The sequence below is a fragment of the Pogonomyrmex barbatus genome, unplaced genomic scaffold (genome assembly GCF_055798465.1).
Source record: "Pogonomyrmex barbatus isolate J1 unplaced genomic scaffold, ASM5579846v1 scaffold1, whole genome shotgun sequence".
Lineage (NCBI taxonomy): Eukaryota > Metazoa > Arthropoda > Insecta > Hymenoptera > Formicidae > Pogonomyrmex > Pogonomyrmex barbatus.
In genome coordinates this window covers 6,658,738-6,789,734 of record NW_028297098.1, presented here as the reverse complement: position 1 = coordinate 6,789,734, position 130,997 = coordinate 6,658,738, and the positions used below count along the sequence as shown (strand labels likewise).

Below are 130,997 nucleotides of genomic sequence, written 5' to 3'. Positions count from 1 at the left end.
AGCGTCAGCGCGCTCTTATTAAATATAGACAATCCTTCCAAAGTCTACAAAATTGCTCTACGAAACGGAGAATAAAGTTGGCAATCTTAGTTCTAGGTCTGTCGGGCCGCGAGTGAATTGCGCCCTTGTAGCGCCCAGTAGAGCGGCGCGCGCGGTAAATAAGATTCATAACGCCAGTCGCATCTATTATTTCCGGAATTTCCGGCGAGAAGCAGAGGCGGAGGCGCGTTGTATAGGAAGTTGGTCGGAGGGAAGTTTTTCATCCGTTTCTCGCCACGCCACGTTGACTGTGACTAATTGGACCGCGCCGCACCGCGCCGCGCGGGCGCGGGCGTGTGCCCGCGCCGCACCGCGCCGCGCGGGCGCGGGCGTGTGCACGCGTGTGCGTATCAACGCCACGCGATTTTGGTTCGGTGCTGATGATGATATTTGCGCCGAAATTATGCGGCGGGACCGTGGAGATCCGACGTATGCGATTACGGCGATTTAGCCATTTTGGAGTGCGTTCCCGGTATTGCGTATTGCTCCGCCACGCATGTGGATGATGCGCGCGCGCCCAAAAACTCGAGGATCCTCTTCAAACTTTGAGGAATCGAAGCTCTCGTTGCTTGCTGGAACTTCCCGCGTGACTTTCTTGGTGAAGCGAAGAAACGCTATTTTTATTTTAACATTCCAACTGATGATGATCCCTGTAATTTCGCGACGTTTTTATTTTTTTGGCACTCACATTTTCCACGCGCGCGGTATCCAAATCTTACGGGTTGGCATCGTGAATTCTTTGAAGTGGCTGGTCAAGTCTCTTCCTTCGCGCCGCGGTGGGTTTTAATTACGCGCCAATTAATTAACACAGCTTTTGCCCCTTTTTTTTTACCTAGCCACCCTCTGGGCACTCGGATGGAGCCACGTGGTGCCATTAGAGGCTCTAATGCAACCGCGGCATGACGCTATCCCCTTCCTCTCCTTTATCTTAGCAGCTTGTTGGCGTTATCTCGTTAAGAAATTAACCGCGAAATTAACGTTGTTTTGCCGCATAATTAGATGACCTCTGAAGATAAGATTACGAGTTTTTAAGTTAATTTCCCGATAGCTCGGACGCTGTCACCTTCGGGCAGAAGATCACCGATATCACTGGCTCGTAAATTTTCCTTTTTCCTTGCACTTGAAAATCTGGCATAAAAATGTCTCTTTAAAATATCAAGAAACTTGATTTGTAATTCCCGACTGTTTTAAAGAGAGAAAGAGAGGTTGATTATATTGCCGTTATTTAAATATCATACATTGCGACGGTGTGATCGTTGAAGTAAGTCAAGGTAACGGGACATCTCCAGGAGTCTCACTCGTCAAAGTAACTTAATGGATTAAGTAGCTTCCACCGTCCGCAGATCTCCGCAATTAATTTATGTGGTAAGGAACATTATCGCGGACTGAGGACAGGCGCAAGTTTTTCCATTCTGTTAGATATCCATTTAAATCTTCTGATATCCTTTGAAACTTTCATTTCTCATCATGTTTATATATTTTATTTTATATTACGTGTATCTTACTGATAACAGATGTGATTTTAAAATAGAAAAACAAAGGAAATAATTATATTACGTATTATTCTACGAGTCTGCGACAGATAGTTTTATTATTATTCGTAACAGAAATATGCATATTTATACAAAATTCGTTATCGTTTCGATTTTCATAAAGAGCGCGGTGGGAATTTCGCTAATCAGTTCCAGAGATGGGTCGAATATTACCGATTAGAAGATATCTATTACAAACCCGAGATGAATGAGCAAAATACACACGCGTGGAATTCGATTACATTTAACGAAATTTAATCTGACCCACAGATCGAGCAACTAATTGGCGTTTGTTGTAGAAATCCGGGTCGCGGTACCGCGTAACTATCGTCCGAAATATCATTGTATGCCACCGTAACTGTTAATGTAACTTTATTTATCGGCGGTAGTGCGTGTCAATTTTGCGGTGCTGTGGGCCCGGTTCGTATCCTCACTGAAGATGCGACCGATCTGTCGTCCGACGCGAGGCGCGGTTGTCACAGGCGAAAACAAAAGCAGAGGCCGAGATCATGTTACGATAATCTGATCGGCGGGCGCGCGCGATCAGCCGTGCATGTTAGCGTGGCACCGATCAATTATCTCATCGGACTCATTAATTAGCTTCCCAATAAGACTAGGGATCCACTTGTCGCTGTTTCGCAACGACGGCCGGTACAATAAATATTTGACAGAACCGAAAGTAGCCAGGCGATACGGATGTGACACACGATAAAGGAAGGAGAGAGGGAGAGAGAGAAAGAGAGAGAGAGAGAGAGAGGAGTCAAGAGAGATCGTTTCAATGAACAACGTTATATAAATTAATTAGCGAGACACTTGATGTACTCCCATAAGAGAAGGCATATCGTCGGTCAGGCGCGCGCGGAATGCTTTATTACGTTCGTTCGCTCGCGGGAATGACGATGAGGTTGTTTACGCTTCGATAATAAGCAACTAAATGGGTCGTAATGTTGCAATGTTGTCGTCGTGTGTGCTGTATATACGGAAAACAACTTTTCGGACTTTCCGCGAGACGATTCTTCTTTTTATCGTGATCTTTTTAGTTTGCGAGATTTTTACGCGGTTTAGGACTTGTATCGAAAATGTTTTTAATATTCTACATTTAGAATAAGACAATTTTATGTTTTATAAATATATCCTCAGTCCCTGAATAACACAATTAAATGTCGAAATGTAGTGCGGGGCTTACTCTTTGCGTTGCGACGGTTTCGTGCGTGCGGTTTCGAAGTCGCGGCGATGCGACAAACTGATCACTTGTCCGTCCCTTGCAAAGAAGCAAGTTGGAATCTATAATGAGATCGCCTTCAGCGCCCACGACCATGAACTCCAAGTTTCGGTTGCATCCTTCACGGATACACCCAACGCAACGCGTGCGACGGTGTCACCGAGGAGTTAGTAGATAGTTGCGGGCTAGATTGAGGGTGATTGGGTAACCGCTAAGTATATCGAACTTAGAGTACTTCTCGTCCTTCGGACAAGGACGTGGTACTTGTTTGCTCAATGACGACGCGCCACAGAAATCCAGAATTTACTATCGAAATAGACGAAAACATTTCCCGGTTGTCGTTCAAATTACGTCGAGTATTATCCTGCGAATTAAAATTTATCTCTTAAGTAACGTATATTACGCAAATTTTAGAGTCATCGGAACTTGCAATGACGTAACTGATGGGAAGAGATCGTGCATAGGATATTTTTGTGTCAAATTAAAATGGAAATTGGAATATAGATTTAAACGTATTATTCAAGTTCAGTTGGTGGTGGTTCATGGTGACGAATTTAGAGTGGTGAAGTATATTACATTGTTTTTGTAACCTTTATCCACTCGCGGTCTTGCCGATATTTGAACGATTTCAGTCCAACGTTGGCACGCGGAAACATGATGCACGGAGAGCGATATTTTTTGGATTATTTGATTCGAGCCGACCGCCAAGTTATACGTCACGTCACTGCGAATTGATATCAACGTACCTTGTCAAAAGTACAGAGCTTTACTTCTATCGATCCGATGATGCGACAAACGAAAAAAAAAAAAAATAAAATAAATAAACCGTAATTTCGCACGTTAACAGGGGAGCTGCGATTGTGTCAGCAAAGAAAAGAGAAGGGACGATAGCGAACGACGATGTGGAAAAGATTTACGTTTGTATTTTTAGTCAGTCGCGCTTTATTTGCGAGAGTAATCGATCGTAGCCAGCACGCGAGGACCTTCTAAAGGTAAACGGAGCGAACCGCGATGTCTTGATAAAAGGGAATATTTTCGTACGTTGACTCGGCATCGATGCGTGTAATCGTTCGGTAATGCCGCAAGCCGCGTACCGATCTGCTTCTTACGACGATGCCATGTTGCGGTCTCGCATTCTTTCTCGCTGCTTCATCAATGATGATGCAATACAATTTTCTAACACGGCATTTATACAATACCTCAATAAAAATTACTCGTGCTGCGGAGAAAGAAATTTTTGTTTTGACTTTTTTTGTCGTATCACATCTCTCTCTCTCTCTCTCTCTCTCTCTCTCTGATTAATATCTCTTTTTTTTTTTTTAGTTTGTAGTATGAATGCAAATGAAATAAAATCGTCGAATCGACGAGTAATTACGAGTATTTTGAGAAATATTCGTTTTAAAATATATTTATTATTGATACACATTTCGTCAACTATAAACTCTATTATGCTAAAACGATGTAACGTCTATTCACACAAAAATTATCGTCATGCTGTCCTCTATTTTAGTCCTCGTGGAAAGATACGTTGCTATTAGCGACACGATTTCCGTGCAATCTCGCTAAGTATGCGGCGCGTTTTCCGAGATCACCGTTTCGACTGAAATTTCATTTTACTGTGAGATACATCTTCGCGTAAACAATTTTGGTCACTTACGGCGGATTATTTTGTAACGACCGCGCGGCGCAGCCACACGCTTTTCCGGCATCGGCAACAAAGTTTCTCCGGCTGTTCACGGATGTACATCATCGAAGACGGAGAATGAGTTTCTCTCTTTTTCTCCTTTTCTTTATCTTTCTCTTACCTGCGTATACAGAGGCGTAGGTATCGCCGGTTGCTGCTCGGTCTTTCGAAGAGTGAGTTCTCAGCAGCCTCCACGACGTATCCCCGACTCACTCGCGCTGCTTCGCTTCGACCGCCTCGCGCGCGCGCGCGCGCGCGCTCTCTCTCTCTCTCTTTCTCTTTCTCTCTCCCGCAGTCTTTCCATCTTTCTTTCGCGCTGTCTCCCCGTCTTTTCCCTCAAACGTGTCCGCGTTCCGTCTTCTTTCCTCGACCTGTCTCTCCGATGGTGGCAACGAGCGAGTTCGAGTCGAGGCGAGTCGAAGGGCTCTCTCGACCGGGAGGAAGGAGAAAACGAATGCTGAGTAAATGCTGCTATCCTCTCGGTCCCTCCTTTACCCCTTTCCCTTCCCTCTCGCTTTCTTTGTCTCGCTCTTCTCTTCGTGTCGTCTCTTTTTCTCTTCCTCCTCCCCGGATCTCTCTGTTCCTCCTGTCGAGCGCGGAGGTCAATGTACAGGCGCACGGCGTGACCGAAATCACACACACGCTCGTTGCGAACCCACTCGACTGTGACTCTCCTCGTCTTTATTTGGCCTCTAATTGTTCCTTCTTCTTCAGCGACGCCCGCTGGTCTACTTGTCGGCCCCGATCGCGCGAGCGTACGGCCCCGCACGACGAACTTTCGAGGAGTCGCGTAAGGATTCACTTCGTCGAATCTTCGATAGCTCCGAGGAGACTTGGCGCGTGGCATTTTGATGGATTCGAGGTGAGGCGTGTGTGTATGGCCCCCGCGGGGAGATCCATTCTTTCTTCAGTAAAGCGGATCTTCCATTTTACATGGCTTCTGCAAATAACTTTGAAAATGATCGCATTTAGATCTGTCAACTTCATCTGTCTATCTTTGAGCAGTTATCAATTAGCTTTATCTAATTCCAGACAGATCGGGTGAATCGGGCATTTTTTTTGTTGTTAATTTATCAATATATTTTTATGTTTTATTAGAACGATTTTTATCGAGAGATTCGATTCTAAATTTGAATGAGCTTTTTTAAAAATGTTAGAAATATATTTTAAAAAGAAATATTTAGAAATATTAAATCTAATTTAAAAAGAAATACGAATATTATATCTTGTCTGTTAAAAAGCGTTCGTCAATATTTCCCCTCTCCCCCGCAACAATACAAGTGTCCTTCCTACGAATTGTGTGTTCCGGCGAACTCTTTTTCAACGGCGTATATATATATATATATATTCGCGCGGCTGCCGAAGAAGCCGTCAGGCATTAACTCGCCGCGAAGCGCGAAGGTAAATACACACCGTACGTCATGTATAGACGTGAGCGGTTCGCTTCGCGAAGGGAGAGATAATCGACTCCCACCGCTCGCTCGGCCAGCCTGCGTGCCGTGCCGGGGTGCAAACCACAAATCAGCGTGAAAGAGGCACAAAGTATCCACATCGCTCTTACGCAGGCGCTCGCTCGCCTGTCCGTGATCAATTATACCGGGATATAGATCCATACCGAGGTCGATCCACCGCGGGGAAAAAGGAGCCCCTCTCGCTTGAAGCGTAACCCGTTTTTGCAAGCCCGATTGAAACAGGTGCCATTCGCCGCCCCGGTGGATCCACCGGAAATCAGCGCCAAGATCAACGACAAGTAGCGTCGTTTTCCCTTTGCGACAATTTGTCACCGTTTTCCGTTCATCGATACGTTCTTCACTTTCGTCCGTTTTTTGGGAGCGGAACAATGAGCGAATAAGTACCGAACATCGGTTTTGCCGAATCGAAGCTGCTCGGTCCATTACGAGTCCTCGTAAAGGGACGTCGGTCTCTCCTTCTCCCTTGGGTCACCCCGGGTTCTTAGGCCTGGGTTAGGTATGCCTACCTGTCTCGAATAATACCATGAACGGGGGTGCGAGGGACCCTGGAGGGGACAAAAGAGAAAGTTGAGGGAGAGGACCTCGGGTGTCACACGAAACAGATTAATGGTCCCGGAGAATTCCTGGTAGTAGTCCATCCCCACACCAGATACCGGCTCTTTCTTCCAGCTTTGAGCCAGAAGCTGCCCGAAAGCCGTACGTGATGTGTAGACCAGAAACATCGGAATTGTCGAAAAAAAATTTCATTTGAATCCCGCAAACATCAACCCACTCATTCACGCGTTCGCGGCTCCCAAAATGGAGGGAACAGAAAAAGATTCCCGAGGTCAGAGTCGTCGTCCCTCGGGGGAGATAAAAACTGCGATGTTAAGATTTTTTTTTTTTTAACCTGTCGAACGAATTGCTAATTGCCGTTGGAGATCGCGAAGCAATTTGTAGTGAACGAAAGGAAATCAACGGGGGGAACGCAGAAGTTCGATGAACTCGGGATCGAGAAGTAGAATGTTATTATGGTAACGGGTTCTAGAGACCGGCGCGATTCTGATTCTGAAAAAAACCGTTCGTGATCGCGTTTTATGCCTGAATGCCGAGTCATTCTATTTTCGACGCTGATACATTTTGCGAGGACGAGTTTAATATGTAAAAGTTAAATATATCAATGACGTTTCTCTCTCTCTTTCTCTTTATGTGTCTGTTTACCTGTCTCTGTCTTTTCTTCTTCTCTAAACGGATGAAACGTTTGAATTGAGAAGGTGAAGGTCAGAAAGGATTACAACGTATTTTCCCTTAAACGGTGGAAGGTATTCGGAATTTCCCCAGCGCTTTGTAAGCGGTCGACTTGCGGCCTCTCCGCACGGACAATGATACCTCTTATCTCAAACTCTACCTACGTAGCCAGGCACTGAGTTACCTGAGTCTTTACTCCACGCTCCACGATCAACTTGGCTTCACGTTGTGAAGCTCCGTTGTTGGCTTTCTACTGTTTCAAACCTGCATTCTTGAATCGCAGCCAAAAATTTTTAAATTTTGAAAATTATTCCTTTTAATGTCTACACATTTCTGAGATCGCGAACTACTCTATAATTGAACGGTTTTTTTTTTAGAGTGCAGAATTATTTTTTGTTATAATTTTTAATTAAAGTGTAATCCTAATTAAAGTTATATTTAATTATTTATCAATTCCTGTTTTCATTTGTTTTCAAGAACACCGATTGTTTATTAAAGGATAAGTCGTGTGTTAGATGGCAAAATAAGAGAAATGTAATCGAATAATTCCGGCGGTATTTGAATCTCCAATCGCGGATTTTTGCAATTTTTCGTTCTTTCCTATCTTTCTTCTACCTTCTATCTTTCTTCTATCTTTCATCTACTTTAATCTGCTGTCCGCCGGACGACAATTCGCAGACTATTCCCTTAACCTGCAACCGCGAGAACGCCGACACGGCGAGTCGATTACTTTTTAATCCGAAATTACTTCGTCGGTAATCCAGTTAGTAAGCTGCCACGGTTCTTTTGGCACGGCGTCCAGAAAAAACGGGGTACGGAACGATTGTCGCGGATGAAGCTTACGTAGTTAGTATCCCCATCCAGAATCATTGGATTTCGAATCCGTGAATATTTTTTTTACGATTAATATACATATGCATATTTATTAATACACGCGTTTCCGTTAATCTTCTATTAATTTCAAATTTGTCCGCCGCAAAGAAACCCGTGCAAACTTTGACTGTTGACACAGGCGATACTGTATATCTGACTTTGTTGTCATTTGTTCGCAATGGCAGGATTTATTGCTCTTTATCGCATCAGATTTGATGTATCAATAATGCGTGCTATAAATATTGAATTTGTTTATCTCGCGCGCGTGAATCGACATCGCGCGCAAGTGGCGTATTTCGTGGATAAATCCCGCGATAACCGCGAGAAAAAGGAATCGAGATCGTGTGCAACTGCGGAAATCGACCCGTGTTCTCGAGAGAGAACGACCTTCCGGTTTACGGATGACACGGCTTGTCGGCTAGCGACGAGAATTTTCACTGTATCGGGGAAATATCCGGTGTTTACCCGCTCCAAAATGCGATTTTCCTACCGCAAATCAGTGGATTTCCGCGTCAAATCTCCATCTCGCGCATCGCGAGCGCAGAGCTGCATGTACCACGGTAAGATTAGCTCTGTTTCAATCCGGTTTATTTTTTCTATAAAAATATATATTTCCGAGATTTTTCATTTTTATATGAAAGGAAATGACTGGGTCGTTATGTGGATAATTAAATAAAAAATATGTTAAATTCACTTATATAAATTACATAAAAAAAAAATTTGACTTTCCGTAACGTAATTATTTTATAATATATAAAACGTAAAAATAACGGGCAAGAATGTGCGGAAACATTCGAAAGAATTATATATTTAGATAATAATTAGTATCTCGTTTCTTCATTTTCTCTGAATTTTAATGATATCGAAATGATGATTCGAAATATGTATAAATATTGTTAGGATCGTGATGAGAATTTTCGGATATATACACGCGCAGCCGCGAGAGTGTTTATGGTTTCTGGATCGATTGGTCAATTTGGCACGTCGGTGCACGTCAAGACGGCGAAGGGTGATTCTTCTTCCTCGTGCCGTACAAATACGTTCAACTTGACCCCGATTACGATGAATCGGATTTCCGGACTACGGTGATTCTAGCGGACACCCTCGAATCAATCCTTACGAGAGAAGGTAGAAAACAGAGGGCGGGACGAGGGGCAGGGGGAGGCACAGGGAGAAGTCGGGCGATTCGAATCGTACAGAAAGTGAAACTTCGTATCCTCCGCCGACTTTAGCCGTGTAGATATACCGGCTTCCTCCTTCACCAGCAATAATTTACCAAACAGAATCGGACACCGGAGTTTCCGGATCTTGTTACGCGGCCGCATCCCGTACATACGTTCGTATTTCCTAAACACGGCCGCGTTAAATGCAACTCGCGACGTCGCTCGGAAGAGGATATTTATGCCCAACGACACGCGAATTCTATCTAACGCGGATCAAAAGAAGAAAGATATATCCGTAATCTTTACGGGTATCACATTATGAGGAAATCGGAACACGCGATACGACAAGATTGATTAGGCACGTTAACACACTATCGTACCTCTCGAATTAAACAGTAAGTCAAGTTTTTGGGGGGGGAAAAAAAAAATAGAAAGAAAGGGCGAAGAGAAAAAATACGTCAGCTCGCCACGCGATTTCAACCGAATTCATCAACCGCTTGTAAATTAATTCCGAACACGAACTCGCGCGTAGCGGCACGATACTTCGTAGACATGTCCTATCCCGAAATTTCATATCAGCGTTATCAAACTCCGCTCCGTGTTCGCAAGTGAAAGGACAGCTTGCGTCGTTCAGCCGAGTTCCCGAAATCCTCGGGAAGGGAGAAACGCCCGCGAAAGGGTGCCTCTCGGGGGTGCCGGGGTACACATGACATGTGGAGGTTGCGGAGCCGCGTCCGTTTGCGTGGACGCCGAGCGTCGGGCGCTCACGTGGCACCCCTCTCCACCTCCCTCATTCTCGCGAGCATCGTGTGCATAAGGTTCCCTCGCTGCTCGGCATCCCCCTCCGCCCCACCTCTCTCCGCGATCCGCCACTCGAACGGCGCGGCGGTCCCACGATTTTCTACCCCTCTATCCCCACTCGCTTGGCGCTCTACCGCGCGTCGCTTTCTCCCGCCCTGCCGTCTCTCCCCGCCGCTCGCTCAGCGTCCACGGCAGCAGCCGAAGAGACCCGACTGCTGCGACCGACCGTCGCGCCCGCCGCTCCTCAGTAACGCGAGCGCCTTCGTAGAGTTTGGTATACTTCGTTCTCTGCCGCTCGTCCCGTACGTCGTCGGCGTGTGACACGCAACGCAGCGCGGCGGCAACGCGTTCGTCGTTCTGTCTTCCTTTGTCCTCCGTCGTCCGTTTGTTTTGGATACGTTTGCAGTGTTACGACCGGGAGTGTTTTTACCGCCGAGAGAGCGCCTTTCTCCGTGTGTCGAAAACGCCAGACGAAGAGTGTTCAGTGAGGATCTCGAGGAGAGATCTCCAGGTTGGTTTGGCGCGCGACCACGACTCGCGCGAATTCGGAGCCGTGTGTATATATACGTCGGAGGTAAACAAAGAGTCGAGAGGCGAGATTACACGAGTCAACATTGGAAACGTGGCGGTGGTACACTCGAGTTAAACCCGCTACCCAAGTGTGCCGCGTGATCGTGAGATCCCTCCGGTGTCGTCGTCCGTGATCCTTCGTATCGTTCGAGGCGCGCGTCGCGCGAACGAGAAATGCCGGGACGCGTAACGCAGTCGGTCGGGGAGCAGCGGCGTGCTCGCGCCGGTTTGGTTTTCGGGTCGCCGAGCGGCGACTGAGGGGGGGGTGTCGGGAGGGAGAAGGGATGCGAAGGATCATCCCGCGGGAGCAGCAGCCGGCGCGGTGTGTTGTCGGGTAGCGGCGTGCCGCGTGTAGGTGCCGGGGAAGTAAGCGGCGGGTAGGAGGGTGATCTCGGGTGCGAGGATGGCCGGCTGGCGGCGAGTGGCGCTGATCGGCAACGTAGGTGTTGCTGCCGCTGATGCTGATGCTGATGCTGATGCTGCTGCTGTTGCCGCCGCTGCTGCTGCGCGTCGCGACGACACCGACCGACACGACGTGACGGCCACGTGCCGCAACGGACGCGTCGTCGTTGGCCAGTGGCATTAACTCTCCCCCTCTCGTTGTGACCGGGTGATTGCGTGTCGAGCATGTCGTAACCGCGCGTTGGAAGAAACACGCGATCGGAGTGTATATTCGCCGCTACAATCCCGATTTCGACGTATATAAACAGAGCGAAGGTACCCGTGCGCGCGCGCGCACGCAACATACGTGTGTATTAATACGTGTGTGATAACACACGCACATACGTGTGTGATAACACACGCACATACGTGTGTATTAATTTATTAAATAAAAGCGGCCGGGATCTACGAGGAGCCGAGTAGTCGCGTCGAGTGACCGGCGGAATCGAGGCCCGACTCTTGGCTGTGCAATCGCGATATCGCGCGGGAAACGCGAGGAGCGGAAAGTGAGTGAGAAAAAGGGGATTCGTTACATTTTTGGAATAGTTTTAGTCTTTGTAGAAGAACGAGAACAGGTGAACGAGAGAGAGAGAGAGGTGTTTCTCTGCGTGTGTAAAATAATATGTAAATGTAAAAGATTTTTGTTCGCGTGACTTTTGGTTCTTCGAGACCATACGCGAGTTTGGCACGAGGCGAAAGCTTCTATACGAGAATAGTGAAGGTGATCGCGTTAACGCGACAAGTTCGAAATCGTCCGCCACGATATCTTCCGTCCGATGTACACCCTGGGGTAACACGTGATTCCTCTCGTTTGCGCCGAAGGATACTCCATACGATGTGCAGTGATACGTAACGTCCCTTCGTAGTGATCGTTCGTGACAGAAGAATCGGAGCAACGTCGTCGGTATTTTGTAATGTTTCGAAAGTGTCTAATTGATCATTAAGGCGATATCAAGACTGAAGAGAGTAGTGACGTATGTTTGGAAAGCACAAAACATTTGGGATGGTGGTGGCCGCTACACGTCCTGAGGAATTTGGCTTTAAACTTTGGTCGTTTAACATCGGATAAAGTCGGAGAATCTTTTGGAGAAAAGGACAAAAGTGGAAGAGGAAAGAGTGAGATATTGTATAAAAGTGAAGCGAGAAGAAAAAAGAAAACGGTGTGAAAGAGGCAGAACGAGAGAGAAGGAGAAGAAGAAACACGCTTCATCCTCTAGTCCAAACCCCGGCGGGAGTTCGAGGAGAGGGTGAAGAGCGCCGTGGAGGGGGGAGTGATGCCGGCGGTGAGCGTGGCACAGCGCCCTCCAGGTGGAATCCCACTCCACGCCGGCGTGCCGGTAGCGCCCAGCAGCGTAACCGCCCCCGGTCCATCGGGCCGGTGCCTCGGGGGCCCGGCAGCGCCCCCCGCCGGCTCGCCACCGCTGCCGCCGTCCTTGCAATCCCTTGGCGGCGGCGTCGCCACTAACAGCAACAGCAACGTCAATCCCAACAGCATCGGTCACAGCGGCAGCAACAGCAATAATCCGCTCGGTGGCGGCAACCCCAACAACACCCTCAACAACAATCACCATCTCGGCAATAGCGCCTTAGGCATCAACACGGCGAGCGGCGCCACGAATCCTCTGCAGGCGATGGCGTCGGCGGCGGCATCGCTCACGCAGCTCAACAACATGGCGAACGGTCCGTTGCCGCCACTCGCGGGGACGGGCCCCGCCGGACCGCCGAGTTTGCCGCCGCCGCAGCCGGCGACGACGCCGACGCACGGCGGACCACCGACTCCGCACGGCGGTGTCAGCGCGGCGCCCCATCTGAACGGCGCTTCGCCGAGCCCCCATCCGATGCCGCCCCACGGAATGATGAGCGGTTCCCCTCATACGCCTCACCCCCACATGGGGGGCGGCGGACCCTCGCCCCATCCCCATCATCCGGGGCCTCACATGGTCGGTTCGCCGCATCATCCAGCGGCGCCCCATCCGATGGGCCCGGCCGGCATGATGGGGCCGGCCGGCATGCAACCCCAAGGCGGCCCCGGTATGTGTGGACCCGGACCCAGTGGTCCGATGGGTCCGCACGCGCATCCACAGGGACCAGGGGTACCTGGACAACCGCATTTGCACAACGATCCGTTTTTCAACTGCCAACCTTTCCCATCGCACTACTACAACAGGTAAATTCATGAGATATCCGCCGATACGTTTGATCTTGCGGAAGCGGAGGATGAAAAGGAAGGGGAGAATAATGAGAATTTTTGACCGACAATCTCGTCGACGGAAAAGGTGGAAGGGGACAATAGAAGTTGTTTAAAAAATTATTATTCTTTAGTCATTCTTTTTATATAAAATTTAAGAACTGGTGGGCTTATCAGACATAATGATTAACTTACTTCAAGATTTATTCTATCATGCAAAAATAGACGTCTCATATCATTGACATATAAAAGTAAAGTTAGGTTAAACTAAACTGAGATAATTTAAACTAAATTTAATTCTCTCAGATCTCAAAGATCATTTGCGTGGTCGATTCGCGTCGTTAGATGCAAATAAGATTTTATGACTAGTAAGATGATCTAGGAAAGTTAATTTTATGCGACCTATGTTGCATATTTTTTTGTAATGTTTCACTGACAGGTAAATACAATGTACATACAGCTCTTTTCTTGAATATTAATTTTTTTATTTAATTGTCGTGCTACAAGCTGTAAAGTTGATTACAGGGTTACGCTAAAAGAAATATAATTCAAGGATTCTAGCATATAAAGTCGATTCTAGTAGCAAATTTTCCATTGCGTTCGCCAGGAATAATTTTCATAAGATCGATATGGTTAACAGCGCTTCCCTACAGCTGTAATGAGTACGCTGTAATGTCAAAATTATGACAGAAGGAATAATTTGCGTAGTCGATCATACGTGAAAATAAATATGTACATCGTCGGTATCTCGCTCGATATCAAGAAAGTATCGTGTGCTCTCGCTTATTTGTCTCCAAAGGAAAGATGTCTCCGTCATATTTCAAAACAGTTCTGCGAGTTGTTGCGGCGAAACAATTAAAGTATACAGGATCTTCAGAAATACTTTCTTTGATTTGTTAACTTCTTAATCAAGCTTAAAATTACTTATTTAACGAGAATATTATTGAATTCTAATTCTTTTTACCCTCAATCCGATTATATTTAAATAAGATTTTAAATCGATATTTTGTTTAATAATAATCGGAGTCAGTGTAAATTCAAAATCTTCATTATTTATTTGCGTTTCGAATCGAGATTAATTTATCGAGTCGTTTTATTAAGTTCTTTTAAACCATTCAAAACCGCACTTTTTCGAGCATTTAAACACGCGCATTCCTACATATATATATATTTTCTTTTTTATATTTTATTTCTGTGCTTCATAGAAAGCGTCAAGTTTTTGAAACGCTCTGTACAGTGATATAAATAGGTAATTTGTCGTCATACCGGCTGTAACAGTTCACCGTCACGCGAAAGAACACTCGCACGTGCGTCTCGCCAGGGTGGAACTTTGTGTGAAGGCGTATGTGAACTTTTTTTTCTAAAGATCGCGCGAGGAGGGGTAGACGAAGAAGGGAGGTAAGGGTTGTCAGGTAGTCACGCGAGGTTTTACGAAAAACTGTATCGCGTGGTCGAAAGAATCTCCTGCAAAGCTTGGCTCTTGCCAAGCCGCTTATGTACTGTCTCGATTTCGCTTCGTGTCGCTCTTAATCGCGACACACTCCGGCATTCGTACACAAAATGGCTTTCTAATCAACAATAAATTGTTCACGCGACGAGCTTTTTCTTTCGCGCTCGCCTCGGGCGGTTAGAGAATACTAAGTACTAAGATACAAAATTTTTCAATGTGCGAGACGGATACCATCGGTCAAGAACGGTGTCAAAGTTTACGCATATCGATTGACTATTCAGTTCCTTTTTTTCCGACCTTTTTTCCCGTATCAGATCGTAATCTGTAATTTTATGTAAGAACACAATAGCATTATATTGTCATATAAATTATTAGATAAAAAGTGGAAAGACGCATGGTCAATCTGTGACTAACGTGCGGTAATATTTCTTAACGATAAAATTAATTGTCGTAATATTTCAAAAGTGATTTTTTTTTTTAGATGATTACGCATATTAATTAATACATATTAACATATATTAATCATTTTAATGTCTACGATGAGATTCATCGTTGAAAAATATTCTGGCGTGACATGTGGCTCGAACGAGCGGATGAATTGAAATAGTTGAACGAATAAGAACTTTCGGGCAATATTAAGTTAAGATTATTCACGGCTCGTCTTCGATTGGTTCGAGATTATTTCCGTGACTCGGTCACGGACCGGCGAGTTTTTTTTTCCACCGCGGATATTTTTAGACAATTGTTTTACGGCTCGATACTTCGTTCCATGCCAATCGTCCGGTAGTCGCTCACTAGTACGTTCTCTCAGGCGTAGTAACAGTATACCCCGAGAATCCGTTATCGTACCTCGGCTTGGATCTTCCTGGTCACCGCTGCACAGTTAACTCGACATAACGCGATTGAGAGTAATCCTATGTAGCTTAAAAAAAAAAAAAAATCTACAAAAATTCCCCGAAACGCCCCGTGATCGTAAAATCGTTGATACTCGTGGATCTCGATACGGATCTGCCAAGAGGCCACGATTTCAATGGCCATTAAAAGGATCAAAGTCGACCAACCGGCTCGCCAAAACTTCACTCGTTTATACAACGCGTTTAAGACACGTAGTAAAAATCGTGGCTGCCTTTGAAAATAAAACTTGAAGTAGTAGCTGTTTTCTTGAATGAAATTTGAATGTAAAATTGCGCGGGGCGGAGAAGGAGGAGAAGGAGCGAGGGGGGGGGGGAGGGGGGAGGAGATAGTCGGAGAAGAAGGAAGGATTATCAGGCTCTGCCAGATACGCGAGTGCTCGCTGGCCTCGTCAGGTGCGTCGAAAGTCGTCTTCGTCGCGGTTATCTCCCGGTGGCTCAGGTGTCCCGCAGGTGGGAGGTGCCCCTGGTGCCGCAGGTGTGTGCACGCACGTTCCTTCGCGACTTCCTCCTTTGCTCGTCGCTCGCGGGGAAAAAAGTAGTCGGAGGAGGGGGGGGGGGAGGGGGAGGTTACGAACGTCGATATGTGCACGATGACGACGACGATTATCCGGTACTTCTCCTCCTCGGCCTTCTTCGTATCCGGTCTGGACGTCTCTATCGCATCGGCATCATCTCTACGCTCGCCGTCCCCCGTCTGGTAATCGCACTGGGCTCATTAACATAAGCGTTCCACCCTGCTACATTCGTACGAATGACGATGCTACTTTGCGCGCGGCAAGAGCTTTCTTTTTAACGTACTCGACAATCCCATTTTAACGTGCGCAAGAGAGCGCGCGCTCGGAAACGATCGTACGTCGCTGTCGTTTATAATTTCTGATTGATCGTCACGCCGACCGAGAGTTCTGCCTTAATGGAAGCTTCATACGGAGGGGAACCTGTACGGTTGAGAATTTTACGTTGGACGCTAAAATATTCCAAAGCGGCAATGATGATTAAAGATATTTTTCGACCGCTCCGAAATACCTTTACGTAAGCGCGCCTTTCCGAGCGAGTCCGCTTTTAATCGAGCTAAGCTTCAGCCGCGTATCATCTCGCAAGATTACTGTCGCGATATGTTATGCAGATAAGAAAACCCGCGTTTATGTACTGCCGCTGAAATGCTTTGACTAGTTTGCGACACTTGACTGAGCTTCTTAGCGTGCGTGTATATATAATTTTGTAACTTGGGGAAAATCCAGACGTGTCGTCTCGCGTAGAGGAGGATATTGCTTCAGTATCACTTCATAGCATTCCTTCATAGATCCTCTGATAGATTTCTTCGAGTGAATTTTGAATCGCAAATTTTTCTGCTAAAGTAGAGATTGTGTAATTTTTTTCTTTTTTGAGAATCGCTCAAGGCCGGAATTATCATACGTGATATGATTACGGTTAACAGATATGACGTTAACAATATATATTTATATAAGAGAATACAGTTATAAATTTCGCGTTGCTGTTACATAAATTCTGCAGCTTTTGAATAATTCTTTATCTCATAGTGAGACGTTACATAAAGATAAGTTCTGGTGTGTTTTCAAAAGTAAAAAAGAACAGCTCTGATAATCCGCGTGATCTTGACGTTTTTTTCTGTTCTAAAAAATTCACCGGCACAACGTACGTTGTATCATTCCGCTGTGTTGTTTTCATCGGTTGCATTCTGAGATTACGCATGCACGCGTGCAAGACGCTGTTTCAGATCTGCTCGGGAGAAAAAATACACAGTGTTATCGCGAAACGATGACGCATCGGACAGCTTGGCCGGCCTTAACTTTGTATTCTCTGAAATTTGTAATTGTCGCAAAGTATTTTTGTATCACAAATGTATTTTAAATGCGTTCAGTTCACGAGGTGACAGTCGGCACGAGCCTGGCAGCCTCGCGCGTCGATATCGCACACGTCAATGTCATCGTAAAAAAAAAAAAATATTTATCGCGTTAGATATGCGACGTGAAATAAGTAGAGTTGATCGCGCGGCCGCAAGTAGCTCGGTGAAAAATATATCAAAGCGCGGGCGAAATGTTTAAAGCGCGATCGGAAGTACGAGCTCCGTCGGTGGCCTTATCTTATCGCAGGCTTCTCGGTAGGATAAGAAGAACCTTGATCGCCTCGCGACAAAAGCAATCGGCACCTTGCCTCTCTCCGAGGGTCTCTCGAAACGTCGATTTTCTTTACGCGACGAGCCTTTTCGAAGTTTATTAGGACGCTTCGCGAGACTTACTCGTCCAATTACTCTCCCCTCCCCTCTCCCTTCCCCATTTTATATAATAATCTAATATCACGTACCAAGGAGCAATCGTGCTTTTAAATGTCACATTTCGGAATTGTAAATTGTTAATTTTCATAATTTTGAAAATATTTAATTTTTAACTTTACAAAACGATGCCCAGTCGTATATTTTTGCGGAGGAAAAATTGTTTTCGGAACACACTCATCTCGAAGCGTACGTATTCGTAAGTTTGATGCAAATTTTACGATATAATTTGGAAACGCGAGGATATATAGATTGCCATTGGATGTGGACCCATTACAGATATGCGCGAGATTATGCTATTTGGTATCAACGGCGTTGCAGCTATCTCCAGTTGGCAGAACACTCCGTACAATTAAGCGCGTACAATAATAACAGCCGTGCTCTTCGATGCAAGGCGATTCCGCTCTTGTTTTTGCAACATAGCCGTTTCTCGTTTCAAGCGAGACAGCCGCGGGCTGTCTTTCCAGTGGCTTTCCGCTAGCGCGACTAGAGCTGGATTAGCGTGCGGCACGTACGTCGCACAATGTTTCTCTAGTTAGTTACAGGGTATATAAAGTAAGCGTCGGTACGATGTAACCGGCGCACGTACGAATCATCTGGAGTAACAGCGAGAGCTCCGTACGATCGCGATTTACTTTTAGCCACCAGCAAGAAGCCGCCGCTGAATGTGGATTGTGGATTTATTACGGTCCGCTCGATTGATTCATCATTCGAAAACTTTTTCTGTTATCGAGAGGGAATTATTTTTGTTTCAAGAGTCGATGTGTAAGAGAATCGTTTCGGGCGAGCTGCTATCGCGAAATGATTAATTCAATATATCTTTATATGCTGTACTTTTTGAATCTTATATTCTGCAAAAGTATCGATGAATTTTCAATCATTATCTGTCTAGACAATCTGATATTTTTGTTAAATCTTGTCTATGCATTGTCTATAATTAATTTAGCAGGTATCATCTTTCAAAAAAGATTCAAGACAGAGAAAATATCATCGTTGCATCTTTACATTTTAGACTAGAGTAAAAATAAATATCTTTCTACTCTCTTTTGAGACGCGAAAACTTTTTTTCTACTATATTCTTCTACTATATTAAAAATCGTGCACAGCATGTTTTCATAAATATATGATTCAACGCGTTTACACGGTAGCTTGTCAGAACGAGCACTTTGCTACTGTAGACATTACGATCAGCGCGAAGTGAGAGGGAGCTTTTTTCGGTGGAGCAAGTTTAGAGCGCGCGCGCGCGCGCGCGCGCACACACACACACACACACACACACACACACACACACACACACACACACACACTCGTGAGGAAAAGAGGCTATCGCAGAAGGAGGGAGGTCTCGTTCTGCCTGCATGCGAGGAGAGATGCATCGGTTCTCGTTGTCCACGTGCATAAAGCCGTGCGCAGAGAGCGTATCAGGCCGTATCGTCGGCCGGTTCCAGTTTCACGTGAAACTTCCTCGCGCAGGTTCAAGGCGAGCATTCGCGGAGGTGTGCACCTCCGCCGCCCGGCGAGGGGGAGCGTAACACATACACACACGCGTGATGCATATGGATCGCGCGCCGGAAGTCGCGCCGAGGCGGCGAAAGAATTATCGAAGTGGTGGGCGAGATGATTTTGTGTTACACCGGTAGGGTCTCTCTCTTCCACTCACTCCGACGTAAGCTGATTCTCATGCAATCAGCTATTCGTATCGGTTACGGTATGGATGTTAATCTTTTTAATAAACAGTCCGTCCGTCGGTCCGGCCATCCGTCAGCCAGAAGCACGTTCAATCTGCGTAATTGAGTGACCAATTACGGATGAGAAGCATGTACAAACTTTGCGCGGCACGTAAACTATTGGATCGTGTGTTACATTGCATGGCGATGGAAGAAGATATCGAAGTTGTAATCTCAGACCGAATTCTACTTTAGGATTTATCTGTTAAAAGATAGAAGGTTTTCTTTTACGTGAGAGTGGATAAATATGAACGAATAATTCGAGGTTTAATTTCTTCTTGACGCAGAGTTCAGGCCTATTTCTATCCGTCAAAAATATTTACACTATTTACACTCACTTGCGACGACAAGGATTCTTGAAAATATTAAAAATAATTAGATCTTTTTTTTTTTTTTTTTTTTTTTTTAAAGAAACAAACATTTATACTTTGATGTAAGAATTCAGTGAACGTTGAGTGTCAGTCAGTACGGTTAGAGCGGAGAATTATTGAAAGGGAAAAAAGGAGAGGTATAAGACACGACAATGGCGACAATAAAGAGAAGAAAGGTCTCTCTGAGTCACGGTTTACCTAGAAACATCGATGCAGGTGCCTCGTGGGACAGGTGTAATTTGGCAAACGTCTCTCCGGATTGTCAAGCTTTCCTTCTCGCAGGGCCGCATCCGTCCCACCACCAAGCGCTGAACTTAGCAAACGAAGCTATGTTTATTTTAATTAGAAACCTCAGTGTAATAGCACACCAAATGTAAATTACTAGGGTTTGCTGGGTAATTAGTTTTAATTTAATTAACACGGCCCCGTCCAAAATTTCTGCCGGCGCTATGAATTTCTTAGGCGTACGCGACATATCGATTTAAAAATCCGCGTTGATATCGCGTTAATAAAACGACGAAATATTTTAACGAGTTTACAAAACATTTCCCTGAACGAACGGCGTTTCCGCAATCAATTTCCACGCGTGTATGTTTCTTTCACGATTTTCGCGAAATTAATGTAACGTAATTATTACAGCATCAACGGGGAGAAGATACTCTCGATAGAATTAATACGAATTAATCCCCGAGATCGATAAAACTCATGATGCGCAATCTCTTAGCGAGCCGATTAGGCTTCACGAATCGATGTTCATTGAACTATTATGATTTTAATGTGCATAATCGCCTCGCGTGTAGAGATCCCGCCGTGGAACGACGATAGCCTCTCGCGTTCGCGCCGAGATCAATGGCGCCACGAGAGATTCCCTTGATTTACCCGACCCGCTCATTTACTCCCTTATCTGGCCCGATACCCGATAGTTCGATCTATACACACGTATATCGTACCCGTTAAGTTTTATGGGTCAGGTTGCCTCGAAAGGTTCCTCGATTACACCCACTTAAAGAAGATCTCTCACGAATCACCGTGGCGGCGGCGCGTGTTTACACGTAGACTGCATTTCTCGGACGTCAGTGTAAACATCCCTTATCTCCAGGCGTTCACGAATCCGCTATCGGATGTCGCGAAGGGACTTCCCCTCGAGCTGTACGATCGGCTGACTGCAGGCCTGCTAGGATCCCGTGAACGTGCCTGATGACGCGTAACGATACGCTCGATATTGTTCGCTTGATTATTTTTTGACACCACTGTTAGTTCTTCGCGTCACGCTACCCCGTGCGATGTTTCAATTTAAATTTGTTGTACGAGCTCTAATTACCTTTTTTTTTATTTCACGTATTTGAACTGAAACGAAATTATAAGTACAAAGAAGCCTGGACACGTGTCCATATAATTTGGAATAAACATCATTCATTTATCAATGTTGATCTTCGTGTAAGATTTTTCTAGGCGAGAAACGCCTAGATGGATAAATAAAAATGTAATTTAATTGAAAATAATAATAATGGAGTAAAAAAGCGCGATGCATTCTAGGTATAATTAGGATCTGGAATATTATTTTTTTTCAAGATGTAAGGAAGCTATAAAAAAAACGTGTTGACAAGCAAGAAAATTGTGTTGAAGAGTACTGTAATGATTTTATCGCTAGTATTAATAAACAAATCGTAATTAGTAATACTGGCCTAATAATTAGATAAGAAAATAATTGTCTTTCTTGATTCAAGCGTATGTTTGAATACAGCTTTTTGTCCATTCAGAGTTAAATACGAATATACGAAATATACACTACGTAGAGATGAGAATATGGTCGTTCATTCTCATTTGCTACGATGTGTAAATATAAATTCTCCGCGTGAATAAGCCAAGGAATTTATCCTCGAGATCTTTTGGGCGAGTTTGAAACAGTGTACGAGACATTACGAAAGCATTCTCGGCGTCTCTCTTTGAGAGACCCGCGTGGATCTGATAATCGGGCCAGAAAACTAAACATTGATTAACTAACTAACTCATCGTGACAGGTTCTCTTTTGTCTCACTCTTAACTGCGAGTGCGCGACGCACGCGTGCGTCGCGCTTATTTATAAAATGTCGCGCGGCGTTTCAGCGCGGAAGCACGCGCTCGCGCTTGCAAACTTCGCGTTAACTCGCTCGTGGCGACGTTACGACAAAGCGCCCATTTAATTCGCTCGCTCGGTTCATTCACCGTTTCGACAGCGACGTTTATCCAGATCCCGGCCGCGCGAGTGTGTGCCTAACGAGCCTGTCTCCGGCTCGCGCGATTAACATCGTCACCTCGCGTTGGTAACACGGCGGCGAGAAAACCGCGAATGAGTCGCGTGGCGCGTTCGATGACGGGACACCGTCGCGACCTCGACAATTCGGATAGTTTATTTTTACGTGCGTCTGCTATTTCGAGATTTGATGGTCTCCCGTAAATAAAGTAGCACTTATATGTCCGCTCTTTCATTTTCAACGAATGATTTATTCTCGAATAAACGTGGTACGTCGTTATTTTCATATCGCGCATATGAACGATAGTTTGCTTAGTGAATAAGGAAAAAATTCTTCAGTAGAGAGAGAGAGAGAGAGAGAGAGAGAGAGAGGAGTTATCTATAGTTGAATATACAGTCGGTATCATAAATATATTTGCTCGTATGTTCGAAGTTTAATAGCGTATTTTACATAATTTTATATAAATAATTAATATGTAAAATAATTTCTAGAAGATTTCAAAATAAGCTTTCAGCTTTTTTCTAGCATTGCGAGGAGAATAGGAAATTTTAGGCTAGGCAAGTGTCGCGATCGGTGATACTTTTGACGTTGAACTATGCGGACGTAACCGGCGTCATCGCGCGAAAATAACGGTCGATCAGCGCAAATCAAACATTGAGCTATAAATAATGGGATTAGCACTGCCTGTCCGAATGTAGCGCACGCGACCTCGCGAACCTCGCCAAGTGTCCGTATATTCCGTAGAGAGTCGTGGGTTCAAGCGACCTACCTGCACCGAGAGCGCGCGCTCTGCTTCGCTTCAGCGGTTCTCATCGCGAGGATGTGGAAATGTGAAGCGCAGAGTCGAACGAAAGTAGTTTTTAACGTAAGAGAATCCATCGACAAATTTAATACACATAATTTCACATATGTTTACAATTCCGTTGTACTCTGTAGCTCTGTAGTTACATAAAGACGGAAGAGATAAATTTGATCGACGCTTGCGCAAATCCAGCGCAAAATCTATCTGATATTTATATAATTTATAATCTCGCAAGTTGCGCGTATACAGTTGGCTATCCGACAAATTTGTTGTATAACGCAAGAGATATCAAGCCTAAATCGTCTGTCGGCTTCTCTCGCGTCATGCAGCAGGACGTACGTCGGCTTGCATCGATGCGCGTTTGCCGTGTCGCCATTCTTGCATCATCTCGATTGCGTAACGCGTGTCCCGCGAGTTGCGTTGGTGCGCGAGATTTTAAAATGTCAGGAATCTGCTGGCACGTCCAGATCGATGAGGCGTTCGCGAGTGAGTGTCGTCCGTCACGTCCGATTTGATCCCACCCTTTCGTGGTATCCCTAGTGAGGTCCGCGGAATATCGGGACGCCCCGTAGATTTCGAAGCCGGCCTCCGATGACTCTTGGAAACTCTTGGATGATGACTCGAGGATTTCTCCGCTTCGTTCTCTCCTCGCCGCTCGATTTCGAAAAGAATCACAACGCGAAGATGAGAACCGCGAATGATTTGCCAGTGAAGCAGTTCGTTCGCGTTGAAGTTGGCTCGGCTGGTCTCTCCCGTCTCTCTGACTCTATCTCTCTCTCTCTCTCTCTCTCTCTCTCTCTCTCTCTCTCTCTCTCTCTCTTTCCTCCCCTCCGCTTCTTTCTCCGTCTTCCCTTCTGTGTGTGTTTCCCTTCCTCTTCTTCTCGCACTTTGCCTCCGCGCTGGTCTCTCCGTGGTCCGTGTTCTCAAGGCCGCCTCCTCGAATCCTCCTCTCTCGCCTCTCGCCTTCTCTCCTCACGTTCTCGTCTCCTCCTGCTCCTCCTGCTCCTCCTCCAACTCAGCCTCTTCCTCGTCGCTCTCTCGTCGCCTCCTTCGTCGCTTCCACCGTGCCTTCTATCTCACCTCAATCCACCTCTATCCTTCGGCGCTGCCGTCTCTTCTTCGCCTTCTCTCACTCTCTTCCTCCCTCCCCTTCTCTCTCTCTCTCTCTCTCTCTCTCTCTCGGATGTCTCCTCTCCCGGCTTCTGTGAGAGAACTTAGCTACACGCGCTACAGCGCATCGAAGTTTCGAGTGAGCTCAAAGTCGATCGTAGTTTGAGTTTGCCGCCGAGGCACCGAGGCATCGGCGGGATGCATCTCTCCGGTAGAAATTGCAGGCACCTTGCAACGTGGAAAATGTCGTTTGACCAGTTCGCGCTCTACGACCGGGTTGCTCGGATCTGGTAGTAGGTCCGGTTGCGAATCTTCCGAATGGCTTCGAAAGTCGCTTCACCTCGTTCCTCTTCTACTTCTTTCTCGCTTCTTTTTTCCTCTCCATTTTTTGAAGAGGTTTGACGTTGGAGATAATCGTTTTGGTATTTACGATCCTCTCGCGCCTTTCCACAGACTTCATAATTGATTTCGGATTGATTGAGCCAATCGATTTCTTATGATAATCGCAATTTTTTTATGAGATTGTGTGATTGTTTTTTTTTTTTTTTTTTGCAGTTTATAAAATGTCTCTAAGCTTTTCAAAGGCTCCTTTTGTAACTCTGTAAAGGTTTATTATTTTGTAATTTATATTCGAAAGGTAAGGATTATTAAGTATTTAGACGAATATTGAAATTATTTATTTCAGATTTTGTTTATATACGAGATGTTTAGGATAAGATACTAAAGTAAAGGAAGTGTGTTAATTGTTTTATTTCATAACAAGACGCATTATGCGCATATATATTTACGTCCGTTTCGTGCTATTCCTCATTTTTACATGTAACAACGAAACGAAGGCAGGTACCTCCCCTTCTTCCTGTTCAGCACATATCATTTTACATATCGCAATTCACAATTCCTATACCGTGAAAGACTTCGTGGTAAGGCTCTCGTAGAATTTTTTCTTTTTACCGGACGAGCGATCTCGAGCGTCGAGATAAGGGCTGTCGCATTAACAATGCAATCAGAACGTTGAATCACATTGCATTTCAGCCAGAATTAAATCCAGAGCCGGAGTGTGGAGTTATGAGATACGAGGTTATACGAACCATAACCAACCCAAATTAGAATTTCTATATCCCCCGGTATATCGTCGTGCAAAGATCCGAGATTTTTCCGTCCGTCGCTTATCGAAGAACTCGACATATTACACGTTACAAAAATCTTTTGTAACGCCTCGCTCGAATGAAGAACTTCGCATATCGTCGATGTTCGGGGGGCTACTTGAAGCACCGCGGGAGAGAAAGAGAAAGTGAGAGAGACCTCCGCCGGTCCATTCGTCGATGTTTTTTTTCGGAAGACGAATCCCGCTCACCTTGAAAGGTACGTCGCGTGGCTCGTCGTTCGGGCCGTTCGTCGGATAAAGCCCTTCGAGCGACGCGCGCAGGAAACTTCGAAAAGTCAGCCCCGGGTTTCGTGTCTGGTTGCACTTTTCCTCGACGAGGCGAGGACGCAGCGCATGCATTTTCAAGGCGACCGTGAGCCGCCCCGCTCGTGTGCGTGGCTTCGTGCATAAATTTTAAAGACACTGACTCCGTATAAATTATACGAGCGCGCAATTATTCTTGCGGAACGTCACGAGCCGGGCAGAAATGATTTTTTTTCGGTCGCCCCGAAGCGCGGGCGCTGAATATTGTTTTCAAACTGTGAAAACCGTGCGAACTGTTGCAAACGGCGCGTTTTTTGTTCGATCGTAATTTTCTTCGGTTCCCGCGCTTTTTCCCCGTTTCGAACTAATAACCGGGATACGCCGTTATTTGGACGCGCGGACATATTTGATCTGTAACTTCGCATTGTGCTTATTAACCGATCTTTTTTTTTTTCTATGCATCTATCGCCGGCTCGTATATCACGACGCCACTGCCGAAAAAAGGTTGCTATATCGCGAAATTGCGAGTAGAGATGCCGCGAGTTTTTGCAAAGTGATCGATCTTTTAGCGATCTCACCGCTGCGTTATTCAGTAGCGGAATTTTGCACTCGGCCATCTTTTAATCTCGCGATTTAAATTTAAATTAAATAAAGTTACATTTTTAATTATCGCGATACCTTTGATCATTGAGATGCGATGTCGTCATCGCGATGACTCGGGGGGGTGAGACCGAGAAGAGGTCAGGATGTATTTCGTTATGTAGTCCAGTAGGTTCCGGGAGGAGTCGACTCCAGTGTTACGTTTCCGTTCTAAGCCGGATTTATTCGGTGTCTTTTATTCGAGAAATTATGGCGCGCGATGGACGCGAATCGCATACCTAATCTCGCTAAGCTTGTAGAGCGAGGGAGAGATCTCTTTCTCCATGCGAGAAGCGCTCGCGCTCGCGCTCGCGTCATCGGACGGACGGGGGACGCCTCGTCGTCGTTGCGTTGCGTTGTGTTGCGTTGTGTGGGTCGAGTCGGGGATCATTTCGGAAACCAGTTCCGAGCGGTCCACGCGGGTCGAAGCGCCTCGTTGTTAGGTCCCGTGTGTGATCATCCAGCGAGGATTAATCCTTCCAGCGTGCTCGGGGTCACGGCGGAGCGATTCACGAGGCTCTACATCTTCATTCTGCTTTTCGCTTTCCGATCGTCATTTTACCCGCGAGTTAGAAGAGCGAAGTTTTCCACTTTCGCACGATGTCCGCGCGATGACACCCTCCTCGGGAAATTATTATAAAACATCCGTTCCCGAGAGTTCTCGCGTCGCTGAAACACTCGATTTTTCGAAAGATAAAAGCAATCTATATTCGAATTAGCGAACATGTTGTTGATAAAGTTTATTTTATACTGACAAGTTGGAAAGATTAGGATATATAAAAAGCAACAGTGTATCTATATAAAAATATATTATGTATTGTCTAAAGATAAGAAAGAGATAAAGATAATAATTGCTCGATCCGTTGCGTCATAATAATCCAACTCCTTTTATTGTAAGAAATCATATTTACATCGTATTTACATCCGCGATATCCTCCTCCTTGATCGAATAATTACGAATAAATTTGGAGCGAGCGGTATAATTGAAAATACTCCCTGGAAATTAATACGCGCGATGCGAATGCTGGAAAGTTTATAAACTTCATGACAGCCGAGTCCATCCTATTGTACCAATTAGAACGTATTTCCATTGGAAAGCGTGTTCCGTGATTGGCCCACCGATGGAATAAACCTATCGAGAGATGGAACGGCCCGATTCTAGTCATGCAAATTTATTCCAATAATTACGTTTGTAGCTAACTCGCGGAATACCGCGGTACACAATTTTGATATTATTGACAGGTCGATTGGCGTCAGCCCGTTTCTATTAAACACGGGCGATACGTCTACGAGCGGCGAAAACGCGATACGAGCGAGCGGACGGGCGAGTGTTAAACGGCGCCTGATAAAACGTCCGATGGATTCTCTTATTACGAAGTAACCAGGAATCTCGGGTCAATTGCGTTCATTCCACTTACGTACTTGACAAATGGCGGGACTTTACGCGATCATTTGTCTTCGCTCGATCAACTTGCGCCTACAACCTCAGAATCTCGCATTGAACCTGATTCATTAGCGATTACAATCGTATTTAATAACGTCTTCTTTCATTTCTGCAATCATACAAACGCGGTTGAAGTGTGAAATGATCACGATCTATCTGTCGCGTGTCAATGGGACTTGTTTGAATTACGTTTGATATCAACGTTTGAAATAAAAGGCCATCGCACGTATATACGTAAAAGCCTCTTATACAAAAGCAAGATTCTACGTAAGAAAAATTTATATCAAATATTTTACAGGAATGTACTCAGAGATAATGAAAAAAGTTTACGTAAACATTTGTACTAATTGATTTTTAGAATCTTAAAAATGACACTTCCATATTTCTCGTTACAATTAGCCAGAACATTAAATACCGTACGTCTAATACATGTTCTTAAGCGTTAAAGCTTAAGCGTAACTTCTTGACGCATTTTTCGCGCGCTACGCTACCGTCGTACGTATAACAATAAGATTTTAACTAGGCAGTTATGCCTGCCGCATTTTTCCTAACGCGTAATATCCCGGTATAGTACACGCTAAAAGCATAAGATCGTTTCAAGTGCTCCATGAGTTTCGTACGTGTGCTAAAGTCTACTCCTTCACTTCCTACGTTTATAGGGATTAAAGCTCCTAACGGGGGTGAGGGAGGAGGAGGAGGAGGAGGAGGAGGGGGGGGGGAGGTGGAGACCACGTGGAACTAGCACGCGGAATAGTTCTCTAAGTGCGGCCAGCTTTTCAAACTTTCATACCCTCGAAGCCCCACTCATATTTCGTTCCCGGCTATTTTCCGCGCTAGACGAATCGTATGTTATGCGTGTGGTTGTTTGTGTCGCATTAGCCTTTATTAATCGTTCTCGTTATCGCAAAAAGAAACGTGGGTCGTAATCGATGCGTTACACTGCGAACTATTTCATTCATTATCTCTGTGAATTCTGATTATTTCTCTTGTTTACACTGTCAGCAAGTCTAGAAACGTAGCTTAAAAAAAAAAAACAAATCGTAATACATCAATTGTAAAAAACAATAAAGAATTTCTTACATTTGCTATTAAATACAACGTTAATTTTATTTATCTTTAATGCAATCGACTTATTATTTACTTTCACGATTATTTTCTTACATAGATATTTTATAATAAATTTTGAATTCTCTAAACTAATATTTTTATTTAGTGCTAGCCAAAACAAGGATGAGCTATTTCTTTTTATCCTCGGATATTATCGGACGATGCTTCGCGACGATGTAAAAGTTCAAAATCGTCTTTTTGGCGCGAGCTAGTTTTTCCAACTTAACTCCAAAGTTATCGCGCGCGATTCAATGTTGGCAGAGGTACAACAATTTTCCGCGTTTTCGCGTGAAAGCGACCTTTTCGTCGGTAGATTAAGAAAAACGTGGGGAAAGGATTTGTCGGTGCGCGGCGTTGAGTGAGAACAAACGATTTGCTCTTCACGTCTTTGTCAGCATTGTTTCGCATGTACGATTGTACGTGTCGGATGAGCCTGATAACGGCTCTCATACGAGACAGCATTAGAAAGAAGGAGCGAAACTTCGAGAAAAAAAAAAAAGATTCGTTAATTGTAAATTCCGCGGACTTTGTCCGCGCCGACACATCAAAGAAATCTCCGTGGAGACAACGATATTTTTCGCATTAGCTCGTAAAACGGGCTGTCCCCGGTGGCGTGGCGGAAAAAACGGCGGGATTTTATCGAACCCTCCACGCGGACGTGTCTATCGCCTTGCCGCTCACTACCCGCTCGTGTACCACGCGAGATTACGCCTGCGCGGGTGCAAAGCTATTTTTTATGCAGCAGCAAGCTGCCGCGCGAGGTTTATTCTGGATTTGTAGGAGCTTTGCGCTCGTTCGGAATCGATTACCCGTGTCCTCAGCATTGAGTTTAATAGTAATTTTTGCGGATCTTTATGCATTTTTTTTATGGCCTAAGATGAATCTGTATAGAAACACCGCGACCAATATACATTCTTGAAGATTAGGATTTGTTAAGAATTTGAAAAATCAAAACAGACGAATGGCTACTCCAGTGAATTATAATTGTGCGAAATCAGTTTGTATTCAAATTTTTTTAATGACAAAGGAATTTTTTTAATGATAAAGAAATGGCTGATATGAACTTTGCAAAAAATTTATATATATATATATATACACTGTTGTTACTTCAGTAAAAGATTCAGGATTGTTTATTAATGGGTATATATAAATGTTTAAATAAATACTTTAGACGTTATGTATCGTGTTCAATTTTAAATGTTTTATGCAAAAGATGAATGCGCGATATATTAAAAAAGCTTGCTCAATAGAGAAACGTATAAATTTGAATTCTATAAATTTAATATAAATCTAATATAACAAATATTGGAAACACAAAGTAATAAAACTCTATATCTCTCTTTATTGTTTATAGTATATTAATTATCTATATGTACAAACAATATATATTTTTATTATATCTCTCTATGTTAACAACGCGTCGAATATGTGCATAAACGACGACTTCAAAAAAGCAATTCCTCCGTCCGGACGAATCCTGTCATACAATTAAAATCTCGCGAAAAACTTGAAATCTCGCAGTTCGGGGCGGTTGCGTGGGCGGCCGATTGACGGAATTCACGATCGAAAGACAACGATTTCCACGTAGCGTCGTAAAACAGTATTCCCGGGGCCACGTAGGAGGAAAAACACGGAAGAAGAAGGGATTTATCGGAGTGGCCGCTCCGCATTCGGGATGGATCGCTTTTATGTGTGTGTGTGTCGCTCTTCGTTCCTCTGTCTGTCTCTCTCTCTCTCTCTCTCTCCCCCCCCCCTCTCTCTCTCTCTCTCTCTCCCCCTGGCTTTGCGTGGAGGTATGGATTCCCACGGGACATTGCGCGCACACACACACACGATGCAACACACGCATGTACACGCGCACCCGCCGATACGCACAAAGGCGGAGGAACCTCCTTTCCCTCGGGTTCCCACGTGTTTCCGACCGCAAGCCGCAGTTATAACGGCGCAGTCGCGAGTCGTCGACCAGGAGGACGACGCGGGCGAACGAACGAACGAACGAACGAACGAACGAGCGAACGAGCGAACGAGCGACGGCAGCGATGCAGCGAGCTGCCACTCCTGCCGCTCCCGAGTTCGTCGTCCTGTATCAAACGGGACGGTCTTCTTCTGCAACGCACCATCCACCGTGCGTCGTTCGTCTCCCGGAAGCGACGAGGAACGTCGGCCGCGACCTCGAGGTCGAGAAAGACGCTGGTAGCCGACGATTCTCTTCGTGTACAAATTCCTTCCTCTCTCCTTCTGGCCATTTATTATATAACTATTTACGACTCGTAATCGAAATTGCGAGTTTCCGATCCGTGAGATTCCCGATTCCCATTGAATTACAATTCGTGTTCATATCATTACGGTTTCTTGTCGAAACAGGATTGAAATCGACTTTTTGCATATTTCGCTAAATAATTATACGTAAAAAAGTGTACATAATAATTATGTACATTGAAAATAAATGAAAAACGAAGAATTCAATAAAATCGAGCTTGCATACATTTTTACGTAAATTTAAAATTAATTGAACAATAAAAAATACAAGTATATCTGTGATAAGGCAAATTTAAATAATATCAATATTTCAATGAAAAATTAGATTTATATTTTCGAGTTCTATGTGTTTTTTATTTTCTACATATTTGTTAAAATGATTTGTATTTCATATTTAGTATCAAATGCTCTGTGATATGAAACAGTTATGATGGCGTCTAAGGAAGCTAAGCATCATGAATGTGAAAATACTTAGCAATAAAGGCTACTGTTATATTGTACAGATTTTTTTGTAAGAAAGTTTTTGATGAAAACAAAGAATTATAAAGTAGTTACTTAAGAAATTTCAGATATGTCAAGATAATCATAAAATGTTGTTTGTTAATAAATTATAATAATATTATTTATTTCTCTGAAATGAAATATAATTTACGTATTAAAATAATGAAATATTTTTATAACATATAAATTAAAAAAGCATTTAGAAAAACACCGAGAAAATTTAATGATTTCTCATAAGTAAGTACATTTAAGAATTAATTAAAATATTGTAAAATGTTAAACAGATATAGTGATGAAACATTTGATAAAAAAATATAATGGATACACGCTTTTATCAGGATATCTATATGTATTAATAACTATCTGCAATTTTGATCCAAAACACGCGTATCCAATTGTAAATATCACGTCTGTATTTTTAAATTATTATGAAATTTTTCGAGAAATACGAATAAAATCGGCGTTTTTCGACAAGTATGAAAAAAGTACATACACACAAGTATAATAATTATTTTTTTTAATTATTATTATAGTTGAAAATATTAAATATTTATATTCTGTAATTATAAACATTTATGCGTATTTTAGCCTTTATTAATCTTATAATACAAAAATTTTATTAAATAATAACAATATAAAATAAGATTTTAAATTATTAAAAAACGTAATTTTGTTACGCGAAAAATAAAACTATTATATTTAAATTTGAAGTCATCAATTTGATAACATCAGAATTATCAAATAATGCGGTTCACATTTTAACTGTCAATATTTCGCTTGGAATCGACTAACTCCTAAGCCATTGCAAACTTTTCGACCGTTTTACATACCATCCAAATCCAAATACCTATAATAGGACACAAGAAACGATATCATTCGAGTTGGAAACTTTTCCCAAAAGATCCATAATAGGTACCTTCGCTTTTGTTTGCTCTTCTTTTCTCCTTTTGTCAAAGATTATTCGGTTCGCGTTAGGAGACAATATATATTTCATTGTGCGTACATTTATTTGAAAATTTATTCTTTGGTTTGAGCACATAAGGGAAATCTAAGGGATCTAAGAAAATAAAATTTTCACTTGTTTTATTTTTTAAGATTTTTTAACAGAATTAATCATGTTTACGAGATCAAACTTGTTTACGAAATGATCAGAATCAGAATTTTAAAAGACCCTACTAAGGATTCCGACATGTTAAACGTCGCGGATGTAAAGGGAAATCAAATAAAACCGTTTCTCTCAAGTTTGCATTACGTTACTTGATATGATTAATCGATGTTTAATTTGATCTTGGTGTATTCTCGCGGTGTACTTCGCATATTTGATAAATGGCTTCTTAACTCATTAATTAAATGTACTATCTTAAGTTTTGCTGTGTCACTTTCGAATCCATACTGCCTTCGCTCATCGGCAAATATTCCCAGAGCAAATTATTCTCTTTCTCTCTCGGCGCTCTTTTCTCTCGCGCACGGCAACGCCGTACGTCGCGTAAACGAACGGCGAAGGCACACGAAGGCACGTAGCCACTCTCTTATTCTTCACGAGGTGGCTTGAAATGACTCACTCTTGCCTCACATGGGTGAGTTCGCATGTACCGCGTGCCGGGCAAGGCCGTGTTTTTACGCCGACTCTCCTTCGCGAAAGCGAGAGAGAACGGCGAGAGAAAGAGAGAAGATTGGTAAACGCTCGCACTTAGGATGCTTTTATACGGACATTCTATTTTTATTGTCGCGTCTGCCGCACGCGAAACATGTCGATTTTCGTGTCGAGCAGCAGCAGCAGCAGTGGCAGCAGCAGGAGGGAGACGCATTCGCGTAAAATAAACGTCGCGACGCCTGCATCGGACGCCCGCCCGTGTCGAATTTATGACGATCGAACGATCCTCGTCGCCGGTCACCGTTCAATCGTTCGAAACATTCCCCCTTGCCCAGCTAGATTAATCCTAGAAAACGGCTAACCGTTGCAAAAAAATGCCCGTAACTGCTTTTATCTTGAAAAAAAAGGAGATAATCTCGAAAAATGCATACTCGATAAATCTGGATGCGAGTGATAGTGCATCGCAGCGTCGCTGTATTTATTTTTTCACGTGACTACAGCGACCAGAAGATATACAAAAAAAAAAAAAAATTTAAAATAGCAGTTAAAAATATTTCCCCTTGATATATATACACACGGCAAATAAAAGTTTGATACCGCTGGAATTAGTGTTTGTTGCATCCATCAGATGATACGCATGCTGTTGATACACGGGATATATGTATAAACAGGTTTTCTGAAGCTTCGTAATAGATTGCCTGTTTTCGTGCTATTATTCATATTATCAAACACTTTTTTCTTTCTATTAAATAATTTGCATGGATGCCTATCGGGCATGCAAATATAATGTTGATAGACGATCTTTCATTAAAGCGGTAATTTTTCTCCGCCGGTGCTTTGATGTATGATGCGTTTTTGCGAGAAATCGAAGTGGAGCGAGCTCTCTTCATCTTACTCTCATTCTCGCATTCGTCGCATTTATCTCGCCTAACGGCAATAGCGTAGGTAGCATTACATTTCGTCTCTTCCGCGCACGTGATAGGAGGGAATCGACGAAAACTACTGTTTAACCCCGTGACGATAGATCCAATCTGTTCGAGTAGGTAAGAGCAGCGATAAACGTTCACCTAACCCAGATCAGTATCTGGCGCATCTCGCGTGTCTCGTGCGTGTGCAGTTTCTATCGTGTATGTTCGCGACTCGCGATTTGCGCCACGACGAGATCGGACCGGATGACGAGTCTCTCGCGAGGCGATCTTATCGGCGCGTTGCGCCGCATCGCGCCGATATCGCGTGGTAATATCGCGACGAAACGCCACGGGACACTTGGATTCGCGGAGTAACGGAACATCCGGCCCGATCGGGCCGTCAGATTAAAAGCCCCGCTGTTCCTCTGATCTTGACATTAAGGTCACCCGCCTTGGAAATCTGGTGGACGGAGATGAAGAGGTCCGGGAGGGGGGGGGGGGGGCAGCGACGTGTCGATCGGACGGATTATCACGTACGGAATTACCGTAGCTATTTTAATGTATATATTTTGTTTCCTTCGTCTCCGTCCTCCCCTTATCTGCTTCCTTTTTTTTTGGAAGCTTTTTTTTTATTATCTTTGATTAGAAACTCCACTCCAGGTCATCGTGAAGTCATTCAAAAACGATGATAGCGGAGCCTTGGTAACGACGATCGGGCGACATACATTTACTATCTTGTAGCATCAGTGGTCATGTTAAAAATTTAATAACATTTATTTTGTAATTTTTTTCTTTATTCCAAATCGTCATCGAACCGTCTTTCACGGTTTGCTGCGACAATGACAACTTAATTGCAATTATTCTTATTAATGAAAGGAAAAATGCCGATATGCAAAATATCGATATTTCATTAGCAGCAAATTGATTGCTTTGCTTCGTATATTCGTAACGAGGAAATTGTATTAACGTTAAATTATAATTACATGGCGATAAAAATGATTATTAACGCATTTGCTACCTTTATTGTCTTTAATTTACCATACTGATCATTTTTGTCAATCACAGGGAAACTTGAATTGGTCGTTGAACGTTAACTTTTGCTTGTATTACTCTCAATAATTATTTTTCAAAAAATTTTTATATAGGATTTAAAACTTTACCATTTACATGTATGTGAATATACTGCAAAGCTTTTTTTATTTATTTTGTAAATATAAAATATGATTAGTAAGAGAATTAACTTTTTTGTAATACTTTTTATATCCCTTTCTCTTATGCATTAACCGTTTTTCTTTTTTTTTTATTAATCCAGAATTAAAATTTTGAGACGATCAGCACGCGGACAAAATCGAGACGGAAGAAACATTGCGAGGAATTCGAAAAATGCGGTTATCTTGGTTGCAGCGATGATTTGTTGCAATTTAATGTCACGCGATGAAGGAAACTCGGCAAGTTGTATTCAATGTCACACCCGCTTTTTTTAATGCTTACAAATAAAGGAAAAGGTGGTAAAAGAAAGATAAAAAGAAAGAGATTGAAGAATTCGCTTGTTTTCTTTCTAATTTATTTTCACATAAATATAGACAAATAAAATTGACGTGATCACGCGTCACGCCTCTTTTATAAGTCATTTAAAATTGTAGATCGAAGATTCGTAAAATTGAATCGTCATTCATCATTTTTCAACAACTTTGTTGCGGTATGACGTGAAATATAGCTTGCGCTAGAGAGAACGCATAATTAGCATGTTTGTTTAGACACCAGGGGCAAAGGTGACACAACATATATATACATTACGCTATAAATACGTGGGAGTGGTGTAACGATGCGGAATAAATGAATGGCAATATCTCGGCTCGGAGTACTACGATCTTTCGTTGTATTGAACGGTACATCATTGCTTTTCGGGAAACACCTGGCCACCCAAGAAGGATGTTTTCTAGAAGGTCGCATTCCTGTTTTTCTCGAGGCCGTTAGGTCGTAGATTTCTCTCTCGACGTACGCCTTCGTATAATTTGATTATCAGATTTTATTTGAAGTACAAAAAAATTTTTTTATAAAAATATTCTTAATTCAGTGCTCTGTCGAATATTGGAATTGTTAGATGAAAAGTAATAATCCTAGATCATCGACGTAAAAATGACGTATAAAAGTATAAAATAAAATTTTTATGCGTAAAATGAGACTCGAATGATCGTGTTTTAGTGTTACACGTGTAACGCTATTCAAGAAGCGACATTTAGACCCAGACCGACTACGAATGTCCGCAGTTGTAGAGAAAGAGGGAACATGATGGTAGAACACAGGGAGTTTTTACACAAATCTGTGTCGAGCAACGACGGCGGTGGAGCTTCACTCCACTGTGCGCCTGTCGGGTGATTCGCCCTCGAATCGAATTCAAATTACATTCCCTCCATCTCCCTCTGCGGAAGCTCTTTGCGGTCATGGGACACCGCCCTATGGTAGTACGATTATATTGTACGGTCCGCTAAAAGCGGCTAGGAGCCGGACCGCTCGTCCGAAAAATGCCCGCGTTATCACCGCAATACAACGATTGGTGTAAACAAGGGCGAGCGCTATTAACGAAACGTCATACGAAGCGGTAATAACTGGTGCGTATCGGAATCCATCGAAACGGCTTATTTCGGCTTACACCCCCTAACGCCCGTCTATAATGTCTATAATCACTAAAGTCAAAATACGCTTCTCAAATTCCGCAAGATATTAGATATCTTTCGCAAGAATTCCGCAAGATATCCAATAATCTGATCCAGCGCGCTGCCCGAATCTCTATCACATTTTAATTTCTGTTTGATAAATGATATATCGCACTTATCACGTTAATTTTAGACGCTGTAGGAAGTTCTCTCGATTTTTTTTTTTCACACGCATCAGATGTACACATCTTTACGTACGATAAAATGATATAAGATGTAGCTATATTTTATATTTACTTATGTCCATTTTGCGTTACGTTTAATCTCCATCCCCCTAATTTTTATTTCCAAAATTTGATATTTATTCCTGCGTTTTTGTATTTCTATTTCTGTTTCTCTGTTGCGCGCAGAGGCCTTACGCCTCATGATTGATCGCAAAGATCAGATGTAACCGGTCGATCGACCGGCTACCGGAATAACGTAATCTCGCGGAAGGAGAGTCACTCGTTTATACGTATTAATCGAGGGATCTCACCCACCTCTCTTTTTACGCGAGAGCTCCTTTGCGGTCACGGGACACCCCGGGATACCCGGAGAAGAGGGCCAGCCGGCTACGCGATACGGCCCGTTAACGAGTAGTTACGCCCTGGATCTTCTCTCTTTCTCTCTCTCTCTCTCTCTTTCCTCCTCTTTTCTCTCCTTCTCTCGCGGCTCTCCTCGGCACACCGGAGCGGCGGCGCTGGTATGGCGTTCCGTATAGGAGGTTTACCTATATTTAGCCTGATAAAAATACCATCGCGCCTCCCGCATGACGGCCTCCCGGCCCGCCATTCCCGATTTAAACTTATACCGACGACTGCGAGATCGAGAGAGCGAGAGAGAACCGAGTCTCGGCTCCTTGGCTCGTGCCTCGCCGACCGTAAATCCACGAAACAAATCGGTGCAGCCGTGACAAAAGGCCTAAACGCCCGTGGCGACTGGCTGATAGGTGTCTAAACTTTTCCCGGATGGATTCGCGAGCAGAAGCCGAGGGACGTTTTTGTTGAAGGAATCCTTTGTAATCGAGTGGCGGCCGCGATGGAAAAAATTATCGATTGAATCGTACTTCTGTGGAATATCCGTCTGCAAACAGATCTTTATTCTCAGCGGCTTTATTTCCTTTTCGTAAATTTATCATAGTTGTAACGTAAAGGGAAATTAACAAGTACACGCGTAAAAAAAATTAATATTTAATGTTTTGTACAATTTTTAGAATTGTGTGTAGGAATATGTTCGTTTTTCTGTTTCGATCCAGTTCCCCAGTGGAGCCATTGGGCGATAAACTGACTCGAGATAAACCGGGGATGCCGCGTCTCCGAAGATAAAGATGCCGTTACATTTTCAGAAACGTCACGGCTGAGAGATTGCTATTTACCATTTTCTTGACTGGAATTTAGTATCAACCTCGAGCGTACGTCCGAATTGGCTTGGGCTCCCCGCTGTAAATCCGCGAAGAGAAAGACAGATTATTGTCCCCGCGATAAAATATCCAAAGAGACTCGGATGTTAACGTTCAACAAATACGATCGTAATCGCGTAATCATCAATCTCCCGGCGACGAAACGAAAGATTCGCAGTTTCGCGGTGCCTCTCGCGCTATATTTCCATTTAAACGTCGAATCGCAATTTCAACATATCGATTATGTTAACGGCGTGAGAAATAAGTGCAACCCGATTGAGTGACGTCTTTGTTGGGGACAATCGCTACGTGTCAACCGCGCGCGTTTCACGCAGCTCGCTGTTGATCGATGTGTCGGATTCTGGAATTAGACGTCGACTTCGGGCTTTTCTCACTGAGACAACCGTAAATCCGCGAAACTGATCGCCGCGATCATTCCGCCCAACACCGATGAAGCAGGGTAATTGTCGGCCTGTCGCGATGTCTTTGTAAACATTCGTTCGTACCACGCGCATATCTTCGGGGGACTTGACTAGTTGACAGAAAGATCAACGATTTCTCTTATTAAGTCGGTGGAAATCTTTAGTATGAAAACATAATGCGTGTCGCCGTTTCGTTGTTTCGAATTTACAGCGGGCCAACTAACGAAATACTTCCGAGTCGTCTTTTTGGCGCGTGCCGCGCCGATCGTAAATTCACGAAACAAATCGGTGCTTTCACGATAAAAGGGGTAAAAATCTCGGCGACTTATTGTGGGAAGCGACAAATTTCCGGAAGTTTATAAGGAAGAGTTGTGATATAGCAGGAAGTAATTTATTTATTTTACATTTTATTTTATATTTCTGGGATATAATTTTTTTTTTAAAGTATATGTGAGACAAAAAGTGGATAAGAGATGAATAATAAGGAAAATATTAATGAAAAAACTCGATTAATAAGTAAGTTATTAATTATATATAATTAATGTACATAATAATGAAAATATATGTTTGCATAAGTTTAAGGAGGAAGAGAGAGAGAGGATAACGAGGAAGAGAGAGGGGAGGAAAAAGACTTTAATTGGCGAATGTCGATCCACGGTTGATCGCAGCCACGAATCGAAATGATAATATATTTTATGTCATTATCTAGAAATAATTACACGTCGGTAACTTCTATTAGCGAAATTAATGGAACAATTGGCGTATTCTGCGGCCACTATCGCATCAGAAATCGATAATCGAAATACTAAAGTATTTCGTATCAATTATAATTAAAATGAGGCTATTTACGGCTTCCATCTCGCAACCTGAATAAATGAACATCATCTACCAAAATATTGTTGTGTAGGAATACATGATTTTTTTATGGATATATAACATCATGCAAAATTTTCACATTTTTATATTTATTATAAAGAAAAACAAAATCACGCGCGTTATATTATTAAAATAATTTTTCAATCCATTACCATCCAAATCCATCACAGCAGGAACATTTTCGTTGATATATTTTTAAATTTGATTATCGATTTAGAAATATAGCTTTGAATTGTGTCGAAAGTGTGTTTTTACGTAGAAGCAATTGTTTCGAATTTATATATATATATATATATATATATAAATTCAATTAAGAAAAATGAAAAATTTATTAGGATACCTCAAATCCAGTCCTGCCGAACAATCTATTATCCTCGTTGATATGATTATTTTTTTTTTAATTATTATAATTCCGAATATTTCGGGGCGATTTTACGACGTAATTCTCTGCTGAACTAAATTAGCGCTCGTAAAGCTCGTAAAGATACGCGAACTGCTCTCACTCGCGTGGAGATCGCGCGTCGCCACACAACGATTACGCGCAAATGCGTCCCCGGTGGTCTGAGTTGCGCAACGATAACGATGACAAAGACTTCAGCGACACAACAGCGTGATAATGACGCGGTAATGAGCGATGCTCTTTCGGACGCGGAGCGAGGCAGGACTGTACCAATCTCGTCTCTTGAACCGTGAACGATCGAACCGTGAATTTTATATCGAACGTCTTTTTTTTTTTTTTTTTTTTTTTTAAACGTCCCGTAACCCAGTCGAGCCCAGTCGCGTAGGAATCCGTCGCGCATACGTCGCATCTATTTTGTTACAACAAACGTACGTCAGTTTCACGCGTGCCGTTTTTGACGTCTCGAAGGCTTCTTCCGCGTGGTGCCACGTGGGAAAAGAGAAATTTCTCACGTACACACGTAACAACGCCGTGTGTAACGTTGCGCGCGCCGCTAACTCCGATCCGCGCTGTCATGTATTGCGTAAACGAATGATTGACGTGCCGCTGTTTACGCCGACATTTCGCCGTCCGCGCCTATGCTACCATATGACAGACGTAATGAGCCACTACGCTTCCAACCGAGAACCAGTCACGGAACACGATCGAGATTTGCGGCCATCATGTCGAGTCTCCTCTCTCGCGTAACATTTCGTACGATTCGCGGCGAATACATGACGAAAAGAGAAATTTCCATTATTTATTGGCATTTAATGCATGTTGTAAATCATATTAAATTGCATCGTGCTATGCGATATTACACATCTCGTATTTCGCGTCTAAATAAAGGAAATATCGCAGGTGTATACCGAATCTGTCGTAACTCGTTACTTGGTTATACTTCGGCGCGGTATAAAATTAGCGGCCCGAACCTTTTAGAGTCGAATATGTCCGCCTTGTACTCACGTTCATGGCAATGTGCGCGCGAAACGCACGCGTGTGTACGTGTGGCTGATACACGCGTGCTCGCGCATATCGGCGGAACTCGAGATTTCTGTTCGCGAAGATTGCGTAAACGATTGACTGACGTCCCAGGAACGGTGTTTTCTTAAAGCTGTTCGGTGGTCTGTAGCGTTACACCACGGTGAACGTCTGCTTGTGTATAGCTTCATACATAATTTCGCGCGCACGCTTGTATGCGTGCTGTTTACGCGTTCTCGCGTATATATAATGCGTGCGTGCGCGTATGCGCGTGTGCGTGTACACTCGCGTCATCGGTGCCGATAAACGTAGCGCTCGAAACTTTGCCTATTTTTCAACGCGCCGCGCACTTCCAAGTCGTCTCGATCCGCCTCGAACGGTTCGAACTCGGTTAAGTGCGATCCCATCGTGCGAGTTCCGTCAAGCATATATTCTCATGTTGGCTGATTAGCCAGAATTGAATTAATTCATAACCCCTAACCGTCCGTGATTCGATTACATCTCTCGGTTGCGTCACATTCCGATTTATCGAGATCATATGTCATCTAGAAGCGAGCGAGGCGTATGGAGTACGACTCGGAGAATTCGTATATCCGTAAAATGTCGATAAGTATAACGTGTGTATAAGAAAATTTCTGTATCGATGTCTTTCTATATTTACATTTGCAGTGAAAAATTATTGCGTGAAAGTTCAGGCCATTTCATCTGTTTTTTAAACATTTCCGAGTACTTATAGTTTGACGAACCTTTAGCAGCGCGAATTTTATTTTTAATTTGCAAAACACTTTCGTATCGTGTATATTTTCACGTTGAAACAATATATTTTATCGTAATTTATAATTTAATAATTCATATTATAAATAAATAAATTTTTGTAAGTTCGGAAATATCGGAGGGCTATCGAAGCCTTTTCTCGTACAGAAGATCTTTTTTAGACGCAATGCGAAAAATAGAATCGCCGTGAAAGCGTGACTTCACCATCAGATTTCATTGTGACTGCACGGAGAAAAGATCTGTCGCTCGATGACGATTGCATATAACTTTCGACATCGGGGATTTAATTGAGCGAACGAATCCGCAACGTTCGGGAATGTGAAAGTATCCCTTATGCTCTAAGATGGTCGCGAGATGAGTCGCCTGGCAGTCGCCGCTCATTGCTCGTCGTTGTAAAATTTTCAAGCATTCATCGCGGTCGATCCATCTTGTGGTACAAAGGAGTGAGAGATGGCCGCGTGGAAGGAAAGCGAAGGAGAGAAAGAGACAAAATGTGCGAAGCTTATCTTAGCATCACGTACGCATTGGTGCGTTGTGCGTATATATCAAAGGTTACGCATGTATGGGTGGAGTACCAGCGAAACGCACCGCGTATACAGGGGTTATTTTTAGATCCGCCCCGGTCCAGCCGACGATTATTCCTCGCTAAATCATAACTTTCGCTACGCGATCTCAGCATAGCTCGCGCGAACCGGTCCGAATAAATCGTTCCACAAATCGCTGCTCTTCAATGTTCCCAGGGGCAGTGCCCCCTTTCCTTTCGGCTGTTAATTGACAGCAAAACAAAAATAGCAGTTTCTCAAGAACGAAGAATAATCTAATTAATTAAAATTTTCAATTAATTAAATTTATCATTTCAATTGGCAATCTATATTTATTCATATAATGCCGAGGAGAGAGAATTTACGTGAGCGTGCGATAATAAATACGCGTTGTCGAGTGGAATTTAATTCTCAGTTAAATAAAAAATTTATATTTCTCAATTCAATAAAAAATTATATTCCTTCTTTGCTTTTCTTTTTTATTAACAGTTCGCGAAAAACGTATTACGACACAACTGACAATGCCTCTCGATGTGCGAAGTTGCTTTCTTATGTCTTGTTTATCTTATCAAATCTCTCTCTCTCTCTCTCTCTCTCTCTCTCGGCCTGCCTCTCATGAATATCTGACCTTGTGTTCGGTTTTTATCGCTCGAGCGTTAGCGATATACTCGAATCAGGAGCGAAATGCGCGCTTCTCGGATCACGACATCATTTCCGCGTATATGCACCGACGGGGAGTGACCGAGTGGAGGGAAGCCGTGGTGTCGCACCTGCTACACACGTGTTCGTGAAAGGCACGTGCCTCTTGGCGCGGCGTCTCGGCCGCGTCTCATGTTCCAACGGTGTCGGGTGAGGCGGCGCTCTTGTTGTTCACTTTATCATCGAGATCTCGGCGGAATTAATCGCGAGACGCGATTATTCGATCGCGATCGACGCACACGCATTCTCGAAGTGTACCCGTTACATCGCGTTACATCGTACACCTTCCTAAAATCTCATTTCATTTCGATTGAAACGTCATCCGAATTCAAGGGCAGAATCGGGCCGTCGAGTTTAATCCTACAATGAACTGAACTTTTGAAAATGACGAATATTCGAATGATTTTAATTGTATAAAAATGTGTTGTATAAAAATAGAAAAATGAAGCTAGAATTCTCATAACTAATAAATTTCCACTAAATAATACGTTAGTCATATATACATATGATAGATATAAAAGATATAAAGATATAATAGATATAAAAATATATCTATTATTTTTTTCAGAAACTAATAAAAAATGTATGTAATTCAAATGTAATAAAATCAAGTACATGCTTTCACGATTCCATAAAGTTTTTTTTTAGTTTTGTGTAAAAATGCAACAAATCTTAAAATAAAAAATAAAATACCTTATAAAATTGCAGATAATTTTATAATAAAACGTTTTAATTTCTTACATATACTAATATAGCTAATAATAATTTGATAAAATCAGCACTTAAATTGGAATTGAGTATTCGTAACCTATTGAATACCATAAAAATTAATAAATTAATAAATTCGATTGCCTTCATTATCTTTGCGAATAAATCAAAACCTCTAATTTTCATGTTAATTGTCAACTTTCTCGTAATATGTGTGAAATTATGATTTCTATATAAGCTATTATGAATGTGAATGAAGTAAAAGGTCAGTTTGAAGTTTTCGGTGGAAGCTTTTCTACATGCAATTCGACCGCGAGTCGAATATCGGCGTGCTCTTTGATCGGCGTGCTCGTTTTTTCCGCGAGAGAAACGATCGGCGCTCGAGCGGTCGCGAGCCACGATCGATAAATCAGCCGCGACGACGTTTATAAGTTTCGCGCGAAATATCCTCACCGTCGATATCCCGCACGCGTTCTCACGTCGCGCACGTGGCACACGCGCGACCACGTGACACGCGTGCGCGCGCGTGGTATCACGGCGCCTCTTTCTCTTTCGTTTCGTCTTCCAGAAGACGACACCTTGTCTCGCCTTAACGGCGAATCGTGCTTCTTCACGCCTGTCAGGTCTCACTAAGGCGCGAATAATGTAAAGCAGCCAGTCCTCTATCGCTCGGACGATCCTACGTTTTTCAGCCTCCGATTTCTCGCGATCGTCGCTCTCGAGAGTCGACAACGGACGGATGGCAGCAACTTTCCTTCTCTCTCTCTCTCTCTCTCTCTCTCTCTCTCTCTCTCTCTTGGCGCCGCTGGCTAGATTCCGCTCTCGTCCGCCTTCTCGTTCTTTTTCTCACGCACCTTCTTGCGTTGTACCTCGCGGCCATTCCTATTACCTGAGGACACGTGTCGACCGATCTTCTTCTGGATGGCGACGCGCTCAGAATAAGGAAGGCTTTCTTGCGAAACCGAAGATAATGAGGCGCGACGAGTCGCCAATCGGCTGACGTGATTACCGGAGGTGCGTGTCGATTGCAAAATCGTGTCGCGTGTATATTTATCGTTGAATGCGATTGTCTGGCTTCTGATGTCATGTCAACATCGAGATGCACTCTTGATATTAAATGAACGCAATTCAGATTAATATCGGATAATCACTACTAACTATATTTCTTTCTTGAAATAGTCTTATTTTTATCGCATGTTATTATTGCCCACTTCTCTTTCGAAATTTTAAGAAATATGTATCTTAAAAATCTGAATTTTCAATTTCGAGAAATTTCGGAAAAAAAAATTTTAACTTCATCAAAATTATCATGAGATTGATGAATTACGAATACGAAAATCGATATGATTGATTCGATATGATTGATTTTTAATATTCATTACATCAATTTTGAAAAAAATAGTGATTGATTAAAGTTTTACTATATTATATTAATTATATGATTAAATATATGTTATTTATTTTATATTTAAATATATGTAAAATTAGTGTACTGCTGATTTTACTTTACAAAAATTATATAATAAACCTTTCATTTTGTTAAATATTTTGCCATTTATTTCAACTTCAAGTTCTTGTATTTAAATACAAGTATACAATAATGTATACGTATATATGTATATGAATGCATTTCTATTTTCATTATGCCTTTATTTGCTAATGAAATTTGCATTTTATACCATATTCTACCATATTTTATTTGTCACTAGGTTAGACTATTTTTAAGATGATTTATGTCACTCTATTCACTCTATTCCATTATAACTTCATCAATTTTCTCATTTTTATATGGCACTTGAAAATACATCTTTTACAATCAGAAAATGTCAAGAAGAAATATTAATTTTTTTATTTCTCAGAGAAACTTTTTACAATTGAATGAAGAAAAATATTGGACATAAAGAGAAATGAAAAAAAAAAAAAAACTTTTACTTTTCGCTTTGTCTTGTATTGTTGCAATCCAATGCAGTCAAGACGATTTTCTTGGAAAGGTTTAATCTTTCTCAGAAAGAGAGAGCAGGATACAATAGAGGGCAGGTAGAAGCAGCGTCGCACCCTGAATTCTGAGTATTCTAATATTTATTGTATCGTGGTTCTGAAGAGACAAATATCTATAAAGATAGAAGAGAATTGTAAGACCTATACTATTGCCTGCTTGGCAGGAGGTATACCAATATCGCCCAACATATTTTTAGTTAAAACCGTTAAATATCGTTGAAACGAATTAAAACACATACAGAACTAAAACTATTAAAGATGAAGCTAATAAAATTGATTGATTTATTTATTTTTTTGCAAATTAATTTTGTATAAAATAATTGCAAATATCGAATCATGAATACACGAATACGCAAATATATAATTTTTATTATTAGGGCGCTTTGTTATAAAATATAGAAAATATAGATTGTTTAACTTGAAATAGTACGGATGTTTAAAGAAATTTCAGCCCAAATGCGCACAAACTCGTTGCTTGTTATGTAAAGTAACCGGAAGTATCTCCTTTGTATTTTACAGCAAATCGAATATCTATCGCTGCATTATATTTAAGTTCATACAAGAGCACGTGCTTCTTAGAAATAGAGAATGTATAATATGTACCTAAAACATCCTTTCTATTAGAATTAAATATGTTGAAATTCTTCATTGAAATTCTTCCCTTTAGAATTTCAATTTGGATTTATCTCGTAGGTGATCGTATACTTAAAAGGAATTTAACGCTCGAGCGATCGTGACTCAAAAGCGCAATTTCGTGGGTATATTTTTGTTAAGACAATGCTTATGAACTTTTCTGAAATAAATTTCTCGTACGTCTATTTTTATGTTCGTCCGTCGAGTGTGAAATTACGACGTTACTTTGTCGGAGATTGCTTAAGTTACAATTTAGATTACGAATTTCATCGGTGAAACGACGATATTAAATAAAATGACTCCGAATATCATTGTTGTTTACTCCGGAATGAAGGATCATAATGAATTTCTTAAATAACTCCTTTAAATTTATCAATTTTTTTTTTTTTTTTTTAAGTCGGGAATACTCGATATTTGTCAAAGCACAATACTGTACAGAATTGTTGGAATTAATGGAGCATCCAGGGCAGGCCGGATTGGATAACAGCTGCGACGGAAATCATTCCCTCTCCTCTTCCCGACCTTTTTTCCCCCCTCACGCATCCCCGATTTTCACCCTCTAAGTTTCCGGCAGACGACTGATAGAGACATCGGTCTTAGACCGCGTGAGACAAAACGTTGTTTCTAAAATTGGCCGCATGCGCGCCATGCACGACCTATGTTTACACGCATCATCGGGAGAGAGAGGACGGTAGGTAGGGTTAACGGGGGAGGAGGGCGGAGGAGAAAAAGAGGAAAACGGCGAAGGAACGACTTCCATAGCCTGGACGCGGTTTGGGGAAACCAACGAAAAAGAGAAGAGTAGAGAAGGAGAAGGAGAAGGAGGAGGAGGAGGAGGAGGAGGAGGAGGAGGAGGAGGAGGAGGAGGAGGAGGAGGAGGAGGAGGAGGGAGAGGAAGGTGGTGGAAGGCAATGGAGGAGGCTGAAGAGAGAGAGGAAGGGATATCGGCTAATTTCATCCTCGCACGTGCGTACGACGCCCAGCGGCGACGGAGCCAGCAAGCAAACGAACTCCTTACGCAATGCGTACGCACGCGCACGGATGATTCCAAAAATTCACGCGGGGCGACACGCAATTTTGCACGCGTGTGGAGTACACTGCTCGATGTGGAAGGCGATGGTTAACCATCATCATCATTAATAATAGAACCGACCGGCCGAAATCATGCGCGTCGCGGTTCTCCGCGCTTGAAAATTTTTAACCATCCGGGAACGCGTCGCGACGCGTCACGTCGATGCACGGCGAGAGTCCCGATCGGGCTGAGCACCTCATTAAATTTGGATCGGTCTCAACGGTGAGAGTACGGAATATATAGGAAATATAGGGATGAGTACCGGGATGGAAAGACTTTGAGAGCTCGGTCTTTCATGCCGTCATAACGATGGCATTGCCAACGTTATCGGCGCGAGGGGGCGGCTTGTTTGAGACGAAAGAAGGAAAAACAAGCATCCCTTGACAAATACATCGAACGCGAGAGCGAGTGAAGAAGGATTACCGGGTGCAGAGGAAGCTTACACTTATGCGTGTTTATAATAATGTGTCCTAAATATTGGATATAAAACATTTTAAAACTCTAACAATAAATCCTTTGATCATCTTATTGATTTTTTTTTTTCATAAAGATTTTGAAAAAGATTGTCATTGCAATTTCTCAGTTTTTTTTGCATATATCTTTGTAATTGAATTTTGAATAAAAATTCTGTCTGATAAAAAATTCCATCCGGAGAATACGAAATTTGTTATTTGATTCTTAATTTAGTCTCTCTTTTTTCAATCGTTTATTAATCTGACTATAAAATTATTATGTTTCGACATTTCTTGCTATAAGAATCTGTTTGGGACACCCTGTAGATAGACGGAATGCCGACGAAGGGCAGAGAGATTCTGCAAGAGCAAAGTTATGGAAACGCCTGAAGGCGTATCGCTCGAGAATAGACGAAGGGCTAGTGATGTGAAGAAAGAGAGAGAGAAAAGAGAAATATCCTTTGTTCCTCTCTCGTAACATATGCGAAAGAATCTCGTCCTTCATTGTTGCATTGCCAGCATTGACATTGTGTAACAATATTCTCGAATTACAATCAGTTTTTCAGGCATCGGCGATTTTCACTAGAATGATTGAATTTATTCTAGTATGAATTAAAAATTATTGGATAAAATATAAAAATAAATAATTTATATATAATTTTTTTATACTTCGACACTTTCAATTTTTGATTATAACTTATCTCTGATTATTTTTCAATTAGATCTTTGGATATCGCGTCGAAATAAATGACAATAAATTTAGCCAAATCTTTAATTAAACTTTTTCGCTTTTAATGCATGTTGCATATTTTTTTTTAAAACATTGTTCCGTTTCAATGATGAACTCGAATTAACTCGACGAGATTGACTCGCGTCTTTGGCGTCGAACTTGGACGATATGTCGAACAGTAACAACTGCTTGCGTCTTGCGTCACTGATCGTTGCGGATGTTCTCAATTTCTAGTTGCGTCGTCTGTGGATTGTTGATCTTGGCCGCAGTTTGCGAATTCGGTGTCCGAACGCGAGTTTGTGTCGCGATCGCTGTGCGATCTGTTTATCTATCCTTGAGTAATGCGTACCGCGAACGATAACGGATAATGAATTATCTAACGATGCCATCGAGAGACGGACGAAGTCGCGGAAACTCGTCGGCGAGCCGTATTGTGCGTAGAACAAATGTACGAGAGTTGCAACAAAATGTAGCTTTTTGCAATAACTTCGGCCTTGCGCGATATGCGTCGCCATGTTTTCCACTCTTCCATTTCTGAATTATATTATCGCTTTAAAGATAGTCGCTGATAGAACTGTCTGGTCTCTCTTGAGATGATCCATCTTTTCGTCTTATTGCATCGAAAAGCAATAAAGGTTAGTTTGAAAGTTATGCAATCGATAAGATATATCGTGGTATTAAATTCTTGCTTGTGTAGTATATAATAAATTTTCATTCGTATCTACGCATCTCCCAGTTTATAATAAATATGCGAATATATAATTAATAAAAATGCAAAATGATAGAGTTCCTCACTTCTGGCGCAATTAAAAGTTTATTAACGATAATTCTGAATATTTTTATTAAGTATTCGTAAATAAGGAATAAAAAACTGCTAAATACATCATAAGCCGCTTATTTTTGCATGGCGCGGATTTAAATTTTTAATTTCTAATCGACCACGGTGTTTTAATCTTGCAACGGCACTACAAAATTTTTCTAAACATCGAACAAAACTGTCCAACTGTCCCGCGTCCACTTTGCATCAGCTTATCCGAGCTAAGCCGCGCGAAGATACAATTCGCTCTCGGGGACGCGGCTTTGCGCTCTAAGTTGCCGTAGGCAAGGCCTTGCCCTCTTTAAGGCAATTAATGACTCAATCGGGATCAGACTGATTGAGCCTTTATAAGGGCCCGCTGGGGTTATAAGCACGCGGCGCGTGGCTGGACTTCGCGATGCGCAGAATGCGCTTGCCTGGCCGCATTTATTAACGCAGCGGCGACGGCGGCGGCGGCGGCGGCGGTGCATGAACCCAATTAAGGACGACGGAAAGCATGTCTGAGAAAGTCGGGGATTCCTCGTCGTCATCGCGTGCTGATTGCACTTTTGCAACAGACGATGGACTGGGACGAGCGCGCGATTTTCCTCGCGGTCGCGTCAAAAGTCACGAACCGCGTCCGCGCGCGCACGGCGGAAACGGTTGCTTTTTGGTGCCAACCTTCCCGTCCTTCGTCTCGAATTACCACGCCAAGAATAGCGGGCACAATAGCGGGACGCGCTAACCCGTGGCCGCGTACGCGAAATTTCAACTTTATTTTCACGTTGGTGCATTAGCGCATCGGATTTGCCGCCGCGCGTCAGCCCGCGCAGATATCCGGGTCAGGATGTATATTAAGATGAGTGTTTTATGCATAATGATATTATATATAATGCAGCCGGAGCAACGGTAGCGGCCGCGGCCGACGTTAGCCTTTTGATATTAACTTAATCATGGACCCTTATAAATTGTATAAATCCGATGAATGTGCCAGCGATCTCCAACGGCGGACGTGCGAGGAGCTAAAACCGGGGATTGGAACCGATTTAATTTCGGCAAGTTCGTACTCCGGCGCTGCGGGGAATTTCATGTCGGTTCGCGACAATGGAATCTGAATATACTTGATATAAATTTAATCTTGTAGCTATAGCTATACGGTAAAATACTTACTACGAAAATTGAACCCAATAAAAGTATTAACCACTCCTCATCTCGAAGTTCATCTTTCGTCATCGACAATGCGAATTGTATTTGGAATAACTCACGATAATTGTCCAAGTCACGTTTCGCCGCGAAACAAGCGACAGATTAAAACGGCGATAGAATGATTCACCTTTCGGTCGTTTGGAAGATTTTGTCGCCGACGTTCTGGCATCTTTTCTCGATAGTTTAGAAGCCAAAATTTCACGTGTCGCCTGTTGACTAGCTCGCTGGCTCGAGACGCGTGCGCGAAGAAGACGCATTCGCGTGGTTTCCCTCCGCTCGCGTTCGTCCGCTCGCTCGTCAGAAGCAAGTGACGTTAATGTGCAATAAATTAGCAGCCTCCCACGTATATGGTGCGAAGTCCGAGCGCTCGCGACTCGTGTGCGTTTTGTGGCGTGTGCCTCTCAGTTTCGTGGAAAAAGTTGCGGGGATACTGTACTCTCGAGACGCTATCTATCTCTCTTTCTCTCTCTCTTTCTCTCTCTATACCTCTATTTCTTATCTTTCTTTCTAACGATCGCGCGGTCGACGTTCGATTTATTATTCCTTCGTGCCAGAGAGATGCATCTTGGTTAAATTACGAGACGCATCTTTAGCGAGGATAATCCCCTCGTTCTCGAATCGATCTGTCTTCGGCGTTTTACGTAAATAGCGGAATCTTCAATAAAAAAAATTATTAACAATGGCATCACATGTGCTTGATAATCGGAATTAAAAATAAAATTAATTTTGTCGAGTGCACGTGGTTTGAATTATCTAATGGTAACGATGCGTCATCACGTTATGCGTCGTTCTGCACTAATCATCGCCGGATGAAGTCAGAATGTATCATGCCACGCGTCATGTATGAATATACATAAATCATACTATATTAATGGAACAAGTTTCTTTATTATGAATTAGATACTCCAACTATATTTAACGTATGTTATTATTATACTTCGATTAAAAATATATCTTACGTATGAGAAAAGAATTGTTCGTGCTTCTTGTAGCGTAACATCTCATAATAATACAATGTACGATTATCGCATACGATCGATCTATTCAATTAAATGATTCCGCACTTTAAAAAAAAATAATAATAATAGTGATAATGGCTTTAGTCACTATGGAAATGATATTCTCATACTTAATTTCTTCCACGCTTCTTTAACTGGCCACGAACTCTGGAGCAGTCCGTTAACGCTAATCCCTCGCGATGTCGTCGGCCGATAATTATTTTATCAATAATAGAGCGACGCGGTGCGTGCAATTATCGCGCGTCCATACGCGATAATCATGCCGCGCGGAGGCGCGTGAATTTATTCGCGAATCAATCTCGATGGTTGATTGGGTACGTCTAAATGATCGAGGATAGCCGAATAAACATCAGAGAAGGTGGTTTATCGGCGTAAAGCTGACGGGTCCGCCTACTGTAAACCGGTATAAGCCTTCCAGTCCCGTGGACAACGATGGACCGTGACACCACGGATTTATCGCGCCGTCATTTCCGTGTAAACAGCGCTAACGTGCCGGTAATAAGAGAGAGAGAGAGAGAGAGAGAGAGAGAGAGAGAGAGAGAGAGAGAGAGAGCGCCGGCCGTCGCGGTTGCCTTTCGTTTTACGTTTTCTTTGTCGCGCGGGTTTACCTTACGACGATAAATTACCCGCGCCGTTTTAATCGTCGCGATACGTCGCATGCGCGCCGAATGGTTCCGCACCGCGCGTAATCGTGTCGTTCTGTTTGAACGACTGGCCGTTCAAGTGGATTTAAGCCGTGACTCCCTGCGACACGCGTTTATTAATTCCGCCGATGGCCGATCGAATACACTGACTCCAAATCTCTGACATCTTTTGTTTTTTGTTTTTTTTTGTTTTTATTATTATTATTATTATTATTATTATTATTATTATTATTATTATTATTATTACGATCGTAAGAACGAAAATATCGGCTTGCTCCGTCTCTGTGCTGAACTGCACTGAAATTTCTTATCTCGCCCTTGTCAAATTTCAAATATCTATTTTATTTTAGGTACAAGAGTGTTGTACATCAATTTAAAAAAAAAAAAAAACCGTATGTGACAGACAAGTGCACAAAGTACCATCTCGTAATGGAGATGTGCACTTTCATACTGCGTCCTCCCACAGGTATGGCCAGCCTTGCAATCAGCGAGAGGTCGAGATCGAGCGGTGATAATCATATGTTTGCAATGATGAAATTTGATACTGCTGATTATATCTCGGATCTCCGTTTCTTCGTGGATTGTACAGATTACCGCAGTCGTCGACCGCGCCGTATAACCCGCCATTTATTTCAATAAGAGCATAGAGTTACACGCGAGACGCTTCGCTCGAGTGTTTGATGTAACAATTATTGATCCCCCATGTACGATCGGTTTACGTTAGCAGAGATTTTTAAGTACAAATCCATGCGCGCAGAGATGCACGTGAGTTAAAAATATTATTTGCGAAACTTATTGCGACTGGTCGCAGAGGTGTCCGGACTAGAAACGAAGGCGAAAACGAAGTTTGAAACGGGGTTGACATGAAGGGGAGTAAACGATCCACGAGGTTCTTTTTCGTCTGTATGACTGAACCGGTTCCTCAAGATCCGTGTAGCGTCTTTAAACCCGGTAATCCCACGGCAATTTAGCCCGAACAGATGTGTCACCATTTTTTGACACCATCACTTTGTCCGAGTGCGAAAAGATCACTGTCTCGGCAATCGTACTCTTTCCCTGTCTTCTAGCAAGGTGATGGAAACATGTCGATATTATAAATAATTTATCAATGAATCGTTTTGTCACTTGCTCTTTTCACGTTTTTCACAAAATTAGAAGGACACGCAAGTTATTTGTCATCACGCAATACCCTGCAAACTGAATTTTTAAATGTGTCATCGTGGCAAAGTTAAAAGGCACCGTCCGGCGATTTCGTGGAGCGAAAAGCGGTAACGCAATTTTCGATGTACGTCGCGAAAATCTCATTAGCAGCAAAAATTCAATCTAACACGCTCGCCAAACACTACTTGCGTCGTGTATATTTACTACAGTTAAAATATCGCGTCTACCAATTTTCGCGGAGCAAAGCAAGCGATAATGCGATTTTCAATGTGCATCGGTAAAATCTTGTTACTAGCAGCAGAAATTTAATCTAATATTTTCATTAAACTACTTATACGGTATATATCTGCGCCTCTATATTGTTTTTTGTATGCCGACCGTAATTATTAACGCGCGAGTTTTATGAAGCGACATAAGCGATGAAACAATTTTAGGTATGTGTCGCAAAAAAATGTTATTGGAACGGAAAGTTATTTAAGCTGAAAATATTTGTTCACACACTTCGCCTACCTCCAGCGACTTGGAAATACAAAAAGCCGATGTAATTTTTTGCCCAAGTACATTTGATATCGAATAATTGGAACATAAGTGAGATAGTAATTAAATAACCATTATCTATGTAGATATACAAATGTTGTTTAAATATAGTAGGATATAATGGATGGTTATTTAGCACATTTATCATTCGTATATATATTCATCAATCATGAAGACACGATCGCGAGAAATTTTACGGCGAAGGTTAAAACGTCGGACCGCTCCATCTTTTTTTATCGCCCAGTGTTAATTATCAATTTTGCGGCTTGCCTTTTGGACTCTCATTAAGAGAAGGCTCGTACCGCTAATTGATACCTAATCGTTGGGGGTCAAGGAGCAAAACAATAGTCGAATGAACTGCGAAATTTATCTTTTTTCCTTCTTCATTGGTGCATCTTGCTCACATCGAGGAGTATTTATCGAGAGGCACAATAAATCAAGAAAGCCGATTGTTTATATCTCACGGTGTATGCGTTCGAATATAAATTAAAATTTTTTTTCTCTCGTATTGCCGCCTGCATCGACAATTCGCGTATCACTATTCTTTGCAGCAATGTTACAACAATTATAAAATATAACTTCTTGAGAGTACTGTTAGAGCGTATTAAGTTCGCCTTTTTTTGAAATCAATGACGAGCTGGCACGATGCGAGATTTTATTTGTATAAAAATTATAGAATTGTCGAAAGAATCGCGAACGTGTCTTTTATGAAACTACTTTAGACGAGCAGTGTGACACAACAAGAAAATTCTTTTCGGTCATTTCTAAAGCTGTTTGTAAGCATACGAGTGACGAAACAAGGATTTCTTCTGTCTGATTTAAAAGCGTTTCGTTTGCCTCCTGTGGATTTCGACATGGGGTATGACGAAACGTCTTATGCTGGCATTGCGTGCCAAGTATTTTCCGCTATATCTCTCGAATAAGTCAAGTAACAAAATTTACAGATGGTACGATGTGAAAATGATTTCCTGGAAACTGCTTTTGGAAAAGAGAAAGTCCTTCTGGTCTTTAATGTAGAAGAAAATACTTCAATAGCTAATATTGTTCGCCTACATTTTACAATTTGTATCTTTCAATCACTTTGCTATTGTGACCAAAGAAGTAAATGCTATGTAGTAGTACATGAATAGCGTCTCATATCAAAGCATCACATTTTTTTTTAAATTTTTATAAAATTGAATCTTCTAGGAGCAAAGATGAAAAATAATGAAATCATAAAGAAAACGACAATAAACGATGGTATATTGTTTTGTTGATATTGTATATCGTTTAAAAGACGAGTTTTAATCGGAGCATAGCGCTCGCAAGCAGTGTCTCACGCAATTCGGAGTCGATTTTTCCTGTTCGACAGTGTAACTCTATAGCTCGCGCGCGATTTCATCACGGAGAGGCTCACGCCGCTCACTTTTCCAGCAATGGCCAGCCCGAGCTGTGCCCGAGTTTGAAGCGAGCCGCGTGCCGTGATTATTGCTCTTTTATGGCGCTGCGGCGGCAACCTATGGTGCGACGTGGTTCTCTCCGGTTGACCGAACGACCGCTTTTCGTCCTTTCCCACGACACATTTGTCCGTCAGTCTGTCAGTAGCTGCGGGAAACCCGACTGCGAGGATCACGTGGCAACCTCGGGGGCGATTATATTGGCCGCGGTCGAATAGCGGTGGCGAAGCGTAGCCGTCGGGCCAAGATGCCAACAAAATATGCCTGAGGAGGAATTGCCTATTCCTCGCTCATCTTCGCATAGGAGGAGGAGGAGGAGGAGGAGGAGGAGAACGGGGGAGGAGGAGTGAGGACGGTCTGAATTGCCGGGTCCAGGTGAATTATCCAGGGTCTGGGCGGAAAAAGGGACGAATATCGCCGATAAAACGCTGTCACGGGCAACGATAAATTGCTGGCGTGGCGGCACGATTACTGCTGCGCCAGCGACGGAAAGTCCTTGCGAGAGTATAAGGTGGTGGTCGTCACTGCTGCTGCTTCTGCTGCGGCTGCTACTGCTGCTGCTGCTGCTGCTGCTGCAGCGACGGCGTCGGCGGCAAAGCTGAGTCGGCTGTTATTCCAAACCCGGACTGGCGAGTGAATTTCTGCGTGTAATTAAGAGGAGCAAAAGCGCTGCCGTTATCTGCGATCCGAGCGATTATTTATCACGATAGCAACGATCTTAAAAATCTAGCAGTTTGAAAGAGTCTCTCTCTCTCTCTCTCTCTCTCTCTCTCTCTCTCTCTCTCTCTGATATTTGGTCTCTAAAAAAAAAATGATGATAATGATGATGATGATAACAATCGTGTTTGTTATCTAATTTCACGTAGAAAGCCTCGCAAAATTACTCCTTGAAGAAATTTTCAAAATTCGCTTGATATTATTCAGCTATTATTTTTTTCTCTCTCTCTCTCTAAATAATCAAATATTGTATCATATCGCGCATATATTTAACAAGAGGAATATTCGCACACTCTAACATGTTAATTGCCTTTCGACGATCGACGAAACGATCTTCTCCCTGATATGATTGCGGTGATGATGGCGCGATTTTAGATTTTGGCAGAACCGTCCCTTCGATCAATACGAAAGGTTCGTTAATAGCGAATGCTGCGTCGCGCCGTCCTTCGACAGTTAGGCCACACCGGATTGCCGCACCGTGCATGTACACGGGCTAAAGCTTCGTGATAACATCCCCGAACTAGCTTGCCCGTGCCTTTCGCCATTATTATCCTTATGACATGCAGATTGCGCATTATACGCGGTGCGTCACTTTGAAGCGCATAATGCACGTATACGCGAGTGCCCCGCAGCACTGTCTGCGAAGCACCGCGCATTTCTCCCCGGGTCAATTTAACGTTTCATCTACGGCAATTACTATCCCTCCTCTAAAAAAAAGATGGAAAAAAGCCGTTAAAGAATGTTACGACACGTGTGGTGTATATGCCGTAGATCTCGTGCTTTCTCTCTATTGCGGAAGAAGATTATTACGCTGGAGGCGAACTGAAAACAATATCAGTTGTCTTTCGGTATCTCTAAAGGAAACGGTATCTTTTAAATGTTGCCAACATTTAGACGTTTAAAAGAAACGTGGCGTGTTACGCGATAGATAAGTAAGCGGCTTTTGATTATTAATCATTTCCCTGATTGGCAATTCGGGTCGTGAACTATAATCCCACTTGAAGCTCGACAATTGTCGAGACGGCGCGGGCGATTTGCACGCGAAATATCACCGCGGGACATTATTGCGGGGAACAATCCGACGCGGATCCATGCGCGTCCGTTCAATGGATCCGATCGTTGTCGTCGTTAGTAATCTGCCGGCGAACTCACGAGCGACACGCGGAAAACATGCCGCGCGCGACGGATAATGCCCCGAGTCCGCGGGAGTTCAAAATATCCGGTCCACACACGTTGCGTTTACGCGCGTTTCATTCTTCCTACCCGCTTCCATCTCGTCGCCCCCTCCCCTCACCCTACTCCTTTTCTAGCGTAGACTCACCCCCTTGTGCATGCATACGCGTACACACTCGTGACTCGCTTTCGACATACCCGACATACTCTACGGGCGAACTTCCATACATGTGTGTACTCGCGCGCTATATATAGACCTCGGGAGAGGGGTTTGGGGACTAGCATGACTCCCTGGCATTGATCGTACTGCCACCCCATGAGCAACCCCTAATAACACCCTCCTGCTGTCCCCCGTTTCCTAGGTTCTCGCCTCTCTCTCTCTCTCTCTCTCTCTCTCTCTCTCTCTCTCTCTCTCTCTCTCTCAGTTACTCACTCCTCTCCCTTGACGCCGCCGCCCCCTCGCTCCAAACTGCGCCCTTTGCTAACCCAATCTGAGACTCCTGCAGGCGGCGGCTCTCAACCGGCGGTTCTGTGCGATGCAACGCGACGCGGCTCGACACGACGTGCCGAGCTGAGCCACGCGGGCCAGCTGGCCGGTCAGCTGATTCCCGACGGCGCGGAGCGGTGCGGTGCGGTGCGGTGCGGTGCGGCGCGGTGCGGAGCGGCGCGGAGCGGTGCGGAGCGGCGCGTCGGGACGCCCATTAGCCACGCGAACTAAACTAAAGCCATTAACTCCCGCGGCTTAATAACGGGCGAAGCCACCCACGGCGACCTGTTTGCAAATCCCGCGGACTCCGGCGGGTTGCGACGAGATATCGGCCACGCCGCGCCGATGCCACTTCCGGCACGAGCACGTGGGGCGTCGTACGGCGCCGACTGAAGTAATCGGACGCGGTCTGACCCCTTACCTTAACTCTTTCGAGCACGCGGCGGTTAGCGCGGTCAATAAATACGGTCATCAAAATTAAGATGGGTATAAACTAAGAGAGACATAGACAGGCATAATCCTGAAAGGAATACGGCGGATTTTATTTAGGTTCTGAATAAATTATTCGCGAATCAAAAAACGTTTGTTTTGACTGCATGTATATTATGTACGTTATCTTTCAGTAATTTATGACGGGAATGCTTATCGCTTATATTCGAAATGCCTGCGCAGTCGGCGTATATTTATAAATTTTTCGAGAGAGAACTAGCGATTGATCACTTCATGTGTAATAATGTAAAATATCGTTGGAAAGATAAATAGATTCTCGAAAATTTGGAATGTCTAAACTCGCAGGAAGGATAGACTTATCGAACGCCCGAGTGCCATAACCGAGTATCGATGGGAACGAGTCGTCGCGCAAGATAACCACACAGCGATCGATATTCCTGCCAATGTTATTTTAGTAACTAACGATGAATTATATCTATGTGGACGTAATCAAGAAAAGTAATGTATTACTTCAACGAGGTTCATATAAGACTTACGGATGTAATTATATATTTACATCAGTTTGAAAGGTTGAAATTATTGTTTAAAAAAATATCATTTTCATGTTGAATTGTCTTTAGCGTGAAATTCTTGGGAAAAGCGATATACTCAGGCGCTTCTCTTACAATTAGACAAGAGAAATTATCTACAGATCCTCTGGTCAAGTTGAATATCATTACATCCGTTTGAATCGTAACAACTTTCGAAATCGATCAATTCTCTGATTAATGACTTTAACTTATCTATCGTCAAGTGTTTATGGTAGCCTAGCGATATTAGACGTGCAATGAATAAATTCGCACTAGTCACCTCAAGTGCAAAGAGAAAAAGGTTTTTTACTTGATAAAAAAATCTGAAAAGATAAATTTAGATCGCAGCGCATCTCAGAGCAAACGTTTTTACTCATTAAACAACCACAATATCTTCGCACAATAATATCACTAGCAGTTTCATAATTTCACGAAAGACTAACGCGCGTTCTATAATTATTTGCACGAACGTTTATTACGAAAATACAATATACGTGGAAGCTCGTGAATGAAAGTTAACGATAAAAGATTGATAAATCCCTTTTTAGTGCTTGTTGTTTCTGTATGCACTCGCAGCCTTGAAAAATTCCGAGGGCCGCGTGCCGTTCTCGAGCCCGCTAGTTTTTCATTTTGCGAATTAGTTCCGTATCGGCGGAATGATCTGTCACGGTTCTCTCCCCGGATACGATACGGGGAGAGGAGGGGGGGAGGGGGAGGGGGTGCAGGCGAGGAAGGCGGGCAAAAATTCTGGCGGACTCGCGCTCGCAACCCGCACGCCGCGGTGCCGTGCGACGAATTAATTAGTTCGATCGTGCGGCACGTCTTGAATGAAAAGCCGGGCGTTACATGCGCGCACGCCGGGGTTATTGCACGACGGCCGCTACGTGCCTCGCGTGAAATCGGACGTTATCGGACTAAATTAGCGCGATTCAATTCCGTCTTACGAAGTCGCGGGGCCGATTCGTCAAGCGACGCGTACTCGTTTCCGACGTGTCCGCTAATTCCGGAAGCGATCTTTTTACGCCTCTTTTTTTTTTTTTTTTTTTTTTTACGTCCGCGCTGTTCAGGTTCAGGTGCGATTGCCATTCGATGTGACAAATTGCAAATGAAATTGCAATGAATTTGCAATGAAATAAACGGCTTGGAATCTGGAATATTTTCTTTAAGGAAATAGGGATTCAATTTTATTTTTTTTATAATCTCTTCAGTTTTTTTTTTTTTTTTTCTTTCATAATCATCTTTCAATAAAATAATAATTTGTCAATTCGTTCAACAGATTAAAATAATTTATAACGAAGCTTAGGAAAAGTTTCGAATTGATTGTAATGTTTTCGTGTTTTGCTCGGCAATGTTTTTTTCCTTTCGACATATAGGATTATTACTTATAATACACCATGTAGAACGAGCGTTCTTGATCGTTCAATACAGCAAACGGGATGAAAGATTTGTCCACGCGTCCCGTCATTCCCCAATAAACCGACACTGGGTTACCCTTGCAACCCTTGAGATCTCACCCCTGGCAAATCTGCCCCGCACACGTACACATACGCGCGCGCGCACACACACACACACACACACACACACACACACACGCATGCGATAGTGACGTGTCTCGCCAGAGTCCCATGGCATCGATTCTCCAGAGACGAGAAACTCCAAGTTCTTTCCCGACATGATCGATCTTGGGACGGCATTTTCTCGCGCAAGAAGAAAGAAAATCGCATCAAACTTTCTCTCGCATCTCAATCTAATTCATAATTATCTATTCATAATTATCTTTTTCATTAGTTTAAAACCTGTCAACTTTAATCGGTTATCGATAAACGTTTCTCATTTTATCCATTTATGTTAAACTTTTGTTTGAATTCAGTTTGCGTCTGTATCTATCCGTCTGTATATTTATCTATTATATAGATTGCAAAGTCAGACATTTATCTAATTTATATGCAGTTTTTAATGCTTTTTTTCGTGACGTGGTTCTCGGAAAGTCGGGAAGTCAAGCGATTTATCTTATCGATCGCGTCAAATAAAGATTCAAAGGAACCGTCTGATTTCCTGCTCGTTCGTCGAAGGCCACTTCTTTCCGAGAGCCTGACTTATCGAAACTTGCTCGAACGCATTATTATTTATGATAAAAATAATTCTAGTTAAGTTGGTGATCAGTGAAGAGAAATTATCGTTCCCTTTCACGTCATCGTCCAACGCGTTACACCGAATGTTTAACGTCGATATCACGATGACACCGCAAATCCGGTGGAAAATCACAGAAGTCCTTCCGCGATAGAAATTCGACAGAAATTGAATAAAGCAATGACGTATACACTTTTGTGATGTCAGTCAAGAAAGGAACAAATCCGTTTCTCAGTCACCAAGACCCACGCGTATGCTAACAGTTCGCGTAATTATCATTCTCGCATTATCGCGACGTTTTACGTTTACTCTGTCTTTCTCTCTCGCTTCTGCAACTAAGCGCGTTATAATTAGCATAGCGATTTTACAAGGTTACTAATACACGGAAGAAATCATGGCACGTGTATCACGAAGGTCGATATCTCGAGTCCGGGGGAAAGTCCGACTTCATTTCCGGATTGGCACCAGACAACAGATGATCTCTTGATCTCTTGTGATGATCTCTTGTATTCGATAGACATAATTTTTTTTTTTTTTTTTAAAAGACACATTTGCTTTTCTTTTCATTAGAATTTCGGGATATTACATTAATGGGAACGTGTAACGTGCTAAACGTGTTGTAGTATCGATCGTGAGTCGAACGTCCCGAAATTCGTTACCGGAAGTGCGACGCGCCCGGACTCTCTCCTCCTCTCTCTCCTCCTCTCTCTCTCTCTCTCTCTCTCTCCCTCTCTCTCTCTCTCTCTCTGTGTGTGTTACTGGAATATTCTGCGTACTCTTGTTATTAATCACCGCATCGCGCTCGCTTCTTAATGATCGCTCGTCCGGCCTCGGGGCGCGAATATGCGCGCAGTACACACCAGCCCGGGCATTCCGAGCACTAAATATTATCAACGCGACGTTAATTACCCACCGGTTAACCAACTGCTACTCCACGATCGACCGGAAGCCGAGGGCTTGATCCTTGATGATTTGGAAGCCATTGATCAAGGCAACAAAATCGTCTCTCTTCTTCTCGGAAATTATGTGTCAAGATGAAAGAGAAGAGCATAGCGAATATGCTGAACGATTTATCTTAACGTTTTAAAAACTTTTAATTTGATCTCAGTCGAGAATTGTTTATTTAAACAAATAAACTGATACATCTCAATACGGATAATGACGTAATCAATATAATAACGTTTAAGCAGGATAAAAAAAAAATATATAGGATGAATTTGCGTTTATGATCGTCTTTACATTATTATTGATTATTGCAATCAGTTCGGCCGTTACATCGGTCAATTCGCGAAAATTGGATGTACCATGTTTGTTAATGTTGCTAGTAATTGATTCACAACATCAAATTAGCGGTGTCTGGATGATCACCGACGATTGGACTGACAGCATAAATACAACGACCTTCGCATCATTATTGATTTTGATATAGCGTTATTTCATCAAACAGCTGAGCGGCTCAATTTTCGTTGTCGACATAATTATGATGTGATCGTTTGCGCGTTATTAAAAGACCGATCTTTAAAATCTTCATATTTGTAACGTTATTTTTATCCACCGAGGTTGGTAGGTCAAATTATCAAATCGTTTCTTTACTTTAGAAGATTGCCTCGTACAGTTGCTTGACGAGAGAACGTCATACATACATGTATGTGCTCGAAAAATATTTCTTTCAACGGTGATTTCAACGAAAATCTTCCACTAGGAAAAACGAGCTTGAATTTCTGGAACGTTTGTACGTCGGAAGTGACATTGAAATTGAAACTTGTAGAAATTATTATAATTAGCGTAACAAACGATCTAACATCCCTTTTCGAGAACTCGAGAAAATTGAGCTCGATAATATCGAGCGAACAAGAAACGTGGAACAATTTTCTCGGAGTTCTTTCGAGGAAGTCGATCGAAGATACCAATATTATTGCACCCTTCGAAACCGAATTGTACCGTTCAACCTCCGCTTCTGTAACGTGGCGCGCTTTTAAAGAGAGATCCGAGAATGAACCGCGGTGTCGGCGCGGTGAAAGTCGTAAACTACATTTCGCGAATCTGTGCCACGTCCGAGCGCGTTTTGCGGCCTGTCCGCGCTCGGAAAGGGCCGACAGGGTAGTACAGAGTCGTTACCCCTAACCTTACGAAAATTCGCGCAGTGTGGTGACGCGACGCGACATAACGGGACGGGACCGCGCGCGGGGGGGAAGTGGGCGGAAAGGGGGGAAAGGGGGTGGGGCCGTGTCGCATGCATGAAACATTCGCGACGCACACACGCGAAAGTAACACGCTATACACAGCACACCTAACATGAGCGATCGGTCTGATCTGACAGATCGTTGCCTGTCCCCAGGAGGCATACTCCAGCCTATGGCTACAGCCAACCGGACTACAGGCTCCACGAGTTGAACAAGAGGTTATCGCAGCGCACCGAGGTGAGTACACTTTCGAATTCATTTCTCTTTTCTCCTCGTTTCTACCTGTGTGTGTGTGTGTGTGTGTATTGTCACGTGTATGTGACGTTCGGGAGTCGAGCGGATTCTTTATCCTTCTTTCGGTTCATCCGCTCTCACGCTCGTACGAACGTGCCCGTTCGATGGGCGATCGATTCGATAAATTATTCGCGAAACGAATCTCCCGATTGACAAGCGTCTTAAAATCAGTCTTGAAAAACGGAGTAAAAAGTTAAACGAAGTTAGACGTCAAAATCGGATACGCTTGATATGATGTAATTATATCATTCTTAATTAAATTAAAAATCTTGTCGGTCGCGAAGTCGGAAGTAGCTAATGAACTACAATTATTATATGATGGTTTAGCCAATTTTCCGATTATCGTGAACAAAAGGGACATGTTTTGTTCGATAAAACCTGGAAAATAAATATCCCTTTGAAAGGATAAAAAAAAAATATTCGCGGTACCAAAATGGTCAACGCGACGAAATTTACAGTATGCTTAATCGAACGCACTATTTATCGCAATTCGAGACGTCGTTATTTTGACAAAGGTTATTGCACGCCGTTTTGTTTAATCGCGTTTTGCTAAATCGCTCGCAATTTTCATTTGCTTCTGGCGTTTGTGTTGCGAAAACGCTTACATGAATTTAAAGTCAATGTTTTTACATTTCTATTTATATTTATGTGAAGAATACAACGAGAGAAATTCCAAGTATCATATTCTCGCGTTTTTCGACAAAATTATTTAAAAAAAAAAAAGAATCCGTATAAACGCGCGGAGCGATTAACAAATGAAAGCGAATACGAATAAACATATTGTTTTGATTAAATTTTATACGTCCTTCGTCTTCAGTAAAGTTACAAGATGAATGACGAGTTATTTACGCGGAAAATATAGTGCGGTATGAAAATCTTTCTCTAAAGGTTCGCTCGATTTTTTGTTACATTATAAAATTATCTGGCCCATATACCGCCGGCAAATAAATCGACCTCTTCTGAGAGATTCACGATAATGGTGATAAGATATGATCCAGGGAACACATTGTTGTCGGCGCACATGTCGTTCTATTCGTTCGGTCGATTTCAAACCGTCGAAGATTAATCAAGACTACGTGCAAAAGAAAGCTGCATTATCACTACATCGCGTGTCGAAAAGCCTATCTTTGACTCTTGCGGATGTTTAAAAAAAAAATAAAATACATGAAAATTAATTTACGTTTATATATACGTTGTTACAATTAATATATTCGTAGAATGACATAATCGAAAAGGATAAATATCCTTAATGACGAGTAATTGCAATTAGCTAATTGCAATTAGCTTTTAATGGTTTTAATAATTTTAAGATATACGAGATATTTTTTATAATATGATTAAAAATTCTTTAGCATTTTTAGTGAAATCAAATATATGATTCTGAAATAATGATTCTGAATGCAAATCGTGAGGTTTTGTCATCGCTATCTATGTGCGTATTCATAAGTCCGTGTCACATACACACGTGCATATTGAAGACTATTTCCCCATCAACGATGCGCAATTTACGACAGGCAGCGGTGGTCATATATCCCATTTTGAAGGTTTGATACTTCGCGGTGTAGTGGTCAATATGTCATTAGGATTGAGTAATGCGGGAGAAAAAAAAAAAGAAAAGCGCCCGGGGTTAATGCGTTCTAATGAGCCTCCGCTCCTAATACCGCGTCCATTAATCTTCAAGTCGCGAATGGACAACCGGTCTTCTTCCCTGGGAGGTCTCGATAAGCGGCCCGAATAAATTCCTTGGTTTCTGTCGTTAGCGTCGCATAAGAGGAGCGGCGGGAGCAAAGTGGCGAGCTGTCAGCGTCTCTCGAGATTGTACGCGTGCCAACACGAAAAAGTTCACCGTGCGTTTAACTCTTGTTTGACCATTTTTTTGAAGCATTCTCGCGACGAGCACTTACATCTTCTTAAATTCTTACTTTTTTAATTTGTAATTTCGTTGTAGATATTATCGGTCAATTAAAATAAATATCCGAGCGAGTTTCTTATCACATTATAACACTTTTCGACATATTTTAACCCGTCACCCGTCAGTTTTAAAGTTTTCATAAATTGCATATTTTAACGGATAAAATTTCTTAATCTCTTTTCGTGCATCTCATTAAGGGATACATAATATATATTTTTGAAGATGAGGAAGCAGAAAAATTGTGTTTTCCAATATTTTCAATTATTATGGAAATATCTCTTCCGCTGTTCTTCTCGCAAACGCATAAGTCACCTTGCTCCGCCACGTTTGGAAAACGTACCTGCGAGAACGCGGTTCGTAATGAAAGGAGATATTTTTTTCTACGTTTTTGGCTACGTTTCGTATATACCACAACAATCATCTCGGCGAATGCAGAGCTATTCGGGAAATTTTGTTTTTCTCTCTTTGGTCATTCTCACGCGAAGCGCACAGGGGACTGGGCGTTGTGCGAATTATATTTCGCTGGTACAAGCATATATGAGAGCGAGCGAAAGAGTAAAAGCGAGAGAGAGCAAGAACCGAGAGAGAGAGAGAGAGAGGGGGGGTGGGAGGGAGAGAGAGAGAGAGAGAGAAAATGGGAAGAGGAGGAGGGAGGGAGGGAGCACACATGTCAATATATACGCATGTATACATGTGGACCGCATCGATCGGTTACGACGGGAGAAAGAAAAGGTCAGAATCGAACCGGCATATTGCAATTGCTTTTACTTATGCATACTCGGACTATATATTCTGCGTACTCGACCTAAATTCACGTTTAAGCCGTCAACGTAAGTGACTACCAGCATTTCTTCCTTCCTTTTTCTTACAAAGAGAAATTCACCTTTCTTATTTATTTTTACGTTTCACCGATCCTCCTCGAAGCGAACGCCGATTTTATTCCACGCATATTATGCGATCAAGCGATTGAAGAATGGTTCGCGTTCAACGAGCAAAACGAAGTCGCGTGGCGCGCCCCCGATAGATCAAAGCGCGAGATAAATTCTTCGTTAAAAAAAAAAAAAAAAAAAAAAAAATTCACGTACACTATCGGGATATTAATACACGCGTGAAAGTGGCGCCTTTCGGTGATAGTACGGTGTGCCGCATGGCGGTTAAAACGAGCGCAAAGAGAGTTAACGTGTCCGCTTGTATAAGCGCGCATTTACATCACCTTTTAATACCACCGCGGCGCGTTTCAACAAGCCAATCGAACACTCTTGCACGCAGCTCCAGTTTTATTTCACGAATCGTGCCGGCGGCGACTTCGAATGAGAAGCGTAAAAAAAGCGTTTTCCACCGCGACGGTGTAACCGAAGCGTCATTACGCCGCAGCCATTGGCCAAAGATTGCAAGCCGCGCGCAATCTTTTTGCCGGAACGAACCGCCGGTGATCGTTTTTGCAGTAAACGCGTTGTTTAATTGTAAACCGGAGGCTGCGGTCAAACGCGTCTGTTGTGGAAAATTGCAGGAAAATACATATGATGGACGCGCGCAGTGTTTTAAACTCGAGGACCACAGCGCGAATGTTGCCGAAAAAAAGTCCGTTTTCAAAGAAGCTTGTCGACATTTAAAAAATACTTCGCGATTAAATGTAACAAGTTATCGAAATAAAGAATACAATTTTTTCGATTTTTGACGAGTGTACCGAGATTAAAAGAGGGAAGAAATATATATGAATTTTTCTTGAAAATATCGCGGACTTTGTTTGATCTAGCACGCAATCACGCTGAACGTCCTCGTAAACTGCAATTGTAATGACCGTCGCACGATGCCCATGCATTTTAATCTGTGCGTACCATGAGAACAGATGTGTGTACAAAACACTTTCAAATACGTATTGTGTAAAGTTGAAAACAAAGCGTGAAGCGTCGCAAAGACAACGATCCGAATTTCAATGTTACAATCCTTTCAAATGCAACGGACGTTTTAGCATCATTTTACCTCCTTCTCCTCGCTTCATCTCGATCACTCTTGGATGACGTGGGGGTATTCTAAAATTAAACAAAATTCAATTTTTCGATTAATCGGATATCGAGTTTTCTTAAAGGAAGAATTTTAATTGAGTCGGGAAATTTAATTTTCTCTTTCGTTCTTTTTGATATGCAGAATTCGGCATCTTGGATTAAATTTCTGTCTAAGAAAAGTTCACTTGAAATTTGAAATTTTTTTTGAAGTATTTGTTCAATTTTAATTGGGGAAAACAAATCTTCTTGTTTATGAATAGGTAACTTAATTCGTTAGGAGGTTCTCTTTATATATAACTTAAACTTACGAACGATTCCGCGTGTGTGATAAAAGGTTGATTCCGGTTGGTCATCGCGCAACAATTCTATTTTTTACGTGCAACACAGTTCTGTATTCCTAACTTGTTATTCCGTCACACAACTTGTTTATTTTGTTTTGTTACAACTTTCTTAAAACATACACATTGTTATCTGCCTTTCTTTTTCTTTAGTAGTTTTTCTTCGTATTTTTATTATTCGTCGTGTATACTCGTATATCATGTATAGTATTCCGAGAGGGTTTACTACTCACCCCCTCCCTTCTCCTCCATCCCCCCCCCTCTCTCTCTCTCTCTCTCTCTCCCGAAACGAAATAAATTCTACTCTAGGCTGTGCTCTCCACTCTTCAGTCCGTCTCGTTCTCTCTCCGCTTTTCATGTTTTTCGTCCACTCCACTCGCCCGCGCACGTGGGACACACGCGTGCACACGCGCACGCTCACGCACACGCCCGCGCGCTCGTTCGCGAAGTTTAGCAAACGACATGGCGTGTCCCACGGTCATAAATCATCTTTCCTCGCGCTATCGTCGCATCTCGTGCGTTGTCAGCATGCGTTTGCAAGGTTCACTGCCGTTTCTTCCGCTGCTTCCGTCAGCCTCGTGCTAACGCTGCCGCATAGACGTTCCTGCGTATAAAAAGAATATCCGAGGTATTGGCCACCCTTCGATCTGTCTTGGGTCGGAATAACGAAGAATCGATTGACTCGCGATTAAAATATAATCTAATCGAAAAGAAATAAGACTCGTCCAAATATTCGGCGGATATCGCAAATCATACAAAACGTCATACAAAATATTCTGCGTACTTATTTGTAGGTATAATAATATAATTTCATTAATTGATTATCTCGATAATCAAGATGATGAAATGATGATACGTTTTATCGTTATTTCGTCGAATGTTTCTAAGAGTGATCGATGATGAACGAATTGATGAGAGTGATGTGGTTAAGAAAAAATTAGAGATAAAAATAATGAGAGAATACAAGTTGTCTTATATAACAAAGAGTCTATTAGATACACGTGCAGAAAATCGAAAGAAATTTACAAGGATGGAAAGATATATATATATATATATATATATATAAAAATTTAGACGAATAGAAAGACATGTAACTCGCATAGAGATGAACTGTGTTACTTAACTGTAAGCCAACTTGCACAAGTTTCTCTTAAGGTTATTTGATGTATTCATAATCGCACGAGTAATTAGTGTCTCCCGTAAATGTCATATGTGCGCAGGTAAAATTTTATGCGTTAATTTAAACGGCAACCGGCGCTGTGTGAAATGCCATTCGGCATGAGAATCACCGATCGTCATCGCCTTGAATTGCTTACGAAACGAATCGACGCTGATTAAATACTAGATTCTTCAATCCGACCGCATTGACCTCACCGCTGAACTTTATATGTCCTACGTATTAATAATAATGATAACGATTACAGATACGTTGCGATTATTGATAATACGATGTTAATAATGACGCTAAAATTATTGTAATTACTTACTCGCAGCACTGCGTATTATTTTTATTATCAATGATCACCGATCGATGGTACATTAATTTCGATGCGTAAGAAGATTATACTGGCGCTGGAATATTATTCGCGATGGATACTTTACGCCATAGTCGACGGGAAAGGAAGAGAGATAGTCGGAGTGCTGCTAAGTGTACCGTTACTGCAAAGTTTGGCGTAGTTCTACGCCGAGAGTTACCTAGACGAGGACGAGGAGGAGCAAGAGAGAAGAGCGGAAAAGAGGAAGAGAGAGCGAGCGATTTAGTCGAGAGCGAGAAAGCCGGCTAGAACAAAACGAAGTAAAAGATCTGAGCTAGCTGGCACGAGTATATAGGAAGAAGCAACGAGTAGTCAGCAACAACCGCTTTTACGGCTCGCTGTCGCGACTACGCGCCCAGGAATTCATATCCTTTCGTTTTGTGCAAAAAAGAAAACGTCTTCGTTAATCTAGCACGGAGCGAACAGAGTCGCGATCAATTTAGACGATTTAGTATATGAATTAGACGGAAATCAGGGAATCGAGAAGCTTGATTTAATTGGCTGTTTTTTTTTTTTTTTTTTTTGTGTCATAGCTTCTCGATGATATTACTTAGAATGTGGACAATGAAGAAGATCAAGGTTGTTACTCATGTTAGTCAAAACTAGCGCCGAGCCATTGGCGCAAATTCTTAAACTCTTACGTGCGAATCCTCGATGCTCTCAATTCAGAGTATTAGTGAATCTCAAGTCGCGACTTTACTTTAACGGAAATTTCATTCGGGACTTACTTGCCAAGAAAGTTAAAGACTGAGAAATTGTGAGACACTTCGTACGGAGAGACTTCCAGTCTCCAAAGGGAATACTTTTAAGATATTTTTAATCTCGAGTACAACTTATTACAATTGCTTCTCGAGGACATGCGATGGCTAATTGCCGAGATAAAAATCGAGATTCGAGAGCTGATCGAAAGACGCTGGTGGAAAGAAATAGACGAAATAAATATTTCGTCCAACGGGAAGATCGAAGGAATCCGGGATGTAATGTAAGTGAAGTGAACATGTAGCATATGAGATCGATGAAATTTGAATCAAAGTGGATGAGTCCATTCTTCCGGGCAAATGCGATAGTATGTAGGAGAAGATCCTAGCTTCTCTGCTTCTCTCTGCTCCTGTTCAGAGTCAATATCGGTTAGGGTTAAATCGATTTCCGAACGCGCTGCTTCGAATCGGCAGGATCTAAGCTTGAAAGAAGCTTATAGCACAATCGGATAGAACATCGCATCGCCACGAAGAGTGGGCGTGTAGTTGACGACGATTCGGACTAGAATTAATGCGTAATACGGCGGTTGCGTGAAATGGCCAAGGCGCAATGGCCAAGGCGAGTCCGCGCGCGATGGAATTAATTACGAGCAAAGTTTCAGCCGCGCCTGTCGGAATAAGAAGAATGTCTTCTTTCGCATAAGTAAAACGTATAAGTAAAACGCGATTGAGCGCAGGATCTCGTATTGAGGATTTCGAAAACGAATTTCGCACGATTTTCATATATTTTCGGTGAATTAAAGTAAAAATGTAGAGCGTGTGGAGCAAGTTCGGCGCGATATATTCCACGAAGACAAAAATATCTAATAATAAAATCGAGAGGAGATCTTAACGGAAGCGGATGAGGGCGAAGCCTCAAAGCAATATAATGACCTACTAGGGAAGCTTTGGATGCACCGGTGGTACTCTCGAGTTCAATAGGAAACACTATCTCTACGATAAGGCCGGTTCCCGATGTTATATTACATCGATTTTATCTTAGAAACTGAGAAAAAGATTTAATGGACGGGGATGAAATCGGGAGAGCCAGGACCGAAATGCGCATAATGACTTAATAGAGGGAATGCGCCGTTCGGGAAATTGGGACGAAGTAATTATTTCGAGTTCTGAATATACAATGTTGGCACACAGTTAGCGACACGCTATGAATTTCGCGTTTTGGTTATGTCTATTGCGTGTTTAATGTTATCGGTAATAACGGAAAAAGTTAATTATTTCTGCGAAAAATTAGCAGATAAGCATACGGAACGGATACGCTTTAGAAAAAAATGTGAATTTTTTTATATACAGACCAGATCGTATTGGAGGCTACATTAAAACGTATTTATATCCCGTTCCTTTACAGCGCACGACAAATTATCGCGATTTAAATCGAGAAAAAGAAAGCGCGTGAAACCGCGTTAACACATCACAGATAAAGACTCTCACATAAATCGTTCGAATTAATTTGAAACGAATAAACAGATGTGCCGGAAGATGTAAGTCATTGCCAAATCGACGATCTTTAAATGGATTGACCCTCGCACGGTCGACACACAGTCGTACTTTCCATGCAATTCTTCCATTTCTCCTTCCTTCCCTCCCTCCTCCCCCCTGCTCGCTGATCGCGTTCGAACACGAGCGTCACGTATCGGAATCACCACTCCGTTCCAATGTTACATATTACGCTATCGAATGTGTAACAATGAAGCCGATGTAAGTCTTAATGGACGGGAGGGCACATCGAAGGGAGGCTTCCGAGGACGAGGCGAGGCTTGAAAGGAAAGAAAGGGCTTCGGGCGTGCGCGCGCGTCTCTCCGCTCGCGTCCTGGAACCGAACCGAACGGAACGGAACCGAGCGGAACTTGACGTGCTTTCTCCTCGATACTTTCTCGAGCCTCGTCTCGTTTCTTCTCCGCGCGACACGACGTGCCGCCTTTCCCGACGAAATACACGCGGAAATCATACCGACGTGCCTCTCGTGGCTGTTAATTAATATAGCAGCTACGTTCCGTATTATAGTCGCGTACGTATGTTTCTCTTCTCTTGGATATTTAGCGAACACGTAAATGGATGATTTCCATATTTTTCAGGCTCGCGTGATAAATGCGAAATGATCTTTCCGTTACGACGAAAGCTTAATTCAACGCTTAGCGAATGATCGCCTGGACATTGTTTCGATCAATTAACCGCGGCTAATTCGCCGGGGAATCAGGGCGCGAAGCAAGAAAATGGTATACATTTGTTCGCCGTGGTCGCGATCTTGGCGTTGTGTTACGCGGTGGCCGGTTTTAGTAAAGCCGAGACGATAAACATAAATAAAAGTGAATGGCGGAGAGTATTAAGGAAGGAAAAAAAAAAAAAAGAGGATAGGAGATAATAAAGGAACGTATTATCTCGTCTCGGGAATGATATGAGCGCGAGAGTGGAACAGCGAGTAAAATGAAAAGAGCCAGGAAGAGGAGAGAGAGAGAGAGAGAGAGAGAAAGAGTGGGATGTGCGTGTGTAAGGAAGAGACGCGTTACAAAAACCGGAGATGATGACTATAGCTGCGAGACAAAAGACGAGAATCACCGTGTACAATGTGAACGTTTAAACGAGTTCCGATACACTGTAGAGGCAGGCGACGTATTCGTGTATACCGAACGGCAATTAACGGTGCAAGAAGAAGAAGAAGTTTCTTAACCGGTTCACCGCCGATATGAAAACGAGTTTCTTGAGATTATGTGTATATTCTCTATGTAACCCCTTTGTACAGTTTATCGAGGTGATACACGGCCCGGTCGTAATAATATGAAGATTTTTTTCTTCCGTCGCGTTGAATTAATGAAGCGATCCGAGATATTTATATAGCGGTTTTCCGACCGCTGTAAATCTTGCGGCGGAGTAATCTCGTTGCCATTAACTGTAATGTATTCGTTACGATACACATCAATAGCCCCGAAGCGATTAAAATCTGCATGAGTGAGGTTCTTTGACACGAATGTGAAAAATATATTTCACCTCTGCGTAGATAACGCACGTCTCTCCACTTCCGGACGTCGGAGTCTGTTCTCGGAATTAAGGTTGCGAATTCCGGGGCTTCGTCCGTATCTTCGATATGATTTATATTTCGACAGTGGAATGATCAGTCGAGACCGTCTAGAATGTCAGTGCTTGCGCGCGCGATTCTGCTGAAAATAATAATAACTTACGAGATAGGGATGATAAGAAAAGATGCAAATAAATCGGGCTGTCAAAGGGCCAACGCGTATAGTGATGCGTTTTAAAGATATTTACGCGATTGCAATTTCCTCACGCCTAAGAATATCGACGTCGTTTCGCTTAATTGTGTCTAGTGTGTCTAACAAAACTTTATCAAGTTCCGCCCGTAAAAATTGTAGACACAATTGTGTCTAATTGTATCTACAATTTTTACGAGCGGAACTTGATAAAGTTTTGTTACGTACAAAAAATCCAACAGAGTCGAGCGTACGAATAAAAAAGAAATTATTTATTGCCACGTAAAGATGTACGTAGCGTGCTTTACGCGACAGCACGACAGACTGGAAATTAAAAGGACGGGGATGCTGCGAGAGACAGTGGAGATCTTTTTCTCGCACGATATCGCGCGGCCATCCCCGTTTCGGCATTCGTTACTCAGCGAAAGAAAGTGCATTAATTTCCATCGCTGGACTTTGACGTTACGCGAGAGAGATCCACTCCCGGCTATGACGTGGAGCATTTTGACTGTGACTGATGGCGCCTCATTTACCCTCCGCGCGGTTTCCTGCACGCTCGCTATGCGATTCTACACGCGCACGCATTTCTTTCGCCAACGCGCCCTTCCGATCCTTTTTTTCCTCGACTTTTGCGTATCTCGTCATGCGAACGTGATAATTTCACGATTACGATAAGGCGGCGTAAGGAACGTCGCTGAAGTCAACGAAGTAACGTCATGGCTCGTTAACGATTTATAAAGAGCGGAATTCTGTACTTTTTCTACAATGTGAGCTTTTTTGCAAAAATTAACGGTTTCAGTCTATTTTTGTCTCGAGTGATTCGAGCTTATCTATATATTTAAGAATCAAATTTATTCTGTATTATGATTTATATCAATTTTTTAAAGCAATTACGTTGTTAATATCACGTGGAAATAATTATGTTTGAACAAGTAACTTTTAACGAGGGAACTCAGGGAAATTAATTTGGATTTTCACGTATTTACAATTGAAAATGAAAACTCGTACGATCAGAGTACATTTGTACAGAAAATAGATAAAAGAGAAATAGCAGAGATGCTTGTAAACAACATAAACAGTACGTTGCAAACTTATCGAAGAAATATTTTTGCAAACAAATTGTTTGCAAACACATTTGCAACTTTTATGACGAGTTTTGATCTTTATTAGAAAAAAATATCGATAAAAATTATTATTTCCTGCATAAATTTTTAATATTGTCGGTATCAGTACTTAAATTTATTTTACGCAACATCTCTGATAAAATATCAAAGTGATATCGAACTAAAATTTTTTGCCCGAAATATAATAATTTCTCCTCGAATTTGAGATATGCAGAAAAAAATATTGCTGACAATTTTTATTTCATGAAAAATTTTCTTTTAAAAGGAAACTTACTTTTAAGAATCTACTTTCGGAGAATCTGTCGATAGATCCGAAATCTAGCTAAATAAGTACGGAATTAATGAGCATCGCTAATGTTTTGCCGCGTTGCGTCTTGTAGAATGCAGCGAAACGTTTTGCAGAAACGACGGATTTCTACGGAAAAATTGGTTTTTTCCGCGAGGGAAACTTGAGACCCCGGGGGAGAGAACGAGAGTCCGTAGTGTGCGGGTGTCGGCGCGGTGACGTCGTTGCGCGAGATGACGTTATCGAATGCAAAAGCCTCCGTTACACGGTTATCGAACACTTTTCACATTTTCCATCGCGCGCATCCGTCACGTCGCTCGTTCGCTCGCTTGCTCGCTCGCTCGCGCTACTGTACTCTCGCGTAGAATAAAAATAAAAGCAAACGTCGTCGCGGTTGTTCTTTCGCCGACGCGCCCGCGTACCCGCACGCAACATCCGTCGTTGAGAAGGATGCGAGCATACGCGCAATTCGTCGCACCCTTCGCGATCCTCGCGAAGTCGTAAGTACAGATCGGTTTGACGCGGATGTTTACGCAAAACTTACGTGCGAATGCGAGCGTGCGAGACTATCAGGCGTGTGCGAGAGAGGATCAAGTTTGGCCAAGGTTGAGAACCGTCATGGGAGCCTGGGTAATAAAATGAGGACCCCTGCTCTCCCCTGGGGGTGGGGCCCCCTCGATAACCCATATTGTACCCCCCATCCCCTCGTTCTTCCCCCCTACGTTCGTCCCTCGCGCCGCCGCCCCTGGCCGTATATACTCCGATCGGCCGGAAGAGTTTTGTCCGGGCTCGTCGCGCCAGAGAGAAATCCTGTCGAATCTATCTGCGGGTGACCGGCGTGCCCGAAATTTCTCAAAAATGGTGGTTATGCGGTGGGGAATTTTTGCAAATTTTCGATATAGCGCGCAGTCATCTAGTCCGCGGACTTGTCCGCGAAAAGGATTTTCGCGAGAAAATCGAGAGGTGGAGCGCGCCGACAATACTTTCGCGGCGGCGTATATACACGATCATATACCACCCCTAGTCTCCCCACACCCCCCTAACAACAGTGGGGTGGTACAGTCTCGGCGAAGAACCGACGGCAACCCCGATGTATAGTCCGCGCTGCCAGTTGAAACGCGCGAAAAATCACAAAAGTGAAGAATGAACGCGTAGGATGAAAAAGATGATTTCGATAGTCAATTCCCGACAAATGGATTGAAAAAAAATTATTAATTAAAACCAATATAATTCTGCGCTCGCGAGTTTTGATATTATAAACGTATGAGAGAATTCTCTTTAATTATTTGTAATTATGAAAACGCAATTGTTAAATGCAAATATAAGTTAATTCATGAAATAGAATTTTTAAATTAATTTTGATGTGCGTAATTTTACATAGCTGATTATATAATTACACATAATTCTTTTTTCTTTTTCTTTTATAATTATGTGAATTGTATAATATCATTCATTTTATAACGTACAGCATTTTTCTAGATATATACAGGATCTATCATTAAATTGATTCAAGTTATATTCACGAAAATTATATCTCGGGTTTAATCTCTGGAAAAATCATGACGAAACCTAGCGGTTTTTTTTTTTTTTACGGAGAGCGGGATCGAAGTCCGCGTGTTTAGCTTTATCCTACTTGGAGTCTCGTTAATTTAGCGCGGATTAAACACCGGGTGTTGCGGAATTTTTAGTGTTAATGTGAGATGAGATTCAAAAGGTAGTCGTAAGTTACGACTGTACTTAACTGCCGATCGGAAGCACTGTCGAGAATTCGGGGGCAAGGGCGAGAATTTTGGGAGGAGACCGAGGACAGAGAGGGGGGGGGGGAGAGCAAAGACACATCGGACACGGGCAGTCTCGAGAACGGTCGGCACGGCCAAATCGATGGAAAGAAATTTATTCGTCGCGAGCGTCGGCGGCGGGTTTAAAATACGGCGTCGACGTCGAGACGCCGCCGCCGCCGCCGCCGCCGCCGCCATCGCCGCCACCGCGTCCTCCGGGGTAACGCCGCGTCGCGACCCGCTACCTGGTAACACCGTGGAATTACAACGGATTCTTTCTCGTCGCGCCGGTATGCCGGAATCGGACTGGAATTCGCGGAGACTCGATGCCTGGCATTTTTTCGACGGCGACGTCGAGCCGAGCCGAGCCGAGCCGGTAGAAGCGCCGGCTTCGCGCCGTCAGTTATTACGCACATCCGAAAGGACGGACAGACAGGCCAACTCCGTGGTCCCGAGTCCGTGGACCTTTGCTTCTTTTTTCCTACTTTTTTTTTTCTCTCTGCCTCTCTCTCCTTCGGCCCTGGACAAATTGAATTTAACTCAGCCGCTAATACAGCCGCTCCGAAAAACGCGCGAGCGGGACGCGCGAAAATCACGCGGCGATTTATGTCCACGTGTACTTTTTCCTCACTCCCGCCGCTCGTAGGATCCGCGTCAGTTTCTTTCTACGTGACGTTAGAAAATACCATACGGCATTAATTAACAGCAATTTATTTCGGGCGTTATACATAAAACATATACATACACGAGGGAATGTTGCATAAAATATTTTTCCATTTTTGACAATTTTCCGAAATAATTCGGAGAAAACAAGAAATACGTTGAAAATGCAGAAAATTCTGTCGAATTTTGTATGGCTTGTTAATAATGTTAAAAACGTGTTTTGGATATTATTAACGTTTTAATATTTTAACGTTTTAATATCAAAAACATTGCGGAATATGTATAATATTATATACCTTTTTTGTGGGCTTTTTTGTCGGCGTGGATTCGAGCGTTGTACTCGTCGTACTTTTCTGTACATTGGCCCCGCGACCATCGCAATTTTCGCTGTTATTAACTTGGGTGAATGAAAGTATACGGTACGTATGTATGAACGCCGCTTTTTGTTATTTCCTTGTCACTCGCGCAGCATATAGTTTATGGCGGAGGGAACCAATTTTTATTGTGGGTATAATATTCAATTTCGACAGTCCGCCGCAGTGTGGACGACGCAAATGCGAATTTCTTGCGCACCGTCGGAGAGGTAGGTTTTTGCTCAAGGCGAGAGAATTATCGGGCGGAATATGTAGAATGGCCGAAACGCAAGTCGAATTGTAAGAACATTGCAAAGATATTACTTAGATATATAAATCATACATTATTCGCTCGTCGATTACACGATTTGTTAACTAAAGGGCTGCGTAAGTTTGAAAAATTCCCCTGAATTGAATTTCATTTCTAATCTCGATAAATAAAAATATAGGATGAGAGAAAGAGCAAACACAGTTTTTGTTACGTGCAACAATATTGTTGTATATGTTTGTTCATTTAATCTGTAACTTTTTAAAAAATAGAAGAATAACAGCAAAATTTTATTAAAACTTTCGTTTATTTTTTCAACTTTTAAATACGGTAAGTCATGTCAGAAGTAAAACTTGTTTAACGTGATTAGCGTGAATTAAGAATACGGTTTACGTGACGAAATGAACTGTAGCAAGACGGTTACCAAGATGGATATCCATCAATCAATGTGTCAACAGGTATATATTCTTTCACGACGAGAGATTTTGTAAGAAAATCTCAAATATTCTCTAGATACTCGCAAAATATGTTAATTCAGTGGTAACACATCGATTCACTGAATAATTATTAAAGTGAAACAATTAGTAATATTAAAAGTTTTGCGCGTATTTATTATAAATATAAATGCACCAGAAATCTTGACGAGTATTGACTGTGTGTTTCAAATGAATTTTTCAAATATCCCGTAATAGCTATAAATTTTTCTCGCATTGTCATTTTGAATAATCGTTAATTAATTTCGCTAAATCGGGAATGTGAAATACCGCGTATATGTTTTATTTTATTGCTGGGCTTCAACCAATCGATCTGCAAGTGCTTGATAATGCGCGAATATCGCGTTTCTGAAACGCTAAAAAAAATATATTGACGTTGGAATATTAAGAAAAAAAAACTATCAGATCCACATTGCGTCGGTCAAGGCATCGAATGATTAATGAGCACTTAATTACTGTACTGAAATATGTATGACAAACGTAAAACTTTTGCGATATTCGACAGTTTTGAGAATCGCGAGACTAACCGAGAGGCATTAATTATGTGAATTACGTAAAACTTGCTCGATTTTTCATTCGCGACAAGCCAAGAAGTTAATTCGAGATAAATTCGATTCTCATTCGTTGACAAGATTAGCGTGAAACAAGAAAACATTGATTATGAAATGCGTCTGCGAAGTTTGCCGTTTTACGTTTGTCGAGACTCTTCCCTCGACTAAAGTAATCACCGTACGCATTATCGGGGATAGTCGTCGTGTATATATTCGTTGGCGTATATTCATTATACGCGAATGTCAGAGACGGCACAGAGAACTGAATTTTCGGCACAAAATATACCCAAGGTAGAAATTTATGCGCGGTAATGTGAAAATTGTACACTCTCTCTCTCTCTCTCTCTCTCTCTCTCTCTCTCTCTCCCTCTCTCTCTCTCTCTCTCTCTCTCTCTCTCGTGGCACCTCGCGTATCCACGCATTGTACATACTGCGTCGGGACAGATTACACGTATCGCACATGTATCGAAGCGCATGTCATTCATGTTAGACCTATGACAGAACTCGTATCGCGTGCGCAAATGCTGATCTCTCATCGCGTCGCTAGAATGATTTTACGAAATACACCGGTGGCGGTCGAGCGGTACGGCTCGACGGCCTCGGGAGGCATTTTTCTTCCCGACGGCCGCTCTTCTCTCACATTATTGAATATCGTCTATTTGTCGAGCAACGTCTTCTTGCTCGTTCCGTCACGCTTATCGCGTCACTGTTTCGCCGACTTTTCCTTCCTGCTCCCGTCCCGGCCTTCCCTCCGTCCGGGATCGAGGCGCGCTTGCCAGAAATATCAATTTGCGCGGGAGTGGTAACAGTTTGCTTGATTTGGCACGGCGTAGCTTACGTCCGAAATAAATCTCCGCGAGTGCAGTGTGTCGGTACCCGCCCCGGAAACCGATTGTCTATGCGGATTTGACATGAGTGGCGCACTCGTCCCGTGGCTTCGCGGACGATATCTCTATTCCCGCGTCTCGATTCGCAACTTATTTATCTCCGATCGATATTTCAATAAAAGAAAAAAAAAAAAAGAAAAATAACGTGTTTTCTTCGTGTGAAAAGCGATTAAGTCTTGTTTGATCATTTGCCTTAAACTCGCTAATACCATAATGCTCGGTTCTGCCGTTATGCTAAAATCAAGTTTATCCCCTGATGTAAAATTAAAAGGTGCCCATTGACAAGCGCGGCTATAGGTGTGCATAATAAATTAAAACGGCAAACACGGTAATTGTTGTTGCGACAATGAACGTTCTGTCGCAGAAGTAAACTTACTCAGAAAACAATCCGCCTCGGACTGTGTATTGATATTTTGGAATGCACGTCATTCCAACGTCATTCAACATTCTGTTTTACTCCAGAATTTTTCATACTGTTTTTCTCAAAAGTTTTTTTTTTCCCTTTATGCGTATACCTGTTTGATTCTGGAATAAATTGATCATTAACTACCTAGCTTTTTATAAGTGGATATAAATATCGGCACATTAGTAAAGAAAAGTAAAAATAATGTTATATAAAATAATTGCAAGATGTAATATTATCGAAAGTAATGAAGCGTTTATAAATATCTATATCGATCTATCTATATCGATCTATTTTTAATCTTTTATTTTCTTTCTTTTCTAGAGTGAAGTTTCTTAAAAAGATAAAAATATAGAATGTTCACACTTTAATTTGTTATGTTCTTATTACACTTTGTGAATTTAATAGTGTAATATCGCTGAAGGATTTTCTCATTCGAGAAATATCGTTTTACTAACACTTTTATTGATAATGTTGACTTTTCATAATAAATACAAAAACGTTCAATTAATAAAACTTTCAATTAAGTTACATAATGCGATAGCTGGATTAAGTAAAAACTAAATCGTGCATCTAAGAGATTGACTTATCATTCTTCAGATTTGTCGAACAATCTCGGGCGATCGTGAAACAATTCGCTATGCTCTTAGCTTTTTCTAAAATCACGATTGTAAAAAGCCATCGATAAAGACGGTTTTTCGGGTGTAAGAAAAATCGACGACCGAGCCACACGCGGGAAAATAATAATAAGAGGAGCGCCTGCGGGGTTTGGGTGTAGGTGGACCAAGCAGAGGGATGCGAGGGGGATAGCGGTGGATGCATAATTGAATGAAAGCGTGGCGAACAGAGCCAAGGGGTAGTTCCTACGACTGGGAGGGGGTAGAATGCTATAATTTCAAGCCAGACAGTCATGCGTTATTCAGCGTCGAGGTACAAGTTCTCTCTCTCTCTCTCTCTCTCTCTCTCTCTCTCTCTCCTCTGTGTGAGTCTTTGAAGAGGAGAAAGTACCCGCTCTTCAGTCACTCCTCTTCATCTTGTCGCACCTTGGTTCCATTCTCCACCTAATTTTAATTTTCCGTTTCTGATTCGCAACTTATAAAATAAGTCAGTGCGATTATAACGTGATAAACGATGATAAAATGCATGTCGACGATAAAATTTACTGAGATTTTTGTACGTAAGTTAATTCTTTCTTTGTCTATCTGTTATATTCAGGATAGTGACAATCTCTGGTGGGAGTCCTTTGCAAACGAGTTCTTTGAGGAAGATGCCACCCTCACCCTCCACGTGTGTTTGGAAGACGGACCGAAGAGATATTGTGAGTACCATCAATTATTTGATCGCATTCATGTTTCATACAGATTTGAATTAAAGAAATGTTTAAAAATGTTATTATGATAAGATCAATATGATGAGGTTCAATCGGAACCCAATTATCATCATATATTAGAAAATCAATATCTTTGATCAATGAGCAAGCAAAATTTTATTCTTAATTAATAAGAAAGTTTGTTTTTTAATAAATAAAAGAAGTTCATTTCTTTCGGTATAGCTCCAATCGAAGAATTTCTCACTGCGAATAACACGAAGATCTTTTATTTTCGAGAAGAGAATGGGAAAAGAACTGGTAGAAATAGAAGTAGAATACCTTTTTGGGAAGCAAGGTGATAAACTCCTGAATAAAGTTCTTCCGATATCTACGTATCGTTATCTACGTTAATGCAATCGATTTCCGCCAGCACGAGATAATTTCTTACATCTTGGCGATATCACGATTCATTGTCACCGATACTTAATCGTCGGCAAGCTCGCGCGGTGCCGCCTGTGTTCTAAATAATTACGTGCCACCGCGCGGCAATCTTGCAGTCGGTGGATTTTAATGTCTGTTCCCACACACCGTCTCGAAAATATACGACGACAACGTGATTACATGTCGCGCGGATGCATGTCATCGTCATCCGGGTATAAACGACAGGGCGTCCGCGCAGCAAGACGCACCCGGCAGGAACGCGATAATGCAAAATGCATTTTGTAATTAAAAAGAAAAAAATATTTCTCACTTGACTTGATTTTTTTCGATCATCGATTTAATTTATATTTACCTCGCTTCTCGATACTATAAACATTTTATTCTTTCTTGACGCTATAAATTTTATTTTTCGTGATGAAAGTTTGTGTTAAATTGAATGATCGGAAATTAAATGAGGTAGTTTGCCTTATTTGCTCATTAACTGTTCGCGAAGGCATATAAATTTTGCATAAGTATGCGCATTATATATTGTGAGAGCATATCGTACCTAACATAGAGCAATCGATCTAGTCGTCGTATTGCCTTTCTCGCAGCACGTTGGTTGTATTTATTTCTAATCGCTTCCATCTTTATCCTTTCAGCGATAGGAAGGACGTTAATACCTAGGTATTTTCGTTCGATATTCGATGGCGGAGTGACGGAACTTTACTACACTCTGAAAAATCAGAAGGAGTCGTTTCATAACACCACCATAACGCTGGACTGTGATCAGTGTACGATGGTCACGCAGTACGGGAAACCGATGTACACTAAGGTATGAGCAATCCTACGGGACTTATTGCGTTTGCAGTAAAAACTTATCCTTTAAATTATCAAATTTAAGATTTAATTGTTGATCTAAACGAAAATAATTGGAACAATTACAATAAACTGAAAAAAAAAAAATGATCGTATACTTGATAATTCAAATAAAAATGATCAGAAAAATTTATTTTTATATATTTTTAAATAAATTATATTTATAAGAATTGTTACGCGCATGCGTATTATATTTGAAGTTGACACAATTGGAAAAGTTGATTGTTCTTTTCTTATATATGAAAAAAAGATATAAAAAAAAGAATTAAAATTTAATTGGATCTCCGTAATTTTTGTAAAACTCTTTCCTAACAAGAAGCTTAAGTTCTGCGACTTATCTCCATGGTAACGCACGAAATCAAGCTTTCTCGAAATAGCTGAGGCGCATATTGTCATCTAAAACTTATTTTAGGTATTAACGGAGGGTAGGTTAATATTGGAGTTCACCTTCGACGACCTCATGAGGATAAAGTCGTGGCATATGTCAGTCAGGACGCATCGAGAGCTGGTGCCGAGGAGCGTTGTCGGTATGCAGCAGGACCCGACGGTGCTTGAGCAGATTAGCAAAAACATCACCAGGCAGGGCATGTCCAACTTTACTCTCAACTACCTTAGAGTACGTATTCCCCGCAATGCAAGTACTGTCTTAGCTCTATATTGATATTACCTCGGTACTAAATCGCGTCCAAATTGAATCAGAATTTTCTCGTTTCTGTTAAATCTTTTTAATGATAGAAAATTATTAACGAGGCGAGCGAGTTCGAGAGACTTGCGGACAAAAGATAGATGTAAATCAAGTTACCTTTATTATTTTTCGCGTACGCGAAGACCTTTGAAATGGATGTTTACGTCGCGGGGTTACGGGTTTGAAAATGAAAAATGAAAGATGACACGATTATATTCAACGTGCAGCAGCTAATATGTGCAAATATATGCGAGTCATCGTCGAGAAAAGAAAGAAGTAATATATAGCACATTGATTTATTATGAAAAAAAGATCGTGAACGTGTAGATAATAAATTGTGGCGGTGAGGTGTGTCGATACGGAGCTAGGTCAGAATATGGCGTACGCTTACCTTCTCGAAAGTATCTCCAGCTATCCGGGTTACGAGCTACCTTCTTTCCGCGTTCGGAAGCGCTTTCACCGGAGGGGGCGGCCGCGCATTCCGCCGTGTATCGTCTTAAGCCGATTGAAAAGCCCGACGATTGTTACGTCGGTCACGGGAAAGTCCTCGCCCATTGTTGGATTGATGCACGATGTTCGGAAACGCGTAAGAACGGGCCGCGTCTCGAATAATTTCGCCACGCAAACGAAGCCGTCGGCGAAAATGGGCGTCGGTTAATTTATGGACGAAGATGTGTGTCGTCATCGTGTGAAACTTCAGTCATTCTTTAAGTGATAATTATGTTATTCATCTTTTATTATTCGTCGCGTAACGTAATGTAACAATATGCAAATGAAGATGTATGACGTTACAAGTCTTGAATTGAAAATGTATGAAAAAAAAAATATATATAAAACGAGAAAAATAAGCTGATAGAAATAGCTTTAAAATGTTCTTTGAATTTTTTAAAATCATAGAAATTCATAGAAATTATTTTAATTTTCGTTAAATATATCAGAATTATTTAAAATTATCATTAAAATTTTATTGCACGTTCCTCGTACGTTCAAACTTGAAAAAATTTTGTACGCTATTGAAATTGAGCAGAGAAATTCTTTTTTTATCAGAATTGGACTCTTCATATGATGAATTTTTTACAGTTATGCGTGATTCTGGAGCCAATGCAGGAACTGATGTCGAGGCACAAAGCATATGCTTTGTCACCACGTGATTGTCTGAAGACCACCTTGTTCCAGAAATGGCAGAGGATAGTTGCCCCGCCGGGTAAGAGAGGTAGACGAACAGTTGCTTTACATGAGAAGCACCAGCCAGTGGAGTCGAACGGGGGTCGATCCTGATAGACAACGTGAAATCGGTTTTTGCTGTTCGCGGAATGATGCACTGTCCGTTGTCGGTTTTCTTCATCGCTTTGCCGCGGTTCTTGGTTCCACCGGTTTTCTCTTATCAAGCGTGAGACTTAGCGATTTTGTTCGAAATCCTCCAGCAATTAAATGCACTTTCCTATTTCACAATCTTGCGTCGCTTGTTTCATTGATCGAATTTAAACATTTAACTCATTTTACGATCGAGTGTTACTGTGACGCTGAAACTCAGATTTACTTTTTATTTTACAAATTACGATTGACATCAGTGACTCGATTATCTTTCGAATGTTTGACGTTGCGTGACAAGGCTTTTAATGCCCGCTTGTCGCTAATCTTTATCATGCTTATGCGTGCACCGCTTATGCGTGCGTTTTCCATTACATTCACAATTTTGTACAACTCAGATATATCACTTCCTTCATATTTGTTTCAAGTTGAGTAAAACCGTGGGACCAAGCACGTGTTACATTGCCAAATAGTATGATATCAAACGTATTTCTCTGTAAACATCGCTTGAGAGTGCAAAGTAGCTCGTGAAAGAAAAATGAAAATAAACCTGACATATGTCTCTGTATTTGTTTGTCTATCAATGCATGCTTGTGCTTGTGCGTGTCAGAGACCTTTGATAATGAGAAAGGTCCACAGCTGGGTAGTGCTCTTAAGTTTATCAGTGTGTAGCTACACACGTGGCCAAACGTGGCCAACGAATGCGCGCAATGTCGTACTTACGAGTCCGTTTTTTTCCAGAATCTCAGCGGCCGGCTAGCAAAAGAAGAAAGCGAAAGGGTAGCACATCGGGACCGGGCAACAACGCACCTCCCGCGCCCAGCAAAAAGCGCTCACCAGGGCCAAATTTTTCTCTAGCATCACAGGTAAATTCTCGCTTAATTTTCTCAATCAATTATGTCGATTATGTAATGTCAAGAAGCAGCTAATTCAATATTTCTTTATTTTAATCTAGGACGTGATGGTCGTGGGTGAACCTTCTTTAATGGGTGGCGAATTTGGAGATGAAGACGAACGTTTAATAACAAGGTTGGAAAATACGCAGTACGATGCCGCAAATAATCTAGATCCTCACAGTCACGATGCGACCGGCGGACCACCACCGCATCCTCATCAGTTCCATTCGGAACCGACACCGGGTAATTCTTGGCCTCCAGATCGTGGCCCTGGTCCACCACAGGGAGGTCCTGGCAGTCAGGTAATCATTTTTTCGCAATGAAATGAAAAACTTAAAAAATATTTTCTTTCTATTCGCAGATAAAATGGATAAATACACAAGTTTCAAGTCTTATCAGAGAATCAATTCCACATCAAAATAATTCTGATCAAAATAAGTGATTTAATCATTGAAACAATCACTTCTGAATTTCAAAATCGATGTAATTATATGATTTGTGAAGAAATCTATGCTAAAGATATTGATCTCGAGAAAATTAAAGAAAAATAAGTTTAAGAAGAAAAAATATATTAATTTCAAGATATTAGTCAGAGCACATCATAACGTGCATGAGATTAAAGCACATCACGTTATGGTGTGCTTTGATCATGCTGTGATGTGCTTTGGTCTGATGCATGCACACATACATATATGTGTGCTGCTGCAGGGAGTCCAGGGTGGTCAAGCGGGCGCAGCCGCAGGTGTTCAGGGGACGCAGGACGCCAGTCAACAGCAGCAAGACAAGAAGAGCCCCGCGGTGAGCCAGTGAGGCCAGGAGTCCCCGCGCCCCCCCACCAGGGGGCGACGGGGGCGCAGGCCCAAGAACGTGGCTCCCTAGCGGGGCGAGAATCCTAGCCTCCCCACTGCCGCCGCCTATTTGGCCTCTGCGGCCGGCTCTATGACTGGCAGGTTATCGTCGCATGTCGGTATGCTTCCGGCGCTAGCCTGCCAGCCCGGCTTGCCAACAGCAGCACCAGGCCATCATCATCCGGAGCAGCATCCGCAGTTGGGTCACGTGGCCGCCGCCGCCGCCGCCGCCGCCGCTGCCGCCGCTTCAATGGGCATGGAGTCCTCGGAATTGATGGCGATGGCTCATTATCAGGCGCAACAGCTGCAACGACAGTTATTGGCCGAGCAGTCAGGATCGGGCACCACGATGCTGCCGCCTACGTCTGCTCAGTCTACTGGTGGAGGCTTGATGCAGCCGCAGGGGCTTCAAGGGCAGCAGCAAGGCCAACTCCAGCCGGGCCAGGACCCGCTACAGAGCCTGGTGCAGCAACTGCTCTGTCTTCAGCAGATAGAGTATTTCTTCGCGCAGCGTGGTCACAAATGATTACACTTAGCAGAACGTAATAGAGGAACGTCATTTGCGCGGAAAAATGAAAGAATCGGACAAGGAAACAATAGAACTCGATGTGAGCGAGAGATGTGTTTGTGCCGATGCAAAAGTGTTCTGATTCATCGATAGATAAATTTCGCGTCAAATTGTTGTACAACCCGCTGACGTCGTTGATGCTGCGATGCTGTCGAGGATGAAGATACTGTCGAGGACGAACAATGTGCGGCGGTATCTGCTCGAGTTTTTAAAGTTTTTCTAATTCTCGAACGAAGGGGAGGTGGCGCGGTGTTTCCGAGTTCACCACGAAGATACGGGAAGGTCGCGGAAAAACTGGATGATAGAAGCATATAAAAAATAGAAGCGACCATTGCACCCGTTCATTCGTGGATCACTATATCGCATCGGAACACCGTGCGGATAGACGGACGGTGATCTTCGGGATATAGGAGTGTTTTAGAGTGTGATAAAAACTTTATGTCAAAAATTATGTTAAATATGAAAGGTGAAATAATGTGACTGGGCGGTGAAAATCGCTTGCAAATGAAAACGAAGAAGCGAGAAAAAGGGATGTTAACGCCACGCGTATCAGAGACGATTATCCGCTCTGGTGCGACTGTGAATGAATCTCTATCCGTCAACAGTATTGATATAATTAATAGAATAAATGAATATATATAAAAATATTGTAAGAGCTATATCGTAAGTATTTGTGCAAACGTCAGTGTGCAAGTTAGGCAGAGTGCATGGTGTGACAGTATCCGGCATACATGGAAGAAAGAAAGAGAGAGAAAGAGAAAGAGAAAATGAATATGAAAGGATGCGAGTAAATGAAGATAGAGAAAGAGTGAGGGAGAGAAAGGGAGATAGAGTCACCTTCGACTCGAAGATTTTTAAGCACGGGAACCGACCGAACGCCAACGCACAGCCTCGTTGTTTGTCCCGAGAGCTCTCGTTGTAGAATTTTTTTATCCTTTCTTATTACTATATATAATAATAATTATTTGATGAACCACGGAAAGTATAAGAATAACTGTGGAACCTTATATGTTACTGCAAAATTTGCACTAACATATAAGAGAGACTTCGTTCCAAAGGTTCAATACGGATATGTATAACTTAAGTATAAAATTTTCTCAAAACCGGGATAACACGGAATTAATTCCCACAGTGCAAGAAAAAAATTGTTAAAGTGTTTTTAATATTTGTATAAACAAGCCTTTTTATGTTTAGAATACATTGCGGTACGACACGTAGCATAGCACGTACCCACGTCTTACGATGTATATGACCTTTTATTTTACATATTTAAGTGAATGATTTACGTTCACACTAATCCGATTGTGTTTTCATTTTTAACGAGATTCTTTTGACGGCGACAATAGGATCATTATCATCTTATCATTTTATCATTTTATTCGATACATTATACGATATATGTCAAACGAAGGCACACAAGAACACGTATGATATATTCACGTAAATCTTTGAATAAAGTTCCTTGCGTATTATGTTCAAACATTATATATATGTTCCTCATTTTGTTTATATGCGTCGCATATGTTCCTATATTTTATATTATTGTGATTCATTATGTTCCCCTCTTTTAGCGATCAGATAATTTTTATAAGATTTTTAAAGATACACTCTTTATTAAAATCATTCTTATTAATATCTTCTGACAATTAGTGTGCCCCTCAGATCTTCGAATGATTTGTCTTTGCGCGGTGCCTCATCATTACAGATAATTTATTCCAATTTTAAAAAAGTCTAAAATATTAATAGGATCTTGATATTAATTTATAGACGATTTATATATTTTTATATATTATGCGTCTGTCGGAAGGAGAGCATTTGCAATGACGAGATTCGAAGTTACACATGCGTCGAAATGTAAGAAAGGGGAACATCGCTTTAGTTTTAATTATTGTACATCACACGAACTGCGATTTATTGATATTCTTTCCGCATGATCAACGTTATCATTCGAGCACGACGTAGGTACGAGCTCTGCTTCGATTTTGGAATACAAGCTCCTCGCGTATAACATACACAGAATGCACGAACGCATAAGCAATTCACGTGTCACGAACCGTTCTACTCTTGCAAATATTCCGCGTCGATGTCGTGACACTTGCGCGCACTGTTTCCACATTATTATTATTAATCGATCAGAACGGATCCATCGCAGAGTCACAGAGAAAGTTTTTAACTTTTGGTTCCCTTTATTCTGTAAAGCTCAAATTTGAATTCTGTACATTTCATTCTGTTGCTATTTGTTTGACTGTAATCCAAAGAATGGGGAACAAACATTTTGCTGCGAGATTCTTGAATCGAATCACTCTCGGGAATCTACGAGCGAATGGATCAAAGTTATCCGTTCATTGGATTTTATTGAGGGAATAGTAGGAGAGTGATAGCAATGGCGATTTATGCATATAAACGTCGGCATTTCGTCACGTCCGTGAACTCTGCATCTTCCCCAGGCGAGAGCATCTTCGACATGTCGATATCGCGCGGGAATACATTTTAAAATATGTACAAAGATCATTGTCTCTCATACGCGTATACATGTACACACAACACGTATGCACGCAATACCAGAGTACGATTTGCGCAATCTTTCTCTCTTTCCCTCTCCCCGAGAGGAAAACGTCATCTGCAAACGTTTTCTCGTTATTTCTTCGATTTCTAACGAAAAGATATTGCCGCACATTGATTTTATATCTTTCCTTTCCTTTTTATCGCAACAAAGTAGGCTACACACGTATGTATAGCTTACATATGAGAATGTACACCGAGAACGAGAGAGACGAGTCGCTTGTAATCTTAAAGGAAAGAGAAAAAAAGGGGCGACACGCACGCGTGTCGACGTGCACGCAGTTATACGCGCACACGCATAACACATTCACATATACCCCGAAATCACACTTAAATCAAGAATTAGTTAGATAAGCCACGCGTGAAGCCAGTACAGTCCCACGGCGTGAGAGTGTGCGAAAGTAGGTGGAAGGTGTACTTCGTGAAATACATTTAAGCGTGTAGAGAGAGAGAGAGAGAGAGAGAGAGAGAGAGAGAGAGAGTGTGTGTGAGTGAAAAAGAGAGAAAGAGGAGGAGAGAGCGCATGTGTATGCATGTCCGGTGTACGCACGCACGTATAATGCGTGCATGCGCGGGAGAGCGTGAGAGAGAACGCGAGTGATTTCGACACGAGCATGCAGTGGGTTTTAGCATAAATGATCTATTGACAAATGTTGTATATTATTACGAATTATAATGACACTATTATAATTAATTAATTAATTAATTAATTAATTATTATACCCTAATAATGTGAATTGAATTTAAACGACAAAAAAATACACGAAATGATAAGTAATAGGCGAACAAATTTTTAATTGTTAGCGAAGCACACACGAAAAGCCGGAAATTATAATACGCCCCACGGGCCTAGGGCCGAAACTCGAAAGTAGCAGGCCGATCCGCGCGACGAAGTCGAAAGTACGAAGTGAGCACGACGTAACGTTGCGGCGAAGTCGCGCGGAGAGGCGGCGAACGTATGGAAACTTAAAATCCTTGCCGGGAGAAAGTGCATCGCCCAGCCTCGAGCGGCACGACTCGCCCTCCATATAAGGAAAGGACATGTTATTCCCGACGATCTTCGTTCCGATCTGTAACGCTTTTGTGAGGCGCGATTAACGTCGCCTCGCTGCGACGCGCAAATCTTCGAACATTCCGCAGTGTCAAACTAGTCACATTCACAGGGAAGGAACAGTCGTGAGGCGTACCGTTGAACAGTTTCGCCGATGATTACTAACTTTAATCGCGGTATCTTTATCTCCGCTTTAGGAAGGAACCACTTAATTAGCGGTTAAGCGCGCCGAATTAGCTAGCTGACTCTGAGATTGGTCCTCGAACATTGGAACAAACTGATAGATATTGAGTAAATAACGTTTACATATTTTTTTATTTTAGATATTCTTTTTTTTTTTTTTTAAACATCCGCGTAAATTTTGTCTTCGGAGTGTGTATTTCGATTGAAGGATCAAGCAAATCTTAGCTGCTCCGTTCGAATAATTGGCGATGCACTTCGAAACAGAATTCAGAACAGCCACGATGCTAAATGAGGTATATCACACACGCACAAATTCGGCCGCGTCTGTAGCCAAAAATGATTTTAACTTTGAATAAGAATTCTGAAACGAGAAAAAAATTCGTTCAAAGAACATCTGAAGCTCTCGTTTATCGCCGTATGTGATAATATACACATACGAGTGTTAAATTACGCGAAGCAGGGATGGACTGCGGATTCTCAGCGAATTCAGCGAAAGTATTGGTCATATTAGAGTGATCATTACATCGGAGTATTCGGAATTAAGCATTAAGCTGCGAAAAATGCGACTTTTCTTGATTTCATATCACTTCTTTCTTCCTTTTTCTTTAATATTTTTTCAAATATATTCGCGAAATGTGAAAACGACTTCTTGTGGAAGCCGTTGAAGAAGAATATCTCAAATGTTGGTATAAATACGATTTCTCGTGTGGGCGATGGCAGGAAAATTGCCAGAATGACATTTAAACACGCTTGCTTTTAAAGTCGTGCTTCTCGTTTCCGCATGAAATACGCGACTATAGCTTATAATGAGGGTGAAAGACACGCGTAATACATTCCAAAAGGTCGTTGATACGCGTATCACTCTTAATTAATTAATGCAAATTTGCATTAATTACAGTCTTTGTTGCGCGATTCTCAGCACTCGCGAGTACTCAAAGGGCTGTTGCAATTTCGATAATGAATCATTCTATTACCATCTATTTTGGCTGAAATTATCTTTGATTTGCACATTACATAATAACGCAATTTCGAATAAAGCATTCGCTTGTGGAAGATTAATATTTTAAGAATTTTTATTTCACTACTTTTATATGTATCTGTATTATATTTATAATTATTGATTATTATCTCACACATATTTATTATTTTCAGTATAGAATTTTAGAATAAATTTGTATGTTTTTTTAACGTAGTTATTGAAAATCATGAAATCCTTTTCAATTAATAGAAATCGAATTAACAAAAATTAAAATTTTTTTAAATCATGTTTTTAAAATTAATTTTAATTTGATGTAATTTTGATATAAATTTTATCAGTAAAATCGATCGACATTTATTAAGCCTTGTGTCTTTCTTTTATCCAACGGACGGAAGTTTCGCGTTCATGTCAAATAATTACACGCAGCGGGGAAATTGAATATATTTGCATCGGATTCTCGTGGTAAGCTGCATCATTAAATGTACTAAAACGATAACGTTCAATTAAACCTTTTGCGATCGTGCATATCGCGCGCGATTCACGAAGCCACTGGCTGATAAACAGCAAGCGCTCGATTAGCTTAATTTCTATTCAACAAGATTTAGCACGAATGACATTTGTCGTATTACCGCGATGTCATTGTAATTCACGATTAATATTTGATAGTCTGTTAATAAACGTACTATTCATCTAGCGTTTGCGAGTGCCGCGAGTACTCTGTTCATTTAATTGACTCGTTCACCCCCTTTGAATCGGTGCTTGATTAATGATACGTGATCTACGGTGGAATGATTGGTATTTTGTCAGAAAATTGAAAGGGAAGACCACAGAACAATTTCGAGGCTAAAAATTTCCACTAGTTATTTCTTTCTCTATTTTAAATAGGATTGTCGTTTTTGTTCTAAGTACTTTTTCATCACATTTCATTAGAATTATCCGAAGATGTAATTAAAAATGATTATGCGTGTATGAATTTCGCGTACAGAAATCTTCATCACACAATAATTCGGTTTCTAGGTCGGAAAAATCTCGAGTATGTTTTGGTTTAAGAAGAGGAGGAGGCTTAAGAAGAAGAAAAGTATTCAAAATTATTCGCGACTTTTGGACTGAGCAGCCGAATAACTACCGTGATCATTATTAGCCGTTTTTTTATTTCGCCGATTTGATTCTACATCGAGCAAATTTCCATGTCGTAGGACTAATCTTCGCAGAGTCAGAATTCCTCATTTTAGCATTTAGTAGTCGAATAACTGAACTGAGTCGATCGAACTGTTTAAACCTTTCAATATTCAAAATAATCGCATTGACTTCGGAGACTCCTCGCGAATGTTTTCATTTTTATATAGAAAAGGCAAAATGAGTACAAATATTGAGAATACTCGATATCCAGTACTATTGTTAGATAAATCTTCGCCAAGTTTGTAATTGTTCGTACACTTGGAAAGATCGTCTCATCGTAAAGCGAGTGGTTTGCACCGCTCTCTGAATGAAAGCTTCAGTTATTACGCGATTTACGCAGGATTTTAAATTCTCTACGAATCAAATTGCATATCACACTCACCGATCGTGTCTCAGGAGAACTAGATTAGCGTTACGGAGATCGTGTATCACGCCGCGCGATCCTAGATCGATTACACTAGTCTACAAAAAATTTTTTATGCTCTTGATGGTATAGATTTTATATAGATCTTTACATGCTGAAAATCTTATATACTTTTCATTTATATGACTTATACAACTAAATGTGACTAAATATATACTAAAATATGCAATATATGCATTTTTTGTATACAATTTATGCTTTTATTTTGTCTTAAAAATTTTACTTAACTTGTTTTTGAAATTCTGATTTGTTATATAAATTTATAAATTCAAGATACTTTAGTATCTAAAAATCTATTCGCGTGCGCGTGCAAATACCTAATCTCGATCCAACATCGGAAAAAAGATTTTTTTGTAGGCTAGAGTGTTATCATTTCATCCCGTTGTCCACTCCGATGCTGTTTACCTAAAAAAATAATATTCCAAATAATTGTTGACAAATCGTCAGTCATGTGTCATAATGGCGAAAAAAGAAAGAAAGGAGAAGACGTGCCACTCGTCGCTGCACGACGTACATATGCGAAGGCAACCTACCGTTAATGTTCCAAATTCAGAGGACCTTTTCTCGCGTCATTGCATCCTGGCATTTCCCCGAAGTTTCACTTCGTCCTTGCATCTGAATCATACACGTCCGGCTGTAAGCACAATTCAAACTTTAATCGCGCGTAAGAACAAGAAACGATTTTACCTCAGAGTGAACACCCTTGAACATTTTACATATGTTCTCTCAATAATCATTACGATTCCATTTTTAATTAGTATTAAAAAAAAATTATAATCGAAGAAGAGAGTATTCACAGAGGCTGCTTAATCGAAAATTCTGTCGGTACAGAACAATGCTAACTTTTATTTGATTCAATTATTAATTTAAATAGAAAATTACATTTTCTATTTGCACCAGTCATGATTAAAGAATTAATTAATCAAGGCTGTCGGTGCATATCTCTCTCTCTCTCTCTCTCTCTCTCTCTCTCTCTCTTTCTCTCTCTCTCTCTCTCTCTCCCCTTCTCTCTGCATTTCTTTGAGTTGCACGAGAATCTAAAAGATATCTTGGCTTCTCGGATATTCCTCAGACATCTTTTAAATCAGTTTTGTTTTTATGAACGAGATGTGGACGAGCAAGAGACGAGGAACGTATAACTGTTCCGTGCAAACGTAATATCCCCCGCGACGGGACACACGTTTGCCGACCCCCGGACTGTTGCTCCGTAAATTCCCTCTGTAAATACTGTCCTCTGAATTTGGGCGCCGAGGTCTCCTGGTGCCTCTCTGTGGTCTCGGTGCGAGAAACGCGCAGTCCTGAGATTGGCCGGGTCGATCGGATCGTTAATCCAGAATCCAGTCTCGAGCGACGATCGCGCACCGACCGTTGCGTGTAAAATATTAGCGAATTAGGGACGATTTAATTGCGCGATTCAAGGATATCACAAACCCTCCACCTACCTACCCTTGTACTCTAGTGTGGACATGGGCCAGAGAAACACGGTATATTATATTAATATACGTTCAAAGGTTGGCCCATCGCCATGACCAATGAAGTAGCGAAGGAGGGAAGAAAAAAAAAATAAAGCGGGAGACGAGTAGGATTGGAAGGGGGATGGGAGAGGGAGGAAGATAAAAGAAGCAAAGAGCGAGAATTGTCATCCAATCACATTTTTACGCACTCCAAAAAAATTTTTATCCTCGTCATTTGTATCATAGCAGCCGTGTGTTTAAAGACGACTCCACATTATGTGTATGTAATCAAAATTGTAACTGATAAAACGTTAATAAAAAAACGATATCCGAAATGTTTCCGTCTGTGCCAATCACATGCATCGCGTCGCCTATGCCTCGATCTACCCCGTACAATATCCAGCACAGACCTTCAAGAGATGTTGTAAAGACGTCCAGAAGATATCTCCCACAGATAAGATGATGTTCCTAAGGATGTTCTCTCGAACAAAATGTCCTGTATGAGACGCGTTCCCCGCGATCCCCGTGGATGAATCGCGTCTCTCTTGATCTTCGTCTCTTGATTATCACTTATCAGATTTATTTCGCCGATTGTCGACAGCATTACATCGCGTTGCGAGGAAAAACAGTAAAAGAAAAAAAAAAAATCGCATGAAAAACTATGGTTGATCCATGAGACCGATCGCCGCTCGCGCAGCGACGCCACATTGAACCATGTGACGTCAGACGACGCGCAAAGTCACGTGATTGTTCTTTAACGATTCACGTTTAAAAACAAGTCGAATTCTTTTCGCTCGTGTTCGATGTCGCGACGATAAATAAAAACGTGAATTCCCGTGAACGAGTATCGTTTCCTTTCGAGAAAAAAATCGGAGGGAGTTGACGCGAACTTTCGCGGTGACCGTCCTTGAAAATTCGAATCCCGCGAGCCGATTGGCTGTTCCCCGCGACACGCGCGCTCTGATCGCGGCCGGCACATGCTCGCGCAACTGCTCTTCTGCTCTGGTGTTCCAGTCTCGGCTTCCGCGATCGATGGTTATGTATATACGTACGTGCGGTTATGTGTCGCGGACAGTGATTTCTTCATACGATCGGCCTTACGACGATCCATTAATTATGTGCTGATCTCGGTCGAGAGGACGTTACTCCTCCAAATTCCAAATTTGATTCGGCGACGAGGAAAGAAGAAGAAGGAACGAAGAAGACCGTGACCGGCACGAACGCAGTTACGCAGTAAACGGAGCGGGAGACTGTAGATGAGACTGGAAGAACACCGATCGCGCTTTGTCGTGCGAGAAATTTGTAATATAGCCGTGAACGATGTACACGTGGAAGCTGACCGGTCATGCTCTCCGACGATTTAACAGTGGTTGTAGTAGCGGTGGCGGAGGCAGCAGTAGATTAGCACTCATTTTCCAACAATGCGGTTCAAGGACGCAGACTCGCGGCAAACTCGGCAGCTACCGCAAGAAAATAAGTTCGTGGTTCCGGGAGCAGGGCACACAGGTGGCCCAGGCTTGCAAGCGGCAGTTTGAGTTTGTGGCGGCCCAACGGGTCAGGAGGCACATACAGATATTCCATCTCTACACGAGAATATGGGATGAGGTAGCATTAAGGGAGTTCATGCGGCTTTGGAGGCTGAGACTCGCTAAGAATGCCAAAAACTTTCTGATTAGTGCAGCTGGTGTGAGCATGTACAATTGGGATCGTGATAGAATAAGTGATGAAGAGATTAATAGGTAGTTATCAAGAGTATTTGTATAGAAATAAATTATATGTATTTTTATATGTATGTTCTTTTTTAATATTTTGTCTTGTAGATATAATCAGGAGATTGAAGGAATTTATAGATTACGTGACTCTACAGTAGTCTGTGTAAAGTGTCATTTACGAATTATTATCGACACTGTCCAGCCTGATATAAAATATTGTAAATGCAATGAAGTTCAGCCTTCTGCTGTTTCTAATGAGGATCGTAGGTTTCTCTTCTAATAATTACTTGTCTTATATATTTATAATTATAGGTCTTACATAATATCTAGAATATGTGTACACACATACATACACACACACATCTATTTTTGTATCTATATTTTAAGATTAATTTAATGTAATATACAAAATGTATGTAACAGATAGCTGGCAGCCCTTCATTGAGCGTCAAGATATGCTGATATGGAGGAAAATAGAGCCTGATTCAGGGGGATTATTTGCCTATAAAGTGTATGGTTCATTCTCTGATGTTACTGCTGAAGATTTTTTGCAAGTACAAATCGATGTGGATTATAGAAAACAATGGGATCCTACTGCTCAGGAGTTAGAGATTATTGAGACTGATCCAAAATCCGAATCATCTGTTAATCGTAGCACTGATATTATCCATTGGGAGATGATCTGGCCTGTAAGTATAATATAAAATACTACTTTTGGATATTCTGCTTAATAATTCATTGATTTGTATTTGTGTAGAAATTATTTTCTAATAGAGATTATGTTTATCAACGACGATGGGTAATAGATAAAGAAACAGGACTTATAGTTATTGTCAGTCGAGTGACGGAACATCCCAATGTACCAGAAAGACGAGGAATTTATAGGTATATAGAAGACATCGACATAATATTCGAAACATTTTAATTTATAATTTTATAATATGAAAAAAACATGAAATTGTTAGTTAGATTTTTAATATTATATTTTGTTACAAAAACGATTTACTTTAATTAATTTAATAATTAATATTTGAGATATCAGAATTAAATATTAAAATATTAAAATGAAAAATGAATACTTGTTTTTTGTCAATGATTAATGAATAATGCAATGTATGTAACAGGGTCAAAACATATTGGTCATATATGGTGATAAAACCTTATACAGATTTCCATGAGCCAGGCATTGAATTTGGACTTACTTATTTCGATGATCCTGGTGTTGCTGTACCGCCTGCTGTCACTGCATGGGTAGCATTAAGAGGTTTGTTACAATTAAAGTAAATTACAAGATTTTTTCAATGAATTTATAATAATAATAATAATAATAATATTTATGTCAGGTTTACCAGATTTTCTAGTTCGTATGAGACAGGCTTCAAAAGATTACCAAAACTATAAGCTGATGAAAAATATTGTTCCTGATCATCTTACGTTATCTGAGAAAGATATTTCCAAAGAAGAAATCAAAGTTGACGTAGAAGATAAGTTAAAAACTAATGAAAAATCAATGAAGGACAAAGATCAACAAGACGATTCTATTAAAGATACTAACAAATTAGATCTAACACATGATGTACAAGAAAATAATTTAATGGAAAGTGAAAATAAGGACACCAATAGTACACCTAAAGAAGAGCAAGGTTTATTACATTATTTTTATCTTACGAAATTATTTGCTTTTTTGGATTTTTGACAAATGGATTTAATGAAATAACTTTTAACTAGTAGATGTTTTAACGTGACATATGGAGAGAACAATAACCTGCCGATAAAGCTATAGAACAGATTCGTGGATGATTAATACTGTGGATCAAGTGACATTTTATTAACATATATTGGACAAATAATATGTGGTTTCAATTTAAACTATAAGAATAAAAGTGCATGAAAGGGCATAACTATTTACAGTTATCGTTTTCTCAAACTAGTTTCCATTTTTCTGTTTTTATATAAAGGAGAAACAAAAATAATAATCAAGAAGTGAGACTGATAAAGTACGTTATCATCAATCCATTTGTTCATTGAAAATTTATATTATGAAATACAAATGTATCGTAAATAGTAATGAATATGAGCAAACAGAAAATAATCTGTTTTAGACTGTGAAAACAATGTATTAACAGTTGGTTCAATTTGATAATTTATATAACATAAAACGTCTGTACAAAGTAAATTGATTTCATTATATCTATACATGTATATATACAGATATAGATATGAGATACATAAAGATATATTTGTATATATTTATATATTATTTATGTTTATGTATATATATTACAAACATGAATTTATACCAAAGAAACTCGGTTTTTTTCTCATAGTATACTTTTTCAAATATTTATTAATATCGTTTTTTAGAACATATAAACACTTGAAAGAGTTAAATGATAAAAATAAAAAATTTTGATTGCTATATTATATTAAGTCTATTTCAAGAAATATTAACAATTTTTAAAAATTCTAGGCAAAGATATACAAAATCAAATTTATATTTTTTTATTTAATTATTCAAAATACAGGATATTATACAAATATATCTTAAGTATATTGTATTATATGTATAATGAACATGTATATACGAATAATGTAAATATATATAAATATATTACATAAAATAATATTGCACAACTTTTCAAATTATGTAATAGAAAAAGTGTATTAATTTTCATTAGAATATTATGTAATAAACATTTTAATATGATATGATGTTAATAATAATAAATAGTAATGTTATCTCTATTTCTAATTAATATAAAATATTACATATCATTTTTTATTATTTCTCAGTGTATAGTTTATCAAAGGGCATTATTACTGAAGAAAAATATACTAAAAATAAATTTATTGAGAAATAATTTAAGGCATTTTTATACACAGTTTTATATAAATTATATTTGTGCGCTTATTAAAACATATTTAATAAACTTAAATTTCCTCTGCAATATCTTCATCTGTTATTATATGAGACATGAAAATATCACCTTCGATATCTAATTTAAAAAGAATTTCTTCTGGTAAACTCTTTGCTGTTGATACAAAACCCGAGCAGTCAGTATCATGACATTTTTGATAGATCTTTTTTGTATTTAGATCCACGATCCAATATACATTATTGCTTTTATGATACCTGCCAATATTTTCACAGTATCTGTAAAATAATGTGAAAATTAATACTATGCGCTATTTCTTATATAGGGAGACGAGTGTATAGAAAAAAATAAAATTTAATGCAACTGATAATAGTTATAGTTATATTACCTGTTACCTAAAATTTCGTATTTCAGTGTATTAGCTTTTTCAGAGTACTTAACGATGCGTATCTTGCCAGGATCAACGAGACGGCTAATGTATCTGTCTATTTCGGGATATGGTGACGTCTGGTTATCATTTTCGTGAATGGATTTCTTTGGCACGTTTATGTAACGTTGAGTTTTTACATCGCTCCGATTAAAAAACTCTAGCAGAATTAAATTCTGCTTGTTTGGAAAGTACGATATCAAGGAGTCTAGGAAGATTCCTAGTTCTTTTTCTCTGCGTTTGTTCACTGCGTTATGTGTGCAATCTTCAGAAACTGTTAGATATGACTGTTTTCCCCACTTGGTAGACAGATATAATCTAAAATGTCTATTCTTTGTATAGACACCATTGTCAATAAACAATTTTTCATCATGCTCGGTTTTCACGAGCATTTCCTCGATATCTGCTTTGTTAAAATGACTTAAAATTCCATGCGACATGTCCGATTTCAAGTAAAGCAAGATATCATTGTATATAGTTTTAATGAACTTTCCAACATGTGAATTATCTCTAAAGGCTATATCCTTGAGGATAAAAATTACGTGCCTACTGAATTTTTTGCTGGATGTAGAATCCAATATTAAAAAATTATTTCTATCACATAACAAATGATAGTGATGGAGTAAATATGCTCGTATGATGTCTATTAGCATCTTAGTCATGCGTGGACCATTGCAAAGAGGATTTAGTTCGATCGGATATTCCAAGTCCAGATATAACCAACATGGTGAATCCTTCGGTATTACCTGTGCTTAATTTACAATTCCGTTATAAATATGATTTTTTTCATATTTTAAAACGTGATTGACGTGAAGACATAATTTCAAATTTGAACTAAAAAATTTGTATATATCCAAACATACTGTCATATATTATGAAATTGTGACGTAATTACATTAATTAATTAAACATTATTAATTAATAAGTATTCATTACATATTTGCAATCAATGAATAAAACTGAAATGAAGTATTAAGAATGTGATAAAAGAGAAGAAAAAGTTTTCGATATTCTTATAGTCAAAAAAATAGGCCAAGACTTCAGTTTTCATAAATGCAAAGCAGACGGTATTCACCTCGTACGAGCATCTCTCTTCTTGCGGCTTGGCTTTGTAATACCACCAGTAAACCTCCGGGTGTGCGACGACGAATCTGCGACTGCCGTCGCTGGGTCGCTGATACACAAATGTACAGAGCGTGTCGGTTTTGGTGCTGCGTTCAGCAGCGGTGGCCAGTGCATCGGCCTGTTTATGAAATTCCTGCCAGTATTGCGTCGGGCCGAGTATGTGCGCGGGCATGACGCGATACGTTTTCACCCAACAAACATTGGACTTGGACGATTTCTTCTTCTGTACTCTGCCGCCATAAAATCTTTTCGTACTGATTGGATCCATCAACGATGACTGGTTCGATCGATTGTCAACGAACAATTTGCACCATCGCTACGTCGTTTTATTGCGATTTCAGTTTCAACGAGGTTGTCTCCCACGATGTAAACCTATCATTCGGAACAGCTGATTGGCATTTCCCGCTAATTTCGTGACAACTCATGAGACACGTGGACGATAGATTTGTCGTGCCGCCTGCACTCTGTGCACTCGGATGATTTCGGTCTTTCTTTATTTAATACTCGAATATATGTTTATCTCATTTCAGAAAATGCTAAGAAGTGCAAGCATGAACAAGTCTTAAAGTTATGCGCGCGTCTAAAGCGCCAAATTGAAATACAGAAAAGAAGTAACGTGGTAGTGGCGGAACATTCTGTATATAAATTTAAAAAATTGAATATGCCTTTGGCTCATCATATTGATTTGTTCATTGATATTTCAAACAGTTTTGCGTTTTAGTAGAATCGATCAACAAAATTAACACATTCTAAATCATAAACGATATTTTTTCTATTGCAAAAATAAAAAATTTCAACAATATGTTTCAAAATAGAGTTGAAAATTTTTGGATCAATACGACCTAATGTGAATTCCAGAGGATTAATTATGTAGAGGAGAAACATGATTAAGATTTATAAGAACATGAGAAAGACTTGAATTAGTTTCAGCTCTTATGTATTTATGTTCTGCCGATTTATTTGATATATTAATAATTAACATCGGTCGGTTCAGCAAGACTAATAAACCGCTCGGAACATTTTAGCCTAGGTTGAATCGAATTTTGTTTCAAGAAACTAGATCATGCGATCATGCGATCATTTCATCATCTCGTCTGTTTATGTGAAAACCGGTCATATGTGAAAGTCCGCTTGTTGTCGATTATTTAAGTGAATTCGCGCAACGATGTGTCGAATGATCGATGTATTTTTCGATCATCCATTGTATGCAAATTTTTACGAATTTCATCTAGAATTGGGCGACATTCTCTTTTACAGGATGCTAATCGTTGTATTCTAGTCTTTTGTATTCGCGTACACGCACGCGACTCTTTATGCATCCCAAATTAATGATATTCATACGTGAATAAAGAAAGGAAAAGACAAGAATATAGAGTCGACTAATCACATTCAGTTTTTAAACGACCTACTTATTTAGCAGAGAAATTATGTGCTAATTAAAAAGTAAAAGCATTCTTGTCGTATTAACAAGTTTATTTCATTCATATCTAATACAGTAAAAATTTTCGTTTGCTATCATAATTTGTAAATGTGTGTGGTAATTTAAAAAAAACATGTTTTCCATGTGTGTTCCTGCTGAGGGTTTCGTGGATAGAGTAGAATACACGTGTATACAATGAGGTATAAATATAAAAACATTACATATTATAAATATTATATACACATCTACGTAATACAAAATCTTGCGTGTGTTACCAGAAGAAAGGTTACGATACTGTTGAGGAACTCTCGCCGATCGCGAGAGATCTGCAGTTATCGGAATCGTTTTACCAGGAATAGCTAGTGCCGAAGCCGGTGAAGGCGGCGTGCACCACGGGTGCGGCGGTCTCGTACGAGTAAGGGGCGGCATAAGTCTTGGCGATCACCGGGGCGGCGGCATGGGCGGTGTAAAGAGCCGGCGCGGCGGCGATCGGTGCGGCGATCGTGGTCTTGGCCAAAACTGGGGCGGCGGCGATCGGCGCGGCGGCATAGGCGGCCTTAGTCACGAGCGGAGCCGGGTAAGCGGCCTTGGCGATCAAGGGTGTTGCCGGCGCGGCGTAAGTCGTGTACGCGGGCTTGGCGATCAACGGAGCCGGGGCGGCGTAGGTCTTGGCCAGGAGCGGGCTGGCGTAGCCGTAGGCGGCAGGTGCCGCGTAACCGTAGGCAGCGGGTGCAGCATACGTCGTCTTCGCCAGGAGCGGCGCGGCTGCGGCGGCGGCGTACCCGTAAGCGGGCGCGGCGGCGTATCCGTAAGCGGGCGCGGAGTAAGGGGCGGCGTAAGTCTTGGCGAGCAACGGGGCAGGGTGAGCGGCATAGGTCGCCAAGGCCGGCGCGGCATAAGCGGTTTTGGCGATCACGGGTTGAGCGGCGATCACGGGCTTGGCCAAGGCCGGCGCGGCGTACCCGTAGCCGATGGCGTGGTGCTCCAACAGAGCGTCGTTGCTCACGCGGCTGTTGCTCACGCGTACCGACGAGTGCGCGGAGTCCTCGGCGCGGCTGTACGTCGAGACTACATTCTGGCCGGCGTAGCCCTTTTGCGTGGACTCCTGGCTGTAGCCGATGCTGTTGTGATCGGCGGACACCGTGCCGATGTCGTAGGCCGCCGGACCGCCGGCGCTCGCCACCGCGACGAACGCTGCGAGCAATATAAACTGCAAAGAAATGAGTGCTGATCATCGATAATATAATATATCGATTGCAATTAACATAATATGTAGATGAATAAATTTAAGAAAAATACACTTGTTCTGCTTTCATAGATTTAACTTTTAAAGGAATGATACTCGATTGTATAATAATAAAATTATCAGAATTTACTTATCTGTGATCCATTTATCTATTTCACGCTTTACTGTACTTCATTAAGATGTAATGAATATAAATATATACAAAAAAGCAAAACATACAAATAAATACTTCGATATTTTCACTCTTCTTTCTATGTCTTTTATAGGAAATTTTGTCATTCTTAATATTTTGAAATTTACATCCCGTGCACGTTGCATTAATCAGTGCAAAACACCAAAATAATTTCCCGACGATGCTGACGTTCTTACCTTGAATGCCATTTTGCTCGTCTGAAGTGGAACAACTACTGGGTTTCTGCCGAAATGGTAGCTGTCGACCACTATTTATACGCGAATGAGGCTGTAGGGGGTTCAATCGAATTTTGGGCATACCTTGTTCGAGGTGATTGGGCATGGTCGATGGGAGTGGGAAACGTATGGGACTTCTTTGTGGGAAATCATCAAGAAAGGAGTATACGAAAGGAGGCGTAAAGGAGAGGTAGGATACTCGCTCGAGGGGGAAACGAATTACGGGTGTGGCTCCCCAAGAAATACAGATCGCAGATCTGATACTATATGATTTATTAGAAAAGTCAGGAGCAGCAACACTTATGGACAATAATTATTCTTGACTGTCGGTGACAATCGGGCAACATATCCGACAGATATATATAATATTTTCAAATAAGAGATAAACGCATCGATAAAATGTCGAGGCTTACTTTCGATTTCATTGTCCTGATACTCGCGTTTCTTCACATATCATTTCTCTGAATAAATATCCAATTGTAATCCTGGAAATGGAATTTGAAATCTCTTTTGCGGTAAGAGATATAAATACTCGTGTAATTAAATCTTATTTGTAATCAGCAATTTTTTTGTACAAAATATAGATTGCATAATGTCTCTTGTAAATTATATGAATTGATTTTTAATTTTTTTTTTTAAATAAATATTAAATTGGGGAAATCATTTTATTTATATTTTACTCTGATATTTCGTTTACCTGCAAATATGCAATGAGATGTAATTGAGATTAATCTATGTCATTCGATAAAAAGGAAATTAGATGGTGCAGTTCTTACGTATCACTTTGCATATCTCCTCTTACGTAATATGATACATTTATATAAACTCACCATGATATTGTAGGACTTGCCAAGGACGCACTTTCTCCAAATTCCCGTACTGGAATACGCGTCATATGTGTAGCAGTGGAAATACGTAACACATTTTAGGTGCTCTCGTTATGTTATTAGATACGTAATAGGCGTGATCGCACATGTAGCCTTGAAGATTAAATTTAAATTGAAATTTTACCTCGAATATTATCTCATGTATATATTTTGGAAAAAAACAACGATTGCTTCCATCATAAATTAAAATGAGACAAAATGAGACTGGCGTTTGTAAATTTGCTCTTTGCCTCGCCTCAATCTTAAGGTCGATCTTTATATCTCAATGAAAATGATTAATGCGCTTAATCTTAAGCTGGAAACGAATTAAACAAATGGAAAATTTTATATAAATTTGTAAGAAAGCCTAATCTCTCTTCTTCGTAAATATACGCAAACAGTAATATCAGCGTGATTATATCAGGGAACAGATTAAATCCAATAAATGATAAATGGGACGATAAGAGATACGAGAGAAAATGAATGATCATGATATTCGTTCCTCTCGACGTTCCACTTATAAATTACACTTAATGGATTTTTAATATGATACCGGGAACACGAGTAAACTGTCACATTGAGGAATAACACTTTATTATCTCTGCAAGTTGTTACGCTTTATAATCGCTTGCACAATTTGAACATTGAATTGCAGTACTTCAAACGTCAAGAGTTTCAATTTTGTTGTCAGTTTCGACATTTATGAAATAACCATGTAATATAACCATGTATATAACCGTGTAATGTTTGATCGAAAGCTGCTTTTCTGGGATTTCTCTTTATAAAATTATAATGTAGTATATTGAGATCCTTAAAGATTTAGCCAAATCGTCTGTAATGAGAGTAAAAAATGTATGAGATTTATGCAATACTTCGGAAGACATCGGTGAGGCCCTTTATCGCAAAGTTGGTCACCACTGTGCTTTAGCTGATGGTGCTAGGTCACGGACAGGCGTACCCCTTCACATAAGTTGTCGAATTTTTTCCTTTGTAAAAGTACGCTTCACGCGGAGGTTACATATGTCCGTCTTTCTGTCCGTGACCCAATATCACCCCACAAATTTTTTATTTTCAGCAACGTAACATTGACAATTCTTCAATTTTTATAAAAATATAAAAGTATGAAAAGTATAAAGCGATTCTTACTACTATATATGTACATCGACGTTTTACAAACTTCGATGTTCGATAGAGTTCACAAAATTTCCACTTAGCAAGTTAACAATGTTATCTTGAAGCGAATCGTAAACAAATTATCGCTGACAAAATGTTTTTTTTACAGGATTAATTTACGAAATTATCTCGAACGCGAGGCTGTGAATCGATTAATATAAATTTGATTTAAAATGTGCAATCGTTATTTTTAATCTTTCATATAGCTCTTCTGCAAAATAATCCATTTCCTTTACTTTCGTATAAAATCTAATTTGTTGATTATTTTAAATATAAATTAATTTAAATATCTATTTATATAATAAACAGATATTTATGTAATAAACATTTTAAATTTGTTGTAAATATCAAATTTGTTTTTTATAAAAATCTATCTATAAAAAAAATAAAAAAAAATTCGACGAGGATGGGATTCGAACCCACGCGTGCAGAGCACATTGGATTAGCAGTCCAACGCCTTAACCACTCGGCCACCTCGTCATGTACAAAGTGAAGTTCAAAATGTATATGATAAATGATAGTATCTTATCTTCTTGCAAAACCATTACTTTGCAACTTTTATAAATTGTATAAGACTTGACGTAAGAAAAAAAAAAAAGACTATTATTCAATGTAAAAACGTATACCAGCATTAGTCTACGAGTGTACGGTGTAGCGCGTGCGTATTTTAGAAGCAGTTCCGAATAATTAGTAACTAACGACTGGCGACATATAAAAGAACTATTGAAAAAGTCAATTTGTTTTTTTACTAACTCAATTTAACAGTGCCGATGTTAATATCTGCAAATGTCATACGTACAAATTATAACACACGAATCTTTTAGAAGCGAGAAATTGTACAATTAAAAATATTTATGTTTATAAAATACAATATTATTTATCAAATGTTAAATAATATCAAATGTTAAATATTGAACTATTAGTGAACTATTCTTTTCTATGCAACCAATCATATATTTGTTAACGTTCCAAATTTGACGTAATTTGATGATATAAGAAGCATCATACGGCGGAGATGCTTGTAATACGTAAATAATTACGTATCAACGCGTGATGAAATGCAGACGTCACTTCTCATGTCGCAATCTTATGATAAATCTCTATCTTTTATTTACTTCCCCAGTAATTTACACGAGAACGGGAGAACGGGCGCCAATAGATAGACACGTATAAGAAGTATAAGAAATTCTTTTGTATTTTTATATCCACGACAGATATCGCGTGGAGAGACTCGTCCCGGGTTTTGCTGTTCGATAATGACATCCGTCTTATCCCGCGCGGATACCCTTATAATCCACGTTAATTATCTGTTACGAGCGAGATCGATATGCTTGGCTGCACGCAATCGTCGTGGTGTCGTTGGTTCCTTCCACCCGAACTTTCATGCCGTTGATCCTTGAACGTTTTAGTTGCGACTGCAGTTGAAACTCGATTGGGCAATCGTTCGCATATCTCTTCGGCGTGCCACCGATAGTGGGCTTGTGGAGATTGGTGCATGGTCACGGAATTCCAAGATCTGGTGTACAGGAAATGATCGACATGGTGGAGACCACGATAGAGTTCATGCCGGTTTACGACGAGGCCACTGCGCGATGGCTCGAGAGCGAATTCGCCAGGCTTGAAGGTAAGGCGAACTCCGTTTCATAAGACCTAATTCAGTGTTTCGTCAGCTCGCGTTTCCATTGTTTTAGATATCGTTCTGGCATTTCATTAATAAATTCTATATATCCAGCTTTCCATTAATGATTTCTCGAAGCTTTTGTTTTTTTTTTACAATAGAAGTTATTCATGTGACAGTTCTGTTCAATTCTGCGATAGTGACGTGACAAGGACACGGATGCGTGATGACATCGCTTTGTAGCTATTTATGTAATAAGCCTCTATTATTATACAGGGTGCCTCAAAGTTGCCGGACGTTCTTGCAATCAGCGATATTTTTGCAGAAACATTGAGGAAAATAATAATTTATCATATTCTTTTCAATTTTTAGCGATAAATATTTTGGTGACTCGAAATTTAAATGATATTAAAATAAGATCTATTTGAAATTAATTAAAGAATATAACTTTATCATCTATTTTCTCTCGTAAAATTTTTGATTTTGCATTTTCAATGATTAATTAATACGAAAATAATAGGCGCTCTGATGTTTTTGTTAGCGAAAGATCGAAAATTGATTGGCTAAAGGAAGCTTAATAAAAAAATTTTTCGACAACTTTGAGAGGTTTCGAATATGCAAATGTGATATAAATTTTGCTAATATTTTGCATTTTTAAAATTTTATTAAACATGTTTATTTAATGAAAATAAAAAATCTGAAATATTGACTCACCACTAGGATTGATAACAGGAGTTATTTCATAGTAAAAAATGTCGCATTTAGTATTTATTTTAATATTAATTCAATTTAATTTAATGCAAGTTGATTTCTATCTGTTCTTTTTTTTCAGGCGAGTGCTATGTGGATCATGCAGGCGCAACTCTATATTCGGATGCGCAGATCAAAAATGTCAGTGCCGATCTACAAAGCTCTCTCTACGCTAATCCGCATTCCATTGGTATCGGGAGTTCGTCGACACAGGACATTATCGAACGTATGAGATACCGGTGAGAGATCGCAACTGCAGATAGATGGGCGCGTGCCCGATAACGAATTTGTAGTTAATTTGAATCACCGTTTCTCAGAATTCTAAGCCACTTCAACACGAATCCCGACGAATACAGCGTTATCTTCACCTCGGGCGCCACCGCGAGCCTAAAGATAATCGCGGAAGGATTCCGTTTTAGATCGGACGGAAATAGCGAGACGGCAACTGGGAGTTTTGTTTACACGCAAGATAATCACACGTCGGTCCTCGGGATGCGGGATGTCGTCGCTGTCAGAGGTGCCGAGGTCATTTGCCTAGACCACAATCAGGCGTTTCAGATTTTCGATCAGCATTCGACCCGGCGCGAGCCCGACGAGAGACAAAGCGACAATTCTCTCTTCGTGTATTCCGCGCAATGCAATTTTTCTGGATTCAAGTATCCCCTAGAATGGATAGCAGACGCGCATGCTGGAGCACTGTCTACTTTCGCAAATAAACCGTCAACCAGGTGGTACGTTCTGCTCGATGCGGCCAGCTTCGTATCAACGAATAATTTGGATCTATCTGTATTCAAACCAGACTTCGTGTGTCTGTCTTTTTATAAAATGTTTGGCTATCCCACCGGTATCGGTGCCCTGCTGGTTAAGAACGTCAGCTCGGATGTTCTAGAGAAAGTTTATTACGGCGGTGGTACTGTGGACGTCGCTCTCAGTACCAAAAGGTTTCACAGAAAACGTCAGGTATTGCACCAAAGGTAAGCGGAAATCGCATTTGGCTCTAAAATAAATGGATTGTTTTATGAATTATTCTGATTCGCAGATTCGAGGATGGAACCATACCGTTTCTATCCATCGCGTCGTTAAAATATGGCTTCGAGATACTTTCGAAGCTGACTATGGACCAAATATCGAAGCACGTTTTTTCTCTCGCCAAAGCTCTGCATTACTCTTTATTGACATTACATCACTGCAATGGTAAACCGGTTGTAAAGCTCTATTCGGATTCCGATTACGAGGATCGCGTCTCGCAAGGTGGCATTGTCACATTTAATCTCATTCGATCGAATGGTGAATATGTAGGATACATGGAGGTAGTAAATATGGCAGCGTTATTTAAGATACATCTTAGGACAGGCTGTTTTTGTAATCCCGGTGCGTGTCAGAGACACTTATTCCTTTCGACCAAAGAAATTCTTCAAAACTACGAGGCGGGTTACACGTGTGGTGGCACCACAGATTTATTAAATGGAAAACCGACCGGAGCAGTAAGAATTTCATTTGGATATATGTCTACGATTAAAGATGTTCAGACGGTCTTGCTTATGATTATCAAATGTTTCGTGGATAAACCATGTATTAGAAAACTTCCGCAATGGTGGGAGGATCGGAAAATGGATATTCATAAAAGCCATAAACGCTTTTACAATTCCAACATTTTGGATTATCCTATTCCGCATATTATAAATAGTAAGAAAAATATTATAAACAATAATTTACGGAACGATTTCTATAATAAAAGTGAAAGCTTCGATCATGTTATAAATTCTATAAAATCTAGCAAAATAATTACGCACATAAACAAATGCACTTTGCAAAGGTTATTTATATATCCTATCAAATCGTGTGGAGCATATGAAATTGTAGACTCGTGGAATTTAAATTCGAAAGGTTTAGAATATGACAGAGAATGGATGATAATGACATCTGCCGGAACTTGTTTGACGCAAAAGCATCATATAAATCTATGTTTGCTTAAGCCTGTTATTTTTAAAGAGCAAAAGATAATGGAACTAACATATCCAGGTAAGAACGTTTGAGTTTTAAAAATTTTGCATTCTACAATACAGCTTAATATAATTTATTCAAATATAAATGTTGAATTAATTTAGGAATGCCAACAATCGAGATACCTTTAGAAAATATTTATCAACAGTCAATGGAACATCCTATATGTCAAAGCAGAGTATGTGAGAGTAGAGTACAAGGTATTGATTGTGGATCAGAGGTTTCCGAGTGGCTTAGTTTGGCATTGGGCAAACCAAATCTTAGATTAATTCGGCAAAGTCATAGCAGACAGAAGAAAGGTACGATAAAAATGTGAAAGCGTTATATTATATCGTTATATTATAAATTTGAAAATTATTTACTTATTGGAAAATTCATCATTATTTTTCTCTTGTAGGAACAAATAAAGCGGAATTATCATTTTCTAGTCAAGCGCAGTATTTGGCAATAAATGAAGGAAGCGTATCATGGCTTATCGATAAGGTATTTGATGATTCGGAGTTCAAGAAAGACACGGCTGTGCATCGATTCAGAGGAAATATTATTATAGGAAATTGTAAAGCTTTTGATGAAATGCAATGGAAATATGTTCGCATAGGAAATAATAATTTTAAAGTAAAGACATTTTTCTATTGATTGAAGTGCTGATCTGAATGAAGTACGTTGCTATAATGCATTTAATGTCGTAGGTAAATGGTCCTTGCACAAGATGTCAAATGATATGCATTGATCAAACAACTGGGAACAAAACTATCGAACCATTACGAACATTAGCGGAAGAGTTTCATGGAAAGTTAAAATTTGGGATCTATTTAACTAGATTGGAAGATTCGCAAGGTATACTTAAGATTGGTGATCATATCTATTATTCTTGAATGAGAAGATTCTTGAATCTTCTCTAAATAAATAATTAGCTAATTTTCATGCATAAAACTTATCACGAGTTATAGAAGAATCTCATATGTTTAAGAGTTTTACTTAGTACTATATATTATTAAGTATGTGAAAATTTTATATATATAATAATTTTTTATTTCTGTAATAAATATTAATAAAATGAATTTTATTCTGTACCTGATATATAATAAAATGTGTTTACAATATTACACAGTCAGCCTGTTGCTGGTCAACTTTTCTCACTGGTTTACCTGCAGATACATCTTTGATCACATCTGCTATTGCAGCAAAGTCGGGAAACATGAGCGTTTGAAGTTTCGAGTATACCAGCTCATCATTGACCTGCACTTCGAAAGAGGCTAAAGAATAATAGATGTGAGACTTCCAGTTGTTCATGCATATTCATGTGCTATGTTAACAATTTACCTTGTCTTCCTGCAGTACCAGCGACAGTGGCATTGGGAACGTTTTTTTTTATCTCCTCTGCCAACTGAAGAAATTGCTTCTTGTGCCCACACGAACCACTAAAAAATTATAGCAATTTATTACTGTTCTATCTATTTCTATACCAATATGGATTAACTTTAATCTCGACTTAATTTACATTTTACTTGTCTTTTAATCTTAAAAATTAGGAAGAGATAAAGAATAAATTAAATCGAGATTAAAGTTATTAGACAGACATAAATTTCCTTTCATAAGATGCACTTTATTTTCTGGAATTTTAATATTATATTAATTTATATTTTCTATAAAGATTATGAAGAAAAATTCCATATGAGGTAGTATATATCCTGGTTAAACAGATAATTTTAAAAATTGTACTTAAAAACAATTTAACTTCATGCTAATTATAACTCGATAAAGTCTACGTTAATGAATAATCTTCATATACTTACCAATACTCAACATCAATTTTCACATCCATTTCTCCTATTATTTTATCATACTTTAAATCATAGGCGATCGCTGTAGTTTGCCCTCAGTCAGTTCGTTTACTAAAAGCAATTCTTAGTTAGAGCGTAATATAACCTAACCTAACCTAATCTTATTCTGCATACAAAACGGTCTATAATAAAAACAATACCGTTGCATTTTAACGTCGGCAGAAGGCCATTCCTGTTGTTTTTGTTCTGACACACGCCATGCATTGTCGTCGGAAATAAAATGCAAGCGTAGCTTCTACGCGCAAAATAAACAAAGTATTTTTGTTACTCGATGTTGCGTCGTACATGTTTTATATTACAAAAAAAAAAAAAAAAAGAAAAAAGGAGCACTCATGGCCGACTTGTCAATCATTCCAGCTGTTATTGAACGTATCATCCCGGCAATTGTTTTCCTCGAGCTTTCGTCGGGGCGGCTGTGGCAGCCCTGCGTCGGCGCCATTTCTTTCCGCGTCGCGGATCCGTGCGTTAGCCGTCGCGCGGTTTATCTGTCATAATCTGTCGATCTGGCACGCGCGTTAGATTCGTGAAGACGCACGCGATTCTCGGACGACGACCGACCGGCCCGCGGCTGCTTGGCGGTGTGCTGTGTCACGTCAACGGGGGGCGCGGACCTTTTCGAAAGTGGAACACACGTAGGCAACAGGTGTCCACGTTGATTGTCGCACGCGTTCGCACGATTGACGTCGACGACGAGGAGAAGAAAGGGAGGGACGGGATCTCGCGGCTGTTCAGCTCGTCACAACACTTCCTGGGATCGAAGCTTTTGGAAACATCCGCCGAGATCCTTGACCTCGCCAAGGCTTTCTCGACAGAATGAATTACGACTACCTGGTGAAGTTCCTGGCGCTCGGGAACTCCGGCGTCGGCAAGACGAGCTTTCTCTACCAGTATACCGATGGCACCTTTAACTCTCGATTTATATCCACCGTTGGGATAGATTTCAAGGAGAAACGAGTGGTAAGCTAACGAGGAATGACTTGAGTGATAACATTATGATTGAGACTTACTTCTGAAAGAACTTCTGAAAGAGCATATTTGAAGGCGAGGTGTGAAAGTAGTGCGTTGAATGATTAATGAGCTCACACAAACAAAGTAAGACATATTAGATGAGGATTAATCTTGTTTATGTATCAGGGTTTATTAATGACTAGTAATAGAAGAGCTGTGTATAAGAAATAAGAATCATTTGTTATTACAGATATATCAAACAGCAAATGGAAGGAGTCAGCGAGTGCACTTGCAACTTTGGGATACAGCTGGTCAGGAAAGGTAAATATATCAAAGATATTTCACAAGTGCAAGGTTTTTGGCAGGATCAATGTACTATAGCATATATTTTTTGCACTCCTTGACGAATTGGCATTTGATTCTAGCAAGTGCGTGTATAACATAGGTATTTGCATTACATTATTTGTGATGGAAGCAATATAAAAATAAGACGCGCAAGATACCATTTTGTAATTATATTCTACATTGTAATATCTAATAATTTAACTATACTTACTTAATTGTGAAACTTTGTATATGCCAAATTACATAGTACAGACTGTTGCAAATATCCAAAAAATTTGAACGTAAATGTACATATTGTTACAAGGCATATAGGTATTCTAATCAATATGTATGATATTGCATCTTGCATGCGCAAACAAAGGCTTAAGACTTCCAATCTAACATTCTACACAAGTAGTTTAACATTATTAATATCCAGGTTCAGAAGTCTAACCACAGCCTTTTACCGGGATTCCATGGGTTTCCTACTAATTTTTGACCTCACCAATGAATCATCGTTTCTTGAAGTTAGAAACTGGCTGGAGCAGCTTAGGGTATTCATCAATTTTTTAGCATTATTTAATTAAATGTCACGCGTTGGAGGAATTGCGCACGTGTCCTATTGAATGATTTTTTGAGTAATTTAAATTCTGCATGAAAGATGAAGCATGTAGATTTAATGGGTTCTTATGGATTCTTATGGATTATTAATATACAATTCATTTAAATAATACGATATTTATGATATTGCAGAATGCGATAATTGCACAAGAACTGTTAAAATTCCTCAAAGAATTACCGTAATTTAATATAACTGAAAAAATTAAGTAATACAATCTTGCATCTATTTTTTATTTGACATATTGCAGAAACGTAGAAATTTGGAAATGCAAGAGTATAAGATTATATAGATTGTTGTAAGTAGTAAATAAAATAAAATAAATTGAGAGTAAATAAAATAATCACAGATACAATTACATAATATATTTAAAAATCTTCGTGAAGAATGTGATATAGTTCCTATATTATTTTGCACGAATCTATTTTTAATTTTTTAAATTAAATGCATGGAAATTCTTTCGTGATGTTTTTACTTAATATTAGCTGATACTATTGCTTGTTAATTATAATAATAAATATATATATATATATATATATGTAAAGTATTTTTTCCCCTCAAGTTATCGTTCGATCTAATAAAAAAAAAATATTTAATAAACATTTAATAAACATTTAATAAAAGTTAATACTAAATTGAAAATGTTAGTAAATACAAGAAATACAAATCTTGTGTGTTGACCATAACAAATTCATTTTTATCTAAAACATATTCTTTGATTATAAAATTTAATAGTAAATGTTTTGCATAAAAAATTTTTTTGTGATCTAATATAATTTTCCCAGACGATTTTCTATGTTTATTCAATTAATGTATCATATTTTTATGTATATATACATATAGACACACGCGTATTGTGATGATCCAGACATAATTCTCTGTGGCAATAAATCCGATCTTGAAGATAAACGCGTTGTCAGTGAACATAAAGCGCGAGATCTTGCCGAAAGACACGGGTAAGTCAAGTCAGTACTAATTAAAACATGTGTAACATTAAAAAAGTATTTTTTGAGCTTCTCTCCATTACTTTCTACTCTTTTTTTTTTTTTTTTAGCTTGGTTTACCTGGAGACGAGTGCTGCAACCGGGCAAAATGTCGAGCGCGCGGTAGAAATTTTACTGGACCGCGTAATGCGCAGAATGGAAGCTACGGTGGACAAATCACCGCTACCACATCAAAAAGGTTTAAGATGTCATGAGCGCGATACTCCGCCACCGAGGAGTTCCTGCTATTGCTGACAGTGTCGGTACATGTAGTTATTCAAACTACATTATGTCTGTCGAAATCAAAGGAAAAAGCGTATTACAAAACTAGTGCTTTCGATTTGCAAAGCAAATATAAATCTCGTCATAAACTTTTTCAAAAAGCATGTTCGTTGCAAAATCAGAATATTGAAAGATAATTCTATTATTTTCGTGTTTTCCATTTATTTTACTTGTGATAAAAAATTTAAATTAATGGAATCGAGAAAAAACTGAAGAAAAATTTTTGCGGATAAAAATATTAAATGTTTATTTAAGTACTTAATTTATTTAATTCACATAATCGTGAATATTTCAATATTATACGAATCTCATTATGAAGAATGTTTATATATAATATGAAATATATACTGAATTATTTATCTACTGGATCTGCCATTTTTTTCATTTTGTGAATTTATTTACCAGCTTTTTAATAATATTCAGATTGTCTCGATTGCAATATATTTTATAGATTTACTTAATGTTAAGTTTTAGATTTGATATTTTAGAAAGCTTATTTAAACTCTGAAATCTGTACATATCTTAATAATAGATGCAACGAACATGTTAATAAGCTTATTGATAAATACATTTCTACGAAACGATTATCTCGCGTTTTACGGGAGAAATATATTGACATTATAAGATTTCTTATTATTCTGCACATATTAAATGTCTTCCACCGTTGCTTATTATCGAGTATAAATATTACTTCAATGGACCTGCCAATGAACTCTCGATTATATTTATACAATAACGTTGAATATCTTGTCTTCTACGGACAACTCTATTATTTCATTTTTAACAATTATCCTGCCTTATATAAAAAATTTTTTTATATCGCTATCGTCTTCCAACGTTGATTATTCTCGAGTGACGACGTTCATCAAATTTAAACGTCACTTAAAAGTGTCTTTTATCCTGCGATAAACTGCTAACCTTTTCTATCACTATTATTATACGCACAAGGTGTTCAATAAGTCAATCTTTTCTTACTTGCGAAAAGTGTGATATGCGATTGATGTCGCAACAAAAATTTTGGAAGTTAAAACAAATCACTTTTGACTATGTGTAACATATTTTTGATGATGTTATATAACCAATCATAGTTGACATATATTTAATCATAAACGATTAATATATTGTGCGTAATTGAGATATCATATAACGCGCGCATACCGACAAACTAATCTCTTGTGATATTTATATAAAAAAAAAAAATTATAAAAGAGTCATTGTGTTGTGATTAATCATTAATGCCTCAATTATGAAATAAATGCTACTAAAAAGAAAATTATAACAGAAAATTATAACAGAATATTTAATAATTATAAGTGTTTATAATAAGTATATATTATATATTTCTTATATATAAACAATATATAAACATTCATATATATATATATATATATATATATATATATATATATATATATACATTATATCATGCATAAACTAATCGTAAACATGAGATGAATTCAGAAAGTATAATTATAAAATTACGAGTAATGTTTACTAGTACAAGAATATATAATTTTTTGAGAAATAAAAATGAAAGATAATTTTTTTGACAAATTAAGTCTTAATAGCACAAATAAATAATAAAATCATGCCTCTCATTTAAGTCCAAACAGATTTTGGCTTAAGAATGCTGATAAGAAATTTAAGATTATAAATCTCTTATGTTGAAAATGCAAAGCTAGTAAATGATCTTCCACAATTTTCCATAAATATTCTTCCAATATTCTTCCAAGTGTGAAAGATATCAAAATCAAATTTTTTATAGAACCTAAAAGAGTATTCGATATTTGTTGGAGCTCTCTATATTTCATAGATATTATCATCAAAAATTTTGCATTTTCATTATGTCGTTAATTGTAACTTAACGCTCTGAGTTGCTTTACTTCATGAGATGAGCTGCTGAGAGCGTAAATAAGCAGGTAAGCTTATAGAATTATGTGTGCTAGTGTGGAGAGAGTGTAATCAATCTTAACCGTGCAGTTTACAAGGAGTTTCCACTCATCTCGCTATCTTGGGATATATTAATACCAAATTGAGAACAGAATTATGCACGGTACATAAATAAAAGTATTTTTATTTTATTAATAAGGGACACTATTATTATAATTATACAATTAAAGCTGCTCGATTTTTGCATGGGATAATCATCTAACACTGAATAAGCGATTAAATTATTACCGAAGTAGTGACATAAGTGTTTAGGGTATTCTGAAACAATTTATTGTCTTACAAGATATATTTTTTAATATGTTATTAATAAAAGTTATGGCAAGATATTTGTTAGTACTACATTGAAAGATGATTGAGATGCTGATCAATATTCATCGTGAGAATTTAGATCCTGCGAGTTCATTGACATTATTCATCGAGAGATAGAGGTCAAAATGAACGCAAAGTATATTCTGTTTGAGGAATAGAAGCTCTTCGGAAAATATCTCTTGTAGCCGGCGATGAAACTTCAACGTTTCATCAATGAGACGAGGAGTTACAGAGTACACTGAAAGAGATTAAAGTTTGCCGATAAACTTGTTTCATTGCTCGCTTATTAGTCTACTACTTACACGTATGAGTTGTTGTTGTTTAGGAAAGTTAGCAACTCCGCGTTTTCGTTATACGAAAATTACTAATAACTTTTTCATTTCAATCAGAGTCAATTTGAGTTATAGAACTCTCCTCAGAAATGTTACCTAAACTAAATGTTACCTAAACTCTCAGGAAAATATTAATTTGTAAAGAAAATCTTTAACTTACGAAAAGTTAAAAAAATTGCCAAAAATTGTATTCCTTAATTAATATAATTGATTTTTTGACCAAAAATCTATTAATTTTTATAATCTTATCTGTTTGATGATTTTGTTGAACATAGAAAATTCAGTAATATAGATAACGAAAGGGAAAATTGTGGACAGTTATATCAGGGATTATAACAATCATATTAACAATCATATTAAATAACAAATTTTTAAAAAAGATACAGAGTGATAAATTAGTGATATCAATGTTACATTACATTAAATGTTAAATGTATTTTTAAATGATATAAAACATTAAATTAACTGCGAGTTGCAAATATATACAATTACATCCCATTCGTTAAAAATACTATTTTAGACGATACAAAATTTATTAGGATTAAGATGAATGCGTTGAAAGCATGCGTTGACGAGTATTTATTAATGTATGAAAAGTTTTCATATAATTGTTGAATAAAAAAAGATGTTATCAGAGCATCATGTACACAAATATTGGTTGAATAAAAAAATGATTGATATTAAGCTCGTTATTTTATATATTTTATTAGCTCGGTTAATGTTTATCTTTCATAACATGTACATGTTATTACTATTCTTTACTATGTACCAGGAATTTTCAAGATACACCAAGCTACCAGTGTAAGAGAAATTATTAGAATGCTAACTTAGGAAACTTGCATATAATTTATAGAGCTAGAAGAGAGCACAGGCGGAAGTTGGAGCGCCACAATACCGTATTATGTACTTAAGAAACCATCCCGAAGTTGCTAAATTGAGTTGTTCATGTGATAAGTTTAATCTGTATAATTAGGTACATAGCTTTACACGTGTTAAAACAGTTATATAATCGACTGATTTTCTAACTTCGCGCTTTGCTTTCAATAGAAAATCCATATATGCAACGTATTCGTAATAAAAGAAAAGTTTATGAAAGATTTCTGTATAACGAGAGAGAGAGAGAGAGAGAGAGAGAGAGATTGTTTATTAACGAGTTTACATTCAAATTTTAAATTGTTTGAAAGTTTTACATTTTAAAACTTAAGACGGTGTAACACGTGCGCGTTTCAGTACTAATGTAATAAAAAGTTTTTGCATTAATGTACAAATGGCCAAAATTGCAGTAAGAAAATTATATAGAATGTGCAGGATTATTTTAATAAGTAAGTTTAATTTCCCAAAGTGCACACCGGAGGATTAATATTAAATGATAAAACTGATAAGAAGTGGAAAATGGCAAAGGTAATTCTGAAGTAATTTCCAACAATGGAGACTTGTCTTTTGGCAAGAAAATGAGGGAATTAGTGAAAACGTTTAATCGCTATGAAATTACTCTGCAAATTCTCAGGTATGTAAAATTTTTCAGCGTAATTGTAGCCTATCGCTGCAGGCGAATAAAGCCGACGCGAATTTATCAAGCAACTGTATTAATGGTGGACTATTTATCGAACCGCGGCCACTTCGTTACTCCGGCTATAAACTCCCTTTCTTACTTTGCCCCCATCCTTCCGCTTTTCCCTCTCTATCCCTCTCTCCGTTTCTCAAGGTGAGAGTAAGTTTCCGCCAAGTCCCGGCGACGGGTGTAACTTCTGACCGGAAGTTTCACCGTGCTATCTACCTGAGTTCTCCTCGCTGGCTTATTCGCCAGAGACGCGTCGGCTATAGCTGCTCGCTCTGCATGAATTTTCGTCGCACGTAGCAGGCAGTCAGTTTCAAAGATGACACGGAGCTGCTTGGTTTCGCAATTTCGCGAGGTTTGTTTTATGCTAGTAAAGCAGAATCAAGACCTACCTCTTCGACACACATATATATATATATATATATATATATATATATATATATGCATATGGGTTACGTATTTGTCTCATGTATTTTCACTTCCTTTCCACTCGAATTGCATTTATAAATATACTCCGTTCACGTGAATTATTGTTTAAATATAAAGCAGTCGATTTTACACGAGGATGTAAGATACGGTTTGGCCGATTCTAAATTTACTTGTTCGTATACGGTATTAGGTTTACCTCGAGCTATTAAATAGGCGTTGCGTTCTCCAAACCAACGGAGTCTCGCTGTTGGTATCTTTCGTATTGATAGGGGGTGATCGACGTTCGTTAAATCGACAAGATTAATTGGCGTTAGCCGCAATTACTTTCACTCACGTTGAAGATTGAAAAAGCGAAGGAGCGAGAGCGAAAACGTCGCTCGTCATTTATCGGAAACTGGATATTAGTGGTATAACGATGATCGACTTCCTGTAACAGCGGTAAGAGACTAACTTTTAACATGCTCACCTCGGGGTTGCAAAACTATCTACATTGGCCGTTTGCGCTAGGTGCGAATGTTAGAACTTTTAACATGTTCGACGCCATGCTGCAGGAGTAGCGACATCAGCTTGGAGTTGCCGTTGAAGTTCCAAACGCTTCCATTGCGATTTTTTAACAACATGCTTTCGCTATCACGTTTTTCGTTGCATAACTTCGTGCAAGATTATAGCGGACCTGTTTTTCACCCAAAATTGATTTTGAAAATATTTGGTAATAATGCAAAAGAATTATCTGGGTGCTGTTTTTATCTATCTCACTATTACTTTACGTGAATCTTTTTCGTTACAGATAAAAGAGTGAGAAAAACGATCAAACTAACAAAGCAGTTGTATTAATAGTTTCATTTAACATTTCATTATATGCATTTGAGATATTAAAGATTTCAAAGGCAACTTGTAAGATATGAAAAATAGTGTTTTTTTTTTTTTTTTTTTTTAATACGGAGATTTCGTCTAAAATTAGACGAGATAAAATGATAGGGTGATACTATTGGATTTTTTAATATTTTATCAGAGAATTTTTAATTGGATTTGTTAGTTTAATGAATTGATAATGTCAGCATAATTTTTCCTTCGAGCCAGTAGAATAAACAGAAAATGAGGAAACATCATCTCAAAGATAACCATGCAATTTCTTTTTACATCTTTGTCTCTCGTTGCTGCGATTTTCAGCAAAGAGGATCAACGAAGAGAACTGTGGTGCTCCGAGGAGACCTTAATGGCGCGGTAGTGTTGTATATTTTTTTTTTATTGTATGCATTTATCCTCGAGATTTCCGCTTGCCATCGGATTCGCTTTACTTACTCTTATTGTGAATCAAGACTAACTCGCCCCGAAGACATTTTAGGAATTCTGCATCCTGCAGAGCGTTTTGCCGCATTTAAACCGGCTTGTAAATGAATTACCTCTGATTATACTTGAATGCGAGGCGTTCACGGCGCGTTTCCTTCATTCGCGGAGGATTGCTTTTTGCGGCGTTACTCTCTGTCGACGGAATTGTACCGCTCCGCGCATCAATACCCCCGTTTATTCTTTGCTCTACGTCTCTGAATCTGCGAGGCAGTGATTAAAGCTGTTCCTCCGTAAAGTAATAATAATCAGTATATGTGTGTTTGCGATGGAATAAGCACAAGCAGAAGAACCGTGTGTCTTAAGGCTGTCAGTCGAGTCCTGTCGTGCCTCGGGGGAGAGCCTCAATACTTAAAATCGAAGGAGCGAATATGCACCATCTTGTATGCATCTTCTCATGCGGGTTTCTCTTCCCTTTTTCTTCCATTCTCTCTTCTCGACGTCAACTTCGATCCGTCAAAGGTACGCCCGCGTATCCACGCCCGCATTTCCGTCCCGAATGTACTACATACGTACGCCTGCGAGGAACGCAGCGAAGCGAATAAGAAGACGGGTGAGATAGCCGGGGCGGAACGTGTCGGTTGTTTCGCGCACCCCCTGCGCTATTCGCGCGCACGTGTGTATGTGTGTGTGTGTGTGTATGTGTGTGTGTGTGTGTGTGTGTGTATGTGTAAGAGAGCAACCCCCACGATTACCTCTGTAGTCGGCGACATCGAACCGACGTATGTGTAATACGTACGTACGTGTGTGTGTGTGTGTGTGTGTGTGTGTGTGTGTGTGTGTGTGTGTGTGTGTGTGTGTGTGTGTGTGTGTGTGTGTGTGTGTGTGTGTGTGTGTGTGTGTGTGTGTGTGTGTGTGGCGTGTGTGTACGTGTTCCGATAGGCGACGGAAGAATTTCGGTTAGATAGCCGACTGCTAGATAAAATGAAATTACGTCGCGACCTCGAGCAACGGAATGGGCGACGGAATCCCCTTACCGCCTCTGTTTCTGGGTCGCCGCCGCCGACGCCGCCGAGTGATTTATAACTTCCGCCTGCGCGGATATTTCACGTTCAGCGGCATGGGCAGCATGGGCGAGACCGTTTGACCGTCTGGCCGGGATTCCATCGACTCCCCCACAACGACGAGAACGGCACCATCTTGAAATAACGAGCGCGAGACGCAGCCTCCGAAGTCGTTCGGCAGACCCTACGATGATCACTGGCGGAACTTTCGGTTTACATTTCTTCCCGATTAATGCTGGGACATTATTTCGACCTCGACTCCTCCGTAGTTTAGCGTAGTTAAAAGTGAGAAAATTGTTTTTAATTTTTTCTTCCGTGGACTCTGAAAATTTTGATGATTCTTGAATAACTTTGTGATATTAATATAAGGGTAGTGTAGGAAATTATAAATTATGAAACTGACGAACGTTGGTTCTACAATACCAGGATGTTGACGAAATGCTTGTGAAAAAATATCTGTTTAAAAAGAAATTGATAGAAAATAATTATATAAAAAAATTAATGTAATAAAATTATTTAAATATATTTGCACGCACAAAAAATATAATTGGAAGATTATTACAAAATTTATTCCTCTTTCAGTATTATGTAGAGTGCTTTCTTTCAAAAGACCTGCATGCATCGTACATGTGTAGGCTTCTTTTGGATTATTGAACAAAGGAGGGTAGTCTGAGTCTGCGTCTGGTTTCTATGCTCTCGTGAAAGTTCCAAGTAGGCTTCGCTGTTGATTTCAGATCGATCAGGATCGACCATCGTTAATTCGTTGATTTAAAAGGCGTTCAACGGCATTCGGTACGCGGTCGCAGGGATGCAGAAAAGAAGAAGTCGCACTCTAGTCGGTTCCATTCGAACGCATCGGGGAGGTAAAGCGTCGTTCTGTCCTGTTTGAACGAGAACGCTTCACCCCTTCCCCCTCGGTGGATTTGCAGAGCCTGTACGTTTCTATCTGGCTGGTACCCACTTGCCTTTTCTCTTCAGGGACGGCGCAAATGCACTCAATTGTTTCACTCGGGATTGTGAAACACGAGAAACTGGCTTAGAGGGAGCTTTACGCTGCTCCGGGCTAGCTGAGAACGACGAGGGGGGGATAGCTCCTGTATGGAAGTTGGACACGAGGATGTACGCGCCCAAAGAAGTGCGTCCCATCCCCATCTTTTTCTCCTCCTCCATTCCGTTCCTCGCTACGTCGAGCCGACTCTTCTAGTCTTCTTTTTCTCCTTTGGTAAAATATTTTTGAGACGGAAACAGCGCACGTATCTCCTTTCCCACCGTAAAATTGAGGTTTCTGTAGCGCAGCTACAGAACCTTCCATTTCTCCATAGAAAATTGATAGCCAATAGGAAATTGTGTCTCAGATGGATATAAACATACATACATAATAATACGCATAAATGTGATAAACGCAACTTATTTAATTTTTTAGGAGATCGATTTTAACGTTTGCCCTCAATCGCAATGTAAAATTCGAAAGAACCTCTCAATTACGATAATTGCTAAAAGCAGGTGTAAAAAAGTTATGCTCACATGTAAAAAATTGTAAAAAATATGTAAGAGAAAAGAGATCGTGTTCGGAATAAGAGGAACTTGGGGCTCGCGCGGGATGCTCGATTATCCTGAAATTAGATCGATCATTAACCCATTTATCATAATCAGGTTTAGAAACGATAGGAGTAGTCACGGAAAGGTGTCGCCGTTTTACCCAGGCAGCTCAGAAATAGGAAATTATTCTTAACCGGGTGAAACGAATTAAAGGGTCGTCTTTTCCACTGGAATCGCTGATCGCTCGGTATTGAGCCGGCGCGATCGATCGAACTCGCTCTTCCAATTAACGTCACGTTTTCGCAGGGGATCGTTATCCCTTACCGGCAATCCTCTCGTGCCTTCCTTCCCTCTCCCTCCGTCCCGAAGTCGATCGGGGAAAAGCCTCACGAATCGCATCTCGTCGTGCTGAAACTCTTCTTACCATCGGGCCGCCTTCGTTTTTACTCCACTTCTGCTCGACTTTAACGCAGTCCTGGGGAATCGTAAATGGACTCGAGGCGACTTCCGGATACGGCTTGCTGGACGCGTTTTCTTATCCTTCCGCTAAATCCATGCCGGGGAGAGATACCTAGGACAATGAGGGAGGAGCCGGAACGGAGAGGATGCAAGGGGGAAAGTTTGCGGCGGCTCTTTATACCGGCAGATACTGTGAATCACTTCGCCCGTGTGCTAACAAATGCGGAAAGTTCGAAAGGAGGAGCGTAACAACGGCGTTACTGCGTAGAGTTTGGCGCCGCTCGTTTGCCGAGAAATTTCATTACGCTCGTCGCGTCTTTCGGCCGGCGTTGTGCGACGCGTATTCCCATTCTCTTTCAAAGCGGCGGCTTTTCTACGCTTAATACCTTCTGCATCGACACAGCAAAATGCGTGGCAGTAAGAAACAAAGCCCTATTTGGCTAATAACAAGGCAAAAGATGTAAAACTGTTTAAAATCTTAATCCTACAAATGGTACAGGGGAGATACAACCCGAGCTTCGTGGAAAATTATTAGAAAATTTACTGCTTATAGCTTAGCCGCTTTGCCTTTTTCTCCCTTACATAAAAATCTTTTTGCAAAATTCAAAACGTAACATGGAAGAAAATTCTCCATGTTACGTTAAGAAATACCTCTCTATGAATTGGATAAAAATGCGTTTTCGCTTAAATATACATACCCATCTACCGCACTCTCTCCCGTCCGACAGATAACTTCTCATTGTCGGGTAAAAAACGCGATGGAGTGTGCGATTCTAGATCGGATTATCATAGCTGGGAGAACCGGGCCAACCATCGCCGGGAGATTTCCATATCCCGCGCCCATCTTCGGTCTGGAATATCTTCCTAACCCGGCTCTTACGCGAGCGGCTTCAGACACTCCCGAAGAATCGGGCGGTTCGGGGACGTTTTATTTCGACATTATAAGCTATTTCACTTTGAAATGGGACAAATGGAATTGTAGCCTCCCATCCGGCGTCGCCTGCATTTTCCACCGCGGCTTCTCTTCCTCGCACCCACTTGCCAACCACGCGCCAACCAGGACTCGTTCCAATCCGGCCTGAATCGTGAATATGATTCTCGCCAAAATTAAAATGTTCAGCTCGTCGATCCCTTTGCCTACTCGAGAGGAGGTATTGAATCCAAAAGTATCTGGAACAACGCGCGCATCTTCCCCGTTCGTCACGAAGACATACGCTTACGATCGCGCGCCTGTCGGGACCCTTCCCTCTTCGACGAGAGTAGATGTCTTTAATATCTCATCAAAATTACATCCCGTAATTTTCCGTGCATGCGCGAGAGCGTCAGCTTTATCTCCGATCGATAATATAACCGATATTTCTTACGGATGAAGATAACTCGATAGCGCCGGGATAGCGTCACCCTCCGGATTAGTTTTAAAGATTATATATATCGCGGAAACTAAGTTAAGTAAAACGAGATTTTCTACGGAGAAACTCGTTATTATACTCAATTCTCATCGCGACACCGTATGCAGTTAGCAAGATATTTTAATAAAATTTGGATTTTACAAAATATTCTATTTTAGTGCCTCGATTTGAATGAAAATTCTATTACACTATGTGATTTTAAATGCGCGCGGTTGATATTGCCATTGATATTAAAAATAATGGCCACGATGAAAAATATTTTTTTTCTATTTTTATTTTATTTCAATAGAGTTAAAATAACAATATCATTATTTTTAATATGCTTTTACTATTAATTTTATATTTTCTTTGTAAATATATTTTTTTTTATAGAATTTTTTGCATAGAATTTTTTTATAGAATTGTTTTATCGATTAAAACTCGCCAGCCGCATGGCTATCTCGACGTTTTCCATTATATATCGTTTGCGGAAAGCAATTTGCGCGGCTAACGCTATAATGTCCCAAAGAATATTGATACAAAATATATATGCAACGACGGTCGTGCACTTAACTCAAAGCTCCAGCCAATCTTTTATTTACTGTCTTCTTCCATCAATATGTTAAATAATGATGCGAATAATTAGTAAATAAGACAAATAATACAAAAAATACTCAATTCAACTGTAGAGAATATAATAAAATCAATATATTTGTTAAACTTTTCGATATTTGTGCGTTTATTTGTTGTATCGAGCTTCATTAAAATACATATAAAATTGTTATTATTTCTATTACTTTTATCTATTCGTTAGATAACTTTTGCTCGGTTTTAAATACTCCTACCAGATTTCTTTTTATCGAATTATTATTGTAAAGTTGTAAAATACATTTTTCATTATTACGTCTGCAATAAATTTCTGAATATTTCAAGTAGGACTAGTGGACGGTGGATATCTCATTTTGCAGTAAGGATTACGTCTCGATGATTACGTAGAATTAATGCACTACTCCGCTCTAAATTACCGCGATTTAAATTGTATCTGCGGACGCAAAATGTAAGCTCAACCCCGTCCGTTATGCGCGCATGAGAACACTGCCAAGTGGTAAGACCGACAAAAAGCTGCGGCTGTCGCTTTCAGGAAGAAAGCGCAATTCGGAATCACCGGTTTAAAATATCAGGCCCACTAGGAAAGCTGACGTTGTAGTAACGAGATTCTCAAAATCTCTGGAAATGACGAAGTTTTTTTCACCACGGTAAGAATTTACATGAAATGAATTTATACGAAATTGTTGATATTTTTAAACCATCCTTATTATTGTTAATTCGGTGCTGGACACGACGTAAAAAATTTGAGTAAATTTATTAAGAGCGCTTCAAGGAAAAGATGTAAAATAAACACGATAAAACAGAGATACGATAACAAATTATGTAAGAATAAAAATGATCGATTTGATGAAAGATATTTGAAGAAATTGAATCGAAGCATCGTCGAAATTTATCATTCTCTCTCTCTCTCTCTCTCTCTCTCTCTCTCTCTCTCTCCTTTTCTCTCTCGCAGATTTACTGATTAGAATATTCATAACGGACAGTAAACGAGCAAGCTAGATGCTCGAAAGTAACGGGAGATTTTGTATTATCCTATGCAGATTTAAATAATCGATTGTCAATAAGCGGATTCACATAAGGCATTGTAAATAATGGAGTGTTACGTCTTGTGTTCATAAATATCGAATAAATTTTCACTTGTGCGAGATAATTATCTTCTGCAGCTATTTTGCTCAGCAATATTGAAATAATGAAAGGAAGGAAGGACGCGCGTCTTAATATATTCATGAAAGTCGCAACGCAGTTGGTTATCTCTCGTGAATTCCTTTCTCTCTCTCTCTTTCCCTCGATTTAGAGTCAATTAATTACGAGTTAATTAAGTCGGATCTTGTTGTTGTACACCATGCACTGCAATTAAATATAATTAGCCGGATTCCATTCTTACGAGCTTGATAGGATTTTATGAGATCTTGTTCGTTTACACTTCACAAACTTGATTCGAAAATTTTCTTTCTTTCTCAAGTATCTAGACGAGATAAATTTGTATGAGAAATACTTCGCGTAATTACGTAATTCTAGAAAATATATTTCGCTTTTACGGCAGAAAAGTTCCGGAAAGGCTTTTGTTCGGGCAAGTTACGTTTATGCATGATGATATTAATTAACGGGGAATGTGTACGTGTGAATAGGAGCAAAAAGTTCTCGTAGCTATTTAGCAGTTTTTTTTTCTGTCCCTTTTTGTGTTCACAATATTTTTTTCCTAGCGTAGAGATATACGTTGCCGTGGCTCTTGAATATTGAAAGCGAGCGAATCTGCGAAACTGACGCTTTCCACAAAGAGATATATTTTACATTCTGTCTGATAATGCAGAGACGGTTATCTCAACTGCGCGGCATTAGATTGATGCTTTTGGGAGATAATTCCGTTTTATGTCCGGAATAAAGACTCGTTTACCATTAGATAATGAAACCGCCGACGAAAGCGCCGACGACGTAGAGAATTCTAACGAAGTATAAAATCAACAAAGCGTAACCGAGCGCTAGGGAACGCTTCGCGTACGAAATTTCATGGTACACGCGAATAAGTGCGCTGACATTTCTCGTTTGCCAGTACTGCGAAAATGGAAGTGGAGCCCGCCGAACACACATACGCACACGTGCGCGCGTACACACATACACGTACACGTACACGTGTATGTGTATCGCGCGGGACGTACAATTTTCGTAACGCTTTATTGGGATGAGCATGTCGTCGTTGCAACATTCATCTGCGCCGTGACGCAGGGTAGAAATATTTTACGAAATGGAACTTGAAGCCGACGATATGCGGACTCATCGCGTCGCTCTCGCGAAACACGTGCCTTAACTCGTGCAACCCGATTTTCCCACGGGCGGACGTATTCTTCAAGGGATTTAAACGGCGAACCGTAAAATTCGTTTGCCTCGCCCCCCCCCCCCTTGAACGTCCTTAGTCACCGGTAATATTTCATCGGAGGCTTCGTGCTCTCGCCCCCTTTCTGCGAGACGGATCTGCGGATCAACGTACCCTTTACAGGAGAGCGACTCCTATTACGTCTTTGTTCAATCAAGTGTGCTCGTCTGGCGGTAATCACTTCCGCTAGCGTACGACAAGAATACTCCCGCCGATGTCTGTCATGTAGCCTCGGTGTGCCCTTTGGAATAACGCGACTTGGAAAAGATGGAACAAAGAGATTAACAGTCCAAGACGTTTTCGAGCACGAAAAGGAAGCGATTAATCACGCGTTAGAAAATATTAATCAATCAGGGCGTTAATTAGCCAAGCGACTCGGGCACCAATTTGCCGTGTCATAATTCAATGGAGATAAAGACACGTGGTGTCATTTTTTCCCGTGATGGGTATTTTCGGTTTGCTCCGGTTACCACGTTCCGAATATGCCATATTTCTCGGAGATCTGGCAGCTGACGACTTAACATATAAATCGATATAAGATTGTTATAAAATAACTTCTAAGCGAGAAGTTTTCCAAAATCTCTCTTTTCTGTTTTCAAGAGTTTGCTTTAACTACCAAGCCAACATTAGCAAAGATATTTTGTAAAAGATCGGCGAAAAACTATTTTGTTCTCATTGTTTCTTATAATGTCTTTACAATCTCACGTGTTATTTTTCTCTGTTATAAGAGAAAATAATAAACAACAGCCGTTTACGTTTTTCCCAATTAACATAAAATATATTTACACATACGTTATTAATTTAAATTAATTCATTCCGCTTCGAAGGATAAAAAATAACTGAGTTATGTAACTCGAATACAATATTATCTTACGAATGGATGCACTTAACAATTTTTACTTCACGGATAATAAATCCGGTTACTTCCGGCTTTTTATTTGCCATCAATATAAACCAAGTTACAGCATTAGGTAGGAAATGTAGAAAGAAGGTAGAAAAGAGGGCCGGCACGCGTTGATTACTTATCGATTGTTTGCGCGCGAGAGCCATTGCGATTCGTTCAATTTAAAATCGCGGTTTCTCGCTCGATGTTTTCGCAGATGGAACGTAATTTTCTCGCTTGTCTGGTACGAGATTTCTTTTCTCCGGAGCGCGGTTAGATAAAATCAGATTAGCTCCAGGTGTATATCATTCCATTACCATTCTATTAGAAGGGGATGTCGTGCCATTTCTTTTTCACCTAAAGCGAAGCTATTTTAACAATTTCATTTTATTTACGCAAGACAGATATCACACACAATATTTTTCTTTTTTTTTCGGCGGGAATAGGAATAATTTTAATTAATAGAAGCGAAAAGAAACAATTTCACGTTGCGACGATTTTCGGTTCTCGAGACTTTGTTTTTGTTTTTGTTGGTGCAGTTCTTCAAATTACGCGATATAATTACCGTTTTTGGAGTTTCCGCTGATTTGATATTGGATTAAACAGATGTAGCAAATTGACCGCTCACACGCTCAGCAATTATTACCGTGCGGGAATTACAGCGTAGAATGTAGGACGATAATAACGTTGTGTTATCGGAGATTTTCATTAAAAATGCTTTATGTGTCGTCACCGTTTGTAACTTTTTAATATTCAAATTTCTGCACTTTTAATTACTTCCGAAGTTCACTTTTGCAACTAAATGTAAAACAAGCCTTCGTCTATTTGCATCTCTAAAATCCGCCTCAGATAAAAATTGCCAGTTTTTCGGTTGCTCGTCAATTCGAGACTTATTGCTTTTGCGAATTGTGTTACGGAAGCATTCGATCAAAAATGGAGAATGGTAGGGAGGGAAAGCATGTGTGTTTGTGCCTTGTTATCAGATCTTACATCTCCTTACATCCGCTATTCTCGGTTCTCGAATCAGCGTAATGCATTTCGAGAATTCGGAAGTTCATTGTGTAAGAAATAGACGACCGTAAGTGGTCATGAAAGAGATTCGGAATATAAACAACTAACAGAAAGGAACTGTCGCAGTCGTGCAGACTGTCTTGGTAGTAGGCGAGGGATCTCGAGTTCAAATCCAGTCGGTCTCCGTTTATTTTTCCGAATCTAATAAATATCTTTCATATTCGCAACGTTACACATTCCAAGCTCGTTCGTGATAAGCCCTATATTATCACTTTCCTGTGAATCTTGAACGGAAGCTGCGTTATTAGACACTTCATTTTCGATTTTTTGTTATTGGATAAATCTTCATTTAGGAAACAATCGCTCGAAAAGTGATAGATCTATGGCCGTCGCAAAGATTTGATCCTGACTATCGCATTCTCTTCTCAGACGAACGCGATGATCAAGATCTCAGTCAAACTAAAGTCTTTGCGACGGCCATAGATCTATCTACTTTTGGGGTACGCGAGAATCAAATATTCTGTATCAGATATGTTGGATTTTACGTATGATGTGTCTCCGAAGTCCGTATCATCTGGAATTTCGAGTGTTGAATCGAGACATCGATGACGCTATTCCTTTTGATGCTGAGAGTGTTACTGAGGCTGTGGAACGACTACTGGCCGACGAAAGATTCTCCGATGACC

At 40.6% G+C, this 130,997-nt stretch overlaps 8 protein-coding genes, 1 long non-coding RNA gene and 1 other non-coding gene across 19 annotated transcripts; 5 read left to right on the top strand and 5 right to left on the bottom strand.

The window, feature by feature from the left end:
• The first annotated feature begins 9,662 nt into the window (after positions 1–9,662).
• On the top strand, positions 9,663–86,097 carry Chi (LIM domain-binding protein 2 Chi). 4 transcript variants are annotated; one of them, XM_089078370.1, is made up of 9 exons: positions 9,663–13,191; positions 63,037–63,136; positions 80,965–81,067; positions 82,141–82,313; positions 82,770–82,973; positions 84,123–84,255; positions 85,095–85,219; positions 85,309–85,551; positions 85,611–85,934. In XM_089078370.1, exons 1-9 carry the CDS (start codon positions 12,299–12,301, stop codon positions 85,689–85,691), a joined length of 2,055 nt encoding a protein of 684 aa, XP_088934496.1. In that variant the 5' UTR covers positions 9,663–12,298; the 3' UTR covers positions 85,692–85,934. The 4 variants fall into 4 exon arrangements, with proteins under 4 accessions (XP_088934496.1, XP_088934478.1, XP_088934492.1 ...); XM_089078352.1 differs by lacking the exon at positions 85,611–85,934 and adding an exon at positions 85,958–86,097 and having other exon boundaries at positions 9,671–13,191; XM_089078366.1 differs by lacking the exon at positions 85,611–85,934 and adding an exon at positions 85,958–86,097 and having other exon boundaries at positions 9,673–13,191; positions 63,055–63,136.
• Positions 86,098–86,188: 91 nt separating this feature from the next.
• LOC112552981 (uncharacterized) lies at positions 86,189–90,005 on the top strand. Its single transcript, XM_025219679.2, has one exon. It carries the CDS (start codon positions 86,189–86,191, stop codon positions 86,621–86,623), a length of 435 nt encoding a protein of 144 aa, XP_025075464.1. The 3' UTR covers positions 86,624–90,005.
• Positions 90,006–93,144: 3,139 nt separating this feature from the next.
• On the bottom strand, positions 93,145–94,827 carry LOC148937986 (uncharacterized). The gene is made up of 2 exons (XR_016139587.1): positions 93,577–94,827; positions 93,145–93,448 (listed from the first exon to the last, which is right to left on the bottom strand). It is a non-coding gene; the product is annotated as an uncharacterized LOC148937986 (long non-coding RNA).
• Positions 94,828–94,940: 113 nt separating this feature from the next.
• Positions 94,941–98,315, top strand: LOC105432345 (stAR-related lipid transfer protein 7, mitochondrial). Of its 3 annotated transcripts, none has more exons than XM_011647117.3 (7): positions 94,941–96,236; positions 96,318–96,472; positions 96,633–96,898; positions 96,967–97,094; positions 97,334–97,473; positions 97,553–97,852; positions 97,941–98,315. In XM_011647117.3, exons 1-7 carry the CDS (start codon positions 95,818–95,820, stop codon positions 97,952–97,954), a joined length of 1,422 nt encoding a protein of 473 aa, XP_011645419.2. In that variant the 5' UTR covers positions 94,941–95,817; the 3' UTR covers positions 97,955–98,315. The 3 variants fall into 3 exon arrangements, with proteins under 3 accessions (XP_011645419.2, XP_011645418.2, XP_011645417.2); XM_011647116.3 differs by having other exon boundaries at positions 97,938–98,315; XM_011647115.3 differs by having other exon boundaries at positions 94,942–96,236; positions 97,553–98,315.
• A 725-nt stretch (positions 98,316–99,040) lies between these two features.
• Positions 99,041–101,168, bottom strand: LOC105432347 (DNA-directed primase/polymerase protein). Of its 2 annotated transcripts, none has more exons than XM_011647119.3 (3): positions 100,588–101,168; positions 99,481–100,258; positions 99,041–99,363 (listed from the first exon to the last, which is right to left on the bottom strand). In XM_011647119.3, the coding sequence occupies exons 1-3, from the start codon at positions 100,903–100,905 to the stop codon at positions 99,302–99,304; spliced, it is 1,158 nt and encodes a 385-aa protein (XP_011645421.2). In that variant the 5' UTR covers positions 100,906–101,168; the 3' UTR covers positions 99,041–99,301. The 2 variants fall into 2 exon arrangements, with proteins under 2 accessions (XP_011645421.2, XP_011645420.2); XM_011647118.3 differs by having other exon boundaries at positions 99,474–100,258; positions 100,588–101,162.
• A 921-nt stretch (positions 101,169–102,089) lies between these two features.
• Positions 102,090–103,807, bottom strand: LOC105432348 (uncharacterized). Its single transcript, XM_011647120.2, has 2 exons — positions 103,673–103,807; positions 102,090–103,267 (listed from the first exon to the last, which is right to left on the bottom strand). The coding sequence occupies exons 1-2, from the start codon at positions 103,682–103,684 to the stop codon at positions 102,404–102,406; spliced, it is 876 nt and encodes a 291-aa protein (XP_011645422.2). The 5' UTR covers positions 103,685–103,807; the 3' UTR covers positions 102,090–102,403.
• Positions 103,808–103,969: 162 nt separating this feature from the next.
• Positions 103,970–112,274, bottom strand: LOC105432351 (migration and invasion enhancer 1). Of its 3 annotated transcripts, none has more exons than XM_089078406.1 (5): positions 112,107–112,274; positions 111,919–112,017; positions 111,446–111,543; positions 111,197–111,378; positions 103,970–104,691 (listed from the first exon to the last, which is right to left on the bottom strand). In XM_089078406.1, exons 2-4 carry the CDS (start codon positions 111,945–111,947, stop codon positions 111,218–111,220), a joined length of 288 nt encoding a protein of 95 aa, XP_088934532.1. In that variant the 5' UTR covers positions 111,948–112,017; positions 112,107–112,274; the 3' UTR covers positions 103,970–104,691; positions 111,197–111,217. The 3 variants fall into 3 exon arrangements, with proteins under 3 accessions (XP_088934532.1, XP_088934538.1, XP_011645427.1); XM_089078412.1 differs by lacking the exon at positions 103,970–104,691 and adding an exon at positions 105,155–105,409; XM_011647125.3 differs by lacking the exon at positions 103,970–104,691 and having other exon boundaries at positions 111,169–111,378; positions 112,107–112,272.
• TRNAS-GCU (transfer RNA serine (anticodon GCU)) lies at positions 106,149–106,230 on the bottom strand. The gene has a single exon. It is a non-coding gene; the product is annotated as a tRNA-Ser (tRNA).
• On the top strand, positions 106,384–111,228 carry mal (molybdenum cofactor sulfurase). Of its 2 annotated transcripts, XM_011647123.2 has the most exons (8): positions 106,384–106,481; positions 107,160–107,374; positions 108,201–108,357; positions 108,436–109,092; positions 109,158–110,140; positions 110,227–110,421; positions 110,520–110,737; positions 110,812–111,228. In XM_011647123.2, exons 2-8 carry the CDS (start codon positions 107,281–107,283, stop codon positions 110,995–110,997), a joined length of 2,490 nt encoding a protein of 829 aa, XP_011645425.2. In that variant the 5' UTR covers positions 106,384–106,481; positions 107,160–107,280; the 3' UTR covers positions 110,998–111,228. The 2 variants fall into 2 exon arrangements, with proteins under 2 accessions (XP_011645425.2, XP_011645423.2); XM_011647121.3 differs by lacking the exon at positions 106,384–106,481 and having other exon boundaries at positions 106,621–107,374.
• Positions 112,275–112,389: 115 nt separating the features above from the next.
• Rab27 (RAS oncogene family member Rab27) lies at positions 112,390–117,398 on the top strand. The gene is made up of 5 exons (XM_011647124.2): positions 112,390–112,923; positions 113,165–113,235; positions 113,678–113,792; positions 114,701–114,813; positions 114,912–117,398. Exons 1-5 carry the CDS (start codon positions 112,780–112,782, stop codon positions 115,093–115,095), a joined length of 627 nt encoding a protein of 208 aa, XP_011645426.1. The 5' UTR covers positions 112,390–112,779; the 3' UTR covers positions 115,096–117,398.
• The last annotated feature ends 13,599 nt before the right edge of the window (positions 117,399–130,997 follow it).

Bases quoted from the DNA above. Each gene is read 5' to 3' on its own strand.
- Chi (XM_089078352.1), top strand. From the start codon at position 12,299: ATGCCGGCGGTGAGCGTGGCACAGCGCCCTCCAGGTGGAATCCCACTC. The intron at 13,192-63,036 runs GTAAATTCATGA...CTGATCTGACAG, and splicing joins CCATCGCACTACTACAACAG to ATCGTTGCCTGTCCCCAGGA. The intron at 63,137-80,964 runs GTGAGTACACTT...TGTTATATTCAG, and splicing joins GGTTATCGCAGCGCACCGAG to GATAGTGACAATCTCTGGTG.
- LOC112552981 (XM_025219679.2), top strand. From the start codon at position 86,189: ATGACTGGCAGGTTATCGTCGCATGTCGGTATGCTTCCGGCGCTAGCC.
- LOC105432345 (XM_011647115.3), top strand. From the start codon at position 95,818: ATGTACACGTGGAAGCTGACCGGTCATGCTCTCCGACGATTTAACAGT. The intron at 96,473-96,632 runs GTAGGTTTCTCT...TGTATGTAACAG, and splicing joins TGCTGTTTCTAATGAGGATC to ATAGCTGGCAGCCCTTCATT. The intron at 97,095-97,333 runs GTATATAGAAGA...TGTATGTAACAG, and splicing joins GAAAGACGAGGAATTTATAG to GGTCAAAACATATTGGTCAT.
- LOC105432347 (XM_011647118.3), bottom strand. From the start codon at position 100,905: ATGGATCCAATCAGTACGAAAAGATTTTATGGCGGCAGAGTACAGAAG. The intron at 100,259-100,587 runs GTGAATACCGTC...AATTAAGCACAG, and splicing joins AAGAGAGATGCTCGTACGAG to GTAATACCGAAGGATTCACC. The intron at 99,364-99,473 runs GTAATATAACTA...ATTATTTTACAG, and splicing joins TACGAAATTTTAGGTAACAG to ATACTGTGAAAATATTGGCA.
- mal (XM_011647123.2), top strand. From the start codon at position 107,281: ATGATCGACATGGTGGAGACCACGATAGAGTTCATGCCGGTTTACGAC. The intron at 108,358-108,435 runs GTGAGAGATCGC...ACCGTTTCTCAG, and splicing joins ATCGAACGTATGAGATACCG to AATTCTAAGCCACTTCAACA. The intron at 109,093-109,157 runs GTAAGCGGAAAT...TCTGATTCGCAG, and splicing joins CGTCAGGTATTGCACCAAAG to ATTCGAGGATGGAACCATAC.
- LOC105432351 (XM_089078406.1), bottom strand. From the start codon at position 111,947: ATGGATGTGAAAATTGATGTTGAGTATTG. The intron at 111,544-111,918 runs GTAAGTATATGA...ATAATTTTTTAG, and splicing joins AAAATTGATGTTGAGTATTG to TGGTTCGTGTGGGCACAAGA. The intron at 111,379-111,445 runs GTAAATTGTTAA...ATTATTCTTTAG, and splicing joins TGGTACTGCAGGAAGACAAG to CCTCTTTCGAAGTGCAGGTC.
- Rab27 (XM_011647124.2), top strand. From the start codon at position 112,780: ATGAATTACGACTACCTGGTGAAGTTCCTGGCGCTCGGGAACTCCGGC. The intron at 113,236-113,677 runs GTAAATATATCA...ATTAATATCCAG, and splicing joins GATACAGCTGGTCAGGAAAG to GTTCAGAAGTCTAACCACAG. The intron at 114,814-114,911 runs GTAAGTCAAGTC...TTTTTTTTTTAG, and splicing joins GATCTTGCCGAAAGACACGG to CTTGGTTTACCTGGAGACGA.